This window comes from Ursus americanus, chromosome 24 (assembly GCF_024610735.1).
Source record: "Ursus americanus isolate L20-20 chromosome 24, mUrsAme1.1.p, whole genome shotgun sequence".
NCBI lineage: Eukaryota > Metazoa > Chordata > Mammalia > Carnivora > Ursidae > Ursus > Ursus americanus.
In genome coordinates this window covers 47571002-47703636 of record NC_142150.1, presented here as the reverse complement: position 1 = coordinate 47703636, position 132635 = coordinate 47571002, and the positions used below count along the sequence as shown (strand labels likewise).

Sequence of the window (132635 nt, the reverse complement as noted above, 5' to 3'; positions counted from 1 at the left end):
AGAAACAGGGAAGAAGACCATAGGGGAAGGGAGGGAAAATAGAATGGGAAGTCATCAGAGAGGGAGAAAACCCATGATAGACTCTTAACTATCGCAACAAACTGATGATTGCTGGAGGAGACTTGGGGGGGGGAACTGGGTGAGGGGCATTAAGGAGGTCACCTGATGAAATGAGCACTGGGTGTTACACACGACTGATGATTTATTGAAGCCTACATCTGAAACTAATGATGTACTGTAAGTTGGCTAATGGAATTTAAATTAAAAAATAAAAACTCAAACAATCCTAAAAATTTGTATGGAACCACTAAAGATACTGAACAGCCAATGCAATGTGGAAAAGAAAAACAAAGCTGGAGGACTCACAATTTCAGATTTCAAGTTATACTACAAAGCGGCAGTCATCCTAACAGGATGGTACGACACAAAAATAGACACAGTGACCAAGGGAACAGGATAGATTCAGGCATAAACCCACAATTATGTGGTCGATGAATCTTCCACAAAGCAGGCAACAATATCAAAAGGGAAAAGGACAGTCTCTACAACAAATGGTGTTGGGAAAACTAGACAGCTACGCACAAAGAATGAAATTAGACTGCTTTCTTACATCATACAGACAAACACAGAACAGTTTCAAGAGCTCAGTGTGAGACCTGAAACCATAAAAATCCTACAAGAGGGCAAACAGTAGGGGACGCCTGGGTGGCATAGTCGTTAAGCGTCTGCCTTTGGCTGAGGGCGTGATCCCAGCGTTCTGAGATCGAGCCCCACATCAGGCTCCTCTGCTATGAGTCTGCTTCTTCCTCTCCCACTCCCCCTGCTTGTGTTCCCTCTCTCGCTGGCTGTCTCTCTGTCAAATAAATAAATAAAAATCTTTAAAAAAAGAAAAAAAAGGAGGGCAGACAGTAACTTCTTGACATGGACTATACCAACATTTTTCTAGACTGTCTCCTGAGGCAAAGGAAATGAAAGCAAAAATAAACTATTGGGAATACAGCAAAATAAAAACTTTCCACACAGCAGAAGAACAATGAAAACGTAATAATAAGACAACCTACTCAAAAGGAGAAGATATTTGCAAAGATCATATGCAATAAAGCAATAGTGTCCAAAACATATAGAACTGATACTACTCGACCCCAAAAACAAATAATCCAGTTAAAAAATAGTGAGAAGACATGAACAGACATTTCTCCAAAGAAGAAATACTGATGGCCAACAGTCCCATGAAAAGATGTTCACCATCATCAGGAAAATGTAAGTCCAAAGGACAATGAGGTATCACCTCACCCCTGTCAGAATGGCTAACATCAACAGCACAAGAAAGAGCAGGTGTTGGGAGGATGTGGATAAAGGGGAATCCTCATGAACTGTGGGTGGGAATGCAAACTGTGGTGGCCACCGTGGAAAACAGTATAAATATAGAACTACCCTACGATCCAGCAATCACTCTACTGGTATTTACCCAAAGACTAGGAAAACAGTAACTTAAAAGGATACGTGCACCCCTATGTTTTTTGCAACATTATTTACAATATCACAATATGGAAGCAACCCAAGTGTCTGTTGAAAAATTGATAAATGAGATGATAGATGTGTGTATTCACACACACACACACACACACACACACACACACACACACACACTGGAATATTACTTGGCCATAAAAAGAATGCAACCTTGCCATTTGCAGCCACATGGATGGAGCTAGAGAGTATTACCCTAAATGAAATCAGTCAAAGAAAGACAAATACCATATGACGTCACTCTTACATGGAATTTAAGACACAAACATACATAAATAAAGGAGAAAAAGAGACAAACCAAAATAAAGACTCTTAGCAATAGAAAACAAACGGATGGTTACCAGAGGGGAGGTGGATGGAGGGATGAGTGAAATAGATGAAGCGGATTAAGAGGACACTTTTATTGATGACCACTGAGTAATATATAGAATTACTGAATCACTCTATTGTACACCCGAAACTAACGTTAACACTGTATGTTAGCTCTACTAGAATTAAAATAAATTTTTCAAAAATATTTTTCTTTCAGTAACCTATTTGAAAAAGCTTCTGCTGTGCAATGTGCATAAGCCCTACTTGGGAGGATTCACTCTACAATAATTATTCCCTCTATGCCTCAAATTCAAATTTCACTGAGTTCTTACACTTTACCTGTGAAGCTGTGGTCCTTTTCTGTCCAGGCTCAGCACCTATGCATTCAAGATTGGAAGTAGAGACAGATGCCACATCACAATCCAGAAAGCTGTTATACTTTCTGTTTTAGTGTGAGATAGTCACAGACTGTGGGACAGGTTTCAGAGCGAGTTTGTTATATATCCTGGATCTCTAATTCAACGGTCATTACCTGGATCCATTTGGCTAATAGGTTCTGTGTGGATGGGCTTGCTTCCAACCACATACATGGAAGATGCAAAGGTGGGTGGGCTCAGTGCGGGACAGGAGGAGGACCAAGTACAGACAAGAGTACGAACCCTCCCCTGATCCAGGAACTCCTACAGGAGTGGGTATGGGTGGTAGAATCCATGGGAAACTCCAAGGTCACCAGGTGAACACAGGAGGCACAGGTCAAGGGATCTGGATATGCAGGGCTTGGAGGCTGCTCTGAGCTACCTCTGGGAGGGAGGGAGGGAGGGAGGGAGGGAGGGAGGGAGGGAGGGAGGGAATGAGAAGGAGACACTGCCTGCCCCTCGACCATGCCATCTGCCCACTGCTCCTGGCACATGTCAGTCTACACAGCTGACACAGCCTTGGCTCAGGATGGGCTGGCTCGGGTCCCTCAACCCTCAGTGGGACAGCTAGCTTCAGGGCTCAGGGACATGCTGAGGGAGGTGAGAGGGAAGACTACCCCTCCCAAGTCATCCTCTCCTTGAGCAGACAGCCCCCCAGGACTGCTGAAAACATGCTAACTGGTTTGAAAGACATGCCATGGATGAACTAAGGCATAGAGAAATATAAAACAATGTTCGTTTTTAAGTTCAGAGCTGTCATCTCAGGAAGCGGGGAAAGCTTCCCAAAGAGGACTGCGAGGAGGGCAGGCCAGGCTGAAAAGGGAGACATGGCTCTCCTGATTGGGGACCTGCAGCCCCCCTCCAGGGCAGGGCATCATCCTCACCTCATGGGGGATCCATGGAAGTGTTCCTTCAGGGGACTGACAGGGCCAGAGGTGTGTCTCAAGAAGGCTACCCTGGCATCGGACTGCATAGGGCACCAGGAACGAGGGCCAGATGGAGGACGGGCAATACCCTGGAGGCCATGGGGCAAGAGCAGAGGCACATGACCTTGAAGATGATGATGAAAAGCAGGAGGTGGCAGCATGGAGCCGGCACGAAAGTGCCATGGGAACAGTGCCCACGGCTACACTGACTGGGTGCCTTCTGTGCCAGGTGTGGCTGACTTCAGTGGGCTCCAGACCAGTCCTGACCACAGCCCTAGGAAGTGTGCACCACCCCCGGCCTCCTCTCCCCTTGCAGCTGCTAGGAATCACGGTCACAGACCCTGGTCAGTTTTCATGGAAACCAAGCAGTGGCTCCCCTGCACGCTGCCCCTCTGGTGGTGGTCCAAGGAGAACGTCATACCTGTCCAGAGACTGATGTCTACCTGTCTCCACACAACTCCACAGACAGGAGGGTGTCGCTAAATTCCACAGCCCCTGATGAGACAGATCCACAGAACCCAACACCCAGTGGGTCACTCGGGACCTCGCCTATGGTCATGGAGCTCACCATGCCCTATTTCTGTCACTTCCCACAGAAAGCCTGGTTCTGACCCCCACAATACCATACATCCTGGTTGCTGACCTGGGATCATGCCATGAACCCACATGGCACCTTTCTTTTAGAGAAGGCTACCACTGCACCCCCTATAAAATATTTCTAATGAAGTAAAGTCCATCAGGACTACGGTGTGAAGAGTGACACACAGTCTGCATGGTAGTAGTCAGTAATTCTAACAAGGGTTGACCCCCCCCTCCCATCTCACAAAACCTTCCTCTGTCCCCACAGAACCCATGGTCTGCCCTCAGAAAAACCCCCAGGAAACAAAGTTTAATCTGAATGCCCCCTTCACCTTCTGGTTCAAATCTTGTCCAACCACAATGATATGAAACTAGAAATCAGTCTCAAGAAAAAAATGGGACACGATGGGTAGTAAGGAGGGCACGCATTGCATGGTGCACTGGGTGTTATACGTGACTAATGAATCGTCGAACTTTACATCAAAAACCAGGGATTTACTGTATGGTGACTAACATAATATAATAAAAAAAACATTTAAAAAAAAGAAGAAGAAGAAAATGGGACAGTTGAAAGTATGTGGAGATTGGGGCACCTGGGTAGCTCAGTCATTAAGCATCTGCCTTCAGCTCAGGTCATGATCCCAGGGTCCTGGGATCGAGCCCCACATCAGGCTCCTCCACTGGGAGCCTGCTTCTTCCTCTCCCACTCCCCCTGCTTGTGTTCCCTCTCTCGCTGTCTCACTTTCTGTCAAATACATAAATAAAAAAGTCTTTAAAAAATATGTGGACATTTAACAACATGCCACTGAACAACCAACAGTCAAAGAAGAAATCAAAAGAAATTTTAGAAGTACCTTGACACAAATGAAAAAGAGAAACTACAAAAACTTATGGGATGCAGCAAAAGTAGCTCTAAGGGGGACGTTCATAGAAATTCAGGTCTTCGTCAATCCATAAGAATGCTCTCCAATAAACAACCTGATTTCATGTAGTAAAGAAGTAGGGGAAAAAAAAAGCAAAGCCCCAAATTAGTAGAAATAAGGAAAATAAGTAAAAAAATAAGGAAAATAAGTAAAAAGGAATGCGTAAATAAATCCAATGGACACTAAAAAGACAAAAAAAAAAAAACAATGAAAATAAGAGCTGCCTTCTTTGGAAAGATAAACAAAACTGACAAACTTAGCTAGACTCACCAAGAAAGACAGAGGACTCAAATACAATCAGGAAAGAAAGATAATGGATTCCTGTCTCACATCAAAATCAAAAGAACACAAGCAGCAAACTCTTTGACCTTGGACACAACAACTTCTTCCAAGACACGTCTCTAAAGGCAAAGGAAATAAAAGCAAAAATGAACTATGGGGACTTCATCAAGATGAAAATCTTCTCAACAGCAAAACAAACAATCAACAAAACTAAAAGGCAACCTACAGAATCGCAGAAGATATTGGCAAATGATATTACAGATAAAGGGCTGGTATCCAAGATCTATACAGAACTTCTCAAACTCAACACCCAGGAAATGGGCAGAAGACACAAAGAGATACTTCACATGAAAAATTGCTCCACATCACTTGCCATCAGGGAAATACAAATCAAAATTACAATGAGATACCACCTCACACCAGTTAGAATGGTTAAAATGAACAAGGCAGGAAATAAAAAGTGTTGGAGAGGATATGGAGAAAGGGGAACCCTCTTACACTATTGGTGAGAATGCAAGTTGGTACAGCCACTTTTGAAAACAGTATGGAGGTTCCTCAAGACGTTAAACACAGAGCTACCCTACGACCCACAAATTGCACTACTGGGTATTTACCCCATAGACACAGAGTAGTGAAAAGAAGGGGCACCTGTATTCCAATGTTCATAGCAGCAATGTCCATAATAGCCAAACTGTGGAAGGAGCCAAGATGTCCTTCAGCAGATGAATGGACAAAGAAGATGTGGTTCATCTATACAATGGAATATTACTCAGCCATCAGAAAGGATGAATACCCACCATTTGCACCAACGTGGATGGACCAGGAGGGGATTATGCTAAGTGAAATTAAGTCAATCAGAGAAAGACAATTATCATATGGTTTCACTCCTATGTGGAACGGAAGGAATAGCATGGAGGACATTAGGAGAAGGAAGGGAAAAGTGAAGGGGGGGAATGAGAGGGGGAGATGAACCATGAGAGACTATTGACACTGGGAAACAAACTGAAGGTTGCAGAAAGGGAGGGGTAGGGGAATGGGTTATCCTGGTGATGGGTATTAAGGAGGGCACGTGTTGTAATGAGCACTAGGTGTTATATGCAAACAATGAATCATGGAACACTACATCAAAAACTAATGAAGTACTGTAGGGTGACTAACATAATTTTTTAAAAAGAGGAAGATACGAAATCCACACAGAAAAACTGTCACTCTTTGCAAATGACATGAAATCCCTAAAGATTCCACAAAAAAACTGTTAGAATAAACAAATTCAGTAAAGCTGCAGGATATAAAGTCAACATACAGAGACCTGTTGCATTTATTTTTTTTTCAGATTTTATTTATTTATTTGACAGGGAGAAAAAAGCACGAGCAGGGGGAGTGTCAGACAGAGGGAGAAGCAAACCCTCGCTAAGAGGGGAGCCCAACACGGGGATCGATCCCAGGACTCTGGGATCATGACCTGAGCTGAAGGCAGACGCTTCACCGATGACCCAACTTCTTGCATTTCTATATACCGATGACACACTTTCGCAAAGATAAATTAAAAAAGCAATGCCATTTACAATGGCATCCAAAAAAAATCTAGGAATAAAAGTAACCAAGAATGAGAAAGACATGGTACACTCAACACATGGCAGAAAAGAAAGGAAAAACATGTGTGTCGGGGGGGCAGAATGTATGGGTCAAAGATTTGGAAGGCAACACAAACAAATGGAAGCTTACGCCATGCTTCTTAACTGGAAGAGTTAATTATGTGAACATGTCCATCGTACCCAAAGCAATCGACAGATGTGATGAAATCCCCATCTGAATTCCAGTGGCATTATTCGAGGAAATAGAAGACAGTCCTAAAACTCGTATGGAATCACAAAAGACCCCAAATACCCAATGCAACCTGGAGAAAGAAAGGTGCAGTCAACACACTCCTGGATTTCAAGCTGGATTACAAAGCTGTTGTCATCAAAACAGGATGGTACTGGCATAAACACAGACACCAGGTCAGTGGAACAGAACAGAAAGCTCAGGAACTTACCCAAACGTAGATGATCCTAACTTACGACACAGCAGCAGAAGATATGCCATGAGGGAAAGGACTGTCTCTTCAGTGAGTGGTAACAGGCAAACTGGACACTAAATGCAGAAGAATATAACTGGGCCACTTTCTTACACCACACACAAAATTTTTAATGGATGAATGATTTGAACATAAGACCTGAATCCATAAACCTCCAAGAAGACACAGGTACTAAGTCTCTCGACATTGGTTTTGGCAAAGAGTCTTCAGATCGGACACCAAATGCAAAGGCAACAAAAGCAAAAATAAACAAGTGGAACATCAAACTGAAATCTTCCACATGGCAAAAGAAACCAGCAAAAACTTAGAAGACCACTGAGCCAATAAGAAAAAAATATCTGTGAATCATATGTGTGAGAAGAGGCTAATATCCAGAATGCACACAACACTCTTACAAATCAAAACAAAAAAAAAAACTGTATAAAAAATGGGGGGAATATGTGAATAGATACTTTCCAAAGATGGCACACAGGTGCCAACAGACAGAAAAAGTTGTTCGACATCACTAATCATCGTTAGGGAGACATAAGTCAAAACCACAATCGGCTATCCCCTCACAACTGTTGCAACGGCAATCGTCCCAGAGGCAGACGACAGGACCCTGTGCACTGTTGGTGGGAATGGAAATGGGTGCACCCACTGTGACAAACGGTATGGAGGTTCCTGAAAAAATAAATACAACTACCACATGACCCAGTAATGGCTCTACTGATTATTGATTTGGAGAACACAAAAACACTGCCTCAAAAAGACAGATGCACTCCCACGTTCACTGCAGCGTTATTCACAATAACCAGACATAGAAACAGAGACTTTGAGCCTTATGCCAAGTAACTCAGACACAGAAAGACAAATACCAGATGCTCTCATGTACATTCCACATGGAATAAACAAATACTGAACGCATAGATACTGAGAACAGATGGGTGGGTGCCTGATTCGGGGATGGGGTGGTAGAAACGGTTGAAGGTGGTCAAAGGCGCAATGTTTGAGTGATAAAATCCAACAGTCATGGAATGTTCTGTCCAGCAGGGAGACTAAAACTAACCCCGCAGGATGGGATATAGGTTTCCCTGCTCTTTGAAAGTACAGTGTTCCAAGGAAACCTTCCACAGAAGAAATGGTGTCAAGAAGGAATGACCATTAATTTATATGGAAAAATTAGAAAGCACGCTCAGACTCCAAAAATTCCTTCTCTTTGGCTTTTCTTAGGCCTCAGGACACAACTCCTAACGGATGCCAAAAATAAATGGAGATAAAGCACAGCAGAGCCTCACAGACACAATTCAAAGCGCTGGTGGCTGGATGCCAAGAGCGGTTCCCAGCGGAAGGAGCTGGTTGGGGTGCACGCCGCCTCTGTCATGCTTCTCCCCAAAACAGACGCAGAACGCGATTCTCACTGTTTGACTTTTTTCATAAGAGGGAAATCTTCTTCAGGTCTCTTCCTGTTACTGAAGCCGGGTAATAACGTAGATCTTTCAAGAAAGCCAAGTGTCTTACTGTGAACGTTTAAAAAGTGGGGGATACCTGTACTTGAATGTTGCTGAGGGAGGAGATGTGAAAGGTTCTCCTGGACACAAACTTCAGCAGATCCACTGGGAAAGGCACCTTCCTCAGCATGCGGCACACGGACTACCTCCTACCCCAAGAAACCTTCTCCTTCCCCTAGCTCAGGACAACCCACAACAGCTGGGAGTTACCCCAGTTCCTCCTTTCTCTCATTCCCAATATCTAAGCTGTCGGCAAATCCTGTGAGCTCCATCTTCAAGACGCACCCAGAATAGGACTAACCACTCCTTCCAAGGCCACCTGTCTGGTCCACACTGAAGCTCATCTCTTGCTTGAGTTCCTAGAAAAGGGTCATCATTGACCTTCCTTGCCCATCCTCAACCCTCTGTCATCTGTTCTCAACACTGAAGCCAGGATGGCCTGGTGAAACAGGGTCCCGTGGGGTCACAGCCCTGCAATGGCTTTCTGTCACTCTCTGTCACGTCCCTGAGGTCATGTCCTAAGCTGTCTCCTGTAGCCACAGGGCCTTCTTGCTGCTCCTGGATGCGCCTCCTATGCTCCTGCCCCACGGCCTTTACACATGCTTTCCCTTCTGTTTAGAATGCTCTTGATGTAAAAAGGAGAATTACAGACCGATATCCCTGATGAATATAGACGCCAAAATTCTCAGCAAGATCCTAGCTAATAGGATCCAATACATTAAAGGGATTATCCATCATGACCAAGTGGGATTCATCCCTGGGATGCAAGCGTGGTTCAACATATACAAATCGATCAGTGTGATAGATCACATCAACAAGAAAAGAGTCAAGAACCATAGGATCCTCTCAATGGATGCAGAAAAAGAATTTGACAAAAAACAGCATCCTTTCCTGATTAAAACACTTCAGAGTGTAGGGATAGAGGGTACATTCCTCAAGCTCAAAAACCCATCTATGAAAAGCCTATGGCGAATATCATTCTCAATGGGGAAAAGCTGGAAGCCTTTCCCTTAAGATCAGGAACACGACAAGGATGCCCACTCTCGCCACTATTATTCAACACAGTACTAGAAGTCCTTGCAACAGCAATCAGACAACAAAAAGGAATAAAACGTATTCAAATCGGCAATGAAGAAGTCAAACTGTCTCTCTTTGCAGATGACATGATACTCTATATGGAAAACCCAAAAGACTCCACCCCCAAATTACTAGGACTTATAGAGCAATTCAGTAATGTGGCGGGATACAAAATCAATGCTCAGGAATCAGTTGCATTTCTTTACACGAACAATGAGACTGAAGAAAGAGAAATTAGGGAATCCATCCCATTTACAATAGCACCAAAAATCATACGATATCTCAGAATTAACTTAACCAGAGAGGTAAAGGATCTATATTCTAGAAACTACAGATCACTCTTGAAAGACATTGAAGAAAACACAAAAAGATGGAAAAACGTTCCATGCTCATGGATCATAAGAATACACAGTTAAAATGTCTGTGCTACCCAGAGCAATCTACACTTTCAATGCCATCCCGATCAAATTACCAATGACATTTTTCAAAGAACTAAAACAAATAGTCCTTAAATTTGTATGGAACCAGAAAAGGCCCCAAATCGCCAAGGAACTGTTGAAAAGGAAAAACAAAGCTGGGGGCATCACAATGCCGGATTTCAAGCTGTACTACAAAGCTGTGATCACAAAGACAGCATGGTACTGGCACAAAAAAAGACACATAGTCCAATGGAACAGAATAGAGAATCCAAAAATGGACCCTCGGCTCTTTGGGCAACTAATCTTTGACGAAGCAGGAAAAAACATCCAGTGGAAAAAAGACAGTGTCTTCAATAAATGGTGCTGGGAAAATTGGACAGCTACATGCAAAAGAATGAAACTTGACCACTCTCTCACACCATACACAAAGATAAACTCCAATTGGATGCAAGACCTCAATGTGAGACAAGAATACATCAAAATTCTAGAGGAGAACATAGGCAGCAACCTCTACGACATCGGCCAAAGCAACCTTTTTCATGACACATCTCCAAATGCAAGAGAAACAAAAGAAAAAATGAACTTGTGGGACTACATCAAGATAAAAACTTCTGCACGGCCAAGGAAACAGTAAAAAAAACTAAGAGGCAGTCCACGGAATGGGAGAATATATTTGCAAATGACACTACAGATAAAAAACTGGTATCCGAGATCTACAAAGAACTTCTCAAACTCAATACACGAGAAACAAATAATCAAATCAAACATGCGCAGAAGATATGAACAGACTTTTCCAATGAAGACATACAAATGGCTAAAAGACACATGAAAAAATTTTCAAGATCATCAGCCAACAAGGAAAATCAAATCAAAACCACACTGAGATACCACCTTACGCCAGTTAGAATGGCAAAAATGGACAAGGCAAAAAACAACAAATGTTGGAGAGGATGTGGAGAAAGGGGAACCCTCTTCCATTGTTGGTGGGAATGCAAGTTGGTACAGCCACTCTGGAAAACAGTGTGGAGGTCCCTTAAAAAGTCAAAAATAGAGCTACCCTATGATCCAGCCATTGCACTACTGGGTATTTACCCCAAAGATACAGACATAGTGAAGAGAAGGGCCGTAGGCACCCCACTCTTCATAGCAGCATTGTCCACAATAGCTAAATTGTGGAAGGAGTCGAGATGCCCTTCAACAGACAAATGGATTAAGAAGATGTGGTCCAGGGGCGACTGGGTAGTGCAGTCGTTAAGCATCTGCCTTTGGCTCAGGGCGTGATCCCGGTGTTCCGGGATCAAGTCCCACATCGGGCTCCTCCGCTGGGAGCCTGCCTCTTCCTCTCCCACTCCCCTGCTGTGTTCCCTCTCTCGCTGGTTGTCTCCCTGTCACATAAATAAATAAAATCTTTAAAAAAAAAAGAAGAAGAAGAAGAAGATGTGGTCCATATACACAATAGAATATTACTCAGCCATCAGAGAGAACAATTACCCAACATTTGCAGCAACATGGACAGGACTCGAAGAGATTATGCAAAGTGAAATAGGTCAAGCAGAAAAAGACAATTATCATATGGTTTCACTCATTTATGGAACATAAGAAATGAGATAGGTAGGAGAAGGAAGGGAAGAATGAAGGGGGGGGTAAACAGAAGAGGGAATGAACCACCAGAGACTATGGACTCTGGGAAACAAACTGAGGGCCTCAGGGGAAGAGGGATGGGGGATTTGTGCGGGGCTAGTGATGGGTATTAAGGAGGGCACGTATTGCATGGAGCACTGGGTGTTATACGCAAATAATGAATCATGGAACACTACATCAAAAAATAAGGATGTACTGTACGGTGACTAATAAAAAATTATTATTAAAAAATGCTCTTGATGTGATATCATTCACCTTCTTTATATCTTGACTCAGGTAACACCTTCTTAGTGAAGTCCCACCTGGCCCTTATGTGAATAGCAAACACCACCCCCACCTCCCCTTGTCTGTCTCCTGTTTTATATTTCCATAGCACTTATCAAATGTCTCCAGTCCATCTCGGCAAGCAAGAAACCGAGGCAAAAACTGTTCGCTTAACCACCGACTTCCCCCAATGTCGTGCTCCAAATCCCCAGGGGAAAAGATGCCCCAGGCTCTTGCACAGCCAGGATGCCTGGGACACGGCGGTCCACCTCCTGCACCTGAACACCATCATGAAAGGGAGCCATACGAGGAATCCACCTGCACTCGAAACCTGAAACCAGACACCTTCCTTGATGACATGTGAGCACACATGCTTCCTCCCCTTGCCTGAGGTGCTCATCCAAGAAAGCTGAGCAAAGACGCATCCCAGGGTCCAAATCTCCCTCTGGCTGAGGTCCTGGGAAAGAGACATCTCTCCTCCCTGCACCAACCACCTGGGATTGGTGTCCAGAATCCTCCTGTGCTCAGGCAGAGCAGTGCTCCTGTCCCTCTTTCCTGTGAGGTCCTCACAAACCGGTGGTCAGGAAGGAGCCTGCAGCAGTGTCAACAGGCCGCCCAGCTCAGCCTCAGTCCCGCACGTCGGCCCCACGCGGAACTGGACCTTCACAGAGACTGGTGTCCTGTGTGGCCTCAGAACCTAACGGCAGGAGCGGAGATTTCAAGGTCCAAAGGAACACTGACCTCTTCCACAAAGCACAGCAATGTGGAGAGAGGATTTCTCAGGGGTGTGGCTCTGGAAGAAGTGCTTCTGCTGGCTGAACTCAGACACCAGGCAGAGGACATCTGCTGTGTGTCCTCCGAGGAAACGGGCAGCACACTGGGCAAGAATCCATAATGCTGCCTGGGGGCTGCTTCCCACTGACCACCCTGCTGAGCCGAGGGCTTGAGAACCAATCAGGAACCAACTGTGTTATCACATATGCAGTCTGAGTGCTGCCGGGGCGGGGGGGGTGGGGGTAGGGGTGGGGGGAAGAGACCCCAGTCCCAATCCTTGTAGCAACCTGGCCTGCCCATCAAGAGTGACGGTCCAAGACCATGACGTCACAACCCCCCAGCTATCTGATCCGACCACCCTGCCAGGCTAGCACCTGCTCAGTGAGTCCTAAGACCCAGAGAATTCTTTGCACTCCAGCTCAATCCTTCTCACAGAGAAGCAATCTCCAGCCTCAGAAAAGCCTCATCAGTAGCTCTGGAATTCCCTGGGTTGTGTCTACATTGGCCCACACAGGGGTCCCATGCAGACCACTCCGCAAATGCCCTAGGGTTGCAAGCCACTTTCAAGCTGCCCTTAGAAAGGCAGAAACTGGCCCGGTTAGGCAGACCAGCCAAGTGACTCGATGTGCTGCAAACTCGGACAATGTCCTCCCTGAACACCAGCGCTTCTGAGCCCAAGCTTCCAACCTTTGCTTACTGGGCACTGAGCACCACGTCGGCATGAACACTGCTCTTCGATTCACTGGCCTCCCAGTCCTTCCAATCAGAAACCCAGCTCCAGACACCACTCTAGTTTCCCTTCAGAGAGAGAAGTCAACTGATGGAATAAAACACTCCCTGTGCACAGCACACTTCTATCCACATAGAATTCCTTGGTCTTTCTCATTCGGGCAGCCCTACAAGACCCACACCAATGAGAGATACCTCAAGTTCAATCATCACGTATATATTTGACCTTGTGTTGTTCCTTTTGCTATGTGTATCTCAAAGTCAATGTCTATATTGCTTTCTTAAAACATCAATAATAATAATGACACTGTCACCTAAGAGTTAGGATCACCACAGCCAGACAACATGACTCTGGTCCAGATAAGGATGAAGACACAACCTCAGCCCATGAATCAAACCCCACACCCTCAGGAATCCCGACACACCTCACGGGTGAAGAGTTCCTTTGCTACATGGAGTTGTCTGCGTCCAAAGGATACAGGCAACCCCCAGCATTCATTCTGTTTTCTTCGTCAATTCCCCAGCTCAAGTCGCAAGTGACTCACTGGGTCAAGCTTCCAGAGCCCAGGATGGGCCTCCAGGTAAGCAGCACCCCCCCGCCCCCACCCCGGGAAAGGTAATGGGGGGGGGGGCTCGATTTCCTTTGGGAGCACAATGTGCCACTCCCCAAGCTCCTAAAGAACCCACACTCCTTCTCCCTTTCTCCCTCTCACAAAGGCCACCAAACCCTGTGACAGCTCTGAGGCTGTTTAACAAATAATTTCTCATATCGGAATGTGGCTCGCAGAAGAGAAAAACATGAACACCCACAAAGGATTCTCTTAATATTTCAGAAGACTGTTTTTCCATTGTTTAATTAAAACAGGAAATAAAAGGCACAGATAGCCCCTTCCACTAGCAGGTCCAATTCACTTCAGTGATCGAAAGTAGAGCAGGAAATAAAAGAGTAACAGATGTTCTGAGGACCCATCACGTCCATCACCTCAGGTTTGAAACTTCTCACGCATGCAACGAAAGAAGCACCACCAAACATCTCAGCCTGGCGACTCTGACAGTCTGAACTGGAGTGACAGGGACAGAAGATGAGGCTGTGTGTGTTAGGTGAGGCTGGTGGCCCAAGGGGCTTGGCCAGCTCTCCACCTGTGCCTCACTTGTCCTCAGACAGGAACTTGCACACAGCCCTCACCTGTCACAACTCTCACACAGGAGACCCACAGCCACCCCTGGAGCCCACCCTGCCCACACCCTGCTGCAGAATGCACTCAGCTCTCCTCTGGGACCCCTGTCAGCTTTACCCAGACCTGGAACGCCCCCCGTCTCCTGCAAAGCTACAAGACTCCCCCTCTTCTTCTAAAATCACACTGGCTCAAGGCTTTCACGAGAAAGCTATAACGCTAAGTAATGAAAGGTTCACACCTACTTTCCCCTTCTGTTGCCTTTCTCTCCACCTTCCTTCCTACCTGTGCAAACTGTAACATATCAGTGGAACATGAACATGCTCTGAGACCTGAATCTTTCATTGCAGCTTTCCGAGGACTCCTTATGCGATAAGAAACTAGTGTATCCTACAACAGGGTGTTTTACAACTATCATCTATAGAATAGTACAGCCCAATTCACTACAATTTTACCTCACTCTTCATGAAGCAGAACACTTTTTCCTTTCTTCTTTTACTTAAATTCCAGTTAGTTCACATGCCATGGAATATTCACTTCAGGGGTAGGATTTAGTGATTCCTCACCTGCATACAGTACCCAGTGCTCATCACAAGTGCCCTCCTTAATACCCCTCACCCATTTAACTCTTCCCCCCACGCCCCGGTCCTGCAGCAACACTCAGTTTGTTCTCCAAGGTTGAGTCTATTTCCTTGTTTGCCTCTCTCATCACCCCTCAACTCTGTTCATCTGTTTTCTCTGAAATTCCACATGAGTGAGATCATAGGATATTTGTCTTTCCTCACTGATGTTGCTTAGCTTAATACACTCTAGATCCATCCACATCCTTGCAAATGGTAAGATTTCATTCTTTTTGAAGCTGGGTCATATACCATTATATATATGTATCCCACATCTGCTTTATCCATCCATCAGTGCCTGGACTTTGGGATTCTCTCCATAGTTTGGCTACTGTGGACATTGCTGCTATAAACATTATGGTGCATGTACCCCCTTCGAATCTGCATTTTTGTATCCTTTGGGTAAATACCTAGGAGAGCAATTGCTGGATCATGGGGTTGTTCAATGTTTAACTTTTTGAGGAACCTCCACACTGTTTTCCAGACTGTCTGCACCACTCTGCATTCCCACCAACAGGATGGGAGGGTTCCCCTTTAAGCAGAACATTATCTGCCGTCAATTTCATAAGAGGAAACAAAACCTCTGTGAGATGCACCCAGGGTCAGGCAAGCAGTTGCAGAATTCATGCCAGGGCTCCTGACGCCAAGCCCCTTGAAACCACCAGCATGCCACTATCCAAAAGAATTACCAGACTCTCCTTCTGACTCCACCACCAAAGAAACTACAGAGAGAATATGGCACCTCAAAATATCGAGATGATACATTTAGCAAAACTAGAAAGTCAAGCTCAACTTTTAAACAGGAACAGGCCGCTTTGGATAATTTTGAATTTTCCCTCCACCCTAATTTTAACTCTTCCAATGAAAAGACTAACCAATGATGAAACATCACCTTTGACAAATGACAAGACATCATCCAAGTCTGTATCTGATGACAAAAAGCCACCTAACTCTAGATGCTGGCCACTCAAGCATATCTTAGGCCCAATTGAATAAACACTGTTAGATGAAGGAACAAATTAGATGTTACAAACAGGCACAGAGTGAATCTCACCTTCCCTTTCTAATAAAAGAGGGTTCCTAGGAAACAGATGTTCAAAATACATTTGTAAGCAATAAATGGACAAAGAAATTGTCATCCCCTGCAAAGTTCTACCTGCAGGGAAACTATGTGACTCTTGCACCAAATCCAGAATGCTGACAGCTACTTAAGTTTTACTTTGAGGCTCAACTAGAGAAAAGAGAAAAGCCCAGGAGGTTTTGGGAAAATGAGAGGTTTTACCTCCAGTCCTGACATAGACAGGACCTTTCACCAAACGTACGTGTGCTTTCTCTGAACGCTGGCGTCCTGTGACAAGCTGCCTCGCTGACTCAGATGCTGAACTCGGGTCTTGTGGAGCCAGAGCAGAGAACTGCTGTCAGCTGGGGAGAAGAAGGCACCTCTGACCTAAAGCCTGCACACCTGCTTTGGTTTCTGGGCGAAGGGGCAACACATGCTTGTTGTTTAGCAGCAATTATCTTCATTCTAAATAGACAATGATCTTGCCTTTTCTGGAAAGCGGACTTACTCTTCTAAAGAAGCCCTCAATTCGTCTATTCCAAATGCAACTGGTTTACACCCGCCTCCAGGCCCCCACCTGGAGGATTTTCCAGCACGATTCTAACAGCCAATTACCACTAACCTGGGGGCACATGGGGCATAATGCTGAAGTTGGGGGACGGCTCTGGGGCTTGTTACCACCACACGTATGCCTGGGGGAACAGGGAACACCCTGCTGAACTCGGGGTACTGCTCAAGGTCCATCACCTGCACTGTGTCAGGTAACCGGGAGACACTCCACTGAAGATGGGGACTGTGTGCGGCCCTTACCCGCACTCTTCCCGGGGAACACAGGAAACCCTGATATTCTGCAACCCATCCCACAAAAGCTCAGGTGAGCAGGCGCCCTGGAGTTCACGGGTCTGGGGAATACGGCCAGTTGACGGACATCGGGCAGAAGAGACTTTAAATTGAAAAAGAAAACTCACCTGAGTCCCCACGATGAACTCTCTCCACGCGCCCTTCCAGAACCCCGCCTCCCACCCGGGGCGCACCCTACCCCCAAACCCCCATGCCAGTGCACAGCGCTCACTCACCAGCGGGGAACTCCGCAGGGCAACTCTCTCTCTCCCAGCGTCCCTTCTGCCCCAGGTCGGCAACCCGCTGCAACTCCGGGACCGCCCACAGAGACGTAGCTCCACCCCCACACAGTGATTGGTCGGGAGGGTGGTGCCCCAGCCCCTTGGATGCCGGGCAACCCGCCCTCGCGCCCCGCAACCCTGCCAGTGCAGGGGGTCCAGGAGGCACCTCCCTGCCCCAACACCCAGCGCAGGCATGAGTGGGGTCGTGGGCTGGGCCCCACTCACACACCTGGCCCCTTCCGGGGACCCCCCTCTAGCTGCAGAAGACCCTCAGAGCCCTGCCCCTTCCCTTTCTGCACCAGCCCTCCCTGCTGGGGTGTGCCTGGTTCCAGGCAAGGTCAGCTGCTCTCAGACCCTCCAAGGCTTGGGCTTTAGGAAATGCAATGATTTCATGCATTTCCAAAGCAACTTTAAGACTCCAAAAGTAACGCTCTAATTGGGAAGAGCTTCACCTTCTGGTCTCACCCATGGAGTGGACAGTGCTTCTCAGACCTTCAACGCATCCTTCTAGGATGAGCCCATTTGTGCTGGAATCTATACACACATGCTTGCTTCTGCAGGAAAGCATCCAGGATGGAGAACAGCCGCCCTTCTGTGCTGTTGCTGTTTTGAACCAGGAACATATATTTTTCACTTAAAAAGAAAGTGTATTGTTATTGTCGACACTAAATGAACTAAATAAACATTTTAGAAAGAAAGGAAAAGAGTTTTATTCAAACCCAAGTCAGGACAGCTGCCTGGGAGACACAATCTTCACAAAGAAGGGAGTGCTCCGGGGAAGGAACATTTGGGGCAGGGTTACATATTTGTTCTGCTTTGTTTTACATACAGAGTTACACACCACGATGAGGAAGAAGATTCCAGAAAGTTACAGACTTGTTCTTATGTTTTCAGAATGTGCAAGTCAATATGACTTTAATCTTACGGGAGCCAAAGAGGTTCTTTATTTTTTCTTATCTTTATGTTGGCATTTTTGGTTATTGTTTTCTTCTTGAAGCAGATGTCCAACATGTGCTTGGGGCAGAAATAGGGCCCATGCTTTGAGGTTTTGTCCAGTCATTTTGAACTGGGTAAAATGTTAAAGGAGAGCTTCCCTGGGAGCCCAGGATCAGGGCCCACAGATGATATAAGATAAAAATTACTTTTATCATTATACTTACTACTAAATGGAAGAATTTGAGACAAAAGCACCTTTCACAAGAATACCAAGAAATCAAAATGATGCCCACAGAAGGCTACCTGCTCCATGGTCAGCACAGGTAACAGAAGTGTTCACAGTCTCTGGACTCCTGCCCTTCTCCTGCCCAAATCTCTGAAGCACACAGACCACTTAAAATCAGAATTGTAGAACTGCTAGACACCTTAGAGATGTCTGGCACCATTCCCTTGGACTGCGGAATAAAACACAGTAGCTCGTTGTCACAAACTAATTTCAACATGAAGTGCCCCCTGGAGGCACTAAGTTCTTTCTCTGCAAATGTTGACTAATGTAAGTTACAGTCATACCATATAAACACTGCGATGGCTGGAAGTCATCGTCGGTAAGGGAATATTTTAGCCATGTTTATAAGCATTGGCTCACTTCGTAGAAGAGGCTGAGTGTTTTTAAATACTATTTCAGACCTGTCTTACAGCACAGTCTGAACATACCAGAGCCTGAATCAACTAAAAAAGATAGTTGGTTTCAGTAACTTTAATACCAGAAAAATATTATACTGTCTCTATTCCTAAGGATCCTGGAGTATCTCACCAGAGGTCCTCCACTGAGATAATTATCTTCATGATCACCATGGGAAGAGGTTAAAAGGCCAGCTGAATTCATTCCAGTTGGCCACATGACAAGAAAATCCTGATACTTGATAGGTTTCCAGATCGAGAAGACCAGAGATAAGACGGAAATAGTACCTGTACGGAAGAACAAGGGATTTGGAGTCAATTTGGGGATCCCACTTAGGTTTCTGACACTAAAATCCTCTGTGACTCGTATCATCTCTGAGCCCCTATCTAACCATCTAGAAAATGGGCCTAATAGTATCTACATCCTACCTGAGAAGTTTAACAGGGACAATGCTACAAAGAGCCAGTATGGTGTCTCTCAAGAGCAGGTGCTCAGGAAGCCATAATTACTATTGGGTCTATTTCTTTTCCAGAAGAAAGAACACATGTTGAATCCATATTTCTAATAGATGACTCACCAGATGATTTTCAAACCTTAAGGAAGGTCAAGAAGCTACTCTGTGTCATATTTCTCTGAGAAATCATGTTTTTGCAGTGGTGAGGACAATACAATAGCACCATCATCACTAGGAGTGGGGAGTTTCCCATTACCATACGGCCATGTTGACACCCTTAGCTCAGGGCCACCAGAAAGGGCAGCTGGGTGCAGAGGCACAGGCCAAGGCTGCTAAGTGTGGCTGGGGCAGGCAGAGCTCTGAATCTGAACTCCCATCTAGATTAGGATAGTGAGGGCTCTTCACAGATAGAGGGCCATTGTCTGTGAGCCCTGACATGGAAAGGTGGAGAATTTCCATTGCGATTCCCTCTCTGACCCTTAGGATATGCAGCAAAGTTACATTTAATTTTTTAAACATTGAGGGACTTCCTGGTTTTCTTTTCATTATGACTACAGGCTTAATTCCCCTGTGGTCTAAGAATAGAATCTAGTTAATTTCAGGCTTTTAAAATTGTAGACTTGATTTGTGACCCAGCATACCATCTATTTGGGTAATATTCTGTGACCACTAGAAAAGAATGTATTCTGCACTTATTAGGTAATGTTCCATATATGTCTATTAGGTGACATTTGTTACCAATGTTTTGTCTGCTTTTTCTAGCAGATACTGAGAAAGGTATATTAAAATCCTCAAACAATGCTGCTCTATTCAACATTGCATTGGAGAATCTACCCAGAGTTATAAGGCAAGAGAAACAAAAGGTATAAGAATTGAGGGAATAATTGTCACTATACACAGATAATATGATGGTGTACACAGAAAATCCAAAATAGTCTATAAATACACTATTAGAATTAAAAATGGAATTTAGAAATTTGACATGGACCATAGCTTACTGTTAGACCGTTTCTGGAAGATGTGTAGAAAATGTTGATCTTGGGGTGGGACACGGACTGCACTAACCTTTTGAAAAGATTCAGTGGGACTTCATAAAAATGTGACGTTTCTCCTTATCTCATGACCATTAAGAAAATGAAAAGCAAGCCATAGACTGGGAAGTAAAGATTTGCAACACACACACGGACAAAGACTTGTCAATAAAGAATTCCTATGCATCAACCATAAAAGACAGTCTATTTAAAAATGAATACTTCAAATGTTGGAGAGGATGTGGAGAAAGGGGACCCTCTTACACTGTCGGTGGGAATGCAAGCTGGTACACCCACTCTTAAAAACAGTATGGATGTTCCTCAAGACATTTGACCCAACAATTGCACTACTAGGTATTCATCTCTAAGATACAAATGTATTGATCCAAAGGGGCACCTGCACCCCAATGTCCACAATAGCCAAACTGTGGAAGGAGCTGAGATGTCTTTTAACAGATGAATGGACAAAGAAGATGTGGTTCATATACACAATGAAATATTACTCAGCCATCAGAAAGGATGAATACCTACCATTTGCATCAACATGGATGGAACTGGAAGGGATTATTCTAAGTGAAATAAGTCAATCAGAGAAAGACAATTATCATATTATTTCACTCATATGTGGAATATAAGGAATAGCGCAGAGGACGATAGGGGTATGGGGGGCACTGAATGGGAAGAAATCAGAGAGGGAGACAAACCATAGAGACTCTTGACTCTGGGAAACGAACTGAAAGTGAGGAAAGGGAGGTGGGGGGAGGGGTAACTGGGTGATGGGCATTGAAGAGGGCACATGATATAACTAACAGTGGGTATTATACTGAACTAATAAATCAATGAACATTATATCAAAAGCCAATGATGTACTATACCTCGGCTAAAAATTAATTAAATTAAATTATATTACATTAAAATGGATGTTTCTCAAAAGATGTCCAATAAGACAGGAAAGGGTGCTCAACAGTATTATTTTCAGGAACATCCAGGACCTTTCTAAAACAAAAACATACACACAAACCAGTATTCCCTAGATGGATGACATCCTTATTTCTGAGGACAACTTGGAGAACAGACGAGCATCCAAGTCAAGTGATGGAATTCCTGACACTCAGAGGATGGACAATTGCCCTCATAGAGTAACAACACCCTCACACTCAGGCACCCTGATGGTGGGCGCCTCCTCCCTGGCCTCCTTCCTGCCCCTCTGACTCTAGCCAGGGCTGCAGCCAGGGGCAGGCTGGACCTCTGTCCCGGGTCCTGCCAGGAAGATGAGGCAGAATGAGAAGAGAAGGGGAAGGGATGGACCAATCTTCTCCCTGCCCTGAGTCAGCCTCCATTGCTGCCACCAGGTCCCCTGGCCCAGCCATGCACTTAGCTAGACCCTGGGAGGGAGTCTGCATTCCAGGCCAGCTGGGTGGGGCGGGGGGTATTCAGTGACCTTTGCGTCCCCAGATATCCAACCCACCTGGCCTTGCACCCTGAGGCTTGCTGCCCAGCGTGGGCATGGTTCTGGGGCTCAGCGGACTCTGGGGCCACAGAGCACTTGGCAGTGGTGAGGGAACATGAGGGTCCAGTCAGGTGTAGAGCCATGGGTCTTGTGCACGTCCACAGCAGGACTGGGTCATGATACACGTGCTGTGTGCAGGTCCCCTGTGAACACCTAACCCTCTCAGTGGGGAGGCCTGTGTGACTGGTGCACCTGTCCTCCACCTACCCCAGAAGAGTGGCCACATTCAAGCATTTCCATGCCCAGCCCTCGGGGACAGTTGGGAACCTGAGGTCCAGAGAGGCAGGGACTGGCCCAGGACAAATGAGGGGTGCAGAGTCCAAGGAGCAGGGCTGCTCTCCAGTCCTAGGCCAGCATCAACCCTCCCATGAGGTTTGCTTTGGGGGTGAGAGCTCCTCAGATCCTTGGGGATAGCTCCCCACCCCGTCCCATGTGGGGACATGACCTTGGGCATCCCCAGGCAGGTAGAAGCATGTGCACCTGTCTGTGTGCACGCGCGCACACACACACACACACACACACACACACCCCACTCTGACTGCCCAGCTGGGGGTCAGAAGGGGAGGACACCCTGGGAGCGAGGTGGGTGACAAAAAGAAGAAAGAGGTCGGAGCAGCTGGGCCATGGGGCAGGGGCATCAGGACTCCTGGCCATACCCCAAATCCATAGCATGGGGAGGGGAGACGCGCCAGGCTGATGGTCAGGGGGTCCCCAAGGGGCCCAGGAGGGTTGCCAGGGCACTGGGAGAGGACAGGGTCTGGGGTCCGGTGTCCATCACCTCCCTGGGCACCTGGAAGTAGGAACAGAAATCCCCCGCTAGGAGGGGGCTACAGCACAAAAGGCCTCAGCTTACTCTTCTATCAATTGGGCTGTAGAGATGGGTGTCCCTAGGATCCCACAGGCTTGTAGAAGAGCCTGCTGGCCTTGGATCTCCGTCCCTAACCCACTGTGCTCCCAGTCCTGGGAAAATGCTTTGTATTCCCTCGAGGTCCTTCTGAGCAGAGGGCAGCCTGGGGGCTTGGGGGGCTGAGGACCTGGGTATGCAGAACGTGGCAGAGCACTGACCATTGCTCGGGGGACCAAGGTCAGGACCCTCCTAGGTGCAGCCTCAGGGTTCCCATTTGGAAGAGGTTCCAGAGTCAGTGCTCTGGGCATGGTGAGGAGGCCTTAGGAAGGAACTGAGCACCAGGACAGGAGAGGGAAACAGGGACAAGGGAGACTTCTGAGGGTTTCTCACATCGTCCCCGGAGCCCGCAGATCCTGCTCCTGTGAGACACTCAGATACAGAGACAGAGACAGAGACAGAGACTGAACACAGGAGAGAGGAAACCAGGAGAAGTCACAGACTTTCCTCCATCAGCTTGGAAATGACATCCCATCTATTTGCTCCATTCTCTTTCTTAGAGCGCAGTCACAGAGGCCATCCACCCTGGAGGGGAGGGGACTCCCCAGGGATGTGTGACCAGGATTCGGGAATGCCTGGGAACCACTGTGGAGACTGCCCCGCACATGGGCACAGACGAGGCCTGGGGACCTGAGCCTCAACTTAATGGGAGCCCCTGGAAGTCTGTGTCGCCAGGGGATAAGGTTGGAATCAGTTCATTGCAACCTTCCCACGGGGCCTGGGACAAAGGGGTGGCTTTGCCTGGACCCCAGAGCAGACCCAGCCCCTCTGAGCTGTGTTCCATGCCCCGCCCAGTCCCTGGCTCATCCTTGCATTCCCAGGTGTGTGCCCCAGCCTCCTGTGATAGCAGGTACGGAATGTATGTAGAGGTCCTACCCCTGATGGTGTCCCTAGAAGTAGAAGCCAGAACACCCCACTGTGCAGATGGGGAGCCTGGGGAGTCCCTGAGAGGCACAGGGTCTGTCCAGGGTCACGGCCCTGGTCACGAGCAGAAGCCCGGTCTGAAACCAGCTCTGCATCCTCACAGCAGGGACACTGGCTGCACCCAGGCCCCCTGGGGGCTGTAGGTGGGCGGTGTGGGTGTCACTGTATGGATGGGGCATGGGGTGGAGGGTGAGCATAGAGCAGCCAGGGGAGGGGGGCCTTTGGGGGCTCTTGTGGGAGAAGGAAGTCAGGCAAGGGAGCCCCAGGCAGTGGTGACCTCACTTCCCTGACAACGGACCCCAACAGAATTTGGAACTCGGGTAACCAGGCACCCACATTCCAGAGCCAGCCCCCTGCCCAGCTCATTTCATTGGAGATCCTCGAACGAAGAACATGTTTGCGTGTTGCATCCCCAAGTCCGGAGGCTGCAGGCTGAGGAAAGCGCGCCCTGCAAACACTTCCCGTCGCTGGGGATGTCGTGTCAGGGCTCCCCGACACCTCTGGCCATTTGGCCGGAAGGACCGAAAGGTGACACCATGAGGCCCAGAGCCGGCCAGCCCAGCCCCACACGCTCTGATCTGACTGTGCAGCCCCAGGTCCTGTGTGTGTGTGTGTGTGTGTGTGTGTGTGTGTGTGTGTGTGTGTGTGTGTAAGAGGGGTCTTGTAGGGTGGGGCCACTCCGAGCAGGAGCAGGCTGATGGGTCAATGTCCAGTGGGCAGGTCATGTTCACAACCCAGGTCAAGCCTGGCTGGGTGGGACAGGGCGTGTGGGGGCTGCGCCCTTCTGCCCAAGGTTTATCCCAAGCCCTGCAGGGATGGGTCACTACATCCCAGGTGCAGGGCTGTGCACGCACAGGTCTGTGTCTTATCTGGGAGCAGCAGGGGGCCTGGGCAGGAGGACAGTGAAGACAGCCAGGCAGGGCTGTGATGCCTCTGGGCCGGCTACCGGTCCCTGTCTTTGCAGAAGACCGTGGATGAGACTGAGAGGAAGCTGGTGGACACGCCCTCCTCTCCAGGAGCAGGGACAGGGGATCACCTGGGAAGGATTCTGACTCTGCCCAGGCCACTGTCCCCAGTAGTCGTTCACTCAGTGAGTGTGATCCAGGAGCCAGAGCCCACGGAGGCCGAGCCCGAGGGTGAGAAGTCTGGGGCTGGGTGTGTGTGGTGTGTGGGGATGGGTCAGTGCTGGCCCCACGGGAGGAGCCCCCAGAGGCTGGTGTGGGTCCAGGAGCAAGGACCTGGCTCAGAGCACCCAGTGGGTGGACTGCAGTCAGGGACATGTCCTGGTCAGGGTTCCTTCCTGGCTGCAGCTTCTCTGGGAGCCCCTGGGCTGGGTTCTGTCTCTGCAAAGGCCACGAGAGGAAGGCAGGAGGGTGAGCTTTTCTCCTCTCACAGCTGCTCCACCATCTGAGGAACTAGAGCCAGCTCCAAGTTCATGGGCAGCTCCAGAGGGAGGGGTGGTGCCTGCAGCAACTTCAGCAGGAGACCAGGAGCCAGCGGGTGACCTGGCACCTGCCTACGGAGAGCCTGAAGCTGTGCAGGAAGAGCCTGCTGGAGAACCTGCCGATGGAGAGCCTGCCCCTGAGCCCGGCACTGCTCCTGCCCCCACACCTGCCCCTCTCTGTGTTCCTGTTCTTGCTCCTGCCCCAAATCCTGCCCCTGCTCCTGCCCCTGCCTGTGCTCCTGATCCTGCAAAGGATGAAACTCCTGCCCCTGCCCCTTGCTCTGCCTGTGCTCCTGTTCCTGCCCCAGACCCAGCTCCTGCCCCTGCGCCTGCCAGAGCCACTGCCCTTGCCCCTGCCTGTGCTCCTGTTCCTACCCTCCAGCTCTTGCCCCTGCTCCTGCCCCTTCCTCTACCCCTGCCAGAGCAGCTGCCCCTTCCCCTGCCTGTGCTGCCATTACTGCCCCAGAACCAGCTCATGCCCCAACTCTTGCCCCCTCCCCTGCCAGAACTGCTGCCCCTTCCCCTGCCCCTGCCAGAGACCCTGACCCTTCCACTGCCCCTACCTGTGCTGCTGCTCCTGTCCTGGAGCCAGATCCTGCCCCACCTCCTGCCCCTTCCCCTGCCAGAACTGTTGCCCCTTCCCCTGCCCCTGCCAGAGCCGCTGACCCTTCCCCTGCCCCTGCCTGTGCTCACGTTCCTGCTCCGGACCCAGCTCCTGCCCCAACTCCTGCCCCTACCCCTGCCAGAACTGCTGCCCCCTCCCCTGCCCCTGCCTGTGCTCAGGTTCCTGCCCCGGACCCTGCTCCTGCCCCAACTCCTGCCCCTTCCCCTGCCAAAACTTCTGCCCCTTCCCCTTCCCCTGCCAGTGCCTCTGACCCTGCCCCTGCCCCTGCCTGTGCTCCTGTTCCTGCCCCAGACCCTGCTCCTGCCCCAACTCCTGCCCCTTCCCCTGCCAAAACTTCTGCCCCTTCCCCTTCCCCTGCCAGAACCGCTGACCTTTCCCCTGTCCCTGCCTGTGCTCCTGTTCCTACCCCAGACCCTGCTCCTGCCCCAACTGCTGCCCCTTCCCCTGCCCCTGCCAGAGACCCTGACTCTTCCCCTGCCCCTGCCTGTGCTGCTGCTCCTGCCCTGGACCCAGATCCTGCCCCACCTCCTGCCCCTTCCCCTGCCAGAACTGTTGCCCCTTCCCCTGCCCCTGCCTGTGCTCCGGTTCCTGCCCCAGACCCAGCTCCTGCACCAGACCCAGCTCCTGCCCCTTCCCCTGTCCCTGCCTGTGCTCAGGTTCCTGCCCCAGACCCAGCTTCTGCCCCAACTCCTGCCCCTACCCCTGCCAGAACTGCTGCCCCCTCCCCTGCCCCTGCCTGTGCTCCGGTTCCTGCCCAGGACCCAGCTCCTGCCCCAGACCCTGCTCCTGCCCCAGATCCTGCCCCTTCCCCTGCCAGAACTACTGCCCCTTTCCCTGCCCCTGCCTGTGCTCCAGTTCCTGCCCAGGACCCAGCTCCTGCCCCAGACCCAGCTCCTGCCCCAACTCCTGCCCCTTCTCCTGCCAGAACTGCTGCCCCTTTCCCTGCTCCTGCCTGTGCTCTGGTTCCTGCCCTGGACCCAGCTCCTGCCCCAGACCCAGCTCCTGCCCCTGCTCCTGCCCCCTCCCCTGCCCCTGCCTGTACTTCTGTTCCTGCCCCAGACCCTGCTCCTGCCCCAACTCCTGCCCCTTCCCCTGCCAGAACTGCTGCCCCTTCCCCTGTCCCTGCCTGTGTTCCTGTTCCTGCCCCAGGCCCTGCTCCTGCCCCAACTCCTGCCCCTTCCCCTGCCAGAACTGCTGCCCCTGCCTGTGTTCTGGTTCCTGCCCCAGACCCAGCTTCTGCCCCAACTCCTGCCCCTACCCCTGCCAGAACTGCTGCCCCCTCCCCTGCCCCTGCCTGTGCTCCGGTTCCTGTCCAGGACCCAGCTCCTGCCCCAGACCCTGCTCCTGCCCCAGATCCTGCCCCTTCCCCTGCCAGAACTACTGCCCCTTTCCCTGCCCCTGCCTGTGCTCCAGTTCCTGCCCAGGACCCAGCTCCTGCCCCAGACCCAGCTCCTGCCCCAACTCCTGCCCCTTCCCCTGCCAGAACTGCTGCCCCTTTCCCTGCTCCTGCCTGTGCTCTGGTTCCTGCCCTGGACCCAGCTCCTGCCCCAGACCCAGCTCCTGCCCCTGCTCCTGTCCCCTCCCCTGCCCCTGCCTGTACTTCTGTTCCTGCCCCAGACCCTGCTCCTGCCCCAACTCCTGCCCCTTCCCCTGCCAGAACTGCTGCCCCTGCCTGTGTTCTGGTTCCTGCCCTGGACCCAGCTCCTGCCCTGGACCCAGCTCCTGCCCCAGACCCAGCTCCTGGCCCAGCTCCTGCCCCTTTCCCTGCCCCTGCCTGTGTTCTGGTTCCTGCCCTGGACCCAGCTCCTGCCCCAGACCCAGCTCCTGCCCCAGATCCTGCCCCCTCCCCTGCCAGAACTGCTGCCCCTTCCCCCTGCCCCTGCCTGTGCTCCTGTCCTTGCTCCTGACCCAGCTCCTGCCTTGGATCCTGCACCTGCCACTGCTGCTGACCCTGTCCCTCCCCTTGCTCCTGCCCCTGTCCCTGCTCTTGCATCTGTCCCTGCTCCTGTCCCTGCCCCTATCCCAACAGCTGCCCCTACTCCTGCTCTTGCAGGGCTCCCAGAGCCACATCCAGAGCCCACAGCCCTGCAGGGAGAGCTCCTTGTGCAATTACCCTTAGTTCCTTCACCCGAACCCAACGTCCCGCCAGAATGTTTCATCCCCTCCCCCTATGTTCTTTCTCTCTGGTACATATTGACTGTTACTTTATCTTTTCATGTTCTGTATACTGTTTATTATTTGTTTTAAGTAAAATTACTTGTTTTCAATTGAACACATCATGCACATTGAGTATATTCACAATGTTGTGCCACCCCACCAGAGAACATTGCTGCAGAATATCTCCTTCCCCAAAGGAGTCCCTGAACCAGAAGCCCTCCCTGCCATTTCTCCCCCAGCCCACACCCTCAAAACCCCTAAGCTGATCTGTTTCTTTACCTGTTCGGATGTTTCTGTAAGTGGAATCACAATAGGTACCTTCGTGTCTGCCCACCTATTTTCAAAGGGGACTCTTTTTTCTGTGTTTATTTGACATAGCATTTCCCTTATTCGATACTGAAATCCCCGATGGATTACAGATCAGACATAATTATAGAGACCACTTTAGGAATTATGGGCACAATCTCAGGGCCGAGACCCCTGTTCCTGCTGGGACACCACGGCCTGACTTCAGACAGGGAACAGCTGGCTTTCCTGTGACCCACAGAGAAACCAGGGAAATGCAGAAAGCTAGTAGACACACTACAAAGGGCAAAAGCATTGCTCACAACCAAAGGCCAGAGAAAGGTTTCCCCTGCCTCTGGTCCAAACCATGCTCCAAGTCACTGGGTTCCACAGGGACAGAGACCAAACACATGCAAGTCCGAGGGGGAGGATAGGCACGCGGGGAGTATGTGTCAGAGATGCGGGAGCTCCAGGGGAAGGACTCCGGCAAAGGAAACCCTATGGAGGCAGCACTGGTCACGTTCAGATCAGCAGGTTTCTGGTCCGGGGAACAGCAGCCCTGGGGAGAATGTGAGGACAGAGAAGTCCCCCGCAGGTCCCCTGGAGAGAAGGGTGAGGGGCACCCCTGTCTGGGAGAACAGTGAGTGGCACCCACCCCAGGCCATAGGTGCACCCATCACCTAGCATGCTCCTCCTCGGACTCACCCCTGAAACTCTCACTCAGTTTTTCACAGATGTATTTTCAGGAGTGTTCATCACAGCGGTGGTGGAGAGAGCAGGCTATGCACCAACGCTAATGCCCAAGGAGATGGATGGGATCCTCGGTCCCAGTCCTCATGAAAGGATGCCCTATAGCTACTGTCACAGCTTCCTCTGGGGCACAAGATCTGGGAAGCCCCTCCTGAGACTCCCCTCCTGCCACCCTGCTCCTGGGAACATTCAGAATTGTCTGATGAGGAGGTGGAGAGGATCCAGGATGACAGCAGGTCCGAGGAGAAGGATGGTCAGCACTGGGAGGACAGTTGGACGTGCCCTAAGCCACCATCCAGGGCCCGGGCTACGATGCCCTCGGACCTCACCCCAAATAATGGCTCCTGATGTAGGGACCCTACTTCCATGGTTTCACTCCCTCCCTCCCTACATCATTTATTCACTCCGTCATTCATTCCCCCCGCCTCTTTCCTTCCCCTCCACCCCTTCCATCCTCCCTCCCTCCCTCTTTCCCTCACTCCCATCCTCCCTCAGGCCCTCCCTCATTCAGCAGAGGATCTGGGGGCCCTGCTGTGTACTGAGCACCGGGGCTTCATCAGTGAGCACCCCCCAACCCATGCAGTCACATCCACTGTGGGTGGTGACAGGGGCCAGTCCTCAGAGTGAGCAGGGGTGATGAGCACCAGGAATCTGCTCCTGAAAACAGAGACCAGTTGCACAAAGAAAAGAATGGAGAGACCCATGCTTATCACTTCCTCTAGAAAAATCTAGTCCTGAAAAGTAAGTATGTCCTAGACTTAACGCAATGTGAGTTCTCATGGCAGGTACGTATTGATTCCTACAGCCAACGAAGAGTAAATCATCCAGTGTTGATGGGGGTTTGTGACACACCTTTTCTGACCAAATGACAGCGATTCAGCCAACATCTCCAGGGCCTCCAAGTCTTCCCAAGGCCTCTGCAATCCTCTGATTCTTCCATCAACCTCCTTGGGAAGCTCTGTCCTGTTGTCTTCCTTGTTGCCTGCCTCTTCTGGAACCCTTCTGTGGCCTCCCCACCAGGGCCACCCTCACCGGGATTTCCCGTGACCTGTGGCTAGGTGCCCGCATCCTGTGCTGGGCCCCACGAGCCCCGTGCTTTGTGCAAGTCCTGTGTGCTCACTCTGGGTCACTTGGCATCTCCCCTTACAGCGGGCTACATCTTCCTGCGCTGGGTCTCCTCTGAGCAGTCTGTGAGGCCGGACTGTGCCCATGTCACGGGCACTGAATCGCGAGTCTAGAAGGTCCAGATGACCCACTCCCAGTCCCAGCGTGTAGAGAATGGGCCGAGGGTGGTTCCCAAGCAGAGGAGGACTTGGGCCCAGGGGGCCTGAGAGAGGGCATGGCATAGTGAGCCTGCAGAAGGAGAACAAGCACCATGGCGGCCTGGGTGCTCAAGCCTGCTGGGAGACCAGGTCTCACATGCACTGGCTCTGTCCCCAGGACTGGAGGCCATCAGGGTATCCACACTCCCAGGCTGCAGGCTGGCAGTTGACTTGCAGGGGGGAGGCACCGCTGGTGCAGGAGAGAGCCCTCCGCAGGGAGGAAGGGGCAGGCGCTCCCCCAGCAGCAGGTGCACTGGGGAGGGCTGAGGGGGCATCAGCAGACAGCAGTGGCTGCAGCTGGGGTCTCCACACAGGCCCCTGCCCCAGGGCCAGCACGAGATTGGATGGCCTTTGTCCCCGAAACACAAAGTCTGGCCCAGGACCCCTCCCTCAAGCCCCCATTCCCAATCTTTTGTACTCAGCTCAAGTGACAAGAAATGGCCAATAGTTTAGGTGGTGCTGGGTGCACAGGGACATTTGTTTTTCTGGCCCATGCTGTAACAGTGCTGGCATTTTAAAGATCTCAAGGCTTTGATTCAAAAACTGTAGGAAGGTAGCTTTGTAGCTTTCTGGAAACCTGTCTCTGTGCCTTGCAGCCCTCCCATCCCACCAGCTCTGCTCAGAATCCCTCCAGGCCACAGACCCACAGCCTTGGGTCCTCAGATGGCCCAGACGATGTGATCCAGGTGGGGCAGCAGGACACACTGTGGATTTCAGCAAACCTCCCCCCCCCATAAAGTGAGGGTACCACTGGGCGAGCTGTCTGAAAACAGCCAGGTCAGGGTTCCAGGAAGACACCAGAGGCACAGGAGGAACTGGGGAGCATCTGAACGTCAGGTGGGGACAGTCAGAGCTTCCAGGCCCTATTCCCTAACGCTCCTCATCACTCAGCCTTTCTTCCAGTGAATCTGCTTGGTTTCTGTTTGCCCCAAATGTTACCCGTTGCCCTGGGCAGCAGAGACTCACATACACCTTTAAATGTTTAGGACATCGAATGCCCTCCAGTAGCCACCTCACTACAGTTGGTGGTAAGCAAGAAGTCACTGAGGTCTCCAAGGGTCTGTACTTGGTGTTTCCCTCTTCTGAGATGGGGACACCTGTGGAAGGTGCAGGTGGCCAGCTGCGGGGGGGGCAGGCACCTGACATGGACAGATGGGGTAGATGAGGCCCAAGGCCCCGGGGGGGTGTGTCCAGCATCCGGACTGAACAGGTCTTCAAAGCTGCAGATTGGCTGGGATCATCTTCAGGCTGAGAAGGAAGATGAGGGGAGCAGAGGGGAGCAGAGGAGGCTCAGCTTAGACAGGAGAGGGCGGAGCCACTCCTTTGGGGGAAAAGTGGGTCAGGTCCAGGCTCATGGGGACAGACCTTAGGCCACTGTGTTACGTGAAATAAGCCAGTCCCTAAAGGACAGATACTGGACGACCCCACTCGTGAGGGACGGAGAGCACTCCAATTCACAGAGGTGGAAGGAGCTGCTGGGTGCCGAGGCTGGGGAGGGGGAATGGGGGTTAGGGTCTCGTGGGTAGAGGTTCAGTTTGGGATGACAATGAAGTTGTGGCGATGGATGGAGGTTGCAGGTGCAGAGCAGTGAATGTACGTATTGCCACTGAATTGTACCCTGAAACGTGCTTAACGGTATCAGTCGTATGTCCACTACACCACAATAGGAAGGTAGTGAGTCAGGAGGACGGGGCCATCGCGAGCCCCAGGAGGGCCCTGGAGCAGGGATCCTGTATCTTGGTTCTCGCTCTCACGCTCTGCCCCTTGTTGGTGACCGAGCTCACAGGAGGCACTCAGTGAATGCTTGCTAACACATAGTGCAGAGAGAGTCCACAAGTGCAAACCCTCCAGTGGGCACTGAGGGATCCCAACAGGACGCGCATCCAGACAGAGCCAGTGCCCACATGTCACAAACACCAGCACAGAAATAGCCATTTAAAACCAAGGCAGGAACCAGAAATAACCCAGAGGGCTCCATGCTCCTGGAGGCCGTGCTAGCGGTCACAGCCTCTGGTGGTCAGGGGACTGGGGGTCTGAGAGGTGGCTCGGCGCACCCCTGACCCTGAAGGCCCATGGCTGCCGCGAGGTGCAGGGACTGGGAGGAAGACCCAGCCAGGGCCCGTTCTGGCTCCAAGGCTGCTGCAGGGCCGCTCCCAGCCCACCAGGCGATGTCTGTTTAGAACCAGGGAGAAAACCTTTTCCCTCAATTGTTCTTTTTAAAGATGGGTGCTCAGCATTGACACAGAAAAACATTCGACATAAAACTGGAGCCGTTCGCAGCTGCAAATGACCCAGAAATGATCGAAATGCACTGACCACAAAGAAAGGAACTTGTGCCCCAGGCAGGCCTCCTGTGCATGGGGGCAGCTAGGGGCCCTGGACATGCCCGAGCGGGCAGTGCTGGACTCCACAGTTGAGGGGACAGAAGAAGGAATGTGCTCTTATGGCTCCGCTCAGAGAGGCCACCCTGACGGAGACGGGGCGAGCCCCTCATGTGTTCTGGATGCCCTGGTGATTCTTGGGCACTGCCCGAATCTCAGCATCTTCATGACCCGGGTGGGGGAGGGCAGCCCAGCAGCCTCAGGTCCCATGTGGCCTCCGGGGCTTGGTGGGCTTGTGGTTCAGGTGGCTCTCGTCCGGCCACATAGCCTCCATCCCATTGGCCAGGTCGACCCCCATTGCCTGGTGACAGGCCAATGTCAGTCAGTGAACCTCCACCACTGACCCCCCCAAAAAGGCCCCCATATAGTAAAAGTTGCCCTAGTGCCTGGGGATGTGGGCCTGGGACTGCGGCCGGCGGGGGTAGCTTAAGTTCTCATTGGCCACCCAGTAGAAACTGGGGTACAAAGTGACAAAGGGGGGGACAGGATCTCTACACCCACATGGTCACGGAACTTCATGTCCACATCCGCGCACACCAGGTCGTCCACCTCACAGAGGAAGCGCTGCTCACAGAAGCAGCTGATCATCGCCATGTGCTGCATGGACACATCCTGCCAGAGCGGGGCACTGCAGACCTCAAGGACCACCACCCTCCGGCCTTCCCAGAGGGGCACAGAGGCCCAGCAGCTGGTGGTTCGTGAAGACGTACTAGGTGACCCTGTGTCCACCATGAGGCACCGCGGACCTTGAGGACCACCACCCACTGGCCCTCATGGAGGGGCACATGGGTATGGCAGCTGGCTGATCGCTGAAGACGTACTAGGTGACACTGTGTCCACCATAAGGACCACCGCCCTCCGGCCCTCACAGAGGGGCACATGGGGCACAGCAGCCAGCTGGTCAGTGAAGACCTAGTAGGTGACCCTGTGTCCCACCATGAAGTGCTTCTTCGCCATCTGCAGGACTAGCTCCAGGAAGACCACATAGCTATGTGGACAGGAGACAGGGTGAGAGGAGGGTCACTGCCAGAGGCTGGCAGCAGGACCCCAAAGCTGAGGGCCATGGACACGTGTACCTTCTTCAAGGGGTCAGTGCCTGGGCTGCTTTAAGCAACAGCCACTCTCCTGGCCTCTCCTGAGTGAGTCTGCCCGTGGGGCCTCCCTACCTTCTGCTCCCAGAGATGGGGGCCGTCAGCACCCCATCTTACAAAGGGGTGCCTAAGGCTTAAGAGCTTGGAAGCCCATGCAGCCCCACATGGGCTCTAGCATGCTGGAGCCAGGAACACTCCCCCTGTGCTGAGCTCCTGGGCAAACCCCCAGGTCCTGTCCCCACCTGCCAGGAGCAGAGCACCTTGGGGCACAGCCCTTGTTTCTATGCCCTACAGTCTGGGTAGAACCAGCAGGCCCGGCCACCAGCCCCATTTTATTTTGAGTGGGATGTCACCGGCCCCCACAGAGCTGTCTCCACCTCCTGTAGGGTCCTCCCTTCAAGGCTACTGGGCATCCTGCTGACAAGGTCCTCAGTACCCCTGGTATTCCTAGGAGGGGTCACCCTCAAACTTCCCCAGGTCAGGAATCAGGTCCAGCCCATGGTCAGGGAAGGGGAAAGAGGACCTCTGGAAGAAGAAGGAGCTTGCTTAGGCCCCAGCCTTGAATCCAAGGGTGTAAGCTTCCAGGTCCAGGTCTACATCTCCCCAGAGAAGAAGTTGGGAGTCTTGTCCAACCACCTCACATGGCTGGTCCCCCTTTGAGGGGACTACCTTCTCCCCACCATGGGGACAGCAGCTCCCCCATCATCAGGCAAGTTTGGTGAGCCCCTCTGAGACTGATTTTTTATGCAGACACTAAGGCTACGTCCTTACACCTGCCCCATCACGGGCAGGTTAGCAAATTGCTCACATCAGGAAGGCGGGCACTACATTTAAATAGTGGACAGGCACGTTCAACCAGCAGACATGAGTCAGGTTATCAGGGGGCAATTTGGGGCCCAGCCAACGGGGAAACAAGCCAAACATGAAGCAGGGGGAGAGAAGAGTGCTCATGGCAGAGGGCACAGTGAATGCAAAGGCTTGGACTCAGGCCTGAGGCACACGAGGGACAATCATACCTCTGGGTGGCCCACAGAGGGGCAGGCCGTGGTGGGAGGAGTGAGGCTGGAGAGGATGGGCAGGAGGGGAGCAGACCACAGAGAGGCCCAAAGGTTTTGTGTTGAAAAGATCACTCTGGTTACTGGAGGAGAATGGGCTCTGTGCGTAAGAGGACAGGGAGACCCCTAACCCTAACCCTAACCCAACCATAACCCTAACAACCCGTAACACCAATGCTAACCACTAATACCAACCCCAATGAAATCATCACAAAATCAGCAAATACATTCCTACACCTGTCTTAAAATAGATGTAAGAAGCCTGATCAGAGAAATTGCAAAACCAAGAGCTCTTAAATATATTGTACATCATAAGTGTCTCTTCACAAACATCTCAAAGATTGTTCAATATAGTGAAACCAAGCAATGTTATACCGCAATAAATTTTTGAATAAAAACATGTGGTCATATTAATTGATGCAGAAAAGGTTCTAACCAAAATCCAATGGCTGTTGCTGATATAAACACTCCTGAAAACAGGAAAAAGGGGTAATTTTTTTCAATAAATCTATAGCAAACACCATGCTCAAGTCTGAAGATTGACAGCTCTACTCCGAAATCGGCAACAAGGACAGGATGCTGGCTTTCACAGAAGGGTAGATACTGTGTGATTCCACCTGTATGAGGTATCTAGAGACAGAAAGTTGAACGTGGCTGCAGGGCTGAGAGGAAAGGGGAATGGGGAGTTGGTGTTTCATGCATACAGTCTCCCTCGGGGAGAAAGAAAAAGTTCTAGAGAATGATGTACCACCGTGTGAACTCAGCTAAGGCCAGACAACTGTGAACCTGAAAAGTTTTAAGTGGTAAATGTTACTATGTTTAGTCACAGTGAAAAAATGAAGGACTGATACATGTCACCACGTGGACGGACACTGAAAACAGCCCAAGCGACATAAGCCATCCAGACAGGCCACCCAGATTGGAGCCATCTGTGCTCCTAAATCCATCAGGGTTGTGCAAATATGGGAAAGTCTCGGGAGCAGTTCCGGAAGAAGAAAACTGGATCCGAATGGAGCAGGACATTTCAGACAGTGGGGCAGGTGGAGACAGTTCAAGTGGGCCTGTGGTCTGGATTATAATATGGAAACCGCGGTGATTTCCTCGTTCAGGGCTATGTGGTGGTTCCGCGGGAGCGTGTCCCTGTTCGGGGTAAAACGCACTGAAGTATCCCGTGTGGTAAAGAAACGACAGCTGGGGAGTCCGAGTGTGGAGATACAGCGTATTTGTGCCGCTGTGACAGGTTCACTGCACCTTGAAATCACCACAGAGTCAAGTACTCTTCCAAACAACCAGGTCAGCACCAGGTCACAGGAGCTGAGACCACATCAAGCTTCCTGATGGAGGCCAAGTCCTCCCAGACCGGGTTCACCCACCGCGGAGAGGCCACTCACCAGGGTAGGAGGCCACACGTTAGCAAGAGACTCGTGGGAGGATGACATCGGGGGCCCCTGTGTCTTGGGTTCAGGAGAAGCAGCGGGATATGGAATTCGAATTTTCCACTCACTCCACCAAAAACTGGTTAGAACTGTGAAAATGCATGAAGGGAAGGCTCAGTCAAGTGGACTAGGGTCGCCAGAAGGGGGGTGGGCGGGGGAGCCAACCGCTCAGTGTCAGTCACAGGAACACCTGTCCATTACAGACCCCACGTTGAAGCTCCACAGCAGAGACTCATCAGTCACAGGCCCCAAACTGGGCCTGTGTCACTTCACCCAAAGGGGAAGACGCGGGTTTTACCTCCTCCAAGAAGTCACCACCCCTGCAGCTCAGTGGGTGAGAACCCTCCATCACCCCAAACCCCGCTTTTCTCCAGAACAACCTTCCCAACTTCCTCCTCCTCCTCCATGAAATACTGAACAGGGGACAGCCCTGCTTTCGGACACCTGTGAGACACCGACGACAGACGTCGAGGGAGAGGGACAGCCCTGTCCTCGGACACCCGGGAGAGACCGACGACAGACATGGAGGGAGACGGACAGCCCTGACCTCGGACACCCGTTAGACACCAACAACAGACGGACACCCGGGAGAGACCGACGACAGACATCCAGGGAGACGGACAGCCCTGTCCTCGGACACCCGTAAGACACCGACGACAGAGGGAGACCCGGAGACACCGACGACAGACGTCGAGGGAGACGGACAGCCCTGCCCTCGGACACCCGTAAGACACCGACGACAGACGGACACCCGGAGACACCGACGACAGACGTCGAGGGAGGCAGACAGCCCTGTCCTCGGACACCCGTAAGACACTGATGACAGACGGACACCCGGAGACACCGACGACAGACATCGAGGGAGACGGACAGCCCTGTCCTCGGACACCCGTAAGACACCGACGACAGACGGACACCCGGAGACACCGACGACAGACGGACACCCGGAGACACCGACGACAGACATCGAGGGAGACGGACAGCCCTGTCCTCGGACACCCATAAGACACCGACGACAGACGGACACCCGGAGACACCGACGACAGAGGGAGACCCGGAGACACCGACGACAGACGTCGAGGGAGACGGACAGCCCTGCCCTCGGACGCCCGTAAGACACCGCCGACAGACGGACACCCGGAGACACCGACGACAGACGTCGAGGGAGGCAGACAGCCCTGTCCTCGGACACCCGTAAGACACCGACAACAGACGGACACCCGGAGACACCGACGACAGACGGACACCCGGAGACACCGACGACAGACATCGAGGGAGACGGACGGCCCTGTCCTCGGACACCCGTAAGACACCGACGACAGACGGACACCCAGAGACACCGACGACAGACATCGAGGGAGACGGACGGCCCTGTCCTCGGACACCCGTAAGACACCGACGACAGACGGACACCCGGAGACACCGACGACAGACATCGAGGGAGACGGACAGCCCTGTCCTCGGACACCCGTAAGACACCGACGACAGACGGACACCCGGAGACACCGACGACAGACGGACACCCGGAGACACCGACGACAGACATCGAGGGAGACGGACAGCCCTGTCCTCGGACACCCATAAGACACCGATGACAGACGGACACCCGGAGACACCGACGACAGAGGGAGACCCGGAGACACCGACGACAGACGTCGAGGGAGACGGACAGCCCTGCCCTCGGACGCCCGTAAGACACCGCCGACAGACGGACACCCGGAGACACCGACGACAGACGTCGAGGGAGGCAGACAGCCCTGTCCTCGGACACCCGTAAGACACCGACAACAGACGGACACCCGGAGACACCGACGACAGACGGACACCCGGAGACACCGACGACAGACATCGAGGGAGACGGACGGCCCTGTCCTCGGACACCCGTAAGACACCGACGACAGACGGACACCCGGAGACACCGACGACAGACATCGAGGGAGACGGACAGCCCTGTCCTCGGACACCCGTAAGACACCGACGACAGACGGACACCCGGAGACACCGACGACAGACGGACACCCGGAGACACCGACGACAGACATCGAGGGAGACGGACAGCCCTGTCCTCGGACACCCATAAGACACCGACGACAGACGGACACCCGGAGACACCGACGACAGAGGGAGACCCGGAGACACCGACGACAGACGTCGAGGGAGACGGACAGCCCTGCCCTCGGACGCCCGTAAGACACCGCCGACAGACGGACACCCGGAGACACCGACGACAGACGTCGAGGGAGGCAGACAGCCCTGTCCTCGGACACCCGTAAGACACCGACAACAGACGGACACCCGGAGACACCGACGACAGACGGACACCCGGAGACACCGACGACAGACATCGAGGGAGACGGACGGCCCTGTCCTCGGACACCCGTAAGACACCGACGACAGACGGACACCCAGAGACACCGACGACAGACATCGAGGGAGACGGACGGCCCTGTCCTCGGACACCCGTAAGACACCGACGACAGACGGACACCCGGAGACACCGACGACAGACATCGAGGGAGACGGACGGCCCTGTCCTCGGACACCCGTAAGACACCGACGACAGAGGGAGACCCGGAGACACCGACGACAGACGTCGAGGGAGACGGACAGCCCTGTCCTCGGACACCCGTAAGACACCGACAACAGACGGACACCCGGAGACACCGACGACAGACGGACACCCGGAGACACCGACGACAGACGTCGAGGGAGACGGACAGCCCTGCCCTCGGACACCCGTAAGACACCGACGACAGATGGACACCCGGAGACACCGACGACAGACGGACACCCGGAGACACCGACGACAGACATCGAGGGAGATGGACGGCCCTGTCCTCGGACACCCGTAAGACACCGACGACAGACGGACACCCGGAGACACCGACGACAGACGGACACCCGGAGACACCGACGACAGACGTCGAGGGAGACGGACAGCCCTGCCCTCGGACACCCGGAGACACCGACAACAGACCTTGAGGGAGACACGCGGAGACCGGAAGACACTCTGCGCTCGGGAAGAACCGACGCCGTGAGAACACCTGCTCTCCCCACAGCCGTGTGTCTGCAGAGCGCGCGCCGTCGCTACCGAACCTCCAGACGCCGAACCGACAGCCCGGACCGGGTGTGGACGCGGGGAGGACCCTGCGGGGCCGAGGCGGGGGGAGCACGAGCACCGGGTGGGCGGCCGGAGGCTCCCTGACTGCAGACCGCCTGCGGAGCCCCCAGAACCGGATCCGTGTGCGCGTAAACACGGACCCGCGGACCAGCCCAGCGGATCCGAGCCCAGGGAGGGGAGACCCCACAGCCCCGCGCACAGCCCCGCCAGCGACCCCACGGCACCGCACACAAACCACGGAAACCCCACCGTCTACACTGCGCGCCCTGCCTCCGCGGGCTCCTGTGAGCACGGAGCCCTCGGCAGTCCCCGCTCAGACGGCTTCTCCTCATCTTCTCCTCCCGCGGCGGGTCCTGAGGAGACCCGGGTCCTATGGGTGTGGACATGGCCCCACATCCTCCACAGCAGCTCCTGTGGTGTGGACGCGGCCCCACGTGCTCCACAGCGGGTCCTGTCAGCGTGGACACGGACCCACATCCTCCACGGCGGGTCCTGAGGAGGCCGGACTCCTGTCAGCATGGACACAACCCCACGTGCTCCACAGCGGGTCCTGTCAGCGTGGGCGCGGACCCAAGACCTCCCGAAGCCTACACAGCTGGTCCTGAGGCCAGGCTCCCGTCACAGGTCTGCGCATGCCCGGCTGCGGGTGGGAGCGGGGGTCCTGCGCCCTCTGCAGGCGGTGGAGGCAGTGCAGGACTAGGTGAGCTCACCGTTCAGTGGAAGCACCTGCTCCCTCCCTGGGTCCAGCTGAGTCCATTTAATTTTGGAAATTCAAGCAGAATGGAGCCCAATATCCCCCAACTTCTACAAAAATAGTTAAGGAACAATTAATTGGAAACAATATGGAATGACAATAGTCCCTGACCCAACCAGTGGCACTGAACATGACCCTGGCCCTGACCCTGAAGCAGACCCACACTCTGACCTGAACTTGATCTCAAGCCTGGCCCTGACCCCAATCCAAGACCCTAACCCTAACCCCCGACCCTAACAATGTTCACAATAATCAAAAGGTAGAAATCATGCAAATGTCCATCAATGGTGAATGCATAAACAAAGTGTGGTTAAGGGTTTGGGTTTGGGTTCAGGTTCAGGTTTGGGTCAGAGCTCTAGATCAGGGTTTGGGTTTAGGACCAGGGTGAGGGTAATGGTTAGAGTTAGAGTTTAGGGCTTAGGCTTATGATTTAGGGTTTAGGATTTAAGACTTAGGGCTTAGGGGTTAAAGTTCAGGGTCAAATTTGAAATTTGGGTTCTGGCTAGGATTTGGGTCCAGGGCTCATGACTCAGAGTTCTGGTTTAGGGTTTGAGTTCAGGGTTCAGGGCTTGGACTCAGGGTTTGGGTTCAGAGTTCGGTTGTGGGGTTCAATTTCAAGTTTGGTATTCAGGGTTCTAGTTTGGGGTTTAGGGTCACATTAAGTTTTAGGGTTAAATTTAGGGGTTAGGGTTAGGTTTAGGGATTACATATAGTCTTCGGTTGTCATCATGGATACAAAATTTCTATCTGAAGTTTATAAATCTGAAATCTATTTAGTCTGGGTGTCAGGAGCTGGTTCAGAATCTCAGATCACAGAAACTGCCTACTGACAGCATTCTGATCCTAGAGTCTCCCAGTCACCCAGAAGCTGCATTTTTCTTGGCTCAAACATACCCTTGGCAGAGAAGGGCCAGCCGGTGCCAAATTTGGGATGATTTCACAATAGTAGAGGTGTGAAACCAAATATTGTGGAAATGTTCATGGAAAATGAAACAGGAGACAAATAATTTGTCCATCCTGGTTCTTCCACAATAACCAAGACCAAGTTCCCAGTAGAATCTGATAATGTTCCCTAGGAAGGACTATGGTACTCATTACCAGTACCAAAAGAGGGCCCCTTCCCCTGGTTTAAAATAAGAATCACAGGAGGATACTTCCTATTTTGTTGTCAAAAATAAAATTTTACTAATAATTATTTGGATGTGCCAGTGTGCATTTGTGGAAGCATTCCCAACATTTTCCATACCCAAAGCTTCATCAATACACGGATAAAATGCAGGCAACATTGTAATGCACTGCTCATTGGAATACCAAGTACAAGGAGGGCTATTAGTAGTGATAAAAATATATCTATTATTAAACTCAGAAAGACACTCTTTATGGGCACTTAATGAGGATACCTATTAATAAGATCTAACATCTCATCATACGGAATTCACCCATAAAAATCATCAAGAACAACAGCCTGCTGACCACTGTAACCACCCCACCATTTACCTGTAGGCCTGTAATACACACTCCAACCGCTAGAGACACACTTCTCAGCAGCAGAACGGGACTTGCCCACTCTCGGGGGACCAAATATTACAGCGATGTAAAAAATCCCACTCCTTGGAAACCCCAGCCGTTAGGACAAAGTCACAGAAACCACACCCACGACTTAATAAAGGACAGACATCTCGTTAGCTGGACACTGCAGAGCACCACCGCTCTCACGAAGCAACCCCACAGTGGACTCCAGATCTGTCCTCTTCCCAGGATTACGAGGTGCACCACATTCTTCCAATGCTCCAACCTTAGAACAAAACCTTTAACTCTCCTCGTCAGTCCTGTGTGCAGACTCACAGTGAGTCCTGAGAAAGCCAGACACCTTCTTGAGAGCACTCAGCCTCTCACGCCTATCCCAGCAGATGGAGGGTGCCGCTCTCCCCGACGTCTGTACCAACTAGAAAATACTTGGAACAAGTCTTGCCATACTCCACGCAAAAGGCATATTCTTCATCTGCAAAATTATTGACGGTGAACCACCACGGATTCCTCGCAGCTTCTTGAACCTAGGTAAATTGGAGATACAGGTTGGCCAGAGCTATTATCCTCAATCCCCATAACCCCAGCCCCCCCCCACACACACACACCATTACCTTGTGCATTCCAGACCCGTTTCCATCAACTTTGCTCATTCTCAGCCACTGTCTCTGCAGATTAGTACAGTAGTACCGAGGTGCCGGGACTGAGGTGCTAGGTACTAAGCCAGCACCTTGGACTCACTCACTACCAGAAATCAATACTCGTTTTATCAACAAATGCATCTCAAAAGACATTGCCACCATGGCAATTAGAGAAGTCATTACAACACAGGACCTAACAACCTGTGCCAGTCTCCACTGTCCCACTCCCTGGCTCCAGCGATTGGCTCATCCATGGGCATGTGACCTGGTCCCAGCCAATGAGGTGACAGGAAACTCGGGTCTCGGCCTTGCAGAGCAAAGCTTCCCGTGGACCACCCAGGCCAGGGGCTTCTCCATCACGACTGCAGAAGCATCCGAGGCATGGCCAGTGCCCGCGCCCCAGAGGGCCCAGGAAGCCAGGTGCTCGAAAACACTGCTGAGGGCTGAATCAAACTTGACCTGAAGCCCACACTTACTAAGTCCTCCACTGACTCACAAGATCCATAAATGTCCTCACGGTCTGGGCCTGAACAAGGTGACCGCCTGAGAGGCATATAACCCGGAAGATATACCCGCCAGGCAATGGGGACATATTCAGCAAAACAATACCTAAATATAATTCAACGCAAACTTCTCGTGGGAAGCTCCAGGCATACAGATAAATACGGGGGAATTCCTGAAGTGTTACTTGTTGGCCAATCTCGCTATCATCCTTTTTAGGGGCCGGGGTCAGGCAGGGACCTCCCGGTGTATGCCCACTCTGCCATTTGAAAACAAGAGCCCTCTCACCCATCGTCCATCAGGTTGCAAATCTGGGGTGTGGGCAACTACCACCCATGGACCAAACGTGACCTCCCCCTGTATTCTGTAAACAAAGCGTGGCTGGAACACAGCCACACACATTAGTTATGTGCGGTCTGTGGCTACTTTCGAGCCACAATGCGAGAGTGGGGTCGTTGTCCGAGAGACCACATGGATTGCAACACCTAACAGAAAATCTTTACAGAAGACGTCACAGAAAACTCTGTGCCGATCCCTGTTCTAAAGATGATAAAACACGTCACGCCTTTGAATAGAACGTAGTGCCTTCTGGGTAAAATCTCATTTCTTTATGCCCATAGGCAAGGACTTCCATCATTTTAGCCAGACCTCCATATCCATCCCCCTCTGTTTATACCTTTAACGGCACGTGTGCATGTCTACAATGCAGTGGGAATTCACTGTGGTTTACATGGTAGTGATGCTCAGAGACGGAGGTGTGAGTGTGAGCGTGTGAGTGTGAGTGCATGTTCACTGTTTGCTAGCCACGGTATGCAAGTAGAATACAATACAGTAGCAGGCTTTCTGTCTCACAGTAACGGCCACGTTATGTGGTTACGTAATGATATCAGAAGGAATCCAACTCACAGAACAAACTTCATGTGGGAGGACTCTCAAATCCCTCGTCCTGGGCACCATGCTCCACCGAGGCTGGGGGCACACAGAGGGACAGAGACTCACCCTGCCCATCAGGGTTTTGAAGGATGCCTGCTGTTCCAGGACAAAAGATCCCAAAACCATTCACCTACCTGTCATCCAGCCAGGCAGCTGCGAGTACTCCCAGCAGAAAGGACAGACCGAGAGACAACGAATGACAGCATGGTGTGAAAATGCCACTACAGGGGGTGCTCAGGAGGACTGGGGGTGTGCAGGGTCGGCAGAGTAGGGGCAGGGGGACCGGGAATGCTCCAGGGTGATAATTGCAGCTGTGTCACTACAGGGGATGCTCAGGAGGACTGGGGGTGTGCAGGGTTGGCCGAGCAGGGGGCAGGGGGACCGGGAACGCTCCAGGAGGATGGTCACAGTTATATCTTTGTGTGGTTACATGTGTCAGTGTGACCGCACATTGGCCAGACTGGAAATGACAGGGCCGGAGAGGGTGGTGTCACCGAAGAGTTGAACAGGCACCAGGAAAAAGCAACTGCTGTCCTGGCCCCAGACTTCAGCCAGCACCTTGGGATCACCCAGGTCTGCTCTGGCCCTCTGTTCCCCCTGTACCACCATCCACCAGGACAGCTCTGGGCAAAACTGTGTCACCAACCTCCCACCCTCTGCCTCACTCACCTCAGGCCTGGCCAGACCCAGACCACCACCAGGGATGCCCACCATCCTTGCAGTGAGAGACCAAAGGCTGTAAGCCCCTCCAAGCTGGCCAGACCTCTGGGGTTCCCCACACACACCCCTGATGGTGGTGAAGGAAGTACAGCTGGAATCTGCTCATCTCACCTTCACTGAGAAGAAACGGATCCTACCCACGAGACATACTTTACATTTACACTCTAAAAAACACGTTTTCTTAGGGACTTTCACACCAAACTGTCTGCTGCAAGGCAAAAGGTCAGTGATGAGATTTCCTTCAGTATGATTTCATTGTACATGCTTATATGAGTCCCTAAAGCTGGGTGTGTGTGACATGAGGTATGCAGTTTCCCATTTCCTTCAAGTCTGAGCTACTGAGGGCTGAGCACACTTAGTATGTATTTTTGTTGCTTTCACAGTATGATGACTTTTCTCACCTTTATCTCCAGACCCAAGGACAGGGAACAAAGGCAACACAGATCTGCACACTTTGACATGTCAACAGAACCCTGAAAACCCAGGTTCTCACAGAAGGTGAAGGTTAAGGACCACGGTGACAGAAAGGGGAGGCAGATAGCAAGTAACCAAAAGAAAATGTCACGTGTCCACGAGTGGCCACCTTCTCTACCTGTCGGAAGCAAGCCATGCCTGACAGGAGGGAGCCACAGCTGGACCTGGTCCCTCCGTGTGGGCTGCTCTTGAGAGTAGCAGAGGATGTGCTGAGCTGGGTGTGGGTGCAGCAGGGAGATGGGCAGCTGGCCACAGAGGCCACCTGCCAAGTACCCGTAGGACAAGCTCCCGGTCCTCAGCTAAGGCTAAACAATAATTATGTTTATTTACATATTTACTGAGACAGGTAAGGTGCTCAGTGCTTTGAGTGACTATATTCTCTCCCATTTTATTTTCTAAGAATACACTTTATAGAGGTACGATTGACATACAAAAAGCTTCACATAATTAATGCATGCAACTTGACCCAAACCCTAATATCTAGTTAAGATATATTCTGATTTAGAATACGGCTCATAAATTACTTGATGGTTTTTAGGAGTTAGGGGATCCAGGGACCAAACTTATTCTATCTTACTCTCCCTTGAATTTGACAGGTTGAAACACCCTCCGCCACGTGCAATCTGGAGAGTGGCCACACGGGGGCAACAGTGAGTACACATTAGCGCAAACAGCGCTCAGAAAGAGGAATGGGGGTTCCGAGCAGCCGGCCGGAGTAGTCGGGGCTCCGGGTGTCTCGTGGAGGAAGTGACCAGGAGACTCGTCACTGGTTACTACAGTGCAGCATCAGCGTATGCGCTCTGCCTGACCCGCGACCCCAGGGGCATTGGGGGCGTTCTAGCTCCAGACGATCTACAGCCTGCAAATCAGCCCGAGCTCAGCCTCCGCGGTCTGTGTTCTTTGCCCCTGGGTGTGGCTCTTTCTCTGATTCTTGTTTTGTTTTCCTCTGAACTGCACTATTTTGTGTGGCTTCGGTCCTGTTAACTGACACAAATTCTTTCTGAAAATAAGTGGAATATCAGTCATACTTGTTTCCCAGGTTATTCAATAGTAACAGCCTTTTCCGGGCCCCCTGGGCCTTCATCTGCTCTCCCTAACACCAACTCCGAGAATTTTAAAAACAAATTATACTTTCAACAGTTTAAAAGAATTAGTTTGTTTTTTAAAAAAATTCAACAAAGTCACACTTTAAATAATCTATAAAATGGTCTATAAACATTGAATGAGCAAGGTTTTACAGGATGAAGGAACAAGTCAAGGTCAGGGATGGGATTAGGGTGTGTGAGGCTGAGGCTCAGGGTTAAGTGTGCAGGGTCATGGTCAAGGTGAGGGTCAAGAGCAGTGTCAGCGGGGGGTTGGTCAGCGTCCCTGCTGCACCCCCCAGCGCCAGGTGCAGCTTGGGCAGGCACCACCTCCTGAAACGCTCTCGCGCGCTGGGCTGGAGGTCTAGCTCCCTCACCTCTTGGAGTCGTCGGTGCTGCCTAGCCCTCCCTGCCCACTCCACGGGCATGCACCTGTCACCAAGGCAGCGCCCTTGGAACAGAATGTTCTGTACGCCGATGGGCTCCAAGCGCTCAGAACATCTGTGGCACAGAGTAGTGCTCAATCGAAAGCTTGTTTCATAAGCAACGAGTATCCCCTAAGGTATTTCTGGAGGGAAAAAGTACATCTGGAAATAAACTGTTCGCAGTAGTTCTCTCCGTGGAAGAATTACAAGAGTCTTTCATGGTTGACTTGACACATGTCCATACTGTTTCAAATTTTAAAAATTAATGTTGATTATTTTATAATGACCAAAAACGGATTTTTCCACTCTGAGAGAAAGCAAAGAACTCCAGGTAAAGTTCCTGATAAGGTGACAAGACACTCATTGCACTGTTGCTATTACCCAAGGCTCAAACAACTGGCAGCCTTTTGGGAGCCTTGGAGCACCCTCGAAGAAACCCTACTCTAGTTCTCTTCTCTAAGGAGGAAAGACAAACCAAGGGGCAAGACAGCACGGAAGGTCTACTTATTCAACAGCAGCTTTGAAAAGGAATCCTCGTGAGACAGTGAGGGGATGTATTTCCTCATTCTACTTCACTCCTTTCCCACACGTTTCTGTCCTTCCCAGGCTAGAGCCTGATGCAAAAAACTGTCTCAGGTGTACTTATACACGACCTTGGAGGGCACAGTCTGGAGGTGCAGACAGACGGGACGTTTGTAACAGGGGGACAGCAGAGTCTCATTGTAGCCCACCAGCAAGTGGAACTTGTGTGCAGGCAGCTGCCTCAGGACCAGGGCAGAGACCTCCAACTGGTGAGCCCGGCGCTTTAGGATCTGCGGGTCGGCCAGACACACTGGGAAGGTGCCCAGCATGAACTTTTGAAGGAAAACATCCTCCACCATTTGCTCTGCAGCATGGTCCTCCCCGTACAGGTTACCTGAAAGGAGAAGGGCACCTCGAAGACTCAGCAGAAACTCCAGAGGTAACATCCAAGAGCACTGGGCACTCAATTCCGCCCCCACCCTGGCTGCTTCTCTCTTCTTCTACAGGTGGAATAAAAAGAACAACACTTTGAAGTTCAAAGTACATTATTTCATTACATTCGCAAACAAATCCTGTGAAGTAGGTATTCTCAATTATCCTGGTTTTACACAAGGGAAGACTGAGGCCTTAGCAGGGCATAGAACTCAGATGATCCTTTCCTGTCTAGCCCTTTCCCACTTTTTCTGGACCACTTATAGAAGCACTGGCCATCCTTTGGCCCAGAGAGATGAGGCCACCAGCTACTTCTGAGACTAGGGACACGAGCTTTCTCACCGACCAGGGCCATGGCCTCAACCAGTGGATCCTCAGTGTAGATGCTGAAACTCCCACAGCAGAGCCTCCACTCCCATCCCCAGGTCCCCGGATCCTGAAACTCCCACAGCTCACACAGTGTGCGTGAAGAGCCTCCGCTCCCATCCCCAGATCCCCGGATCCTGAAACTCCCACAGCTCGCACAGTGTGCGTGAAGAGCCTCCGCTCCCATCCCCAGACCTTAGAACCAGAACCTGAAAAGGGTGGGGGACAAGAATCTGTATTTTAAGGTCTCTAGACAGATGGATCTCAAAACACCCAGGTTGAGAAGCCTCATACAGAACAAAACACAGCTGATTCTCACTAGTTCCCAGTAGTTATGTTCTATGACGTCACCATGGACAATGAGGGACACTCACCCCTCGCTCCTAGGGGATATAAGGAGTTAGGTTTCCGCATGCCCTGGGTTAAGACACATCAATATATAACCTTGTTTCATGTGTGTTTCTGCTTAAAGACCCCTTGTTTGATACACATTGCCGCTGAGCGCTGAGCTCTGCCAGCAGCACTGTACCTCGTGCCTGAAGGAAGCTCACCTAACACGCACTTTCTCCCCAGTGTACGTCACACCCTTCTGGTGCCTCACACTCCAGCATTAGGGCCATTTTAAGGCAGCGAAGTCACCGACAAAAAGCACAAAACTGTAAACATGGGGCACTAGTGGATCTCGAAAAGAACACTCCTTTACAATCTGAGCAGAAACAAGAAGGCAGTGCCCTCCGCAGGGAAGGGTGTGGGGGATGGCTGCTCGCCCACGTCCCACAGTGATTCCCGAATATGAAATCTGCAAATGAAAACCTTGAATACGGAGGAGTTGAATCAAGCCCCTCGCATGTGTTTATCTGGTGTTTGTGTGATAGCCACGGCTGAGAACTTCAACTGCAGGGCGCCCCACACCACGGCCCCTCACCTGTGTGCAGCGACAGCCGGCCCTTGCAGTGGGCAATGTAGTGCGGCCCGTGCACCTCCTCGTAGGTCACCGGCTTGTCCTCCTTGTCCACTCTGAATCGGGCCACCTGGTTCTAGGAGCAAGAAGGGCCTTGACTCTGCACATCCACCGACCCAAGCCACCATCCCCACCGCACACACCTGGACCCTCCAGTCCCCGTCCCCACGGCCCCCGACCCAGTCCCTAGGGCCCCAGCCACTCCAATCCCCCCCGACCCCCCACCCCAGACTCTTAGGTCCCTACGCTCCCAGCCCTAACCCTAACACACAAATTCAGCGCCCACCTGAACACAAACCCTAACCCTGACCCTCAATCTCATCCTCGCCCTCAACTCTGCCCTCCAAGGAGGTTTCCACTCTGTTGGCAGATTGGACCCTCCAAGCTCCAGGATTCTAACCCTAACCCTAGCCATGGCTCTGACACTACACTTGCCCAAAGCCTAGGTCTGAGAACAGAGGATTTGGGACACCTGACCAACACCAGAAGACTCAGCCAGAAACACAGAAGGGAAATCGTGCCATTTGGAAGACCGGAATGGCACCAGAGCAGGAGGATTTTGAATGAAGACCTTGGCCAAGGCACACATTCAGCGCCCCCATGAACACAAACCCTAAGCCTAATTCCTAACCCTAACTCTGACCCTAACCCTAACCTAATCTAGTTTTGTTTTTTTTTTTTTTTTTTTTTGGTTTTATTTATGAGAGAGAGAAAGAGCACAGAAGGAGAGTAAGAGGGAGAAGCAGACTCCCCGCAGAGAGCCTGACATGGGGCTCGATCCCAGGACCCCGGGATCATGAACCGAGCTGACCTGAAGGCAGACGCTTCACCGACTGAGCCACCCAGGCACCCCCTGTTTTTAAATTCATAGTTTAGCACTGACTTAGGAAAGCACTCTTCCCTGAGATTTCCATTGTTAAGAAGAGGGGCTGCTCTTCTGAATGGGGCAGTATCAGTAAACACCATGATGACAAGGAGATGAAGACAGAGTTCATGTTCTGTGAACTTGGAAGAATACTCCCTTGTTTACTTGGTTCTGTGTCAGTTAACGGCAAAAGGCTGAAACTTCTGCGAGCTATTTGCAGCGAGAGACTAGCTGATGAGACGTTGAGACTACCAAACAGAGTAAGTGCAAAACCCAAGAAACTGCCGGAAAGAAAGTGCGTTGAGCTTAGAAGCTGACGGAACCAGATTTTCAGTATGTCACATATGTGAACTTCCATACTCTGCAGGCTTTCGACAAAGCGGCACCTCGGGTTGCTAAGATCAGACCGTACCTACAACTGCTGACGTGCTCACGGAAGGCTGTGCCACAGGCTTGAAGCTCCAGTTGTGGCTGGGAAATATCGGGCGTGTCTGCGGCAGAGACAGGGCTTCGTCCAGCACGACGTTCCAAAGACGCCACTGCTCACTGTACCGAGGAGCTGGTAAAGGAAGAGGACGTCCACTCGGAATGAGTGAGGCCACCAGAATCCTTTTCTGCCGATGAGTCCCGTTTTGGAAGACATGCATATGTGTGATTTGAACACAGTGGTGGTGTCGTTGCCAGGAAAACCGTTAGGTCTGAAACGTACAGAAACCGTGCACAGCTACATTGCCAGTCAGTGTAGTTTGGAGACTGAGTTTTGTGTCGTGTGTCCTGATGGCACAGCCTCAATGAGGATAGGGCTCCAGAGCGGCCTCCCAGAGAGACGAGCTGGCACCAGGACCTCAGTCGACACCCTGCCTTCTTTACTGACCGTGCCTTTCCTGAGAAACGTCAGCTGAGCCAAGCAGTGTGCTTAGAGAGGCAGTAACATGGAGGCTTGCATGACAACTGATGTATTAAACTCAGGATTATTCTTTATTGAGTATCGTATGGGAGCTCATCATAAGGAAATTCTGATGGATTTTTAGATACGATGGTTATCAGGGGAGGAGTCTAGCTTAGAATGTTTGACTACAGAGGAGCTCCGAGTGTCTCTGCAAGAAGGAAACCCATGGTGGCCCCACCTCATTAACACCATGACTCAGACAGTCTGACAAATTGTCTGAGATCTTCAATATTTAATGAGCTTAATATTTCTGTGCAAGAACAGAATACCACTCACCTTCATTAGGACACACAAGGTCATAGGACACAAATAAATGTTCAAAAACTAGAGCAACGAAGGGTCTGCAGATCGCAATAATGAATTCCACAATTAACAAATATTATCTTGGTATGTGCACATCTGTGAAAATTGTAACCAAACACCTTGAGAATCAATAGAATGTGGGCTTTTTTGGGAGAATGTTTTGAATATAATTTTCCATCAAATAAAGATCCATCCCTAAAGAGTTAATAGGTGCCGAGCGTATTGGTTCCTCATAGTTAGCCAAACCCAACCAGAAAACAGCAGGCCGGGCGGCTCCTGGGGCACCAAAGAAGACACAGTGGCGTGGCGAGAGTCTGCAGAGCCAAGGGGAGGCCTCCCTCACCAGTGTCAAGGGGCACTTGTGTTTTGCTTGAAGTCGGGCCGCGTTACGGCATCAGCGTATGCTGACAAGGGTGACGCAGAGGGATACAGCCCTGATGTTGCAGAAAGAGGCAGCAGAGGCCTCCCTGGGGAGAAGCGACAGGAAGAGCGTTGCCGTCGGTGTGTGTGTGAACACGGGTCCTCTCACACAGCGCGAGAACACACAAATGTATATGCCTGTGAAGGAAGCCACGCTGGTGGATGTGGTCTTGTGACTGTGCGTAGTTTTCCTTCTGATTTCTTCCGTTCCTCAGTGAAACAAGAGCCGAGGCCCAGAAGGTAAGACGAGACTGGCACTGTGACAAGTAGCTATCTCGAAGGATGTGAGGACACCCACCCCGGAAACCCGGAAGCCATGAGCAGCACTAAGGACCCACCCAAGGTGAGTCCTGGACGTGAGGTCCACTGAGGTAGCAGGTGGAAGGAGAGAGGGGGTGGGCAGGGGTCATCCAGTGGGGGAGGGCGAAAGCACAGCTGTGAGCAAGGGAGGGGTGCGTTGTCACGACGGTGCAGTAAAGCCAGGGCCGGGAGGTGCGTGTGGACTGTGACAGTCGGCCAGGGTGCTCCCTGAATACCTGCTGGGCACCAGGGGCAGCAAGCACGGAGGACGTGCTCATCGGGAGGCTTGCCTGAACTAGACACGGCAGAGTGCAGCCCCTGGTGCTGTGGAGACCAGGAAGCGGCCCTGGCAGTGGCTGACTGAAGCAGGGGAAGGGGGTTAGAACCTTAGGTGGGTTAGGTATGTGCAAGCAAAGTCACCACAATTGGTAACCGGAGTCGTCAGTGGGGAGGACTGACTCTACTGCCCACCCCCTCCTCAACTGTGAGGCACTTGGAGAGTGTGTCTCGGACAGCGCCAGGCAGGACTGCAGGGCAGCCGCTAATAGCTTATGCTTCCAGGGGCTGCGGTTTGGAGAAGAAAAGCCACAGCCCAGACGCAACCAAGGGGGCACCCGGTCCACCTCCAGTAGGGACAGCACTCTGGAGACATGGCAGGAAAATGGAGAAGAAGAGGAGGAGCGGGGCAGGTCTCCATTAGAGCCAGCCCTGACTGCCGGAATCATCCAGAGGGTTTCAGAACAACAGATGTCCAAGCCGCACCCCCGGGAACACTGCTTCTGGGCTACACTGAAGCCCGGGGCTGGCATCCGTAGACATCTGCCCAGGTAGTGCCACAGGCGGCCAGAGACCAGTGGGTGAAGGACGGTAATGGGCACAGCATAGGGAATAGTCAGTGGCATGGTAGTAACCTTGCACGGGGACAGATGTGGCTGCACTTCTCGTGGGGAGGGCTGAGTATGGTACAGAATTGTGGAGTCCCTAAGTTGTACTCCTAAAGCTAATGTAACATTTTATGTCGACTGTACTTCAATGATCTAATTACATAAAGTAGGTGATGGGTCAATCAGAGCAAAGGTGGCGGCTATGGCCAACGCAGAATCCATGATCCCTGGGGCCTTTGGGGACGGGGGCTCCGCGTGGCCTTGAGTACAGTCTCTCCAAGCAGCCACCTGTTGAGTTACAGGTGATCTTGGTCACACTCTTGGTCTTGTGTTCTTGGAATTCTGCGCGTGAGCAGGCTACAGCGTCTCCAGACCTTCTGCAGAATACTCATTGCAAACAGGCCCACGAGGGGGTGAGGTCTGGACGAGGGCCTGACGTCTGTGACAGACAGGGCCAGCTAGAGACGGGTGAGGGACAGGGTGACAAAGGGTGACAAAGACACCATGGTGATCAAGCCAGAACAGTTTGGGGGAAGGTGGAAACCGTCCCCAAATGCTGATGAGGAGCCCCTGGGGCTGGCCAAGGGCTAAAACCCCTGGGTCCTCGCAAGCACCCTGACAAAGCCTCAGCCACCAGGTGGCAGCAGGGGACAGGAGCGGGGCCGGGTCCCACACACAACTGCTGCTCCTGGGCAAGTCTGGGTGCGGACTCAGGTGTCTCAACCCCCTATGTCCATTCTAACATCTCCCCCAGACCCTGGACTTCCTGGGGCTGGCCTTGCACAGAAGGAAGCTGTGTCTCAGCCTGTGGCCCCTCCTCGCCTCCTCCAGTGGTGGGAGAATCCCACCAGGCCCCAGGGGTGGCCTGGCTCCTGGCCCCTCAGTCTCTCTGAGGCCCACCTCCTCCCCCTGGACCCTACTGTCCACTTGGGCCTCCTGTGGCTCTGGGCCCATCTCCCACTACCCAGATCCACAGGCCCAGGAAGCCCCCACCCCTGCCCCAGTGGAGACCCTCAGGCATGTTGAGCAGCAGGGGGACCGCCCCAAAAGAAAGGCATGAGCCCAACCCCAGAGCCTACCCCTCTTAGCCACAGAACAGGCATGGCCAGAGGCCTGTGGCATCCTGGCCCCACTGTTCTTCCCCACCAGCCTCGCATCTCACCCTCTCTGACGTCCACTCAACCCAAAACCACGTGCAGACCACCCCTCACAGGGTACCCAAGCCTGTTGCTGCTTGACACCCATGGGAGCCCAGGTGAGGACACAGCGCCCCCGCCCCCCCGGCTGCCCAACCTACACTCTCACTGCCAAGGTCTTGACAGGCAGGTTGGCCCCACCCCCAGGCCAGGTGCCACCTCCGAGGCATAAAGCCCGCAGAGACAGCTCCTGAGGGACCTCCGCTGTCCGCCATGAAGGGAAGCAGCACCCTCCTGCTGGCGGTCCTCACCCTGCTCTGCTCCTGCGGTGAGTCTGGGCGCTTCCCTCAGCAGGGCCCCTGTCTGGGGGATGGACGGGGACCTGGGGAGCTGAAAACCCAGGCAATAGGCCCCTCACAGTGATGGACGGTGCCTGACTGGCCTCCACCACAGAACACGGATGTGGGCGGCGACCCTGAAGCCCCCGCCGATCCCAGTCCCCACGCGGCCCCACCCACCCCCAGCCCAGCTCCAACCTCTGCCCCAGCCCTAGCATCACCAAGCCCAATGTCACCAACCCAGCCCAGCCTGACCCCAGCCCTCCAAGCCCCAGGTCAGGCAACCCCACATGGAGGGGACATTTCAGCTGCGTTAGGGGCTTGACTCCTTCCCTAGAGATGTCGGGGAAACCCAGAGTGGAGGGAGGAAGAAGAGGTTAGGGGTGACAGAAGGGGTCTGTGGGCAGGTGGAGTTGGGGGGTGCTGTGGTGGAAGATCTGAGGCAGGTGAGGCGGGAGTCGACACAGAGGGTCTGGAAGCCGAGACTGGAGTGCTGGGAGGTCTGGGGTCATGGGCTGAAATGCAACCCTCCTGTCCTGGTGTCACCCTGCCCCCACCACACAGGGCTGGCCACCGGGGAGGACAGCAGTGAGTTTTTCATGGACTTCCTGCAAACGTTGCTGGTGGGGTCCCCAGAGGAGCTGTACGAGGGGCCCCTGGGCAAGTACGACGTCAATGCAGACGCCAAGGCAGCACTGACTGAGCTCAAGTCCTGCATAGACGGCCTACAGCCCATGCACAAGGCGGAGCTGGTCAAGCTGCTGGTACCGGGGCTGGGGGTGGGGGGCACCCAATTCCCTAAAGGCCTGCAGCCCCAGCAGGACCCACAGCCCTGCCCTACTGGCCCTCCACCAAATGCCATGGCTCCCGATTGCCCCCCCAACACAGCCTACCACCCTTACAGACACCCTGACCTGCCGCAGTCAGCAGAAGTGGACATCCCAGACCTCACTCCCCGCAGAGCACCCTCAGGCTCCCCCACACAGACATACATGCATGGGAACACCTGCATACGAGTGCACACACACACCCACGCGGGTGCACGCACTACTTCCCCAACTGCCAGGAGAGGGCTGGCCGAAATGTGCCAGAGCCTACTGTCCCCCAGGGGCTGGCCGGGGCCTGTCTGCCCGATGGAGATGGGGCTTTCTAGTTTTTGATCACCAAGGATGGGATCCCCCAACCCTCTTGGCCCACACCTGTCTGCTTTCTAGGTGCAAGTGCTGGGCAGTGAAGATGATGCCTAGCAGACCCCAGCCACGGCTCCAAGCAGCCACAGGACCAGCTACGCAGGCAGCCATGGCCATGCCGCCCCATTACCACTTCCCCATGCATGAGTTTATCCTAAAACTGTTCGGTCAATAAAGCCTCCTTCAGCTCAGGCTCTGGCTCCTGTCTCTCCCCACACTCAGAGACACAACTACACGCACATGGAGATTGACATACGAGGGTCACATCCACAGAGCATGCACGTAGCAGCAGCCCCACACAGAGGGCAGACCCACCAGATACCCGTGTGGACAGCCAAGAGAGACAGACAGGCAGGAGGTGGACACAGGAAGGCCTGCAGAGGCAGTGGTGGGACGCAGGAGCAGTGCCTCAGAGCAGGGAGGGGCACAGTGCCCCAGGCAGAGGACATGGCCAGGACTGGGGGGTCAGGCTGGGGGCACGCTGCATCTGAAGGCTGTCATTCCAAGATCATACATGTACACGCTATCCACAGTGGCACAAGCCCAGGGGTTGAAAGCAGTCTCCCCAAAGTCACCCAAGAAAAGAATCTACCTGGAAGGAATGCAGACCCAAGCCAAAGCCCCAAAAGGGTCCTTGACAAAGTCAAGAAGAAAGTGCACCTGCCCTCGAGGACCCCCGTGTTCCGAGGGGTGGGCATGGCCAGCAGTGGCACAGGAGGGAGAGCAGGGTCTGAGAAAAGTTCCGCAGGACAGCAGCAGGCCCCCACCCCAACTCCCCAATCAGTGCCGACCCTACCCTCACCTTGGATCCCAGGGTCCCAACTGCTGGAGCCTCCCTGTGTCTCGGTTCCCCCAGATCAGCGGTCTTCACTGGGGACAGGGCTGACTAGGTTCATCTCAGCCCCTCACAACTTTCGCTCCCCCGCCACTCCAGTTCTGGGCCCCGTGGCCTCCTTGACCAGTACAGAACCTTGCTGTCCCTTTTCCTGCCCTCCAAGCCTCTGCCCTAGCCATCGCAACGAGGAGCAGAGCAAGGTCCCGACCTGAACCCTCCCTGGTGAGGGTGGGCTTCCCTGGGCAGAGGCCATTGTCTCCATCACACAGACAGTGATCTAGAACTTGCTGTCCCACAGAGCCACATTCTAGAGCTCAGGGGCTAGGACCCCTCCCCAATTCTCCAAGCCCCCTGGGGAGAGGAGAGACAGGGAGAGGCCTTCCTCTCCATGCCCCTTTTTCGGGAACTCCCTGGCACTGAGGCCAGAGTGACGGGACCGCCTCTGAGGAGCCTTGGTCCATAGGTTGCTCTGAGCACAGCTCCCGGACCAAAGAGGTGAGGGCCCCTCTGGAGCGGCCTCCCCTTGCCCCATGGTGCAGTCTCAGCCAAGAGGTTTCTCAACTTTTGCCCACCGCTCCTTGCCCAATAGTGCCCAGGGTCCTCTGAGTAGGAGGAACCTGCCCAGAGCCTCCTTAGAGCCAGGGAGGGGTGGTCAGTGAGGGCTGGAAGAGACAACCCTTCTGGGCATGTACACGAGAGTCTGGCACTCCTCTTGGGGGTTGGTGGGGGCAGAGCAAGCCCACTACTCCAGGCAGAAGTTCTATAAGTCTGGGACGCAGCTCAAGACCTCACTGAGGAGGCTGTGGCCTGAAGTTCTGCTCATCAGTGGGGACAAAGCAGGGATGGGGTGAGGAGTTGGGTCTTCCCAGCACCTGGTCACCCTCCCGTCCATGCACAGAGCCAGCCATGGCGGAGGAAGTATGGGTGGGCACCTGGAGGCCCCATCGCCCCCGGGGGCCTATCATGGCCCTCTACAGCAGCCCAGGACCCAAGTACCTGATTCCACCCACCACGGGTAAGTGCCTGGGGGTCTGGAATGGGGCTGGGGTGGGGGCAGGAGCCAGGTCTGAGGTAGGCTTGGGATGGGCCTGGGGAGGGCTGGGGAGGGCTGCGGAGGGGGGCTGGAGAGGGCATGGAGAGGGCCTGGGCTGGGTCTGAGGGGTGAGGGGCCTGGGGTGGGCACTGAGAAGGCCTGAAGAATGTCCTGGGGGGGACACGGGGTGACCCTGGGGGACCTGGGATGGGTCTGGGGAGGATTTGGGGGGAGCTGCCTGGGGAGAGTCTAGGGAGGTTCTAGGGGGGTCTGAGGGGTTGGTGTGTGGGGTAGGGCTGGGGAGGGTGAGGGCTTATCCCTGACTCCCAGTGCATGAACCCCTCAGGGGCCAATCGGGTGGGGAGAAGGATGGTGTCTGGTTCCAGGCTGCTCAGAGCCCCTGCCCCACAGGCTTTGTGAAGCACACGCCCACCAAGCTGCGTGCACCCGCCTACAGCTTCCGCGGGGCCCCCATGCTCCTGGCAGAGAACTGCTCCCCAGGGCCCCGCTACAGCGTGAACCCCAAGATACTGAGGACTGGCAAGGACCTCGGCCCCGCCTACTCCATCCTGGGGCGCTATCGCACCAAGACCATCATGACCCCTGGCCCTGGTAAGTGACTCTGGCCCACACTCAGCCCTGCCCAACTCTGCTGGTGGCTACATGTGTTCTGTCAAGGTGAGGGTGTGAGGGAACACAGGTGTCCTGAGCCTCCTATCCCCCCGTTTTCCTCACAAGGGGCACCATCACACCCAAAGCAGCCTTGGAGACCCTCAAGCCTAACTCTGACCCGAGCTTTTCTTGGCCCGAGTCCCTGCACCAGGCCCACATCAGAGCCTGCCCTTCCTCCAAAGCTGCACCTGTTCCCCTGATCCCTGCAGCCCCTGGACACCCCCTGACCAATCTTGGTCACCATCTGTACTGGGGCCTGGAAGCCCTGCACCCGCAGTATTGGGGGTTCTCCTTGATCCCCTGAGCAGGGCCAGCAGCCTGTCTGCATGGTCCTTTCCCTCCGAGCACACCCTCCACTCCTTTCCCGAGCCAGGTGACTACTTTCCAGAGAAATCTACCAAGCACGTGTTTGACTCAGCACCCAGCCACTCCATTTCTGCCCGGACCAAGACCTTTCGAGTGGACAGCACCCCAGGTGTGCAGCAGCCCTGACAGCCAACATCTGACCGGGTTGGAGATCCGGCGGGGGTGGTGGGGGAGGTCGGGGAGACAGGGCAGCCTGATGGCTGTTCTCCTGGAAGTGGAAAGCCCCAGGGAAGGAGTCATCGAAGACTCCGGACGCAGCCTGAGACTCAGTGCCCATATACCCCGCAGGCCCTGCTGCCTACATGCTGCCTGTGGTCATGGGGCCCCACACTGTCGGCAAGGCCTCCCAGCCCTCCTTCTCCATCAAGGGCCGCAGCAAGCTGGGCAGCTTCAGTGACGATCTGCACAAGGCAAGGGCCCCCTGCCAGGATGCAGGGCTGTTCATGCCCCAGAGGTGGCCCCTCTGGCCCCTTCCCCCAGGCCCCAGTCCCCCCAGAATGAAGCCTGTCAGCTCTTCATCCTCTGGGTGCCTGCCACATGCCTGGCACCGCCCTGCCCCCCCCAACACACACACGAGGTTACAGTCTAGGGATGAGGAGGGGCAGACAAGGGACAAGGGTGCAGACAGTAACAGTGCTGAGGAGGGTTGAGCAGGAAAGGGGCTTTAGAGAATGCTGTGGGGAGGGCAAGGAGCAGCCTTTGATAAAGTGGCATGCAGGAAGATGGAAGAAGAAAAGCTGGGAGATATTTGGGGGAGGAGGGTTCCAGCACAGAAGCAGCCAGTGCAAAGGCCCTGAGGTAGATATGTACCTGGGAACTCGAGGAGCCTGAGGCAAATGCCAAGGTGGTGTCACAGCACTGCTGACCTTGCCCGCCCATCCCATGGCCATCAGGTCCCACGGGACAGAGTCCCAGCTGGAAAGGGGCCTCTCTAGCACACACCAAAGGGACAAGCCTGGGACTGGCGCACACTGGGGTGTCATTGCCAGAGCGAGGCTGCTGCAGAAGGGCAATGTCTCACAAAGAGAATGGCCATCCCCACGGTGTGACTATTGTCTGGAGTCAAAAGGAACCCCTGACACACAGACACACAGTGGCTCAAGCTTGAAACCCTCTGCCCGATGCTGGGCCCCGACCCTTTAGAGTCACATGCCCTGGCAGGCTGAGACCGTCTGAGCCTCTTTTGCTTCCTAGACCCCAGGTCCTGCAGCCTACCGCCAGACGGACGTGCAGGTGACGAAGTTCAAGGCTCCGCAGTACACCATGGCAGCCCGGGTGGAGCCCCCAGGGGACAAGACCCTCAAGCCAGGACCAGGAGCCCACAGTCCTGAGAAGGTCTAGAAAGAGCAGGGCCCAGAGGGATGGGGTGAGGGGTGGGGGTTACAGGGAGGAGGGAGCAGGGATGAGGGTGACATGGCCCAGAGGGGGTGCAGAGTGGTCACGACCCAGTGGGGAGGGGTAGTAGGGGCACCGCCCAGAGTGGGTGGGGGGGCACGGCTTGGGGAGCAGGGACCACAGGCCGGAGGAGTTGAGTAGCTGGGGAGCAAGCCCGGAGTGGGTGTGATGGGGAAGGGCCTGTGAGGGTCACAGTGGCCATGCACCCCTAGCATGCCAGGCATTGGTGGCACACCGTTTCCCCAGCTGGCAGGTTCTGCCTTCCCAGAAACCAGTGACAGTCAGTGTACTGAGCACTCACCACGCACCAGCCTCTGTGTTTAAACCTGGCAGTGTGGTCTTGCGGCCGGTCACCTTGGCCCAGGTTCGGGAGGGACAGTGAAGCCACTATCAGCAGCTCTAACCCCAGGGAGGGCAGAGCCTGTCCGGCGAGGCAGGGGTGCCGGCTCTTCTCAGAGCCTCTCCTCTCCCAGGTGACGGTGACCAAGCCCTGCGCCCCCATCGTCACCTTTGGCATCAAACATTCCGACTACATGACACCCCTGGTGGTGGATGTGGAATAGCCCCGGCCCCCACCCTACCCCGTCACCCAGAGCCTCTGCACATCATGCTCCCACAACAGATGCCCTGGGTCGTGTGCTCGGGACGCCTCCTCCACCAGCTGGGCTGTGGCCAGCCTGGCCCTGCAGGGCGGAGCATACTTGTTTGGACAGTTGTGACCAGTTATTTTTTCTATGCTGCTTTCCCATTTGCTATCTTGTTTCCTGCTGTGCCCAGATACTTAATAAATCACAGATTGCATTAGTAATGGGTTTGTCTTGGCAGTAGAATTAAGCTTTTCCAGAAAGGGCTCCTGCCTAGGTGGCTGGGTCCCATCCTGGCTTCCAGGGCCTGAGGTCTGAGCAGAGAGGAGGGCTTGGGATCCTTGGACACCCTGACATGCCCGCCCTCCTAATTCTGCCTTGGGCCCTGCACTTTGCATTTCATTGTTTACTCCAAGAATGCTCACACCAGCATCCATCCCCTTCCACGTGGTCTTCTCCCTGCATGACTGATCTCCCCCCATGACATCTGGGCCCCTCCCTTTGAATCTGGACTAGAACCTGTGACCACCCTCAGTAAAGTGATACTGCATGACCTCTGAGGCCAGGCCATACAACATACAAAGGGAACAGCTCCTTTGTGGAGCTAGGCAACCCCCTCCCTTTGCTCACTCCAGCACCAGCCACCCTGGTGTGAGCTCCACACTTGGTGAGGCCACATCAGCATCCAGGCAGCCAGCACACCAGCACCAACCCTGCAGGCACGTGAGCAAGTCTTCAGATGACAGCAGCCCCAGGCTCAGGTCTGCCAGCCGAGGCCTTAACGTTCTAGGCAGAAGACCATCCCCACCAAGCCGGTGTCGAATTCCAACCACACTAATCATAAAACGTAAATTCTTGTAATTGTGACTAAATATTAAGGTGATCTGTTAACAGCAAAGGCAACATGGGAAGCACAAAGATGTGGGCCAGGAAGGGGAATTCTGAGTAAGGCCAAAGACAGGCATTTCCAGAGGCTGCCTGGAGTCCAAGCCTTGAGGAGTGAAGTGTGGATCTCACCTCACCCCTGGGGAAAGGTTGCTGTGAAGACTGGAGGGTGGGTGGCCCCCCCGTCATCCCCGTGAGCCCACCAGCTATAGCTGTATGAAGCACAGTATGGCCGCTGACCCTCACTCAGCTGGGACCACGAGGCTGTGTTCTGAGCACCTCACCTTTATTCATTTAACCCTTGGGGGTGAGTTACGCAAACCTGACAGAGAAAGCGGCAAGCCTGTGACCACCCGCCTGGGGTGGGGGTGGGAGGAACAAGTGAGGAAGGGGGCAGGGACATGGTAGAACCAGAGAGGGAAGGAAGTGGAATCCAGACCCCCAGCGTCCATGGCCAGTCTATGGACCAGGGTCAGCTCCAGATGAAACTCTCAAGCACCCAAGAAAATCAGAACACCAAAGAGTGTGTTTACTTTGTCGCGAAGCTGTTTATTCCAAATTTTTATTGTTAAACGCCTTGTCCTTGAATTGTGGGATAGAGCCTGGCAGTGTGTCCTCCCTTGGCACACGTTGGGCCCCCAGGTCCTTTCTGTTTGAGTGGTTTCAGGGACCAAGGTCAGCAAACCGCACTTACACACAGGAGTAGGTGCTGAGCACCGAAGGCGGGGAAGGAGGAGGGCCAAGTCTCTGATAGGTCGGCAGCAGAGCTGCCATGCCCCCATCATGGAATCTGTCCGAATGCAACGAGAAAGAGAAACAAAAAGGTAAACCTGAAAGGAACTAAAATCCAGACCCCAAAAGAGCTAGAAGGGCCACAAAGAGCTGTGGAAGTGGAGGCAGGAAGGCAGAGAAGAGGGCTTCAGGAGAACATTGCGGCTTGCGGTCTCAGGGCGACTGCAGTAAGCACTTGTCAAGACTACCAGAAACACAAAATCTAAACCAGGCTGCATTGAATCCGTAGTGGTGGAGCTCGCACAACCGAGCCAAGTTCTCAGGAAGAGAGGTCAGCACCACAGGCCCGGGGGGATGCAGGGTGTGGGTGCATCTGCAGTGCCACCAGACGGAGACACTACACAGGTCTAGTAAGTTTGGTGACCCGTGGATGGGCCCCCGTGGCAAGACTTAATGTGTGATGGCTAACTCAAAGCACGGGGACTGGGGAGGGAGGCAGGACCGTGGGGGCCTAAGAAAGAATGTCAAGGAGTCAGGGGAAACAGCAAAGCCCTACAGACAGGGAGGCAGGTAATCTGACCTCCCTGGAAGAGAAACTAGCATCTAGAGGGACAGGAACAAGCCAGAGCAGAGCACTCAGAAGTAGGAAGGTGGGATTCCCCCTCCTCCAGGAGCCTGAGCGGCCCAGCAGATACGATGCAATAGAGAAGAGTGCCACGGTGACCATGTGAGGAGAGGCCAGGTCTGCTGGATGGACAAGGGACAGGAAGAGGAGAAAGAGGAGGAAGCAGAAGTAAGAACAGGGAGCAGAAGCAATGCTAACGGGGAAGTGTCCAGAGTTGGAGACCAGAGCTGATGTGCGGTCAGTGTGTGTGTCACACCCGGGGCCTGCACGGCAGGCAGTATGGGACAGAGCTAACAGTCCTCTGGAGTAAGGGGGAGTAACCGGGCTGGCAGAAGACAGGAACAAGGAGGGAAGGACACAGAGCTGACGAATCGTTTCTTACGTGTATTTATGCACAAATGAAGGTGCTGACACCTCACCATGGAGTGAAAAACCGCTGGCGCAGTGCCTGTCCTTTCGTTTGTGTGAACGTGGGGCTGGCCACATTGGCAGTGAGAGCCCAGGGAGAGGCGGGCATGGAGGGTAGTCTGCAGAGGCTGAGGATGAGAGGATGGCTAAGAGTTCCCTTAGTGAGGAGATACTCACTGTTGAAGGGCCTCACATGGTGGAGGGGAAGCTGCCTGGTGACCCTCAAGAAGTCACCCATGGGTCCTATGAAGAGAGTCCTTGTAGGGAAGCCTCCTGTCTTGACCCACAGAAGGTGCCCCCTCCCCCAACACACACTCTGCCTGACTGAAATGCCAGTTGGAACTGCTTCCAGACGTCTGGTCTCCAGGAAATACATCTTTGGTGTTGGCTAGATCTTGAATCCTGAGAAAATGGGAGTTTCTGCTCCTGGATACAAGACTGTGAGATCCAAAAGGATCAGGGCCCAGTGCCTTCAGCCAAGGTTGCTGTCCACTTCTTCAACCACAATACCCTGCCCTTCCCGAGGGTGCAGAGGGCAGGCGAGGCTGATCTGCCCATGCTCAGCAGCCCTAGCCAAGAGTGGCTGCCACCTCTGAGCTGAGGAGATGGTGCTCAAAGTTCATAGCCAAACCCCCTTCCTGTGTCAGCTCCAGGCACCTCAGGTATCAGACGTGGCCTTACCCAGAGACACGGATTGGGCAGAGCCTTGAGACGTCAAAGCCCCAAGGGACAAGGAAAGCGCTGATGGCCACGGGTAGCATGTCCAGGATTCCCAGAGGCTCTGATCACACCTGGCTCTGCCAGAGCCTCTGGCACCCAGAGTAGCACAGGGGGCTGGGCCTTGGTTCCCCCAGCAGAAAGAGACCCTTACACACATGGGACCAGCCAACATGAGCTCACTCGGTCAGAGGCAGCCATGAACTCCAGTCACACAGGAAGAAAATTCCTGAGCCAGGATCATCATTTCAAAGGAGTATTTTGTAAGTAGGTCCTCTGGAGCCCAGGACACCAGGCAGGGGAAGACCCTGGTTGCCCCAGGCACCCACAGAAGTCAGCTCCTAGTGGCTCATGTCCTTGCCCTTGACAGGAGATATGAGAGGATGAAGAAGGCCACGATCAGGCCCACAGCCATACCACATAGAAGCTTCCGGTTGTCTCGCCCAGACCTCGCCATTGTGGAAAAGCGCTTCATGCTCCCTGTGAGCAGGCCTGTCATGCTTGTGAAATCCGAGTCCTGAGGGAGGAATCCCAGCAAGGTCACACAGGGGCGGCACCTCCCAACTGCCACACAGGTGCCACAAGCAACACCAGGGGCCTGCACAGCAGACAGTGTGGGGCAGAGCTCACCGCGATGCCCACGCATACTGCAGATCCTTACCATGCTGTCCAGGTACCGGTTCTGGTCTTCTGCGTCCCTATCGATGTCCAGGGCCAGCTGGTCAGGACACAGAGGGGGCAAGGTCAGGCCAGAGAAGACACACTGGATGGCACTTGACCCCCCAGGAGACCAGCAGACCCTGCCAACAACTCTGCCAGAAACAGTGCCACCAGCAGAGATCAGGAGATCCAGGTGTCACCTGGACCTCACACAGATGAGTGCTGCCATGGATGAGTCAAGGAAAATGGGAACTACCTGAAACCCTTCCCAGACTCTACCCTCCCTCTGGTCCCCACTCCAGAGTGCCAGGTGGAGATGAAGGGAAGACCACCACTGACCGATTTGAGCCTGGTGACCTTGGAAGCCAAGCTGTCGGCCATCCGCTTATTCTCCCGGTCTAGAATCTCCTCCACAGCGGCAGGGCTCTGAGCTGTGAGAAGGGAGAGTCTGAGGCGGTGCATCTACCTGTGAGCACTGCCCTTGATCCCCGCACATCCCCTTTGTGGCCTCAGGGCTCTCACTCCAATTCTATCTGGACAAGGGAGAAGCCTCAGGGAACTGGGCTCATGTCCGTTAAGCATGTCCAACCCTAACCCAGGGTCAGGTGCATGCACTTCACACACGACAGGCTGTGTAAAGGACAGCATGTGTGAGCACTTGCCATGTGAGCACTTGTCCTGTGAACATATCCAAGCCGGAATGGACAGGCACCCCAAAGGGTTCAGTCCCACCAGCACTTCCCAAGATTGATTTAGAACCTGTCCACGATCCCTCCACAGATGTCACCAGGATACATGGGACCTGTCCTCAGAAAAACAATTAATTCTGGTAGGGACATACGATTTAGGAAGAGCGGGGGGGGGGGGGGGGGGGGCGGGGAGGGCCCCTGCAGGGACGACCTGTGAACTGGGTCCTGAAGAGCCGACAAGTAACCAAGGAGGAAACAGCTGAGCCGAGTCCGCAACACCCCAAAACAGGGGCTGAGGTCGATCTAGGTCTGCTCACCTCTGCACCCCACACCTTACATGGCACCCAGAGCACGGTCCATGCTGAGACCTGACACGTGACTAGTGCTAGGCCAGGTGACTCCGAATTTCTGTCACATCAGGTGGGTCAGAACCACCTCCCCACAAGCTCGGAGTGACGCCTCAAAGATACGGGTCCAATCGGGGCACAGCCCTACGAATCACTGATGTGTACAAACCCCGAAGGAAGGACTGTTAACATCCTACCAACCACTTCACGTTCGTTCATTCCTTAAGTCCCAACAGCTCGGACCCCGGCGTCAGCACCCCACTTCCCGGGTGAGAACACGGGCTCTCAGAGGAGGAAAGCCCCCTCGCCCAGAGCTGGCTTCCGGGACCTGTGGACGGGTGGACCCGCCGGAGGCCGCAGGCAGAACCACCTGGCAGGGTGCGGGAGCCCCCGCAGGGCCCCAGGGCCCCCTCCCCGGCGCGCGCGGCCCGGCTCCGCCCGCCGGCAGCGTCTCCTGCGGGCAGTCCCGTCGCTGACGGCCGCCCGCACCGCCACCCGGCTCGCTCCCCCGCGCTCACCCCGAGCCCAGTCCGCCATCGCGCCGGGCCCGGGCCCCGGCCTCCGTCAGCCGCGCGGCCACAGGCTCCGCGGACGTGGCGCAGTCGCGGGGAGGACCCTCCCGCCCCGCCGCTTCCGCTCGGGCCCGCAGACTTCCGGCCGAGGTCCGTCCGCGTCCGGACCGGGGAGGGGGCGGGCCGTTAGTGCTTTCCCTGCCAATGACGGCATCGACAGACACTTCTACCGGCCAATCGCGCCGAAGGCGGGGTCAGGTCCTAGGACCGAGAGCTCCCAGCCCCTTCCTCCCGCGAGAGAGGCAGGAAGGGGTCGCACCCGGCGCTCGCCCCCGCCAGGCTACGGCGCGAACCTAGGCCCCAGTTACTGCTTGTGGGACACGGGTGGAGACCAGTGCCTGGAACGGGCGAGCGCTGCAGAAGATGCAAGGGTGAAGCATTCTGAAGCCAGAACGAGGGGCGGGAGCGTGGCGGTAGCAGGGACAGAAGCCAGTGCTTCTGGCCGTCGCACCGGGCACTGGGAATGGGCCTGGCACAAAGGAGACGGTCAGCAAAGTCTTGTTGCACAGTGGATCCCGACCCGCCGTACTGGAGCATTTGCTGCGTGTCGTTGAGTCCTCCCGACAGCACAGTGAAACGGGAACGTCTGTCATCTCTGCCTTTCGGAAGAGGAAGCTTAGTCCAGGCCACACCGTCTGGGTCACACCCCTAGGAAGTTGCTGCACACGATCAGGCTTTGCCTGCATCCTGACCCCTCCCCACTCTCCCCTTTCTTTAAGCAAAACGGGGTGTCTGTTTCTCTCTCCCACCGCGGCCATTCCCATCTTTGCACTGGCCGCTCTTTTGGCTCTGAATGACCTTCCCTCAGATCACTTATCGTCCAGTCTCAGCAAAAATGGCACCTCCTCAGATCCCTTTGTAGCCCACCAGGCCCCTTTTCTTTTCTAATCACAGCGCTATGACTGTCTAAAGCCGTCTTATTTGTCCGTTTTCCTTGTCTTCATTTTGGAGCACGAGCTCTACGAAAGCCCGGACCCAGCATGCGGTAGGCACTTAAACCCCTGTTGAACACAGCAAGTGGTCCCCGTGCCACGCTCGGCTTTCCCCTCGACTTGCACTCGCGCTGCGCTTCAAGAGGGGCGTGGGTGGGGGGCTCCGTAGGGCGGGCTAAGGTCCTCGCCTGCTGGGAATTCCGGCCCAAGAAGCAGAGGTCCCTGTTAGGTTCAGAGGCGACTCGACCCCGAGGTCGAACAATCACCTACTAGGATCTTTGAAATCCCCGCCGACTCCCCGGCAAAACCTTCAAGTCCCACTCCGCTGAACCAGGTCTCGCCACCTTAAGGAGCCTGCAGCCCTGGCCCCGCCCCGCGGCGCGGCGCACAGAGTCCCCGCCTTCGCCGCTCGCAGCCATGGCTCCGCCCCGCGGCGCGCGCTCCTAGTCCCGGCTTCCCCCGCGCGCACCCCCCGGCCCCGCCCCGCGGCCTGGCACACCCAGTCCCGGCTTCCCCCGCGCGCCGAGGAAGGGCGGAGCGGCTCGACTCCGCCCGGAGCCGGGAAGCGAAGCCCTCCCGCCTTCCCGGCGCGGGAGCCCGGGGGCGCCATGGAGCCCCGGGTGGTTGCGGATGCTGTGGAGGCGGGAGAGGAGGACGTGGTTATGGAGGCCCTGCGCACGTACAACCGGGAGGTGAGCGAGAGCCGTGAACATGGTACATGCACGGAAGAGGTGGGGCAGGGTGGGGCACGCGCTCTGGCCGGTCCTGAGATAGTGTGTGCGGCTGGGGGCCTGCGGGCGGTGCGAGCGCCGCGGGAGGGGTGCCGAGTCGGTGAGGAGTTGCTGGGGGGGGGGGGGAGTCTGGGTGCACACACTGAGGGGCGGGGGTGGAGCGCCATCTGTCCGGGGGGGGGATCTGTGGACTCAGGCCCCCATCCACGGAGCCCCCTGAGTCTCTGGGTCTCTCTGCAGAACTCCCAGAGCTTCACGTTTGATGATGCCCAACAGGAGGACAGGAAGGTGGGTGCTGACCGAGGGTAAAGGGGGAGGCTTGGGCGGCCCCGGGTAGAGGGGCCTGGTGGAGCCGCTCTTCTCCCTGCCCACAGAGACTGGCGGAGCTGCTGGTCTCGGTCCTGGAGCAGGGCTTGCCGCCCTCCCGCCGCGCCACCTGGCTGCAGAGCATCCGCATCCTGTCCAGGGACCGCAGCTGCCTGGACCCTTTCACCAGCCGCCAGAGCCTGCAGGCACTTGCCCGCTATGCTGGCATCGCCTTCGAGGAGTCGGCCCCGGAGCCTCTGGACATGGACGTTGTACTCGAGTCGCTCAAGTGCCTGTGCAACCTCGTGCTCAGCAGCCCGGTGGCACAGGTGCTGGCCGCAGAGGCCCGCGTAGTGGTGAGGCTCGCAGAGCGCGTGGGGCTGTATCACAAGAGCAGCTTCCCACACGACGTGCAGTTCTTTGACTTGCGCCTCCTCTTCTTGCTAACGGCACTTCGCACAGACGTGCGGCAGCAGCTGTTTCAGGAATTGCAGGGAGTGCACCTGCTGACTGATGTGCTGGAGCTGACACTGGGAATGACCCCTGAAGAGAACCCGCCTGAGCTGCTTCCTCCCCAGGAGACCGAGCGGGCCATGGAGATCCTCAAAGTGCTCTTCAACATCACCTTCGACTCCATCAAGAGGGAGGTGGACGAGGTGAGGACTGACCTGAGCCGGCGGGTAGGGCTTAGCAGTGTGGATGTTCCCTGGATCTGTCTGCCTGTAGGGTACCTGCAAGTTTGGGGGCATCAGATGGGAGAGGACAGGCAGAGCTCTCAGCCTGTCGGGAGGAGGCAAGGAGATGCACATTTTGGGCAGGGGGCCTCAATGTTTCTGAGAGAGGTGGAGGGCATATCTGGCTCTTGCAGCCTGGCAGGAGGGCTGTTTGGTGCATGGGGAGGCCGTGAGCATGGGGCTAGAGTACACTGTGACTTCATCTCAAGAGGACCTAGTGACATTCTTGGTCAAGGAAATGCCTCAAGGTTATGTAGGAGAGGACAGGGGGCAGGTGTGCAGTAGAGGAGATGCATGGTCTGTGCACATGATCCCGGAGTGGGGCTTCCTCTCACAGGAACCCCTTTCTTTTTGGTCAGGAAGATGCTGCCCTTTATCGGCACCTGGGGACCATTCTGCGGCACTGTGTGATGGTCGCTGCTGCTGGAGACCGCACAGAGGAGTTCCACGGGTGAGGGTGGGGCCTGTTAGATGGAAAAGAAGTGTGCTCATGTATCTGGAGAGTGGTTCCCAGCCCTGGCTGTGGGCTAGGCTCCACCCTACAGAGTCTTCACCTATCTGGGTGAGGCCAGACAGCGGTGTCTTTCTACAGTACAGCACTATGTGATTAGGACGAGAGGTATGGATCTGAGGGTTGGAATGTCTCTCTCGAACTGGGATAGTAATAACGAATAGTGTATTTACGGGGTAATGTGCTTACTCATCTCTGTTTCGGTGACCTGTGCCCAGGCAGGTTCTGGTTTTCCAGAGATTGTCTGTGGTGCTTCAACCCAGATAGAGCCTGGCAGGGAATGCATCCGTAGACAGTTCCCCTTCCTTAGGAACTCACCCCACCAGGTGGGAACAGCTCTGAGGTCAGTCCCAGCCTCAGCTCTGGCCTCTGGTTCTTGTCGTCAGGCCCGCAGACACTAGCTCATGTCACGTGTGGCCTCTGGGGGGCACCAAGGGTTGTACCTGTGCTGGGGGATGGACTTATCAAGCCCTCCTCCCCGTCTGTCCTCAGCCACACAGTGAACCTCCTGGGGAACTTGCCCCTCAAGTGTCTGGATGTCCTCCTTACCCTGGAGCCACGCAAAGGCTCCCTGGAGTTCTTGGGAGCGAACATGGATGTGATTCATGTCCTCCTCAGCTTCCTGGAGAAGCGTCTGCACCAGGTGGGCAGAGGGACCTGACATGTGGGCTCCTCAGTGGCTCTGACTTTCCCAAGCAGCCGTGGTCACTGCTTTTTTACAGTCCACACTGGTAAGTGGAGATCACGGCAGTGTGATTCAGGCATTTTCTCCAGCTGCTCTGTGTTCCAGCTTGGCAGAAAACCAGACTCCTCTCTGAGAAACGTGTGGACCCTCTCACACACACACTTGAAGGTTTTATTTCTGCTGGTTACCATAACAAGTTTTTAAAGTCAAACAAAGGACTTACTTTTTAGAGCTGTTTGTGGATCTGTCTTGAGTCCTTGCTTTTGCCTTTAGAGTCTTAGTGTTGCTGTATACAGGCAGCCCTTGGGAACGAGCATCCGTTGTCTCTTGGCATCCCTGAGGGGACCCACAGGCATCTGGAGCCCGAGGCTGCCTGATTCCTGTGCCTGCACACAGGACATTGGCTGGCCAGACCTCTAACCAGCTCCTCTAGGAGCTCAGAGACAACACGCAGGCTGCAGATCGGAATGGGGTGAGATTAGGCGGACACCTTGGGAATCCACATTGCTTATGTGCGCGGTGAGCTGGGTCACCAGCGTTGGACATGATGGTTGTGACTGTCCCTACCACTGCTGCTGCTGGGGTTGGGGTCTGGGGAGGGAAGTGGGGGGAGGCCGGGGAAGAAAAGGAGCTCTTTGCTCTCCGGGTCCGTGAAGCCCACAGAGTGGGGATTTTTGTTGTGTTTTGGCCACTGTTTTCTGAGGACAGATCACGTGCCCTTGATGGGCTAACAGCTATGAACACTGTATTTTCTCCACAATTTTGGTATATAGGTGAGGAAGTTAGAGTAGATGAGTTATTTGCCCCAAGTTGCAGAGCACACGAGAGCCCTCCTAAGTTAAGTTCCATCTGCAGCCCTCTCGAAGCTCACACACCCACTGCCCACTCTTGGCCCCTCAGCTGCCTAACTGTGGCAAGGCCTCTTCCTGAGCACCTCCTGCCAGGACCAGACCATCTGGTGTGCATGTGTAGCCCCACCCCCCCACGCCTGCCCTCAAGGCCGGTGGGGGCACAGCCCCAGTGACAGAAGCCCCTCTGCAGACGCACAGGCTGAAAGAGAGCGTGGCCCCCGTGCTGAGCGTGCTGACGGAGTGTGCCCGCATGCACCGTCCTGCCAGGAAGTTCCTGAAGTCGCAGGTATGGGGCAGAGGGGCTGGCGCAGGGCCCAGATCACAGACCCCAGCCAGCTCAGGCCCAGGCTGAGGGACGGCTGCCTCCCCAGGTGCTGCCCCCACTGCGGGACGTGAGGACCCGGCCCGAGGTTGGGGAGTTGTTGCGGAACAAGCTCGTTCGCCTCATGACACATCTGGACACTGATGTGAAGAGAGTGGCCGCTGAGTTCCTGTTTGTCCTGTGCTCTGAGAGTGGTGAGTGCTGGGATCCTGCCCAACACCTGTCCCTCCCAGCCACCTTCGCACACTGACCTCTGCCCTGCCCCTCAGTGCCCCGATTCATCAAGTACACGGGCTACGGGAATGCCGCCGGCCTCCTGGCTGCCAGGGGCCTCATGGCGGGGGGCCGGCCCGAGGGCCAATATTCGGAGGACGAGGACACGGACACAGATGAGTACAAGGAAGCCAAGGCCAGGTGTGTGCCCCTACACCCTCGGCTCCCCTCACTCAGCCTGGTCCCTGTTCTCATACCCATAGGGACCCACAGGGTGGGTGGGACAGGATGACAGATGGGTAGGACTTTGGGAGTCAGGCACTGGCCCCTAAGTGATCTATCCTGATGTCAGGATGTTTTGTTGGGAACATGGACTGAAGGGGGTCAGGCCATTGGGGGACCAGGAGACCCAGGTGGCAGGAGTTGGTTCACTGCTGCAGCTCCTACAGCTGCCCTGCTTCCTGTCACCCCCAGGAGAATGGGTTTCTTGCTAGTCCAGGCCCAAGCAGGGCATGTGGGACTCCACGCACCCCATGCAGCTGCCTCCTGTCCTAGTCACTAATGCATTCCCTACACCCCCTCCCCTGGGAAGCAGCATAAACCCAGTGACCGGGAGGGTGGAGGAAAAGCCGCCCAACCCCATGGAGGGCATGACGGAGGAGCAGAAGGAACATGAGGCCATGAAGCTGGTGAACATGTTTGACAAGCTCTCCAGGTATGTGGCACGGCAAGGAGGGGCCCACAGCTGGGAGAAGGGAGAACAGAACCCCAGGCCCGGATCCAGTCTTGTGAGCCCCAGAAGGTAGGGTCAGAGGTGGGCTTAGGCAAGGCTGCATTCCTAAGGTTTGAAATGAAGGAAATGCCCCGGGAAAGGATTAGACTAGAGATTGGTATTATGTTTATTTCACAGATGATGAAAATTGAGATCTAGAGAAATTAAGAGACGGCATAAGGTCCCAAAACCACCGGGTAGCAGTTGGGATTCCTCAGTAAACAGAAGCAGCCTGGTGGAGCACAAGGAAGTAGTCAGGGGTGAACAGGATTTCTGCCCCCTCCGCCCGCCCCACCAGGCCCCTTCCCCAGCCTCACCATGCTTTTCACTCACAGGCACAGAGTCATCCAGCCCATGGGGATGAGTCCCCGGGGTCAGCTGACAACCCTGCAGGATGCCATTTGTGAGACCATGGAGGGGCAGCTCTCCTCGGAAGCCGACTCAGACCCTGACTGAGGACAGCAGTCTTCTGTTCCCCCTTCAGAACTGGTGCTGCTTCCAGAGATGTCCTTGGGACTGTGACCCGGGGAAGCCATGTCCCTCTCCACCTTGGAGACCCCTCTCTCTCTACTTCCAAAGTTCTGTTAATGATTTGTCTCTGGTCCGGTTTCTTATCTTTAGGACTGTGAGGGCCTTGTCCTGCTGCAACTCTGGAAACTCAGCCTTGACTTCCTCAGATGAAGTAGCCTCGTGTGTGCCAAGAGGGTGTGTGCAGAGGCCGCTGCTTGGGGGCAGAGGCCGAGCGTGGGCACACGCAAGCATGTCCAGCTCTGGCATGCTTGCCCAGGGCTTCCACGTCAAGAAAGCGCCGCAGTTCACGGGAAGACAACTTGCTAGAACTGTGTATACTGTCAGAAACATACTTCCAAGGTATGCTCTGCTGTTTCTGTCCCCACTGAGCTCAGGACTGGTAGCCTCTTATGTATCCTTGGTCCTCGCTCAGCTGTCTGCTGTAGTATCCACAGCACCCAAGCTCTCACTGATTTTGACAGTGGAGTCCTGACCTTCCCACTGGCGTAGACCATAAGTACATGAAGGGAAGTACACCTCGTAAAAGCCTAAGTTTGGATTTCTGTCACGTGCACAAAGCATCGCAGAAACATCATCTTGGAATAAAGAGTTTCAAGCAAGACCATGTGCGTGAGAAATTAATTTCATTCTTTTCAGAATTTGGCCCTTTTCCTAGATCATTAGTCATGTCTTCTGTTCTTGAGGAGGCTACCAGAACCCCTCTGAGGAGTCTGTCTGTTAAATGTGCCACGAGTGGGGAAACGATGCCTGGAAGGAGGGACCACCCACAGGGTAGGAGCCAGAGATCAGGAAGGTGTGCCTGGGCGGTGCTGTCCAAGCTGGGCCTTGGGGCAACCCCAGCAGCAGGGGCCTGTGCAGGCACTGGAACTATGGGCTGAGTACAGGGCGGGCCAGAGGCCAGCTGAGGTTTCTAAGTGAGTAATGCCTTCCATAACATAGAAGTTAGTCCTGGGGGCATTCCTGGGAAGGCCTGGTAGGGGAGAGTGTGGACAGGAGGCTGATAGCTGCCGGAGCAGAGGACTTTCTGGGGGAGAGGCTGAGGCGAGAGGCATCAGGGTGGAGCGAACAAGGCATGATGCCCTTCAGAGAGGGGTTCTGGGGCTCCGAGGGAAACGACACTAGGCCCCTCTCCTGGGTGAATCCAGGGGCATGTTCTCCGTCCTTGGGTTATTCCAGTGGGGGGAATGTCCATGCACGCACAAGGTCTCCTTTCCACATCCATTGTCAACACCTGCATTCCCTTTGAGACCAAAGAGTTTATTTCATGCCAGAAATGAACAAAGTTTCTCTATTTAAAAACCCTACTAAGGAGGCCAAAATGCTACAGGACCCTATTACATTACTTGGGACCCAGGACCGTGCCTTGGGAGTGGCTGTGACCACTCAGCCCGAGACCGTCTTTCTAACGGATAGAGATGCTGAGCCCGCCCTTCAGATGGAGACCTGGACACACAGCAGATTCACTCTGGGCTTCCCGCTGGTCCGTCTGAGTTCAAAGGGTCACTGTCAGAAGAAAGCTCTTGTTAGGCACCAAGAGCTTCAGCAGACTGAAGAGTCAAACAGCAGGAAGGTGCCGGGCAGCTGGGCACCTGTGACCGGGGTGGCCCGCAGCTTGAGCAGGACACGACCCATCAGCATGGCGCTCAGGACAGAGGCCGCCTCACACTCTTCCTCAGGCCGCAGTTCTGGTTCAGCCAAAACTGTTCCCTCAGAGGTGGGCAGTGACTCCTTGGAACCATTCCTGGTCCCAGGAGGGGTGGGAGGACCAGCCATCCCCCTATTTGTCCCGTCCATCAAGCTGGAACACAAAGGAGAAAGGGAATCAGTCCCACAGATCTCAGGGCCTGGGTTCAAACTATTGCATAAAACAAAAGCTCTTCCGCTTCTGCCGATAATGCTGTTGAGCCAAAGTAACACGGTGCCAGCGGGGCTGGGCGAGACGTGGGCGCCGGGCGAGACGGGGGCACTGGCCAGAAGGCTTCACTGAAGTAACCAGGTGGGATGTGCTGGAGCTCACGTGCTCACAACCAGGCACTATTTGGGAAAGTAACCCCGAGTGGACTGCACCTCATCCCTCCATGTTTACTCTTGGATAGCAACTCTTTTTATATACATAAACCCCTAAAATCAGAACACACTTCACATAAATTTCCATGACTGTAAAATCGCACAGGTCAAATCCCGAAGGACTACTTCCAAAAATCCCTAGGGGTCACGTGACTTAGTCTTGTTGTATGGAAACAGGACATCAGCGCCAGGAAGCTGCCAGGCGGATGGGACCAACGCACCTGCTGCCTCTCCTTGAGGTGCGAAGTATAGGCTTCGGTGCCACCTGCCTTCTCTACTTCCATAAGATGACCCAGCAACGTAACTTTGACACTTATAAGACAAGGAGTGATACCAGCCTCCATCTTAGCCATTAGAGCCAAACCCTGGAATGGACAGCTAGAAAAAACAGTAGCCACGATATCTAAAATGTGTGGAAACAGTAAGTGTGAAGCCTCCTGGACTTCATAAGCCCCATATTCTTCTTTCTTTGGTTCAACTTGGTAAGAAACCGGGCTGCAGCCAGAGGCTGGGGGCTTTTGCCAGTGGAGGTGAGGCGGAAGGCCGGACCCCCGACCCTGAGCCTGAGGCACTCACAGCTGAAGGGCGAGGCTCTCCCAAGCCCTCTGCCCCATCCATCCCCTTCGGGCAGTGTCACACAGTGCTCCCCTTTGGGACGACTGGACTTCCAATGCTTAATGCTGCCTCCTTTAGAAAATAACCACTCACACCAGGGCCACACATGCTGATTCTTATGGGAAACTTCACTCAGAACAGGTTTGAAACCTCGAGAGCTTTCTACCCTCGGCAGATTGTCATAGGCCAACAGCATCTGCGCTGATCACCTCCTGAAAGCCTCCCCAGGTTGGGCTTCATCCCACACCAGCACACACAAGTTCAGCTCCTCGGAGCTCATCTCCGAACCACACCGTAGCCTGGAGCTGTTGGTGCTGCTTTACTTAGGGGACAAAAGGCAAGGCTGCAGGGAGAGCAGCCCAGTGGGCCTGGACCAAGTTGCAGCTCTGTGACCGGACAGCAGCCACCTAGCACCCCTTCCTCATCTCCACACGGAGATAGTGAGTCACAACGCCCGATTCATAAGCACACGCAAGACCCCAGACAGTGGCCGGTACAGGAGTAACAGCCAATATTCGCTATTTGTCACTTTCTGGCCAACCCAGGAGGCACGTCGAGTGGACCCAGACCCCAGAGCAGTGAGGAAGACCGCCCTTCAGAGGACCCTGTCCGCAGTCTGTACCTTTTCCGTTTCCTGCTGGATGAGGTCCTGCAACTCTTGTGTCCAGCCCAGAAGCTCCGCCAGTCTTTCCACGCCGTGAACCACATCCCCCAGCTGGACCACATCCCTGCTGCGAGGACGCCAAGCAAAGGGCCCCACCAAGTCCCGGTTGATGAGCAGTCGGGGCACTGAGCTCTGCACGGCCTCAGACAAGCTGGCAAAGGGTTCTACCTGAAAAATTGCCCAAACGTGAGGAGCACAGTGCCCACCCTCCGAGCCCCTCAGGACACTTCATGCCACAGCCTGAGACTTTGAAAAGGAAGCTCAGACTGACGGTGAGGCCGTGAATACGGGAAAACACACCACCGTTTCATTTCTTCCAGTCATGTGGCCCAGGTTCCACCCTTCCTGAGCCTCCCTCTGGTCGGCGTCTTTCTGCTTCCCGCACGTCCAGGCCTCTGCAGGTCTCCCTGCCCAGGCACACCTGGGCTTCGGCAACCGTGCCCACTCTTACCTGTCCTGCCTCATCACACAACGTCTCCTCCCAGCAGCATCTCGTCTGTCTGTTCTCGCTCCCTGGGAGCAAGAGCCTGGGCCCACAGAGGGCTCCTGGGGTGCCCACAGGGGGGGGTGCCCCACCTCTCCACAGTCTCCACCATCCAGACCTCCAGGGAGTCCTAACTCGGTGCCTTTGGGCTTCTTCATCCAGCTCCCATGTGAAACTTTCATTCAGGAGTGATAATGTAAGAAACAGATTAATAAATGGTATTGAGACTCGCTCATTAACTGGTAGGAAAATACTCAATTCCTGCCTTCGCTGAAAAAATTTCTAACGAGTGACTTAAATGTACACAGAACAGTTCTTGAAGAAAATGTAGGTTTCCTAAGTGAAGTAGGGAAGGACTTTTTAGGCCTGATAAGTCAGATAAGACAAAGGAAAGTCATGATAGGTTCGACTACATCATACTGTCACAGTATGGTCTACATAAAAATATAATATAGAAAACTAATGTTTTAGACCTCATTACCATAAACTACAAACATATTTACAACATGTGACAGTTTATATTTTTAATTGCTAAACTAATTTATAAACAGACTAATAACCCAATGAAAAATAAGCAAGAGATACAAATATGTAATCCAAAGAGAACACAGTGGTTAATAAACATGAAAAGATGAACTTCACTCTTCATTACAAAAATGTTAAATCTCCCTCTCCCCCCCCCACATACACATTTATTTCTAACCAATCAGATGGATAAAAACTTAAAGATAGTTTAAAAAAAAAAACCTTAAATCGGGTAGTGTTCGATGTTGGTGAGGAAACGGCCACTCATGCAGGTTTGGTGGCAGTGTAATTAGTGTACCTTTCTGGAAAGTCTCTTCCCAATATTTACTGAAGTACTCACACGAGTGTGCAGACATGTATACACACGATTATTCACTAAATCATTATTTTGAATATAAAATCTATATACTATTTATTTTTGTTGTCCATCAATAGACAGTTGCTTAAATTGTTACACATCCGTCATCCCTTATCTTAAAACTCTTGGGGCTGGGTATGTTCCAGAATTCAAAATATTTCAGAATATTTCAGATTCAAAACATCGTATGGCTGACACATGCCACCCCTCAGTGGGACCCAGAGGGCGGTCCATAATCAAGTAGTAATGTCTCCCACACAGCACAGGAGGTGCGTTCTGAGCAACACCACCGACCACTCGGTGCTTACGGACAAGCACTCTGCGTTGGGGTCCCAGCAGGGACCATTATCCGTATTTGTCAGGACTGTGGGCGCTAACCAGGTGGGTCTCCGTGCGCAGTGTTGCCCCACCTCGTTAAAGCTCACCCCTCTGTGCAGCAGAGAAGCCTGTGAGGACACTTGAAGGGGTTCTTTACTTCACTGTCTCTGTATAATGTGTGAGCATACGGTACTTTTATAATCAGAGAAAAAGGCTATTTTCATTTCACTTAAAAAATATAGAGGACTGGTGGCCCCAGTGTCCATTGCTGGCGGCCAGCACAGGGCAGCAGCCGGACTGCACCACTCACCGCTGACCACCACAGCCCCCGACCCCTCTGCCCGGCCCCCCACACAACGTCCGCCCTTCCATCCAGGCCCAGTGTGGGCATCCGGGTCTGTGCACACTCTTCTGTCTGCTCACTCTGGCACCCCAGGTCCCACCTCTGCTCCCTCCTGGACTCCAGATGCGGGAATCCGCCTGCCTGTGTCACACATCCACTGGACGGGCTGACACAGCACTCGAATCAGTGTGTCTGGGGCCGAGTTCCCCCAACCTGGCCACTTGGCTTCTCTGTCTCAGGAAACCAGCTCCATCCTTGCGGCCATTCAGGTCACAACCCCGGAGCCCTGCGGGAGTCCACACTCTCCCACCCACCGCTCCTTCACACACCTGGACTCTGACGCCCTCTGCAGTGTTACCTGGCTACCCGCCATCTCCACCTGCAGGATCTCTACCAGCTTTCCCCAGCACAACACCCATGGGGTCAGGAGGTCAGACCTTGTCACTGCTGCCCTCTGCTCATTCACTCTATGTGGCCGCGGGTCACTGTGCAGTGTCCGCTGCCAGACACCCTCCGCTGACATGTGCGTCTCCTTCTGGCCTCAGCTCCGGGGTCACTTCCCAACACAGCCACGCAAACCAACCAAGCTGATATCACGACCAGTTCACAACCCTTCCCAGCCTTCCTGTCCCACTTGTTATTTCTCCCCTAACGTGTCATCACCTAACACTGTGTAACTTGCTTATGACATCCTACTGTGTTCGTCCAAAGCTCTAGAACAGGACCCAGCACACGGCAGGCACATTTACTGAAGAAATACACTTAACTCGAGGCCTCTGTGGCCGACAGGGACTGAGCACAGGCTCTTCTGGCCCTTCTGCCCCTTGGTGCCTACATCCAATCAGGCAGAGTCCATTGCAGGGGCTCATCTGTTGCTCTTGTCACATCCTTTACAAAGTTGCTCAGCTTCAGGTCCAGATGAAAAATAGCTTCTGGAATGTGTCCATGGGTGTGTCCCAGGCACCTCAAACAACATGTGCAGAACTGAGCTAGGCACCCTCCCTGAAAATACCTCCTTACCAACAAATGGCCTGAGTGCCTGCAGACAGAGCCAGACCACTCCTCACCTGGCCCCAAGTCCCTCTCCTGCCCTCTCTCATAGTCACGTGGTCTGACTGTGCCTACAGCCCTGCCCTCATGAGGACCAGCCTCCTGGACATCTTGCTTCAATCCCCACTCCCCAACAGTCTCTGTGACCCTGAGAAGCACCAGCTATGTCCCTGGCTCAACCCCTTCAAGTCCATCACTGCTTCTAGCACAAAATCAGCCACTGTGATGTGCCCTGGGAAGTCTGTCCCGCCCTACTTCTCTATGGTCCTCCCTTCTCCCTTCCCCTCGCACACTGTGCCCCACCCATACTGACAGTGCCTCCAAGGCTGAGTGTCCTCCCCGGTTCTGCCCAGACTGCCACTCCCTAGGCCAGGAATACCTCAGCTTCCTCACCAGTTGAACCTATTTATCTTCCGAAGCTAGGATGCCAGAAGGCTCCGAGGGCACCTGGTGCCACCCCCAGCAGCCCCACCTCCTCGGCCCTGTCCTTCCAGCCTCCCCCCACCACACACACACACACACACACACAGTCAGTCCACCACTGGACCTGCTGACAAACCTCCAGGGAGGTCCCCAGGATAAGCAGCAGATCGGCCATGGGGAAATCAAGCACATGCAGCAGGAATCTCTGGGGAAGCGCCTCCCCAAAGAACACGACGTCGGGTTTCACGATGCCAGTGCAGACTGGGCAGCGGGGGATCCTGTCCTCTGTCACATCAGCCTGAGTAACACAGACAGAAAACGGGCCAAGGAAGATGTCACACACACTTTAAAAGATGGCTCTTAATATCGGGGGGAAAAGAGAGAGAGAGAGAGGCAAACCAAGAAACACTCTTAACTACAGAGAACAACCTCATGGCTACTGGGGGGGGGGACCGGGGTGAAGAGGGGATGGGGACTGAGAAGTGCACTTGCTGTGATGAGCACCAGGCGACATATGGAAGCGAGTCACTAAATTGTACACCTGAAACTAATATAACACTGTATGTTACCTAACTGGGATTTAAGTTAAAAAAAAAAAAAGATTGCTTTTACTAAGAAATTTTCAAACATTCACAACAGCTGAATCATGAACCCAGCTTTGGCATTTATTGACATTTTGCCAATTTTGTTTCCCATAGTGCCCTAAAGCTGGGGACAGGGTGCATTATTTGAGAGCAGATCCCGAAGGGCACAGGGTGACTAGCACATGTGGCACCATGCTGTGCACCTGGGTGGCTGTCAGAGACATTCAGATGCTAAGGAAATTCTCAGTAGATGACACAGTCCTCTGGAGGTACTCTGTAGGCATCTGGTCTACACTAGGCGTGATTCAATGAGAAAGGTGATATAAAATTTGTCCCTGATTTTAGCTGAAGTGAGCATGATGTTGCCTTTGCCCCGGAAGACATTCAGGCTGAAGTTTAAAGTAGCATGACCGCAGACCGCTTCCTCGCAGGCCAAGGTGAGGTAGACAGAAATCGTTATTATGCCTTAAGATGCCTGTGTTGATATGCTGGGCTGGGTTTCAAAGGAGGGAGCCTAAGAAAGAGGACACCGTTTTCTAAGGCAAACCTTCCTGGCCTCATTTTAGCAAGCTGAGCCCAGCCAGAACGAGCAGAGACAACGGACGGAAGAGAGACTACTCAAAGACTTCAGATACTATCAAATACAGATTAAGAGCATATTGTGTTTAATTATTTTCTTAAAAAAAAGAGACAGGTTTAAAGTATCTGTTGGGGATAGAAACTATAAAAAATAATGTAGTGGATTTGAAAAAGAACCAAAGAGAACTTCCAGTAATAAAAAGCATCAAAAATTAGGAAGGCACTTGTGATGAGCACTGGGTGTTGTATACAGGTGATGAATCACTAAATTTTACTCCTGAAACCAATACTATACTATATATTAACTAACTAGAATTTAAATAAAAATTTGGAAGAAAAAAATAGGGCAAGTAATTCAGATCTGGAAATAAGCCTACTGCTGACTGAGGTTTTACATCTCCTTAAACCTTTTCCAAACAAAGTAACAAAAATTAGCACTCAGTGGAAGAGCTTTATTCTGCACAACAGAACAGAGGGTTGATAAACTGGAAAACAGATCAAAAGACATTATTCAGAACACAGCACAGAGAAGTAAGATTGAACATGCAGAAGAGCCACAGGTGGGAGCCTGAGATGGTCTCATGGGAGTTTAAGCAGAGCTCCACAAGGGAGAAGAGGGAGTGGGAGAGGCAATCAACATCTAAGAGGCAATGGCCAAGAATTTTTCCAGCAATGATGAAAGATCTCCAACCACAGATTCAGAAAGCCCTACAAATTTTAAGCAGAATAAGTACGCAAAAGGAAATCCATATGGAGATATACCACTGTACAAGTGCAAAACTCCAAAGACAAAGAGAAAAGGTTTAAAAATATGCAAAGGACAGTGAAAAACTGATTCAAAAGTTTATAGGAAAAGCAAAAGACCAGAACAGCCAACACACAATATTGATGGAGAAGTACAAGACTGACACTACCCGACTTCAAGACTTATTACAAAAAGCTACAGGAATTAGGACTGTGGCACTGCTGTAGGAACCGGTGAACATGTCAGCGGAACAGAACAGAGAGCCCAGAAGTACACTCACACAGTAGAAGCAAATCTCATCTCTTCAACAAATGGTGCTGGACATTATGAAAATTAATAAAGACCTTGCTCATGTGGATTCAGGAGGCTGGAAGGAACCCTACCACTCACCATCAATCACACAAAGAATTACAAACTACAGACCCAACAGAAGAACGCTCAACAGGAAAGAACCATCAGGCAGGCCCCAAAAGGGGAACATGTGACCACCCCTCTACAACAAATTGGCCACCCCAGTGATTCAGCTGCCAAGACACCGTCATTCCCCTGAACTGTTTCTCCAGCCCCTCCCAGCTCCCTCCCTCCTCTCGATCAAATGTCCCTCTCCTTTGTTGTTTGGACTTGCCTAGTTTTGCCGTAGCTTGCTTGTCCCAAAATGCACATTTTCTACTATTCCCGAATGAGCCCATTTTGCTGGTAAAGTAACTGGCAGTTTTAGTTTGAAGGTGTCAGAAGTGGGATGCAGGGAGCTACCCCCAGAGACTCTGAGGCTGGTGAGCAAACAGGTGCCAGTACCCACAGACCCAGTCGGGCTGCAGCTTTCTCACCGACCCTGGGGTTTGAGGGTAAGCCTTGAGGCTCCCAAACATTTTTAGGATTCAAAGTTTGTTCACCTTTGGTTCATTTGTTAATTTAGAAATAGTACTTTGCAAAGAGGCAAACAACTGAAAGAAGTCATTGCAGCTTCTGAATCTTGCCTTCCCCACCTCCTTTGTCTCCAGACAGGTGGGGCCACCTTGCACTCAGACCCCGCCTCTGGCACCATTTTCCTCTTCCCTCAGCACTGTCCCCACCTCCCCTATACCCACCCCTCATCCTAATCCTTTCGCTGAGCTTCCCTTTACCTCCAAACCTATCCCCACCCGCCTTCTCCTAAACCTGTTAATACCTACCCCTCTAAAGTTAACTCTGCTGGGGGTCCAAATGAATGCCAAATTGCTTATGTTGCCTGGACTAAGGCTGAATTCCAAGCCATAGTCAAAGATTTTCCTAAAGTGACTGAGGACCCCATAAATTTGCTGAAGAATGTAAAACAGTTACTCAAACTTACTAATCTGATTTCTCAGATTTATATCAATTGGTCCACATGCTTATTGGTGAGGGTCAGGCCAAACACTGGATAAAACCAGCCCAATGGGAGCATCCGGAAAGGGATTTAGAGGAACAGATGCCTGAGTTTTGGCAAGGTGTTAGAACACTCTCTGGAAATCTCCACTGAGTGTTGGGGAAGATCATCAAAAAGATATGACCACCAGTTGAGCTGTGACCTGGACCCCAGCACTTGGAGGCTCCTCACTCCATTCCCCTGTCCTTGGGATGTGGGCTCCCCTTGCCTTTCCCGCCGCAGAGTCTGCTCCAAGGACATAGCCTTGAGATGGTGATGTGGTGTGGTGTTGCGAACACCTGCAGAGTAGACAGGGCTGAGCCCAGTTACAGCCTCTTGATAAACTCTTAAGATTTGAAGGCGGGTGTGGGGATCCAGCCATCCTGCTGCTGCCCAGGACAAGCCTTGTATGTCAGTTCCCTTGATGATTAAAACGGACACCCACGAACCTGGAGTGGCCGCCTCTTCGGTCTCTCCCTGCCCTCCACTAACGGCAGCAGATTTTAGGTCACACCCTGGAGCTCCCAAGAGGGCTGCAAGCCAACATCAAGCAATTACGGTACCTTTTCCTAAGACTGCTGAGTGAAACAAGATTCAGGCTTGACGAACCTGTTCGTGCCTATCAACAATCGACTCCACGTTGTCTTCAAAGAAAATTCTTCCTTTAGATGCTAAATCCACCCCGGTAGCCTTTAATTCCATTTATTAATGAGCAGAACCATCATCTTATGGGAAACCTTGTCCACTCCAGACTTAGTTAATTTGGCAAACCAGCTCATTGGCATCCTAGATGAGTCACCTAAAAGAAAGACCACTACCACTCTCAATTTTCAACTCCAGCAAATGTAGGCCCCTAAAGTACCAGCCCCTTAGCCCCCTTGTTTCTGCTGCTATTACAAAGGACCAGGGCAGGAGCTGGCAATGATTTTTCAGAGGTAACACCAAAGGCACAATCCATGAAAGAAAAACATGTTAGACCTCATTAAAATTAAAAACTTTGTTCTGTGAAAGACATTGTCAAGAAAATGAGAAGACAATATTTGGAAATGAGGAGAAAATATTTACAAAAAACATCTGATAAAGGATTGTTATCCATAATATACAAAAATATTGTTAAAACTCAACAATAAGAAGATGAGCAACCTAATTAAAAAATGGGCCAAAGACCTGAATAGACAGCTCACCAAAGAAGATGTACAGGTGGCAAATGAGCATTTGAGAAGATGTTCCACATCATATGTCATCACGGAATTGCACATTACAACAAAACAACATTACACGCCTATCAGAACAGCCGAATTCTAGAACATAGACAACACCAGACGTTGCTCTTACTCGTTGCTGGAGGACACACGCAGTGGTGCGGCCACACCGAAGGCACTGAACGCGCTCTCACCACACAATCCAGCAGTCCCAGTCCCTGGTGTTTACCAAAGGCCTTGCAAACTCACGTCCACACAAAAACCTGCATGTGGATGTTTATAGCAGTTTCGTTCATAACTGCCCACACATGGACGGAGCCAAGATGTCCTTCTGTAGATGAACAGATAACTGTGGTCCATCCAAACAGGGGATATTATTCAGCACTAAAAAGAAGTGATCTATGAAGCCGTGAAAAGAAAAGAGGAACCTTAAAGGTATCTAAGTGAAGGAAGTCAGTCTGAAAAGGCTGCATATGTACGAATCCAACTCTGAACTTCTGGAAAAGGCAAAACCATGGAGACAGTGAAAGGGTCAATGGTGGCCAGGGGTTGTGGGGGAGCGGGGGACAGGGCTGACCGGTTAGTGGGTACAGAGTTTTCCTTTGGGGTGATGAAAATATTCTGGAATCAGACAGAGGTAGTGGTTGCACAACACTGTGAATATGTTAAAGCCAGTGAGTTGTACACTTGCATGTTTAATTTTACGGTTATGTGAAATTGACCTCATTAAAAAAGAAAAGACGGGGCCCTATGCCTCATCAATATTTCAGAGTTTCATTTAAGATTTTCCAGTCTATCCTATTCTGCTTGAAGAAACCCATCCTCCGGAACTATCCCCAGAAGTACACAAGGCTATGAGCACAAGTGTCACTGATGCATTAATCTCAATAGTAAAAATCACAAACATCAAAAAATATCCCACAGTAGGTGAATGGCTAAATTTAATACTCCAGTTACTAAAAACAGTAAGCAGAGCTGTAGCTGCTGACACAAGATGGCCATAAAATTTTGTTCTGTAGCAAAGCAGTCTGTAGAATATTAAACTTAATAATCCTATTACTGCGGCGCCTGGGTGGCTCCGTCAGTTAAGTGTCCAACTCTTGGTTTCAGCTCAGATCATGATCTCAGGGTTGTAGGATCAAGCCCCGCATCCGGCTCCGTGCTCAGCAGGGAACCTGCTCGAGATTCTCTCTCCTTCTCCCTCTGCCCCCCCACTTGTGCACTCTCTCTTTCTCTCTCTCAAGTAAATAAGCTTTAAAAATTTTTAATAATCCTATTATTAAAAAAATGATCACTGTGTGGTGTAGGCACACAGATATGGCCACGTATGTTTAGATATGCCTTTTTTTTTAAGGCTTGGAACATTATACACCAAACTGTTACAGGTTGGGCTATAGGAGCTGACTGAAGGGAGATACATTTTTCTCTACATATTTTTAAATATTTTACAAGTGTGTATTACTTTTCCAATTTAAAAATAAAGAAAAACATTTCATACCATTACTGTTGTTGTCCTTCCAATACAATGCTTATAAATGCCACTTTTCCAGGTCACTCCCACTGCAAAGTGCAGAAGGGAGAGGAGTGGCAGCATGAAAACTCACCCAAATGTCCTTCCCTGGAGACGGCCTCTGGCAGACAGTGCACGTGGCGGAGGCAAAGGAGCCATGAGCTTCCACCAGCTTTGAGGCAGGGATGCCAGACACTGAAATTCAAACCAAAGCTGAGTGCCACTAGCTCCACAAGCTCTGAGCTCGGCAGCCCCCAGAGGGAGTCACAGCCCTCCGTGCAAGCCTACAGGTAACGTCCCACTGACCAGAATAGGCACAGGGATGAGGGCTCCCCGATGCAGCCAAATCATGGTTAAACAAAGCCTGTCAACAAGTTTGATGTAAGTTCAGATAAAATTACATCTGATACCTAGGAAAACATTTTCTATTCTACACACACCAAGTAAAAGCAGAAAAAACTATATAGGGGCAGCTGGGGGCTCAGTCAGTTGAGCACCCGACTCTCCATTTCGGCTCAGATCATGATCTCAGGGTTGTGGGATCGAGCCCCGAGGCAGGCTCCATGCTCAGCAGGGGTCTGCTGGAGATTTCTCTCCCTCTACCTCTGCTCCTCCCCCCATAGGCACATGTGTGTGTGCTCTCACTCTCTCTCTCAAATAAATAAATCTTTAAAAAAAAAAACTATACAAAGACAATAAGTTTCCCCAAAAAAACACAAAACTGTAGTGCACCCCCCCCCCACCCCTCGCTGTCTTCTCTGCACCGGGAGCAGCTCTGCTGCCACAGCCCCTCAACCCTGAAAATGCACACCTTGCACAGCTCGTCTCCACCCCGGCCTTGGTCAGGACAGACTCTCAGCTGCTGAGCCCATCACTGTCTGCAGCGGTGCTAAAACCACCAGAGACTCTGACAGACGAGAGCCGCAGCTGGGCAGCCCCGTGTCCCCTGACCTCACTCATCCTGAGCCGCAGCTCCCGAACCAGCGCCATCTCGAGGGACACCGACACAGCAGCCAAGGTCACGGGGGCTGGGGCTGCCACGGTGGGGGTGGCTGGCTCTGGGGCTGGAACGGGAGCTGTGTTTGGGAGCCTCGTCAGCGGTTATGCCAGGGATCCCTCTCTGAAGCAACAGCTCTCCGACGCCATTCTGGGCTGTGCCCTCTGGGAGGCCATGGGGCTCTTTTGCTTGATGGTGGCCTTTCTCATCCTCTTCGCCATGTGAAGGAGTTGGCTCCACCTCCTGTAGGTTTTTCTCCCGTGTCTTGTCTGCCCTGTATGTTTCTTTTCCTATACCTCCCCAGGCAGCCTGGGGAAAGTGGTTGGCTCAGGGTTTGACAGAGGGAAGACAAATAAATACTGTATTAATAAGAAAAAAAACTGTAGATAAACAAACAGAGGTAACTTCTTACGACAGTTACGTGTTCCCACTGTCAGCTTCTGAGCTGTGGATGGGCAGACAGTTCCAGCTGCGAATCACTGGTTGTGGCTGCTATCGGGACAGCGGGAAATCATTACACAGAGTCTGATAATACTAGGCATCAATAGTGATCTCTCTGGGGGCGTCTGGGTGGCGCAGCGGTTAAGCGTCTGCCTTCGGCTCAGGGCGTGATCCCGGCGTTCTGGGATCGAGCCCCACATCAGGCTCCTCCGCTATGAGCCTGCTTCTTCCTCTCCCACTCCCCCTGCTCGTGTTCCCTCTCTCGCTGGCTGTCTCTATCTCTGTCGAATAAATAAATAAAATCTTTAAAAAAAAAAAAATAGTGATCTCTCTGTGGGACAGTGACATCGTAGTTATGTTTTAAAGGTCTTTACCTTCTAGAGACACCCAGTGAAGTACTTACAGATGGTTTATAGGTTAAGTTCATGATGTCAGGGATTGGCTTCAAAATAACTGGGGCTGAGAGAGAAGGTGGGGGGTAGGAAGACAGACACGATAAAGTGAAGACTGGCTATGATGAGGGCACAAGGGTTCATTACATTCCTCTCTTAATTTTTATGTGGTCAAAAATTTTCATAATAAATTTCTTAAAAAAGAAATCATCATATCAGATTAGCAAAACTAGAAGCTCCCAATGTCAACTTTAGTTCTACCTGAAACTCACAGCCCAGCAAGTATGTCAGGACATCAGGCCCACCAATGAGATCCCAACAGTGACTCTCAAACACACGGTGGACTTTTGCCAGGGACAAAGGTCTAACTAGTGGGCTTGAGATCAGAGACGGGGTATGAGCACTGCCTGGAAGCAGGCGCCCAAAGCCTTCCCTGCAGAAGAGGAGAGCTCACCTCTCTCGAGCCCATCGATGTTCTGTGTGTAGAGCCGCAGGAGCAGCCCCTTGTCGTGCAGCAGTCGGAGGAAGTAGTGTATGACGTTGGGCCTGCAGCTCCGCAGGTACAGCTCCTTGGCCAAAGTGAAAAAGGGCTTGGGGTTGTGAGAGAAGAAAGCGAGCTCGAAAATGGCCTCGGGGTATGGGAGCCCGTACTGCTGCAGGTTGCTGTAGAGGCCACTCCCGGGAGACCTGCGAGAAGGAGCAAGAGGCTCTGAGCCCTGCGGAAGAGGGCGGGGCCGCAAGGCGGACCAGGGTGCCAAGGGAGGAGCTGGGCGTCGCAGGGTACCTGAAGTCCGGAATGCCACTGGGCGTGCTGATGCCGGCCCCCACCATGACCACCACCCTCTGGCAGGCTCTGGCTTGGATCAGCTCCACTATATCCTGCAGAAAAAGCTTCTCCTTCTTACTGTTGCCTCCGCTTCCAAAGATGCTTGAGGCACTAGCAGAAAAAGATATGGGTCTTCTTCCACCTGTAATGCTGACAAAAAAGGAGAGTGGCCAGGTGACCAGAGGCAGTTAAGCTCATGCTAGCCCTTCCACCACCCCCACCACTGAGAATGAACATACACTTCCCTCCTGTACCCAAAAATGACCACCCTTCCCACCATGGATGACTACTGGGCTACAAGAGAAAGAAGTCTCAACTCAGAAATCAAAACTTACTTGGGAGCAAAAAATTCAGGTTAGTTGCAACTGCGCAAACAAGGGATGTATCATATCTTAATTCCTGTTATCCAGTGCCAGTGCTAAGAGAACGGGGTCCACACCAGAGGTGTGGGGGCTTTGTGGGGGCTCTGGGTATGCTCTCTGCAGACACACACCGTAGCATACCTGGGCATTGACATTTAAAGAAAGCCAGGTGTCTCAGACTTCACACCAAATACCATCAGGAGAAAAAGTGGGTTCTAGAGACCATTCCAGAAAGAAACACTCATGCCCTGACCGCTAGGGATCCACACTGCTGCAGAGACTTGAACCTCATTGTTCGCAGCTGCCCATACTATGCGGCAGCCAAAGGAATCCCACAACCAAGGGAAGGCAGTGGGTAGACTCAGCTCGGGGCTTCTCAAGCCACCCCCAGAAGCCAGGAGCCGAGACACTCGCAAGGCTAAGTGTTAGGGATATGAGATGGTCTTCCACAGGAAAAAAAAAAAAAGCAAAACACAATGTACAAGTCCCAAGCTTCAGCAGGACCTCAGGACTTAGAAAATGACCCCACATCCAGGAGAGCAACAGAAAGAAACAAACGCAGTAGGACTAAGACAAAGCCTGTAGCACCACCTGCAAACACCCCACGGAAGTGAGTGTGTGGACGTGGGAGGCATACAGCACTACAGCCTTACCTCACATGGGCCTGGAAAGGCTTCCTGGGTTTACTATCTGCTGTTAGGGACCCTGTGCGGCATCTAACCAAGCTGCACAACTTCATCTGGTATCATGCTGGCAACTCACCTAGAGTTCAGGACTGCCAGCCCCACTGCACAAGGCGCCGTTCTCACACCCCAAAGACTGGTGGCCACCATGTCTGTTCTTCCAGAAGGCCCTTGACGACCCTCCCCCAGGACATCTCCGACTTCAGTAAAGAGACTCCTCCACCCTGATGGGAAAAGAGATTCCACAAATGGAATGGACAACCGTCCTCAAATGAGCAGTGGATCTAAAATGAATACAGGGGCGCCTGGGTGGCACAGTCGTTAAGCGTCTGCCTTCGGCTCAGGGCATGATCCCGGCGTTCTGGGATCAAGCCCCACATCAGGCTCCTCCACTAGGAGCCTGCTTCTTCCTCTCCCACTCCCCCTGCCTGTGTTCCCTCTCTTGCTGGCTGTCTCTCTCTGTCAAATAAATAAATAAATTCTTTAAATAAATAAATAAATAAATAAATAAATAAATAAATAAATAAATAAATAAAATGAATACAGACATAGAAACAGGAAACTGAGAGCATTTCTTTTACTCATTTGTGATTCAGGCAAGAAATAAGCACCCTAAAAGCACATCGTCATACACATCAGAACAATTCAGGAGTATGAATCTTCTAGGAGTAAGGCCCTAAGTCACTCTCCTGTTTGCTGTGTCTTTTGTGTTCTTTTGCTCCTTACAAAACCAACCGTGCAAACTCTCTGCAGAGACCCACCCACGGGACACACTGTCAGTGAGGTTTCCCCCAAAGCTCTCTGCTCCCCATCCTAGCAAGCATATCCCACCCCAGTGACAATTTCAACCCCACCCTGCCCTCTTGTATAGCCCCTCTTCCAGACAAGCAAAAGGACTCCCTGGCTCTTGTATATGTCCTAAACCCTGAAAAGACCTTTCTCCACCTCAGCATGTCCAAATCTCCCATAGTCAAGGCCAGGACCAAATGCCACCTCCCTCGTGAAGCCACTGCTGGACCCCAGTGAGCAATCACTTTGCCCTCGTTTGATTCCCTGCTCCTTTTAGGCAGGCTAACACCCCTTCCCTTCCTGCAGTGACCCTGCACACCACCTCGCACACTCCACTCTGGGGTCAAGGACTTGCTTGCTGCTCACAGTCCACTTGCTTCTGTGTTGTGGCCTCTCCCACCACACAAAGCGTCATCCCGGTTTTCAAAAGAACCGATTTCTGAAAGGTATGTACAAGAGAAAGAGGAACATGACAAAGGAAGGTGTACGTGCAGGGCCAAGGGCACCCAAAGGAGACTCAGAGCCCTAGCTCATTGCCAGTCTCATCCAGTCACTCAAACACCCTGAGCCTCAGCTGCTAACACCAAGAGCAAGAAATGATTCTTACAGTCTTGCTCGAGAAGACCTATAGCTGTAGATCTTTCCCAGCAGAAAGTACAGGAAATACACACAGCAGGGAAAACAGTCCTTCCCCCTCATCCCTACTCCTGCAGAGATGCCCACAGATCCTGAAGGAAGTTCTGCTGCATCAGAGACTTGTGTAAAAACACCCATCAAGCAGTTCTTTTGAGTGCAAATTGATAAGTCTCCATAGGAAATTTTCTAGTGAAAACCAGCCGGATGGTCAGGAAGAGAAGACGGTGCTCTGGCTGCAGCCACAGCTGTTAAATGCCCCAGGTCACGCAGCATGTGGAACAACTCTCCCCTATAGTCTTCGCCCGAACATTTCCTGAGCTCCTCCTACACGCAACTTATTATGAGAAACACAAAAGGAATTAAAGGGAAGTTGTGATACTGTGATTTAGAATAAATATGTTTTTGGTCTTCATCCCCAAACCCTTGGAATTTCCAAGAGCAAAGGACCCATCTTTTGTTACCACGGTTGGTCTCTTGTCCTCAGTTCCTGAACTCCCCTCGGAGCCATGAAGGTGAAGCAGGTGTCTTGTTCTGCTTAACCAGCCCCTCTCCACCACAGTTGGGTTTATGTTCATGAGGGGACTTTGGGAAGGCCCTAAGGATGGGGGGTGGGTGCCCGGGGGGCCACTGTGATTAGAGGGTTGGAGCTTCCATAAAAACTCAAAAGAAGGGGTGCATGGGTGTCTCAGCTGGTTGAGCGTCTGCTTTGGCTAGGGTCATGAACCCAGGGTCCTGGGATCGAGCCCTGCATCGGGCTCCCTGCTCAGCAGAGAGCCTGCTTCTCCCTCTCCCTCTGCCTGCTGCTTCCCATTGCTTGTGCTCTCTCTCTCTGGCAAATAAAAAAAATCTTAAAACAACAACAACAACTCAAAAGAAGGGAGGCGGGTCAGAGGGCTTCCAGTTTGGTGAACCACATGCCAGGCCCCTGGGCTCCAAACTCCATAAGGCAGAAGGGACCAGGAACCCTTGCAGACCTCACCCTATGTATCTCTACCTCTGGCCATTCATTCAGTTCCTTTGGCACCCTTCATAATAAACCCGTAATCTACTAGTCAACGGTCTCCAAGTTCTGTGAGCTGCTCTAGCAAATGAAGGGACCCAGAGGAGGGGATCATGGTCTGTCAGAAGCACAGGAGACAACCAGGGGGAGCAGGGCTGTCTTGTGGGCCTGAGCGCTTCACCTGTGGTGCTCTCTTCAAGCAGGTAGAGTCAGAATTCAGTTCATTTGCTGGGACACCTGGTCAGCGCAATAAGGTTTCTGGGATGAAGGAAAGATCCCTTGGATCTATTAAACTCTTCACCAATACTTTTAGTACCTGCGTAAGATGGCATCAAGTATTAATCCATTATTGGACATTTAAGTTAAGTTTCTTAACAACTGTAGGTCTTAAGATATTCCCATACGTATGTTCAATTCCTAGGCAATGAAACGGAATCAAGGAACCCTCACGAACACGCAGTGGAGCCCAGCAGGGGGAGCGCTCCCGTCCACCACTCCCTCCTCTTGGCCCTTCAGCATTCCCAGCGGGAAGAAGCCTGGGCTTCCCTGAGCCTTTGGGAGGAAGGGGTTCGTCCCATCCGGCCAACCCGGCCAATGAGAGCATAGCTCAGTCAATGAGAGCAGAGCCCGGCCAATGACAGAACAGCCCAGCCAATGACAGAACAGCCCAGCCAATGAGAGCCAGTCACAGCTCAGCCAATGAGAGCAGATCCCAGCCAGTGAGAAGCCCAGCAAATGAGAGCATAGCTCAGCCAGTGAGTGCACAACCCAGCCAATGAGAGCACAGCCCAGCCAATGGCAGCCAGTCACAGCTCAGCCAATAACAGCAGAGCCCAGCCAATGAGAGCACCGCCCAGCCAACAAGAGATGGTCAGAGCCCAGCAAATGACAGCACAGCTCAGCCAACGAGAAGCCACTACGATTCCAGTTCCCTGTTTATTCCAAATACTATTGCTAGTTCCAAATATTCCAAATATTGTTCCAAATACAATGCTAGTAGAGGTATTAATTGCACAACCTTCATCGGGGACAATAAAAACGCATATACCTTTAGACCCAGGAGTTCCACTAGTTTATCCAAAAAGTGAGTACAATGTACCTCAGCATTATTTGTAATAACTAAAGATGACAAACTATTTCAATAAGAGAATGATTAAATACAGTACGAAACATCAATAAAATGGAATCCTACAGATCCCACCCCCAACCTGGGACGTGAAGGGTGGGGGTGGGGCATCCTCAGTTCCCCGCAGAGACAGGCTGTGGGAGGAATCCGAACGGTCAACAACCAAGAAGCCCAGGCTCTATCTTGACCTCGGCGTGCGGGGAGAGGAGCAACAGGTCCCTCCTCCCTGACTCTAAGCCCTTTCTTGTGTAAGGTGAGGCAGGGTCTGGGGAGCTCTTCGTTGGGGCAGATGCGGTGGTTCGAATAAAAGTGTCATGCAAAGAAAAAAAAAAAGGAATTCTACAGATCAGTACAAAAGACTGAGAAAGCATTTATGTTTTGAGATGAAAGTAAGTCCAAGACATATTAAGTAAAAAAAGGCTACCTAAACAGTGTCAACAATTAACATATAAGTGTTGCTTGTACTCATCCAAATACCCCCTAAGAAACAAGAAACCGCTGCCGTGGAGCGCCTGGGTGGCACAGCGGTTGAGCGTCTGCCTTCGGCTCAGGGCCTGATCGCGGCGTTGCCGGATCGAGCCCCACATCCGGTTCTTCCGCTATGAGCCTGCTTCTTCCTCTCCCACTCCCCCTGTTTGTGTTCCCTCTCTCGCTGGCTGTCTCTATCTCTGTCGAATAAATAAATAAAATCTTAAAAAAAAAAAAAGAAACCGCTGCCGTGGCGCCCTCCGGAATACCCTCTGAGCTGCGTGGACAGGGACTTCACATTTTCAGGTCTTCTAGTGTCCCACCGACCATGCAAGGAAAAAAAACCCGACTCCCGCGCTCGCCGGAACTGCACCCGGCCTGCTTTGCAACCCCAGCAACGCGCGGGCGCCAAAGCGCTGGTCTCCGTCCGGCCGAACCAAGAGGCCCACTCACCTGCCGGGCGCCAGGGCCTGAAGGCGGAAAGAGCCGGCCGAGCCCACCGAGCCATGTCCAGCTCCTCCGCCGCCCGCTCGCGACCTTGTCCCCAAGGGCCACGAGTCCGCCGCTGCGCGCCCCGCCCCACCCCGCGAGCCCAGGCTGGGGTGGACGCCAGGTGGGAGCGGCTTCCTAGCCCCTTGGGGTCCCGCTTCTCGCCCTGGAGACCAAACCAGGAGCCAGCATTTCTCTATCCTGCTTTCCCACCGTCTTCAGTCGGGAGGGTGATGCGCGCACTTTGCGAGCACTTTACTACGGCCAGTGGTCACATTTTCACTCAGTCCTCGCGAGACACTATTAAGCTACTATTATCATGGTCCCCGTTTGAGATGAGAACCTGCGGGTCACAAAGGCCGAGGCCACAAAGCCAGTCGATGGCCGGGCCGACCCCAGGCCCTCGTACTGTTGAATCCCACGGCCAGCTGCGCGGGAAATCGGGTACAAACCCTGGAGGGAATTTCTTCAGAGGCACCCGCGCGGTTACCCGGACAACCCCCGCGCGCCGCCCGCCGCCGGGGAGCTCCCGGCCTGCCTCGCGCGACGAGAGCCGGAAGTGAGTGAGCATTTCCGGCGGCCATTCCTGCGGCGCTGACACCTCCGTTGTACGGCTGTCCCAGGGTCTTCCTGCCGTCATGAAGGACGTTCCTGGCTTTTTACAGCAGAGCCAGAGCTCCGGGCCCGGCCAGGCCGCCGTGTGGCACCGTCTGGAGGAGCTCTACACGAAGAAGTGAGCGCCCCGGGCCCCAGCGATGGGAGAGCGAGGCAGAGAGGGGGCGGCGGGGGGAGGGGCGGGACCTTGATGGACCGAGGGTGCTCAGCCCCGCGTGCGGAGAGTGGGAGCAAGTTAGGCCGGAGAGGTGCGCTGAGGAGGGGGAGGGGTGACAGCCCACGGGGACTGAGGGGCAGAGCCATGGGTAGAGTTTGGGGGCCTAGGGTTCACTGCCTTCCTGACCGAGGGGCTGTGACTGAAGTTCCTGCACTCCCCTTCCCCTGATCTTACGAAAAGCGTTCAGGGCTTTAAAGGTTGTTCGCTCTTGATTCCAGACAAACAAGCAAACACCCTTTCAGAGGTAAGGCTGCCATGCATTTTGAACAGCAGATCCTGGTGTCTTGGCCTTGGTATGGTGTGGCTGTGTCTACGCCCTCTCTCAGCGGTCTGGAGCGGATAAACCAGAGCCGAATGCAGTTTTGTTTTTTCCCTCTTGATTCTGCAGCTGGTTACACCCTGGGTTTCAACCACATCTCCCCTCTCCCATGGTCCCTACTTTCCGTTACATTTCATATTGGGCTTTGTGCCCCTGAGATCTCCGAGTTTAGGCTTACTTAGGATGAATTTTTTTGACAAATTGTCTGTTGCCAAGCACCAGACTCTTTTCAAACGAATAGAATAAGTGGCTAGCATTGTTCCATAGGAAAGTACACCTGTAACAACTTCCCTGTTAACAACCCTAGCGTTAAGCATTGTGCCTCTTACATAGAAAATGAATATATATTTGGGTGATGTTCAGCAGCCTTCTGCTATTAGCGTTTTATTTGCATTCTTAAAAATTAGACTTCGGCTTCGAATGTACCGTCACTTTTCTAGAGGATTTATTCATTTGCCTGTTTAATCCTTCATTCATCCCATTTACAGTGGAGGAAACAAGCTCACTTTAAGCTCCTTCCCCGAGATACTCAGCTGTTAAGTAGAAGAGCCAGGATTTCAACTTGGATATGTGTGATTCCAAATTCTTGTTTTCAGTCAAACCTCACAGTAATTCTTGAGGTAGTTAAAAAGATGATCTCCAGGGTGACATACCGTTGAATAGCAGAGCGAGGAAAAGAGCTCCGGTGTATTAGCACCTGGTTTAGCTTTCTTCCTGTTACACAGTAGAGACTGGCTACTATTTGTTATTTGATAGGACTATCAAGGCTGGAGGTGTCTGTGACTGGATATTAGTTCATAGGTCTTAAGGGCCTTATGTTTTTCAGGTTGTGGCATCAACTGACACTCCAGGTGCTTGATTTTGTGCAGGACCCATGCTTTGCCCAAGGAGATGGCCTCATAAAGGTAAATGATTTGCCATGCTAGGTCAGATTATATAAATATAAAGGACTTTTAAAAACAATAGGTGGGCTTTTATTAATGCATTATACCTACTCAGTCGTCAGTATGTCAGGGACTGTTCTAAGGGTTTTGTATATTTACTCATTTACTCTTTACAACAACATTGGGATATAAGCACTACTGTTACCCTATTCATTTGATGTAGAAGTTAACACCAAGAGATTGAGTAACTTGCCGGAGATCACAGCCAACAGGTGGTAGAAGAGTCGTCAAATACAGTCTGGCTTCTTCTAAAATCCCTGCCTAGGGGCGCCTGGGTGGCGCAGTCTTTAAGCGTCTGCCTTCGGCTCAGGGCGTGATCCCAGCGTTCTGGGATCGAGCCCCACGTCAGGCTCCTCTGCTAGGAGCCTGCTTCTTCCTCTCCCACTCCCCCTGCTTGTGTTCCCTCTCTCACTGGCTGTCTCTGTCAAATAAAGAAATAAAAAAAAAAATCTTTAAAAAAAAATAATAAAATCCCTGCCTAAAATGCTGTCTTATAGCATAGGATGCCCTGTATCTTACTGTTTGTAGACTTTTTTTTTTTCAGTACTGTACTTTTGGAAACGTACTCAGAAATTCAAAGTGCAAACTCATTGGAGGGTGGGGTAGGAGATAATGGAAGAGAACCATAGAGACCTTGTAGACAAGTGTCATCAGTCCGCGTCCTTCCCTCCCACTGATCTGCTTGCTTGCCAAAATGCCTTGTCTTGGGTGGTGTGAAAGATGGAGCCTCTGTGCTTCACTTGGCGGTGGGGAGGTTTGCAGGGGAAAATCCTCTGTAGTAGGGCCCTTTAGAATTTTGTCAACAGGTGGGGGGGAAAACCATTCTCTGCCCCAGCCTTCCCCACACTCCCTGACAGACCCCCACCAATTTGTTCACTGGTAGCTTACTCTTTACAGTCTTTCTTGGCGTCTTACTCTTTGATGCCTTTCTCTCAGATTCTGAATGAATCAGAGATTTAAACCTGCATTGGAACCAAAAACTAGTTTTTGATAGCTTGAGTTATTTGCCCTGGATACATTACTTTATATGTGCTCACAGTGAAGCTAACCCTTATTATCCCACCACCTGGGATCCTAAGATTTTCTTGTGTTTTATACCCACCAGTTTGACATTTCACTCCTTCCAAGGAACTTCTATTCATCTGTAAACCTAAAGATTTTACTGGGCATTCTGTCTTCTGGATTATGTGGGAAAATGATAAATTAGAGCTGTCTTAATATTGTTCCCTAAGGTTCTATATCATAGCAATGAATAATTCATGATTATTAATCTCTATCCTTTACTTTCTTGTCTTTAAATCACTTTCTATACAGAGCAAAATATTCCCTCAACCCCCTGCAACATAACACTTACTCAGGTCAGCAGACTGGTGTTTACTGTGTCAGTGGGCAAGCAAACCTTTAAAAATTGTTGGGACTCAGCCCGCACAACTTTCAGACACGTAGTGTTCATGAACCTGCAGTGACCAGTAGTAATTTTGAGTTTCTTTTTTCTTTGGATGGGTTTTTGCAAAATTATAACGGGTGTCAGAAAAGTTGAGAATACCCTCTTAATGAAGAAGATATCTTTGAAATAGTCCTTTGTAATGAAAAAGCCATTTTATTTAGAGAGCTCTTTGCTGGGTGCCAGATTTATCTTTCTTAAAGATTATATATATGTATTTGACAGAGAGAGAGAGTGAGAGAGAGTGCGCGCACAAGCAGGGGGAGCAGCAGGCAGAGGCAGAGGGAGATGCAGGATTCAGTCCTAGGACCCAGGGATCATGACCTGAGCCGAAGGCAGACGCTTAACCTACTGAGCCACTCAGGTGCCCCATGCTGGGTGCCAGATTTAAATAACTAACTGGCTGCTGTAGGGACATTTCTACCCACCCACCCCCAGTTTTACTGAGAAAACATTGACGTATAATACTGTATTAGTGTACGGTGTGGAGTATAGGTATATGTGCAAAATGGTGACAATAAGTCTAGTTAACATCCATCTCACAGTTATGCTTTTTTTCTTCTTGTGATGACAACTTTTATGATCTACTCTCTCAGTAACTTTCAAATATACAGCACAGTATTGTTAACTGTAGACACCGTGCTGTACATTTTATCTCCAGGACTTGATTATGACCGGACATACTGTCTTCAGCCATTTCTTGCACCCCCACCCCCTGCCTCTGGCAACCACCAATCTGTTCTCTGTATCTATGAGTTCAGTTTTTTTAGGTTTCACGTAGAATTGAGTCATACAGTATTTGTCTTTCTTTGTCTAACTTACTTCACTAAGCAAAATGCCCTCCAGTTTCATCCATGTTGTCACAAATGGCAGGATTTCCTTCTTTTTATGGCTGAATACTACCCCACACTCTGTGTGCATATACACCACATTTTCTTTCACAGGGACTTTCTATCTTCACATCCCAGAGGAATTGAAGACTCTCCTTATCCAAGTTGACCCCATCTGGAGGCTCCCTCTTCCCACTTTGCCCAGTTACCCAGCGATAAGTTCAGAGGTCATTGTCAGCTCCCCTTCCCTGTGACCAGCGAATCTCTCGGACCCTTTGTCCACCCTCACTGCTGTGGCTCCCTCGCTCTCCTGTCTTGACCGGTAGCCTCAGCTGGTCTCTGTCCCTCCTTCTGTTCCCTCCCTGTCCTCCCTGCCCCCGCTCATGCTCCTAAAGGAGAAGTGTGACCGTGTGTTCCCACTGGCTGCGGCTAGCCTTCAGGACAAGGACAAGCCCCAGTGCCTCCCACTGTCTGTGTCCTTCAGAAGTGCTCCTAAAACAGTGCAGTGTTTCTTCAGTGCTTTTGCGCATGTTTGCTCCTGTCTGGAATGTTCTCCCAATTCCATACCTCCTCTCCCATTCCAAGCGTGTCCAGCTCTCTAACTCCTCTTCCTTCCTTAAAACTCAGTTATCACCACTTCTGGAACAACCTTCTTCGGAACCTCACCTTTTGGCTGATCCACCCACATGGGATTTTTTCCTGGCTTGTAAACTCATAGTGTTGTCATTTATTTTTTTACAAGTCTGCTCTACTAGGCCAGGAATCCTTGAAAGCCCAACTTTTATTTTACACATTCTGTGTCTGTAGTACCTAGCAAAGAGTCTGAGTCAGTACCCAGGTGTTTGCTGAATGGCTAATAAATTTGGTAATAGAGGCTGCAACCCTCTAAAATCTGAAGGTTAGTGAATCTTTCAAACTGATAGTCTGTTTTACCTAAAATACTTTGGAGAAAGAATATAGGAATTGTTCTCTAGGAGATTCTTACAGGTCAGGGATCTAATTCCCAAGAAAAAAATCATAGCTTTCTTCAGTAATCCGTTGGTGATTAATAAACTCAAATATGGGTGTCCTGTCAGTCCACCAACATGTCTGCAGTGCCTGCTACGTGGTGGGCATGGCGGGCATGTCTGATTTTGCAGAATGAAAGACATTCTGTAATTACTGTGCGTGTTTTGGTTCCACAGCTTTATGAAAACTTCATCAGTGAATTTGAACACAGGTAAAACACCTTTATCGGTTTTTTACTTTGAACATGGAAACATTGATGCTTAGTGACACTCAGAGGCTGCTGGTTTTTATTTCAGGGTGAACCCTTTGTCCCTGGTAGAAATCATTCTTCATGTAGTCAGACAGATGACTGGTGAGTCTCGTTTTGTGTCGTAAAGGAGAAGATCCAAATGGTGATTAAAATGATCTGAAATATAAGTTAATTGAACTTTTACGTTTTGATAGAAAATGCCAGATTTTACGTCACGTTTTTGTTATATTTTATGATCTAACCCTAGAGATTACCCTAAGTGTTGTGGTTGGTAGGAACCAGTCTCTACAGATGCCCCTTTGGTGGTTCTTCTGACATTGTTCTTCTGCCTTTTCTAGACCCTACTGTGGCTCTTACTTTTCTGGAAAAGACTCGTGAAAAGGTAAATGTGAAGTCTGAGCCAAATCTTTAGAATATGTGTGACTTACAGTTTTGTGTCTGTGCCCGCTGTACACACCTTGTAGAGACCGGCGTGTCTCTAGTCGTGTCGGTGAAGCCAGCGTGCAGATGTTTTGTTTGTCTCCTGCCCACACTTCTCAGGTCCCCTTGTCTCTGATGTCTGTAGGTGAAAAGTAGCGATGAGGCAGTGATCCTGTGTAAAACTGCGATTGGAGCTCTAAAATTAAACATCGGGGACCTACAGGTCACAAAGGTAAGGTTGCTGTAATACAGGTTTGTCTTTGGTTTACAAAGTTGGTGAGAGTTATGGGGGGAAAACCCTATTTCTCCATTTTACCTTTTAAAGTGATTTTAAATTATAGAAAAGTTGCAAACGTAGCACAGGGAACTCTTATACATCCTCTCGCGCGCTCCCACTGCCGACATTTCTTTGCCCCATCAGTCTGTGTGCACGCGTGCAGTTTTGTATTTTGTTTTTCAAAACCGTGAAGAGTCAGTTGCTGCTATGAGGCATATTACCCTTTAACATAAGGGGACTGCCCTGGGCAAGCACAGCACATCTGTCAGCAGGAGGGTTCCAGACAGCCTCCGACTGTCCACATGGGTCCTCACTGACCAGGGTCAGCCCACTCACCACGACAGGTCACAGGCTGCTCCTTTGCCCCCTCTGCCTTCTAATCCTTGTAGAAGTTTTCTCTCTGTTTGTTATTTCCGTTTTAGTGTAATTTGGGGGATGGATGTGGTTATGGGTGGCAGTAAGACCAACTTATGTGGCCAGTCCACCTTGTTAAAGTAGAGACTACCTGTGTTGAGTTTGGATTTGGGTTTGGGTTTTTTGGTAACCATAATATTTAAGAAAATATTGGGGTAAGTGTTGATGTTCTCCTTGCCCTAAAATAACCTTTCTTATGTTTTGTTGCTTCCCAGTCCTGTCCTGCATACATACTTACTGCGTTTTGCTCTGAATATTTAAGACATGTCAAAAGCCAGAGAATACTATAAAGAATTCTGTCGTGGGTGTCCGCGTACCCCACCCAGCTTAGGAATGAAGCAGCACTGCACGGTTGGAGCTGCTGGGCCCTCAGAGCACGTTCCTGCACCAGCAGCGCTCCCGTGCGCGTGTGTGGTGTTCCTCGTGCTTGTGTGGCTCCTGACACTCGCTAGATAGGGCGTGTAAGTCTGAGTGATACGTAGTATTGTTTCGAGTGGCTGGCTCGGTGTGAGGTGTGAGAGTCATCGTGCTGATACCTGTGACCCATTCATTCTTCCCATTATTTGGTATTCTGCTGTTATGACTGTTTCACAGCCTGTGCATCAGTGTCCTGTTGAAGGGATTCCGGGGTTTTCCTGTTACGAACAGTACTGTTAGTTTTCAGCATTTCTATGCCTGGTTCCTCACCAGCGCGTGTGCCTGCAGGTGAGGCTACAGGCATACGGTGTGTGTTTTACGCCTTTACCAGATGTGGTCAGACCTTTCTCCACGATGGCTCACACTCCCCTAGCACTTCCAAAGCTCCGAGTCTTCAGCACTTGATACTTTCAGACTATTTAATTCTTGCCAATCCGGTGGAGATGAAATGCCATCTCATTGGGGATGTATTGACCACTCCATTCGTGTCTCCACTTCCGTAAATTGCCTGTTGATATCTTTTCTTTTGCCCACTGTTTTGTGTTACCGTCCTCCTGTTGATATGTAAGAGTTCTGTATATAGTGTTGGTCACACTCCCTTGCGGGTTACCTGTGCGGTAAGTACCTTTGTCCAGTCTGTAGCTTATTTTTGTTCTCTTTTCTGTGTGTCTTGGATGAGCTGAAATTTTCCATTTTCACATAGTCCTGTCTGTCAGCCTTCATGTCATGTATTTCCTTAAAGGTGCTTTAAGCTAAAAAGAAGGGCAACCTTGCTTTCTGCGTTTAGGAAACAATTGAAGATGTGGAAGAGATGCTCAGCAGCCTCCCTGGTGTGACGTCGGTTCACAGTCGCTTCTACGACCTCTCCAGTAAATACTACCAAACGGTCGGGAACCACGCGGCCTACTACAAAGATGCCCTGCGGTTTCTGGGCTGCGTCGACATCAAGGATCTGCCAGGTAACATGGAGCCATTAAAGTCCACGTCGAAGGAGCACGCTTTTGAGGCATGGTAGCAGGTCTCAGAAGCTACTCTGGTGTATCCCTCCCTTGTTGAAGAGAGCACAGGTGGTAGAGGGTAGAAAGAGCCATGCAGCCGTCAGTTTCTCCCCGGGGCTGCCTTCAGAATTCAGCTCAGGTGAAAACAAGACTGCGCCCTGTAGCCCCTCGCTGGTCCTTTTCCAGTCTTCCCTGTTCTCTGAATCAGAGACCTTTGTGAGAAGCCCAGCAGTGTCAGCGTCTGGGCCCCTGCAGCAAGAAGGGCACGGTGAAACCCGGTACCTGAGATCTTGTGCCGGAAACTGAACAAGATCCAGGGGAACACCTCATAGAAATCTTTCAAGGATCTGAGGAATGGAAAGAAAAGTGAACAATACGTTTTGGGGAAAGTGCAAGGAGTGTGTTTAGAAAAGAAATGTGAGCCCATTTTAGGTGTTTCTCACAGTACACTGTTGAAGCTGTGGAGACCAGCAACCCCTAAAATTGGGTGCAGTTTTAATTCTTGCATCTCGAGAGAAACATTGGAAAAAGCAAGTAGCACGGTCAGGAGAGGGGAATTGTATGGGAACAAGGAGTTAGGCTCACTCTATTCTGAAAAGAGGCTAGATGAGGTGACTTTAAGAGAAATAAGAGGTAATTCTTCCCGGAAGTAGATTAGCTGAAAATATAAATAGAGTCACGTATTTGGGTAGGAATAAGTAAACGAATGAATGTCTTTCCCACAAAACCTGCACACGTGGTTCCAGGTATAATTTGAGTTAATCTAGTACTTTAAGCGATGACTAATGGGGCGCCTGGGGGCCTCAGTCGGTTGAGCATCCGACTCTTGGTTTGGGCTCTGGTCATGATCTCAGGGTCCTGGGATTGAGCCCTTTGTCGGGCTCTGCGCCGGGCATGGAGCCTGCCTGAGATTCTCTCTCTCCCTCCGCCCCTCCCCACCTTCCCTCTCTAAAAAATAAAAATAAAAGATAAAAAAATTTTTAAAAAACCAACGTGTTAAGGCTTTGTGATATGACCATTACAGGGAATGGTTTCTTTACTTTTTATGAGATTTTTAAAGCCAAACAGGACTGGTTCTCGTAACTGGGTGTCACTGGAGGTGTGTTGTTGCCGCAGTGTCTGAGCAGCAGGAGAGAGCTTTCACGCTGGGACTAGCAGGACTGCTTGGCGAGGGAGTTTTTAACTTTGGAGAACTCGTAAGTGGACCCTGGGCACAGATTTCTTAACAACGGGGAGACTGATTTTGTGGTCAGCTAACCATCTCCTCCTCGTAGCTCATGCACCCCGTGCTGGAATCACTGAGGAGCACCGACCGGCAGTGGCTGATTGACACCCTTTACGCCTTTAACAGTGGCAACGTGGAGAGATTCCAGACGCTGAAGACCGCCTGGGGCCAGCAGGTCAGTCATGGGAAGGACGGCTGAGTGCTCCTGCAGTGCCCCTGGCTCGCCTTCGTCCTGCGTCTGTTCATTGATTTAACACACGTTTGCTGTGCACCTTCCCTCTACACAGCAGGCTCTGGGGAGACAGGAGATGAAGACAGGCCAGTCTTGCTCTCAGAGCAGGTAGTTAAGTGGCTAGTTACGGCAGTAATTCAGTTACTATGGTAGTGCTCAGTGCTAATAACAGAATATGACAGGGGAGTGTCATCTGGGTGACGGGGGCGTCACCAAGGACCCAAAAGAAGTAATGCTCTGTATCTGATCTTAGTTGTGAGTAGAATTTAGCCAAGTGCAGAATATGAGAAGAGTGTATTCAACAGAGGAAAAGGAAGCTTTTAGCATGTTGCTGACCTGAAGTAGGGTCGGTGAGACCAAAGTGAGTGAGTGATGAGAGCCGGGGAGAGCCTCGAGTGCGGGAAGGCGGGACAGTCTGTGCAGGGAGGGAGCGGTCAGTGTAGAGGGAAAGGGGTCAGCAGGGGAGAGGGCACTAGGCAAGGAGAGGAGCCTCTGGGAGGTATGGATCAGGGAGAAGAGGTATTAACAAGGACCTGAACTTTCATAGTAAGTTTATTTTTTAAATGAGATTATTGGAAGCAGATATTACTAAAATTGTTCGTAGCGATAGGGATGATTGTTTTTGTACTTTTCTGAAATTTCAGTTTTCTCAAAGTTCAAAATAAACTTGTGGAATTCACAGATAGTGGAGCCGAGTAGATGTAAACGGGCTGTGAAGAGGCAGAAAACCAGCCCAGCCAACCGTGACTACAGTCCGTGTGTCGATCTTTGAAAGAAACAGGTGTGCCACTTGGAAAGAAAGATGGCTGGCTGTAGAAACATAAGAACTTCAGAAGTGCGTTGCCAGCAGTGAGAGCCCATTTGGGGGAGTGGGCACTTTCTGAAGAGTTTGACCTGTCCCGTACCTGTGGCAGAAGTATCCCTGGAGGGCTGCCTGTGTTGGGGTATGAGTTCCTAAATGTTTGCATCAGGGAACCCATTCTCCTTTTTTTGTCTCTGCTCAGCAGTAACCTGTGGGCTTCCTGCAAGGAGACTGTGCGGTTCTCGTGACAGTGCTGGTTTTCATGACAACTTAATAACTTGCTCTTTCAGTCCAGAAAACTCCCTGGAACTTAAGGAGTGTGTTCCTCGGAGGCCCCACTTACACGGAGCTGACCGAGCAGGCAGTGCACTTGGACCTGCTCAGGCACAGGACGGGTCCTTCCTTGCCTTTCTTTGTGCCAAGAGTCTCCTTGAAATGCCTGCACCTGGGTCCTGCCCCCTGGTGTCTGTGGCATTAGGGTAAATCTTACACTGTAAATGCTGTCTTACGTGGGGCACGGCTTTTCAGGGAGACGCCAGGTAACGGTGTCCTGAGAGAAGCGAGCCTCCACGACCCTGCTGTGCAAGGTGTTTGGACATGCCAAGTTTCTTTTCGTTCGATCTGTTGAAGAAGGAATTTCAAAGCCCAGGTTAGGTAACTGAGGTCTTTCTACCTTCCAGCCTGATTTAGCAGCCAACGAACCCCAGCTTCTGAGGAAAATTCAGTTGTTGTGCCTCATGGAGGTAAGCAAGCACCCAGGAACCTGCAGGTGAGCCCATGGGGTCCTGCACACTGTCCAAGGCTCTCATGGTGATATTTTGGCCACACCCCCTCTCCACCACCTTCCTTTTTCTTCTGCCACCGTTTGCTTTTTGAAGTTTGTATTTGAGTCTCATCTAAGATAACGCAAAGACCCAGGCTAGCGGAGGTGTTCCCTGGCCATCTGAGCTCAAGTAGCTGCCACCTCATTGTACGCACCATTCTCCGTGCTCATCTCTTTCCCTCCTAGAACTTAAGCTTCTTGAGGAAATGGACCTTCCATTCCTGGGCCGCCATGCTGCCCCAGCTCAAGTGTGGCCCTGGCACATGGTGGCCTCAAGCACTGCTCGGGGCATGAGTGCTGACCGACGCCGACAACTGCCGTGGACCTTATTTCACCTTAGTATCTGAGCATGGAAGACTTGTTCCTAATAAGATACATGGTTACTGTTCAGGAAAAGTTTAGTATGTGGGATAGTAGTAAAATCTGTGTTTTCAGAGCAAGTATTGACAAAACATCCGTATCAGTCAGTTCTCTGACAGTTTTTATTTGGAAAAATAGTTAACCAAAAAATTTTTTTCAGATGACTTTCACACGACCTGCCAATCACAGACAACTCACTTTTGAAGAAATTGCCAAAAGTGCTAAAATCACTGTGAACGAGGTACGTTGTTGGACTCAGGATGGTCCAGTGGTAAAGCTGCCGCCCAGAGGGTTTGGAGCTCCTGTGAGCTCTGTTCCCCAGACTCCAAACCGCAGAAGACACGGTGTCTCGCTCCCCCCCACTTAGGGCCTCGGGGTGACTCACAGCAGCCCCTCTGCACAGGTGGAGTTGCTGGTGATGAAGGCGCTCTCGGTGGGTCTGGTGAAAGGCAGCATTGACGAGGTGGACAAGCGGGTCCACATGACCTGGGTGCAGCCCCGAGTGCTGGATCTGCAGCAGGTAGCACTTGGTTCGCCTCCGCAGGTGGTTCGGATGGTATCTGCTGTCTTAGTTTCACTTGGATGGAAGCCATTTAGGAAGAAAGCGGTATTGACGAGAGGTTTCAGAGAATATATTACTGCTGTGGGGACTAAGGGTTTTTAAAGAACCTAATTTAATACAAGCCTGGGGTTTGAACCCTGCATTTAAAAGCTTATCGTAATTACAGTGCTGGTTGTGCTGATGAAGCCTTTTAATCTTAAAATTGGTACTCGGATCAAATATGTTCCTAGTTCTGTGGTTTGAGCTCCGATCCATCTTGTCCATATTTACTGGAAATTTAATCCTGTGGATTTCCTCTATTCTTGCCTGTTTTCTTTCACGCAAGTTTTTTAAATGTCCTTGCGATAAGAATTGACTGGGATAATCACCTCTCACACAGCCCACTCCCCCAGCTCTAGTGTCCTTTCTATTAGCGCTAACCCTAAAGAATTAGCTGGTGAGGTGCGCCTTGGATTCCCAAGTGTCCTGACACCCGTGTGGTCCTGGTTTGCCTCAGATCAAGGGGATGAAGGACCGCCTGGAGTTCTGGTGCGCTGACGTGAGGAGCATGGAGATGTTGGTGGAGCACCAGGCCCACGATATCCTCACCTAGTGCCCCCGCCTCACCGTCTGTGGCAGCTGAGAAGATCTGCATGTAGTTGGGGGTGGGGGGCGGGATTCTGTTTGTTCTTCCTGCTGTGAAAACAGGACTGTCACTGATGGGGGGCCCGGCCGCAGAGAGAAGCCTCCTTCATGGGTGTCTCCCATAGCCCACAGTCGGGGGGTCACGGGTCTCCGGTGACGAGGCGGGCAAGAGTGTGCACGTGCCCCAAGGAATGAGAAGGAGTAGCCCTGAAGTGTGTGGACGCTTGTCTCCACATCCACCTGTGGACATCTCTGGTGGCGTATGAGAATGTTCCTATAATAAACGCCTTTGTTTTGTCCTTTTTGTGGTTCTGTTTCCTTAGTCTTAACTTCCAGGTGCAGCCTGGGCCTAAGAGATTAGAAAGCAGGAGATGGGAGATGGGGCTTGGTGGGGGTTTGGCCTCAGCCCTCCTCTCCTACCCTGGGAAAAGGGCAGCTCGGCACGTGCAGGGCACTGGGGCCAAGAAAGCAAGTCCTGTCTCTTGTGGCTCAGACGTACTGTCCGCTGCCATCTGACAGGCGTCCAACCCACCACCACCCAGCCAGTGGCTTCTGGGGCCCGGGTGTCCCAGCCAGCCCTCAACCTAGTGCCGAGTGTCCAGGGAGGGGGCTGCTCGTACACAAATCACACAAGCACCAAGCGAACACTAGGTGGGGGAGGGGTTTAATGGGGTCTTTTGTCCTGCGCCTGGAGCCCGAGCTGCGGAGCCTTCATGCTGTGGAGCTTCTCTTGTAGCTCTCCAGATGGGATAAGACCCAGCCTGCAGGAATCAGGAAGCTGAGGAACATCACAGAGAGCCCAATGGCTTGCTCCTGGGTTGAGGAAAGCACGTACTTGTGAGTTGACTAGACCATTACCAGGTCATTCCTGGGTCATTGGGGAAGGCTGTCTCCCTGCCCCGCTGTTCCTGGTCCTGCCGTGGGGGACTCCTAACCAGAGCAGCAGTCCGGTGCTAGAGATGTCTTGCCCCCCCGCCCCCGCTCCTGTGGGACCCTCAGCCCAGCCCCAAACTTCTTGTGTGTCAGGTGGAAAAACCCTGCAATGCACGAGCAGGGACCACTATAGTCATCATTGTGGACAGCCTCTGCAAAGACCCAGACTAGCAGCCCTGGGCTCCAGTCTCTGTGGGGCAGGACCTCTTTATCATCGCCCCCTCCTCCCCCCCCACCCCCGCCCCTAGAGCCTGCCTGGCCAGGCCATGTGTCCCCCGACCTTGAACTCCTGACCAGGCACAGCATGTGCCCTCCCTTCCTGATACCAGCAGACGTGTGCGTGCCGGGTGCTGTGTGGGACGCAAGAGACAGCTGAGACTGGGGTCATACAAGGGCAGGGCCTTTTCCCTAAACGGCAGTCCTGCTCAGAAGCCTGGATGGAGGAGATGGGACTCCCGGTACTGCATGTGCATGTGTGTGCACTCACACCAGTGCGCAAAGGCCATCCCACCCCGAGCCAGATTCTGAAGAACTAACTATACTTCTCCTTCATTCGGTTTCCTCCTGCAACAAAGCCTGGGCCCAGTCATCCCTGCCTGTTCCCTAAAACAGAGTCAGATGCTGGTTTGGGAACCAATTCTTCCTCCTGGCTTTGCCTCCCAGCGGATTCAGAGCAACATTGGCCCAGAACTGGGCCCTTAGGCTGGGTTCAGATCTTAGCTTCACCAGTGATATGACCCTGAACAGATGACCTTCAAGACCTTGGTTTATTGATGCTTAACACAGAGGTAGCGATCTGCTCTCCTGGACCCCGAGGGTAACTGAGTTCTGTGTTTTCACCTGTGCTCTCACGGACCCTCAAAGCAGCCCACTCTTCCCCTTCAATGGGCGGTGAAGCTGGAGTACACACTGAGTGCCCTCCAAGCTCAGCCGTTTAGCACCCCTCATTTGCCAGAAGGCAAGTGGGGGCCTGAAAACAGAGAGACCACCATCCCCTAACTGACTCCGCTGGCTGCTGTGGGAGCCTGACCTCCTGGCGATGGACCTCTTTCCTGGCGTAGGAACAGTGTCCCAGCCATAGGGCTGTGTTCCAGCAGAAGGGTCACCTCTAGAAGCTGCAGGCCTGAGAATACATTCCTCCTTCCCTTTACCAGCCTGGCCTTCTGTATCCTGCCCCCAAACCCACCTCATCTTCAAAATAATGCAGGCCTGCCCACTCCCCCTGCTCAGGTCAGCACCTCTACTTCGCTGGAGGTACTCACCGTGGGAGAAGTGGGTGTCCGGGCTGGCTTGGCAGAGACATGTGCCTTGGGAACCAGCCAGCCCCTCAGAGGGGCCCGCAGCAGCCTGGTGGCACAGGCTAACCTCAGCATGGTAGTTGAGCCGAGCTCCTCCTGGAGTCCAGCAAAGTTCCGTGTATCTGTTCGGTGTGTCCTCTGCTCACTCGGGTGTTGGGGCTTTTTATAGCTCGGGACAGGGCGGGGGGGAGCTGCAGCTGTCCCCTCCTGTCATGGCGCTTGGCAGAGAGGATGCCCGCTTGGAAGTGGGCAAGAACCGGCCTCAGACCAGCAGCCTCCAGGTTGCTGTGGCCCCCAAGGGGCTTCGAGCCTTTCTCAGTGCAGGCAGGTCTGCAAAGGGCCTTCATTTCTCTGTGAAAAGGGCACTCAACAAAGAAGCAGGACCAGGGAAGTCAGAGAGCTTGACAATGCAAGAGGGGGAAGGTGACGTAAGTTCAGAGTGAACCTTTAGTATCTGGAGTGTCAGCTGGCAGAAGCATGTAGAGCTATTTTAAAATTCTCTAACTCAGGAACTCCTGGCTGAGCTGCCCTGCCTTCTGATTCGTAACTGATGGACCAGCTGGGTGTTCCCGGAGCCCTGCTTCTCCAGGCTCAGCACGTGGTGAGTCCGAGCAGCCTCCCTGCTGACTTCGGCAGTGCTGACACCAACACTGACACGACAGCCTTTGCACTCAGAGGAGACCATCACAGCTGCACCGCAGACAGACAGAGGTGGGGAGAAGATCAGCAGACACTTTGTGAGTGCGAGTTCAGGGCTGGGGCACTTAGGCCCCTGGCTCTGGGCCCACATGCAGTAAAGGCTCCCAAGGCCGAATGTGGTGGGTCCACGATGCCCGCCGGCCCTGCGGTAATCAGCCTGTAACCTGCCCACATGCCATGTGTGAGCTCAGAGCCTCCCTGCCTCTCTTCTCTTATTTCTACAGAAAATGAGTTACTCATTTCTTCCCACAGCAAACATCTACTAGTAAATTTGTTTTCCTGCTTTTTGAGAGACTATTTCACACCTTCTCTCTGTACCAACAGCCCCTACACACACAACACCCTCGTCAGAGACCCTACTGCTGATTCCGAGATAATGGAAGTGACCAGATGTGAACCTCTGTGGACCCCAGTTACTATCCTCCAGGAGAGCAGCGGCCCTGAGCCCCTGCGGTGAGTCAAGTGCCAAACTCAAGTCCCAGCAGCTTCTCCAGCCCTTCTGTCCTTGGTTGCTGAAGGTGAGCCCCTGGTCTTCCTTCCACCTTGTCCAGATCCTTCCTGACTCCCGACAGCCCCAGGACTTTCACAATCTCTCCATCCACCTTCTCCAGACCTCATTTGGCCATGACACCCCAGCTGCTGTCAATCATGATACTTAGGGTGGACTAATGCTGACCCTCATCCCACCTTTGGTGGAGTTCCCGAGGCCCTGCGGTGTGTCCCCCGCCCTTTCCCTTCCCAGCTGCTCAAGTCAAATATCTGAGCACCACCCTCATTTCCCTCTGGTGCTCACACTCCATACCAGGTCACCAATGTCACCACACCCCACCAAGCCAGCTCCCCACCCTTGCCCAGTCCAACCTGGAACGTGTCCTCTGAGACTTCCCCACCCAGGAGCCAGGACAGCCCTTGGGGAACAACCAGCTTCTGACCACTGTCGCTGTTCAGCCTCCCCTACAGGCTCCGTCCACCTCTGTCCCATGGCTTCCAAGGCCTGAATGCCTGACCTTGCCCTCACCTGCTCCCTACACCCTAATGCCAGCCTCCTGCCTTGTCCCAGACACTCGTCACTCCCACCTCACACTGGTGCCTTTGCCTGGACAGCCTTTGCCTCATGTTTTCAAATCATTCAGGTCCTTTTCCAATGACCTCTCCTCAGACGTACCTTATTGACGGACTGCTTTCCTAGCTGGAATACAAGCCCCACGAGGGCAAGGACCTTGTTGGCTTCATCACAGAACTGCTGGTGCCCGGCAGATTTTCAGCCAGTGTTGGAAGGCTGGTGGGGTGGGGAAAGAAGGAGAGTTGGGTCGGGGGTGGCTGGCTGGCTGGGTCGGATGGACAAGCGTAGTCTCCGTTCCATGGCCAGCACTGGCCTGGGGAGTACGCAGTTGAGTCAGACGAGAAGGAACAGGGCAGGGTCAGAATGACCTAGATTACTCTGCACAGCGATGAAGCTCACAGCCCGGCATGCATCTTTAGGGCCCCCAGCCCTGACCAGCATGGGCACAGGCCAGGAGCTGAGGAGCAGCAGGCCACCTGACCCCAGGCTCAGCCATGGTCACCGTCCCCGCAGGGACGATCGTGCCCCAGTCCGTTTGTTTAGAAACGGTGAGTTGATGATCTGAATACACCGCATGGGAAACGTAATTTTACGTTTGCTCTTTTCTGGAAACCACGCTTGTTCTAAATGTGGGGCTCGTTTCCGGGCTTCCCACCCCGCCTCCCACTGCCTCTGTCTGGGTTTTCCAGAGAGGAGGCAAACCCTCAGAAGCTGGAGTAGGGAATGTGTCCTGAATGTTATCTCCAGCAACGCTGAGTCACAAGTCCCGATGCCAGCCTCAGGCCACGGGGGGCTCTGCCCCTCCTCTAGAGTAATCCCTTCCGCCTAAACCTTTAATTATAGCTTTGGGGTCCAGTCAGGAATAAGGCTGTGGGTCAAATGATCAATCATGCAGCCTACGGTGTTTCTTTTTTCACAGAAAAGACCTGCTGTCTCCAAACACCCAGGCCTGGTTTGAAGGAAGGCCTTCTCCATCCTTCCCAGCTTGGGGGGAGCGGGCATAAGGCATGGGGGACTACTAGATGGAAGAGGCCCCGGTGAGGGCCGGGACAGGGAGCTGGGGACTGTGGTCCAAGGGAGAGAAATCCCAGGCCTCTCCCTCAAACTTCTAGGCTACGCCCGCTGTTGCCTTCAGCCCCTTCTCATCTGTTCCCACAGGCCTAACCTTCCAGTGCTTCTGAGCACAAGCCTGCCCTCTTGTTTCCACGCTCACATAGCTTCTGAGGGCTCCACCACCCACACGGTGAGCTTCAGACCTCAACTCAACTGGGTTTTAGTCCCCAGAACCACTTGTTCAGACCAAACCCGACACAGATGCCTGCCGCCTCCAGCACACAGATGTTGGCAGAGGCGGGGAGCCTGGCATGGCCCTGCCTTCACCACTGTGAGGCCACACTAAGCCTCCACAGAGCCCTGCTCTGCGTCCCGACTTCTCTCCTCCACCCAGAAGGAAACTGGGACGACCCATGGAGAAAAGAGCGGTGGCCAAGAAAGTGAAGGGTTCCCAGGGGTGCAGGGCCAGATGAGTCCCTTGTAACAGCAGGAGAAACTGAGGCTTGGGGAGGGAGCAGGGCCCAGGGATGAGGCCGAGCCAGGCCTGTTCCGGCCTGTACTGGACATGAGTGGCATCGGGAAGAGCTCCCGAGGGCTCAGAAGGACCCCTGGTCACCTGAATCGTCACCATCATCCCCTTCATCCACCCACACCCAGCACATACCTATCTCTGCCCTTGACCTGTCCCTACTACCCCTGGGGGTTAGGGTAGGAGAGACCAGCTACCTGCACACATCCTCCCACTCAAAGCTGCCAGCCACCTGGAAGGTCTGGGCGACACCGTGGGCACATGGCGCCACCCTGTGTCCATACATGGAACCACAGAAACTGCTGGAGAAAGCAGAGGGGCACTGACGGCAAGGCACAGGTGCTCCGCACAGGGACCCGGAAAAAATGCACGTGCATTAAACATTAGCAAATTATTTATTTTATAATTTCATTTATTTATGTATTTATTTTAGACACAGAGCACAAGCAGGGGGAGGAGCAGAGGGAGAGGAACAAGCAGACTCCACACTGAGTACCGAGCCCGAGACGGGACTGGATCCCACCACCCCAAGATCATGACCTGAGCTGAAATCAGGAGTCAGATGCTCAACTGACTGAGCCACCCAGGTGCCCCAAACATATGCATATTATTTTTATTGCAAATCTATTTCATCACATGAAACACTGGACCAGCAGCATTAGCATGACCTGGAAACTTGTTAGAAATCAATTAGAGGGGCGCCTGGGTGGCACAGCGGTTAAGCGTCTGCCTTCGGCTCAGGGCGTGATCCCGGCGTTGTGGGATCGAGCCCCACATCAGGCTTCTCCGCTAGGAGCCTGCTTCTTCCTCTCCCACTCCCCCTGCTTGTGTTCCCTCTCTCGCTGGCTGTCTCTATCTCTGTCGAATAAATAAATTTAAAAAATCTTAAAAAAAAAAAAAAAGAAATCAATTAGAAACTCTGTGGCAGTCCCAGTCGACGGCCACAATAGCTCTCCTAGGGAACTGGGATGCACAGACAAGTTTAAGAATCATTTCAAGTCATTTAAAAATGGCTGCTTCCTGCTATTTCATTCAAAATTAAACGTCCACTTCCAGAAAGATCCGACTCTCGCCCAGACCGCAAAACCCAGCCTCTTGCTTTTATCTACAAAGACACACTCCCACTAAGTGTTTCGTATGTGCAGCAGCATTTACTGGAAACTCAGAGCTCATACGTGGAGACTGTGTGGAGGGGCCAGCTGCCCCTTCCCAGCCCACCTCTGCACTCTGCTGTCCTGAAGCCCCACTCCCAGAGAGGCCCGCTCCATGTGGGACACGTCCAAGACACTCGTGCCACTCTGCAGTCAGCAGTTCACAACCCTGGCCATCCTTTGGTGTGATGGCTAATTCTATGTGTCAGCGCGGCCGGGGCCATGACGCCCAGACATCGGGTCAAACATTCTGGATGTTCCCGTGAAGGTGATTTTTGGACGAGATTAACATTTAAATGGGTGGACTCTGAGTAAAGCAGATAACCCTCCACTGTGTGGGTGGGCCTCATTCGATCAGTTGAAGGCCTTAACAGAACAAAGACTGACTTCCCCAAGCAAGAAGGAATTCTGCCAGCAGGTGGCCTTTGGACTCAAGCCACATCAGCTCCTCTCTTGGCCTCTAGCCTGCTGGCCCACCGTGCACATTTTGGACTTACCAACTCTCCACAATCACATGGGCCAATTCCTTAGAGTAACCCCCCAACCCCCGCCCCATCTCTACCCCTACACACACATCCTGTTGGTCCTGACTCTGTGACAAATACAGTCACCAAAGTGCCAGAAGAGAAGCCCTTTAGCTGCTTTGTCCTTTCACCTTTGGCAATGAAAATAAAACTTTATTACACTTTCTTTTCTTTAATACGTACCATATTAAATGATGCCTAATATAACCCAGACATGTCATTGGTCATAATGGCAGGAACACTTCACACCATTGTTACCTGATGTATCAGTTTCTCTTGCTGTGTAACGAACTGTCACAGACCCAGCAGCTCAGAGCAGTGTGCTCATAATCTCAGCGTTTCCAGGGTCAGCAGTCCAGGTGTGGGTTGCTGGCCTTTGCTCCAGTCTCACTCGCTGATCAGGGGTCACGGGACCGTGGTGCCCATCTGAGGCTTGGGGTCCTCCTGTGACAGCACTGCTTGTTGGCAGAATTCAGAGCCTTGGGGCGCCTGGGTGGCACAGCGGTTAAGCGTCTGCCTTCGGCTCAGGGCGTGATCCCGGCATTCTGGGATCGAGCCCCACATCAGGCTCCTCCGCTAGGAGCCTGCTTCTTCCTCTCCCACTCCCCCTGCTTGTGTTCCCTCTCTCGCTGGCTGTCTCTATCTCTGTCAAATAAATAAATAAAATCTTTAAAAAAAAAAAAAAAGAATTCAGAGCCTTGCCACAGGGCTCCCTCAGTAAGTAGTTCACATGTTGTTTACTCCTTCAAGGCCAGCAGGAGAGTCTTTCTTGTTTCAAATCTTTCTGGCATTTAAAAAAAATAGTTTTTAAGAAGGGCTTTAGATTTACAGAGAAATTCTGAAGGTAGCAGAGAGGTCCCATATAACCCATATCAAATCCCCTATTACTAACTTCGTACATGAAGGGTCGTTTGTGTGTCAGCTTGAATGGTCAATCCAGTGCCCAGAAATTCACTCAAACATTTTTCCAGGGCTGTCTGTGAGGGTATTTCTGGATGACGTTGAAGTGTGTGTCAGTGGACTGAATGAAAGAGATGACCCTCCCCCGTGTGGGTGGGCCACATCCAATCAGTTGAAGGCTGGTTTTGTTGGGGTTTGTTTTTTGTTCTGTTTTGTTTTTAAGGTTGTCCCTTCCCCAAGCAAGAGGGAACTCCTCCTGCCTGCTTCATCTGGGACATGGATCTTCTCCTGCCTTCAGACACAAACTGAAACATCAGCTCTTTTGGGGTTTTAAGCTTGCTACTTTCAAACTGAAACTTCACCAACAGGTCTCCTGGGGCTACAGCTGTCCGGAGATCTTAGGACTTCTCAATTTCCATGACACTATGAGCCAATTCCTTATCATAAATCTATATCTATAACTATCTGTATCCTGTTGACTCTGTTTACCTGGAGAACCCTGAGTAATACAATTAGTAGGGTACATTTGTCACAATTAATGAGCCAATACTGATCCGTCATTATTAACTAAAGCCCGCACTTTATTCAGATTTCCTCCGTTGCCCCCGATATCCTTTTCCTGCTCCAGGACCTCACCCAGAACCCCACATGACATTCAGTCGTCACTTCTCCTGAGGCCCCTCTGGGCTGTGACGGTTTCTCAGACTTTCTGTTTTGGATGACCTTGACAGCTCGGAGGAGGTCCAGTCAGTATATTGTAGGATGTCGCAGTATTGGAATCTGCCTGCTGTTTTTCTCACACTGAGGCTGGGGTTGTGGCATTTGGGAGGATGAGCCCGGAGGCAAAGTGCCACTGTCATCACGGCACGTCAGGGACACACCATCGACATGACTTACCCCCGTGGTGCTGACCTGGGCTGCCTGGCTGTGGGGCGCTTGTCAGGTGTCTCTGCCGTGCCGTTGCTCCCTGTCCCCCCACCCCCGTCCCGCGCTCCGTGGAAGGAGGTCCCTTTGCACAGCCCGCACTTAAAGAGCGTGGGTTATATGCTCCACCTCCCTGAGGACGGAACATCCGCACACTATTTGGAGTTCTTTGCACGGGATATTTGTCTCCCACTTACTGCTGATTATTATTTTTATCTACTTGCTATTATTGATTCAATTATTTGTATCAGTATGAACTCACGGACTTTGCTTTATATGTTGGATTATATTCAATACTATTTTATTTTGTTGCTCAAATTTTCCCAGGTTTGGCTTTGAGAGTTCTTTCTTTTGGCTCCTGTGTCCCTTCGGCAAACATAGCCTGGTCATTAGGGAGTTTGTTTGTTTCTTTAATTTGTTTGTTTTGAACACTTCCTTACTTGCTGGCAAGATAAAATGCTCCAGGTTCATCTTGGCTACTTTCTGCCCCAATCCTAAAATAAGCCAGGGAGGCCAGTCCCTATTTTTGGGGAATAGCACTAGAAACCAAGATCAGGGCAGTGGGTAGACACATGACATTCTGCACTTGTTAAACAATTCATAGAACTTCACACCACAGAGTGAACATTAATGTGTGCAGACTTCAAAATCTCATGGGAGTCGGGGACTCCCAGGGTGGAATACGGTAGTCGCATTATACACACAGGAAACAATCTCGCGAAAAGGACCGGGGGAAGGCGTTGACCCCAGTAACTTGGGAAATGAATGGAGTCTGTACAGATAAAGGCAAAGAAACTGGAAACAGTGTGGCACTCCAGCTTATGAAGTAGAAAGCCAGCTCAGCAGACGACACGAGTGATTCATGCAGCAGGCTGCCTTCTTGGACACATGGCTGGACGACATTTCCCACCGTTTCCTGCTGTGAGGGTTGACCACACGACTCTGAGTGGAAGTGACACGAGGAAGTCCCTGAGCTGACCACAAACATTCTCCTGCATCAGGTTGTTTCCTAGAGTAATCTTTACAGTGGGGGAAAAATGGGAATAGCCCAACCTGCATTAGTAGGGCACTGGTTAAAGAACTGTGGTTCATCTCTGCAATGACGAAGGTAAAAAGAATGAGATATGCTTACGTACACCAGCATGGAAAGATGTCCAAAACATATTGGTTATTAAGTGAACCAAGCAAGTCAAGAAGCATCATATAATATCCACACAATGGGTGCTCTTCAGCAACACAAAGGAGCAGACCACCACGGCATGCTACCACGTGGACAAATCCCACAGCACACCGAGTAGAAGAGCCAGCTCGGTAAACTACATGCTACCTCAGGAGTTGGCAAACCATCACCTACGAGAAAATCCAGCTCACATCTCGTTTTGGTATCTCTTGTGAGTAAAGAATGGGTTTTCTGGGGCCTTTTTTTACATTTTCAAACAGTTGTGTAAGAGAAAAGAAAAGAAAAAGAATATGTGAAAAATACACTTAAAAAGAAAGAATAATAAAAGGGGCGCCTGGGTGGCTCAGTCGTTAAGTGTCTGCCTTCAGCCCAGGGCGTGATCCTGGCGTTCTGGGATCAAGCCCCACATCAGGCTCCTCAGCTGGGAGCCTGCTTCTTCCTCTCCCACTCCCCCTGCTGTGTTCCCTCTCTCGCTGGCTGTCTCTATCTCTGTCAAATAAATAAATAAAATATTAAAAAAAAAAGAAAGAATAATGAAAATACAGCATATGAAAACTTATGAGATCAGATACATTCACGCCTTGAGGGAAACCTATTGTTTTAAATGTACACATACAAAAGAAGAAAAACTGACAACCAATGATCTAAGAATTCCTCTCAAGAATTTATGTGGAAAGGGGCGCCTGGTGGCACAGCGGTTAAGCGTCTGCCTTCGGCTCAGGGCGTGATCCCGGCGTTCTGGGATCGAGCCCCACATCAGGCTCCTCTGCTATGAGCCTGCTTCTTCCTCTCCCACTCCCCCTGCTTGTGTTCCCTCTCTCACTGGCTGTCTCTATCTCTGTCGAATAAATAAATAAAATCTTAAAAAAAAAAAGAGGGGGGAAATTGTTTAAAAAAAAGAATTTATGTGGAAAAACAGCAAATTAAACTCCAAGAAAGTAAAAGAAATAAATAAAAGTAGAAAATAAATGCATAACAGAGGATTAATGAAGCCAAAAGGTGAAATTTTTTTTCCTTGAAACAATTAATTGAGCTGCTTCCAGTATAACTACTCAAGAAAAAAAAAAGGAGATACAAATAACCAAGTTCAATAATGAAAAAGGAAGAATATAGAAGCAAAAATCCTCAGCAAAATATTAGCAAACCAAATGCAACAATACATTAAAAGGGTCCTACACCATGATCAAGTGGGATTTGCTCCAGGGATGTCGTGGTGGTTCAACAACCACAAATCAATCGGTGTGATACACCACATTGACAAAACGAAGGATAAAAATTATGTGATCATCTCAATAGATGCAGAAAAAGCACTTGACAAAATTTAACATCCATTTGTGATAAAAATTCTCAACACAGTGAGTAGCGAAGAAACATACCTCAACATAAGAAAGGCCACGTATGACAAGCCCACAGCTAACATCATACTCAACAGTGAGAGCTCTCCCTCTAAGGTCAGGAACAAGACAAGGATGCCCACTCTTGCCACTTTTATTCAACATAGTATTGGAAGTCCTGGCCATTGCAATTAGGCAAAAAAAAAAAAAAAAAAGGTAAAATGCATCCAAATCAAAAAGGAAGAAGTGAAACTGCTAATATTTGCAAATGACATGATATTATATATAGAAAACCTTAAAAACTCCACCAAACAACCATTAGAACTAATAAGTGAATTCAGTAAAGATGCAAGATACAAAATCTACATACAAACCCTCTGTGGTGCTTATATACACCAATAATGAACTCTCAGAAAGACAAACTAAAGAAACAATTCCATTTGCAATCGCATGAAAAAGAATAAAATACCTGGGAATAAAATTAATCAAGGAAGAGAAAGACTTGCACACTGATAACTATAAGACATTGATGAAAGTGAAGATGACACAAATAAGTGGGAAGACATTCTATGCTCATGTATTAGAAGAATTAATACCATTAAAATGTCCATAATACCCAAAGCAATCTATAGATTCAGTGCAATCTCTTTTAAAATTCCCGTGGCATTTTTCACAGAAGTAGAACAAACAATCCTAAAATTTGTATGGAACCACAAAAGATCTTGAATAGTCAAAACAATCTTTTTTAAAAAAAAATATTTTATTTATTTATTTGACAGAGAGAGAGACAGCCAGCGAGAAAGGGAACACAAGCAGGGGGAGTGGGAGAGGAAGAAGCAGGCTCATAGCAGAGGAGCCCGATGTGGGGCTCGATCCCAGAACTCCGGGATCACGCCCTGAGCCGAAGGCAGACGCTTAACCGCTGTGCCACCCAGGCGCCCCATCAAAACAATCTTGACAAAGAAAAACAAAGCTGGAGGCACCATGCTCCCTAATTTCAAACTATATTACAAAGCTGTAGTAATCAAAACAGTATGGTATTGACAGAAAACAGACACCGAGGTCAATGGAACAGAATAGAGTCCAGAAATAAATCCATACACACATGCCAATTAATTTATGACAGAAGAGCCAAGGACACACGGTGGGGAAAGGACAGTATCTTCACCAAATAGTGCTGGGAACACTGGACAGCCAAGGGCAGAAGAATGACACTGGACCACTTTTTACACCACTCGCAAAAATCAACTCAGAATGGACTAAAGACACGAATATATGACCTGAAACCATAAAAGTCCTGGAAGAAAACACAGGTGGTTAGCTCTTTGACTCCAGTCGTGGCTATGAGTCCTGGATTTGGCAGCAAAAACAAAGGCAACAGAGGCAAAACTAGACAAGTGGAACTACACCAAACTAGAAAGCTTCTGCACAGCCAAGGAAACTGCCAAGAAAATGAAAGGGAAACCTACTGAATGGGAGTAAATATTTGCAAATCATACATGTGATAAGGAGTTAATATTTAAAATATATAAATAACTAGGGGCACCTGGGTGACTCAGCCAGGTGAGCGTCTGACTCTTGGTTTCGGCTCAGGTCATGATCTCCGGCCCTGGAGATGGAGCCCCGGACTGCCCCCCCCCACCCCCCCACTCAGCATGGAGTCTGCTTTTTCTCTCCCTCTGCCCCTCCCCCACCCAGCTTGTGCACTCCCTCTCTCTCTCTCAAATAACTCGTACAACTCGACAGCAAAAAAGCAAGCAATCTGATTAAGAAATGGCCAGAAGATCTGAAGAGACATTTTTCCCAACAAGACATACAGACGGCCATGAAAACAGACACATGAAAAGATGCTCAACATCACTGATCATCAGGGAAACGCAAATAAAAACCACCATGAGATAGCACCTCTCACCCGTCAGAATGGCTACTGTCAAAAAGACAAGAAATAAGCGTGGGTGAGGATGTAGAGAAATGAAAACCCTTATGCACCGTTGATGGGAATGTAAATTGGTGCAGCCACTGTGGAAAATGGTACATTTCCTCGAAGACTTAACCATGCAACTACCAGATGGTCCAGTAATTCCACTACTGGGTATTTACCCAAAGGAAATTAAAACACTAACTTGAAAAGATATCTGTACCCCATGTTCCTTGCAGCATTATTTACAATGGTCAAGCCATGGAAACAATGTGTTCACTGGTGGATGAACCGATATAGCAGAAGTGGTATAGATACACAATGGGCTATTACTGAGCCACAAAAAAGAAGGAAATCTTACCATTTGCAACCACATGGATGGACCTCGAGGGCATTATGCTAGGTAAAATACATCAGGCATGGAAAGAAAAATCCCGTACAGTCTCACTTGTATGTGGAATCTAAGCAAACAAACAAAACCAAACTCACAGATACAGAGAACAGACTAGTGGTCGCCACAGATGGGGGCTGAGGGCGGACAAATGGGGAAGGAGGTCAAAAAGCACAAACTTTCAGTTATAAAAGAAATAAGTCATGGGGATCTAGTGTATAGCATTACGGTGACAGTTACTGTGACTATAGTTATGCCCTGTGTATTTGAAAGTTTCTAAGACAGTTGATCTCAAAATTCTTAACACAAGTAAAAAAATTGTAACTGTGTGGTGATAGGTGTTGACTGGATTTATGGTGGCGATCATTCTGCAATATTTACAAATAACAAATCATTATGTTGTACACCGGAAACGAATATGTTTTAAGTCAATTATAACTTTTAAAAAATGACCTGTGTTTTCCTAGCCCAATCCCATCCCTACAGTCAGCTTAACTGCATCTTTCTACCTGTTGCCTACACCTTGGGCATTAAAAACCAATCAAATATACAAGCCACAATAATGATAACAAATCGCTAACAAAAACGTACCCACTACTTAAATCCTACCCCATCCACAAGATAAAGGGGGAAGGAATGGTCTCTCCCACTTCTCGCTCATTTTACTAACCCACATTTTGTTTTGTTTTTTCTCTTCTACTTCAACTCCTCTTTCCTGATTTTACCTGTATGAAAAAGTGGGACCCAGGATGAAACGGACTCTTGCTTTTGAGTCCTCAGTCTCCACCTGTAAGTGAAGGGGTGGGGAAAAGAGGGTTATCCTAGGTCCCCACCTCCAGAAGGAGGGGTGGGGGGAGAAGAGGGTTATTCCAGAGACTCTGAGCTTTTCCCTTGCATCTTTTGTAAACCTTCATTCCCCATTATAGTCCCCAATTTTATTTTTTTTGAAGATTTTATTTATGTAATTGAGAGGGGAGGGGGGCAGATGGAGAGACTCTCTAAGCAGACCCCCACTGAGCACAGAGCCGATACAGATCTTGATCTCATGACCTTGAGATCATGACCTGAGCCAAACCAAGAGCCGGACACAACCGGCTGAGCTACCCAGGAGCCCCAGTCCCCAATTTTAATAAAAAGAGTGAAAAGGGGGTATTACTGTAGATCTTATAAATAACAAAAAATTAATAAGAGAATATTGTGGACTTTATGTAAATAAAATGAAAATATAGATGAAATTCAACAAATTCCCAGAAATAAATGCAAGCTTAAAAAAAAATATTTTGTTGTGAAAAATAATAGAAAATCTAGATAGTTTTATATCTGGACATCTACTAAAGAAATTGTATCTGTAATTTAAAGCCTCCTCACAAAGAAAAAATTTGAGGTTCAAATGACTTCGCCAGTGAATTCTACCTAACCCTTCATGCAAAGAAAACTCAAGCCCCAGATAGATTCGCTGGTAAGTTTCACCGAAATTGAGGGAAAGTAATAATAGTAATCTTGCACAAGCTTTTCCAAAGAATAGAAAAGGCAAAGGAAGGAATGTGTCTCATCCGTGGTTTTTTGTGTTTTTTTTTAATGAAGCAAACACACCCTTGTGAGTAAAACCTTATAAGGACATTGATTTAAAAGAGAAAGTGCAGGGGTGCCTGGGTGGCACAGTGGTTAAGCATCTGCCTTCGGCTCAGGGCGTGATCCCGGCGTTATGGGATCGAGCCCCACATCAGGCTCCTCCGCTATGAGCCTGCTTCTTCCTCTCCCACTCCCCCTGCTTGTGTTCCCTCTCTCGCTGGCTGTCTCTATCTCTGTCGAATAAATAAATAAAATCTTTAAAAAAAATAAAAATAAAAGAGAAAGTGCAGGCAAATCTCTCTCATGAACATAGACAGGAAAATTCTCAAGGAAATACTGGCAAATCAAATCCAGGATGAATAAGAAGAATATGACCTTATGACCAAATTGGGTTTAGAAGCTTGTTTATTTTCTTTAAATTAAGCAACGCAATTACATTACCAGATAAAGGAGCAAGTGTAGTTACCTCAACTGATAGAAAAGCATGTGATAAAAACCAATATCCATTCATCATTCTTTTAAGTAGCAAACTAGGCATAGAAAGAATTTCCTTAGTGGTATCTTTATTTTAAAAACAGAGTATGTTAACTAAAATTTAAATTAATAAATAAATAAAGACTGGCACAAATGTGGGGTGTTCAATCGGCAGGGGGCCAGCAGCCCAGCTGTGAAAGGGTTCATCCAGGGCAGGACACAGGGGCTGACGTTTCCTGAATGCACTGCAGGGGGGTGGCCGGCAGGACAGCAGAGGGAAGACTGTCTGCCAGGAGGCCATGGTGAGAAGCTGTAGTTACAGGACGGCCCGAAGGAGTATGGGGTTGGATGGAACGTTCCGTTTTCTGGTCATCTTAGGGTTGTAAGTAGCCACTGGTCAGTTAGAGCCGATGGCCTCTGAGCCTATTTGCGTCAGCACGGGGTCACGGGGGCCCTTTGGCCTTGCTCACATTTCCACAGCTCAAGCCTGCTGCCCAAAAGCGGCCCCTACAACTTAACATCATTAGTTAAGGGTGAAATATTGAGATCTTTCCACCTCATCAGAATGAGACAAGAATGTCCACTATCACTCATTTAAGCCAACATTACATTGTGGGCCCTACACAAGGCATGAGACAAGAAAAAGAAGTGAAAGTTATAAGGATTGGAAAGAAGAAAAATGAAACGAAAATTATTTAAGACCATATGGTTGTGGATGTCAAAAATCCAAAACAATCTGCCAACGAGCTATCGTAATTAACAGACGTATTTACCAAGGCCCCTGGATACGAGGTCAAAAATCTGTTGTAGTTTCATACTATCATTAAGCAGTTAGAAAACGAAACAAAAAAAGATATTTTACAAAGCGTAAAAAATCATAAAAATAACAAATGGAGTTTGGTTTTTAGTCCAGCGTGGAAGAAGCTTGCAAGTCACCACTGCACCTTAACAAGTAAAAAGCTGAAAAACCAACAATTCTTAGATCCATAAGGCAAGTGAGACGACAGGACAAAATATGGCCCCCCCAATTCCCAAATTGGAGAGACAGAGAGTCAAATGCAGAGAACCACAGCTTACCGCGGCAGAAAACCACAAGCAGAGACCCCTGCGGGACCCAGGGCCAGGTACGGGGTCCTGAACCAGAGCTGGAAAATCCCTGGAGGCTCCGCGGGGACAAGTCTAAGAGTCAGAAACCCTAGCGGACCCAGTCCCTGGGTTCTCACAGTGACCCTCAGAGAAGAATTCCTGCCCGTCCCAGGCAGCGGGGAGGGAAAAGGAACCGTTCTGAAAGACGCCGGCCTGGTGGAGGAGAGCCTCAGCTGCGGGGGGGGGGGGGGGGGGGGGGAATGAGCAGCCCCTCGGCCTTCCCGCCCCACCGGAGCTAGGTGAAGCTCCCAGGGCAGAGGCACAGGCTCGCTCAGGACCGCTCCCCCCACACAGCCCACCGCCAGGTCACTAACAGCCTATTTCCCAGTCCCTCGTGTGCACCTATCAACAGACAGGGACAACGCCTACGAAAGGCAAAAAAACGGTGGGTCCAAGATGTGACAGACACCTCACCAAAGATGTACAGGTGGCAAATGAACACACGAGGGGACGTTCTTACGTCATCACAGAATTGCAAATTAAAGCAACAGTGAGATACGGTCACACGCCTCTCAGAATGGCCAAAATCTGGAACACGGCCGTTCATCGCTGGGGGGAACGCGGCCACTGGGGAGGGCACGCACTCAACATACTCACTTCTTGGATGGACCCAACTGAGATGAGAGCCTGCGTCCACACAAAAACCTGCCCGTGGATGCTCACGGCAGCTTTATTAATAATTGCTGAACCCTGGAAGCGGCCAAGACGCCCTCCGGTAGATGAGTGGCTAACTGTGGGTTATCCACACAAGGGGTTACTGCTCAGCGCGGAAGAGAAATGAGCTGTCAGCTTATGAAGAGACTCGGAGGAACCTTAGATGCGTAAGAGAAAGAAGCCAGCCTGAAAAGGCTGCGTCCCCTCAGTCCCTTCCTCTGCCTGTTGAAAATCACTGTGCTCATTCATTCCAAAAACACTGCTTGTGACCTACTATGTGCCAGGCATGGTGTGTTCCAGGTGCTCGGGACTCGCATGAACTAAACGGACAATTCCGACGCTCGTGGAGTTCACGCTTCGGCCCAGGGAGATAAACAGTGCTAAACTCAGTCACACGAAGAAGGTAGGGAGTGCGTTGGACGGTGGTGCAGTCTCTGGGGAAACGCGGCCAGCGACCGGCTCAGGACGACAAGCAGGGTTTGGTCACTGAGAAGGTGGTGTTGGAGCAAAGGCAGGAAGGAAGCAGGGTGAGCGCCTGCGGAGCTGCGCATGCGGACCTGCGTGTGCCCTCAGGAGGGAGGGCAGCCAGTGGGGAGAGAGGAGAGCCCATGGCAGAGGGACCCGTGGGCTCGTAGGCTCCATTCTGGACAAAGTGGGGGACCACAAAGAAGGGGTGTGACCTCACCTGGGCTCTCACAAGACCACTATGGCTGGAGCGCAGGGGTCCTGACACAGGCCACTGGGGCATCGGCTGGGAGGGTGAGCACGGAGCCGGGCCAGGGTGGTAGCAGGGTGGTGGGCTCCTGGAGCCGGCAGAATGTCACGATGGGTTGGACAGTGAGAGGGGTCCAGGATGAAGCCAGGGATCCCACCCAGTGACTAAAACACCTGAGATGGCAAAAGTTACACATGAAGCACATGTGGGGAGGAAGACCTGGAATTGGCTTTGGGACATGACTTTGAGACACCTGCAGGACACAGAGGTGGGGCTGAGGCTGGAGTTTAGGAGAAAGGATGAAACTGGCCGGAAACTCACTTTGGGGAGTCCTCAATGTGCAGGGGTGTTTAAAGGCGGGAGTCTGCATGGGGGTCCGGGGGGAGTGAAAGCAGGGAGGGGCAGCCAGGGGAGGGGGCACAAGGGTGGGGTGGGCTGGGGGAGATGGTGGGGAGGCTCACGGAAGCTCTGCCTAGAGACTGGGGTGCAGGCAGCAGGGAGGTGGGGTGTTTGTAGCAGTGGAGAGGAGAGGGAATCGACAGAGCATTTGCCCTGTGGTGGGTGGCCCAGGAGAGCAAGGGGGTCGCTGTGGCAAAGTCAGAGGGGCTGCAGGAGCCCAGCCCTGCTGGAGGGCTGAGGCCAGTGGGTACAGACGGCAGGCGTGGGCAAGGTGAGGCCATTGAGCCTCAAAATGGGCGCTGGGGCTCTCGAGGCCCATGGTCACTACAGTGAGTCTGTCAGAATCTGTCCCCAGCCATGCTCGGCAGCACTGGTCAGACATAGGGTCAGTTACACTTTTGCCAAGTGAGAACCATGGATTGAGAGGAGGTCCAGGGTGCTTACAGTAACTGTCGTGGAGTGTGAGCCGGTGGGGGGACACAAGGGACAAGGGACAGTGGCAGGTTGAGGGAAACATGGCTCGGAGGTCCTGGTGGGTGGAGTCAGGAGAGTGAACTGGCCATGGTGACTGGGGGGGTGCCACAGTGAGGGCCATGGGGACTGGGGGGGCACTGTGAGGGCCGTGGGGACTGGGGGGGGCACTGTGAGGGCCGTGGGAACTGGGGGGACACTGTGAGGGCCGTGAGGACTGGGGGGGCACTGTGAGGGCCATGGGGACTGGGGGACCACAGTGAGGGCCGTGGGGACTGGGGGGGCACTGTGAGGGCCGTGGGAACTGGGGGGACACTGTGAGGGCCGTGGGGACTGGGGGGGGCACTGTGAGGGCCGTGGGAACTGGGGGGACACTGTGAGGGCCGTGGGGACTGGGGGGGCACTGTGAGGGCCGTGGGGACTGGGGGGGCACTGTGAGGGCCGTGGGGACTGGGGGGACACTGTGAGGGCCGTGGGGACTGGGGGGGCACTGTGAGGGCCGTGGGGACTGGGGGGACACTGTGAGGGCCGTGAGGACTGGGGGGGCACTGTGAGGGCCATGGGGACTGGGGGACCACAGTGAGGGCCGTGGGGACTGGGGGGGCACTGTGAGGGCCGTGGGAACTACGGGGACACTGTGAGGGCCGTGAGGACTGGGGGGGCACTGTGAGGGCCATGGGGACTGGGGGGCCACAGTGAGGGCCGTGAGGACTGGGGGGCCACTATGAGGGCCATGGGGACTGGGGGGACACTGTGAGGGCCGTGGGACTGGGGGGGCACTGTGAGGGCCGTGGGAACTGGGGGGGCACTGTGAGGGCCGTGGGGACTGGGGGGGCACTGTGAGGGCCGTGGGAACTGGGGGGGCACTGTGAGGGCCGTGGGGACTGGGGGGGCACTGTGAGGGCCGTGGGAACTGGGGGGACACTGTGAGGGCAGTGGGGACTGGGGGGGCATTGTGAGGGCCGTGGGGACTGGGGGGGCACTGTGAGGGCCGTGGGGACTGGGGGGGCACTGTGAGGGCCGTGGGGACTGGGGGGCAATGGGAGCGGCTGTGGGTTTGGTCTGAGGGTTACCAGGGACCTGAAGGCTGAGGACCAAAGATGGGACTATTGAAAGAGAGGTCTAATTGGCGGAGGAAAAGGTGTTGGAAAGATGGTCTGCGTTGACTTTGAAATCACAAAAGTTACACAGGAGTGCATTTGAGGAGACTGTGACCAGGAGCTAAAATGACCAAGAAACAAAAGGGAGGGGCACGAGGTCAGTGCGCCCTGGAAATAGGGTGACCAGTGCTGCGCTCTGATGCCTAAGAGCAGAGCTGGGCTATTTGGGAGAAGGGGCAAGAAGCAAGGAGATCCCTGGGTGTGGAACAGCGGACAGGCCCAGCTGTGCTCTAGGGTGCAGGGAGACCTGTCTGGGGACTCTCCCCCACCTCCCTCTGCTCCTGGGGAGAAGAACCCCCGCACTGTCATGGCAGGGGTCAACTGGGAACCCTGACAACTCGCAGGAGAGTGTTTTCCTTTTGCCCCCACAAGCCACAGGCCGATGCGAACATGCACCCTACTGGGAGTAGCACGGTAGCATGTTGGATTCACTTCTTCAAACTACTCCCGTCCTCTCTCCCTGAGATTCTGCCCATGGCATCGGAAGGCCAGACCTCCTGGCCAGGGCTGGCAGCTGGGAAGGGCTGCACCATCACGGGCAGGTAGTCAGACGGCTCTGGGGAGTGTCATCTGAGCAGAGGCGGTAGGGAGCGTTGTAGCTGCGTCCCCTCTCTGTGTGCATGCATCATGGGTCTTGTCATGGGAGAGGAGGGGGTGAGCCAGTTGCCCTCCCCTGCAGGCAGTAGGCCAAGTGTAACCCTTGGTGGGGGCAGGGCTATTGGGCACAAGGTAGAGAGAGAGAGAGGCAAGAGCCCTTCACAGATCTGTGATAGGAGGAGGCCAAGAGCCAGGCCTTGGGAGGAGCTCCTCATGTCTGTCCCCTGAAGCTGTGGGTCCAGGCCACCTTTCATAAAAGAACTTCGCCCATCACACTCCATCCTCCACCAAACCCTGCCCACAGGAGGCCCCAGGGCAAGGGTGGGAAGCTGCCCTTCCCCCACCAGCAGAGACCAGCAGGAACCTGGGGGCCAGACCAGAGTGGGAAGCTGCCCTTCCCTCCCCTCAGGTGGTGCTGTGGCCAAAGGTTTGGAGCCCCAGGCTGGTAGAAGATGCCCCACGAGCTGCCAGCAAGGCAATGATTAATTCAGCCTTGCGAGGATTTTAGGGTTCTGACCAGCCCAGGCTCTGCGAGGGAAGCAGACATGGGCCAGACAGACACCCATGGACTCCTGCTCTCCAAAGGTAGTCAGGGTCAGTGCATGAACAGCTGATAAAACTTTATGGGCCCTGTTCTCCCAAGGAGGGAGGTAGCATCGCTGTTCTCAAGGACCTGCTAACAGCCGTTCCCTAAGCAAACAGAGGCCATGGTTTCTGACCTCTCTGGGGAGAATACTTGAGCTAATAATTAATCAGATTATACACACATTGGCTTTCGTTGTCTTACTAAAATTGGGTAAAATCCACAGAACATAAAATGTACGGTCTTCACCATCTCTAAGCCCACAGCTCAGGGGCACTAAGTACATTCACGCTGTTGTGCAGCTGTCCTCACCATCTGTCTCCAGAACTTTCCATCTTCCCAAACTGAGACTCTGTCCCCCTGAGACACCAACCTCCACCCCCTCCCCTGACGCCTGCCATCCACTCTGTCCCTGTGAATCTGGAGACTCTAGGGACCTCATGTGGGTGGAATCCTACGTTATTTGTCTCTCTGTGTCTGGCCTATTTCACTCAGCATCATGTCCCCAGGTCCATCCACGCTGTACCATGAATTTCCTTCCTTGTTAAGGCTGAGTAAAATTTCTGTGTCTTACTTTAAAGACAGCATAACCCTTTCTGTCCGTGGCTGTGTTGCCAGACTTCTTGATAAATCAGGTGCCCATCAGGGGAGTTTCTGAGCAGCAGGCTTCCCTGGGAAGGAGCCTCCTCTCTGGGTCCATGGGGGAAAGGAAAGGGCATCTCCAGAGGAACTGTAGGCACAAAGGCACGGAGGGCTTAGTCTGGCTTCTGTGGGAGATGGAGCAGCAAAGGGCCTTGTTGGGGGAGGAGGCATCAGAAATGGGGCTGAGTGCCGGAGTTGCCTCAGTCCCCAGTCCGCGAGCCTCAGTTAGGACTGCCTTGGGCCACATGGAACAGGGCAGGAGTCTTCACCTAACAAGGGCTCTGGAGTTGGGCTCGGAGCTGGCCCCGGGGTCATGGTGTCATCCTGGTGTCAGGCTCCTTGTCTCCTGCTCCTCTGGCCTCGGTGAGTGGTCTCCACCCTCACATGCTCATTGTTCCTGGACCCCCTGGCCCTATGTCCACATCGGTGTAGGACACAGGGCGAGGGAGGGCAAGAGCAAAAGGCTATGCTCACTCCATCTGTCCTCTTCAGCAGGGACGCTGTGGTTTCTCCTGAGCTCACCCGGCAGGCTTCCTCTTCTCGGTCATTGGCCAAGACTGTGCCCCATGGTCACCTCCTGGGAAATCAAGCCTTATAGGAAGGCACGTAACTAACCCTCACAAAGTGGGGCTTGTTGGTAAGGAAGAAGGGAAGAGTGGGTCTTGGGTCAGCAGCTGGCAGGGCCTGCCACATCTGGCTCCTTTTGGGACCCCTGGAAGCCCTGGGGGGGGGATTGTGTTGGAAGGAGAGCTGAGAGGGGTGGTTGAAGGTGTGGTGATGTGGGGGCTTTGGGGCTTCCTCTCAAGAGAAACGTCATCCAAGGAGAGAGTGGCCAGCTAGCAGGGGAGTGGTGTGGATGCCAGCGTGCTGGCACAGTGAGGAAGTGGACTTAGAAGGAGCGTGCTCTGGGGGGCTGCAGACCGGGAGAGTGGGGGAGGCAAGGAAAGAGGGCAAGAGGGGAATTTTCAGCTACTGCCATGAGCATGGAACTTCAGGCAGAGGGAGGGCTACCCGAAGAGTTTCTTCAAGGAAAATGTTGCTCTGTGATGGGATAAACCCTTGGGTTGTTCCTCTGGAGAAGCTGAAGCACAGGGTAACATTGTGTTTCGAGACTTCCAGGGCTGAACGGATGGTTTCTGGGGTGTGTGTGAGGCCTGAGTCATGAGGCTGTTCAGATTAATGTGGATCCTATTAGGGGATTCTTGGAAAATTGGACCTAACTTAGATAATCCGCTGCACCTTGACCTGCTGTCATCCTGCACCTGGCCAGGGAACACCAGCACTGGGCCCACCAGCCGCTGGATCTGCATGCAAACCTCTCGGCACGAGTCACGGTGGTCCCTGGAACACACTCAAGGTCGAGGGGACTAGTGGGTCAGAATCATCATTTTTTGGGAGAACAAACTCAGGACGGAATGTCTTTTGTCATGGGACTTTTGCCTGGCACACTGCCCAAACTCCCCTATGCTGAATGGGGCCCCACGAGTAAGTGACCACGGGAGTGAGCAAAAATTACATGCCCAAATCCTGGTCTTGCCCTTGGCAGGAGGGGGCATGCCGACTACCTCATTTTTCCCACTTCCCATGGCTCTTGTTGACATGGTCACTCAGGGTGACTGTGGGAGGGGGCAGCCCCGGAAACCCTGGCAGTCCGCCATTCAGTGCTCAGGCCCCATTCTTTCTGTCTTGTTTAGGGTGCTGTCAGGGTCCATCACCCTGAGCCAAGGGGATGCGATGCACAGACAGAGCCGAGCTTACCCGCACTGGCTGTGCTCACCAAACTAAGGCTGTTTAGAAGACCCCTCATGAGGTCAAAAACTGAAAATAATGTTTTTAAAATATCTTTAGTGAGGAACACCTGGGTGCCGCAGTCGTTAAGCATCTGCCTTTGTTTGGTTCAGGTCACGATCCCAGGGTCCTGGGATCGAGCCCTGTGTGGAGCTCCCTGCTCAGCGGGGATCTGCTTCTCCCTCTGCCCCTCCGTCTGCTCACACGATCTCTCTCAATCAATCTCTCTCAAATAAATAAATAAATAAAATATTTAAAGGCAAAACCCAAAAAAATCTTTAGTAAGGTATAATTTATATACCACAAAATTCACCCACTTCAAGGATATAATCCAATGGTCCTGAGAACTCTTATTCATCGAGTTGTACAACCATCACCACAGTCAGTTCTAGAACATTCCGTCACTCCAGAAAGAAGCCCCTTACCCATTCATAGTCGCTCCCATTCTCCCCCAGGCCCTGGCCACCTCTAATCTCCTTTCATCTCTATGGACATTTCATATGAGTAGAATCATACGACACTTGTCATTCTGAGTCTGGCTTCTTTCACTGAGCACAGTGTTTTCAAGGTTCATCCACATGTCAGAATTTCATCCCTTCGTGGCTGCCTCCCTCTACCGCATGGATGGACCACATTTTGTGTATCCATTCTTCAGTCGACATTGGTGTTCCTTGCACTTCTTGGCTATTATAAATCATGCCACTATGCACATTTGTGTAGAAGTTTTTGTGTGGTGGTTGTTTTCAATTCCCTTGGGAAGATACCTCAGGGGTATTGTACTAGGTTACACGGTAACACCACCATTTTGAGGAGCTGACGAGCTGATGTCCAAAATGGCTGCCCCACTGTACATTCCCACCAGCAACGTGTGAGAGTTCTAATTTTTCCACATCCTCACCAACACTTGTTATTGTCCATCCTTTTAATTAAACCATCCTACCAGATGTGAAGTGGTATCACATCATGGTTTTTTAAAATAGACTTTATTTTTTAGAGCACTTGTAGGTTTATAGAAAAACTTCACAGGAAGTATAGAGAATATATATATATATTCTCTCTCTCTCCATATATCTATATCTATATATAGCCCCTTGTTATTAACACCATGTATTCGTGGTACATTTGTTACAATTGATGAGCCAATATTGATACATTATTATTAACTGAAGTCCATAGTTTACAGTAGGGTTCTTTCTTGCTGTACATTCCATGGGTTTGGACAAAAGCATGACGTCATGTGTCTACCATGATAGTGTCATGCAGAGTAGCTTCACTGTCATAAAAATCCCCTAAGCTCCACTATTCATCCCTGCCTCCCCCCCAGCCCCTGGGAACCATTGATGCTTTTACTGTCTCCATAGTTTTCCCTTTTCCAGAATGTCACAGATTTGGAATCATATAATGCATAGACTTTTCGGACTAACTTCTTTCACCAGCAATATGCACTTAAGATTCCTCTGTGTCTTTTCATGGCTTGATAGCTCGTTTCTTTTTACCACTGATTAATACTCCATTGTGTGGCTGTCCCAAAGTTTGCTTATCCATTAACATATGGAAGAACATCCACTTCTGAGTTTGGCAATCATGAATAAAGCTGCTATAAACATCTGGGTGCAGGGTTTTGTGTGCATACAATCTTTCAACTCATTTAGGTAAATATCCCTGGTGAAGCGTCCAGATCTTTGACCACTTTTTAAGCAGGTTGTCTTCTTATTTGGGAGTCTTGGCAGTTCTTGTATGTTTGGGATAACATTCCTTTATCAGATATGTCTTTTGCAAATATTTTCTCCCAGTCTGTGGCTTGTCTTTTCATTCTCTTAACAATGTCTTTTGCAGAACAGAAGTTTTTAACCTTAATGAAGTCAAATGTATCAATTTTCTTTTTCATGGATCATGCCTTTGGTGTTGTATCTAAAACGCCATTGCCAAAGCCAGTATCACCTAGATTTCCTCCTGTGTTCTCCTCTAAAAATGTTATTGTTTTCCATTTAACATTTAGGTCTATGTTCCATTTTTGAGTTAATTTTTGGGAAAGGTTAAAGTCTGTGTCTAGATTTTTTTCTTTCATGTAGATACCCAGTTGTTCCTGTACCATTTGTTGGAAAAAAAAACTATCCTTTCTAGGAAAAATACATGAAGGGGATTAAGAGGTATAAACTTCCAGTTAGAAAATAAACTACACCCAAGGATGTAAAGTACAGCAAAAGGAAAATGGTCAATAATATTGCAATAACTTCTGTGATGACAGATGGTAACTAGACATACTGTAGTGAGCATTTCATAATGTATGTAAATGTTGAATCACTATGTTGTATATCTGAAATTAATATAATATTGCATGT

General features: G+C 51.8%; 7 protein-coding genes, 1 long non-coding RNA gene and 2 pseudogenes across 27 annotated transcripts; 6 read left to right on the top strand and 4 right to left on the bottom strand.

Moving 5' to 3' along the window:
• Positions 1-33019: 33019 nt before the first annotated feature.
• On the bottom strand, positions 33020-44593 carry LOC123775530 (histo-blood group ABO system transferase-like; annotated as a pseudogene).
• BET1L (Bet1 golgi vesicular membrane trafficking protein like) lies at positions 41498-65870 on the bottom strand. 6 transcript variants are annotated; one of them, XR_015721498.1, is made up of 7 exons: positions 65713-65870; positions 64498-64589; positions 64160-64216; positions 63916-64015; positions 48826-48937; positions 47497-47602; positions 41498-42331 (listed from the first exon to the last, which is right to left on the bottom strand). XR_015721498.1 is itself a non-coding variant. In XM_045770849.1 (6 exons), the coding sequence occupies exons 1-6, from the start codon at positions 65729-65731 to the stop codon at positions 47493-47495; spliced, it is 384 nt and encodes a 127-aa protein (XP_045626805.1). In that variant the 5' UTR covers positions 65732-65870; the 3' UTR covers positions 47478-47492. The 6 variants fall into 6 exon arrangements, 5 of the variants coding, with proteins under 5 accessions (XP_045626805.1, XP_045626804.1, XP_045626801.1 ...); XM_045770849.1 differs by lacking the exons at positions 41498-42331; positions 47497-47602 and adding an exon at positions 47478-47496; XM_045770848.2 differs by lacking the exon at positions 41498-42331 and having other exon boundaries at positions 47494-47602.
• SCGB1C1 (secretoglobin family 1C member 1) lies at positions 53992-55303 on the top strand. The gene is made up of 3 exons (XM_045770851.1): positions 53992-54046; positions 54621-54820; positions 55271-55303. The coding sequence occupies exons 1-3, from the start codon at positions 53992-53994 to the stop codon at positions 55301-55303; spliced, it is 288 nt and encodes a 95-aa protein (XP_045626807.1).
• Positions 56988-60110, top strand: CIMAP1A (ciliary microtubule associated protein 1A). Of its 2 annotated transcripts, XM_045770843.1 has the most exons (6): positions 56988-57096; positions 57526-57726; positions 58160-58261; positions 58441-58562; positions 59347-59487; positions 60021-60110. In XM_045770843.1, exons 1-6 carry the CDS (start codon positions 56988-56990, stop codon positions 60108-60110), a joined length of 765 nt encoding a protein of 254 aa, XP_045626799.1. The 2 variants fall into 2 exon arrangements, with proteins under 2 accessions (XP_045626799.1, XP_045626800.1); XM_045770844.1 differs by lacking the exon at positions 59347-59487.
• Positions 65871-66001: 131 nt separating the features above from the next.
• Positions 66002-72955, top strand: RIC8A (RIC8 guanine nucleotide exchange factor A). Its single transcript, XM_045770829.2, has 10 exons — positions 66002-67390; positions 67670-67717; positions 67804-68391; positions 68829-68920; positions 69473-69623; positions 70707-70802; positions 70888-71032; positions 71108-71252; positions 71647-71766; positions 72159-72955. The coding sequence occupies exons 1-10, from the start codon at positions 67307-67309 to the stop codon at positions 72277-72279; spliced, it is 1590 nt and encodes a 529-aa protein (XP_045626785.1). The 5' UTR covers positions 66002-67306; the 3' UTR covers positions 72280-72955.
• On the bottom strand, positions 71927-93923 carry SIRT3 (sirtuin 3). 9 transcript variants are annotated; one of them, XM_087855203.1, is made up of 11 exons: positions 93379-93914; positions 91513-91647; positions 88986-89130; positions 87820-88011; positions 87490-87722; positions 87047-87102; positions 85512-85569; positions 85300-85400; positions 79338-79499; positions 75659-75868; positions 73980-74152 (listed from the first exon to the last, which is right to left on the bottom strand). In XM_087855203.1, the coding sequence occupies exons 3-11, from the start codon at positions 89054-89056 to the stop codon at positions 74132-74134; spliced, it is 1104 nt and encodes a 367-aa protein (XP_087711329.1). In that variant the 5' UTR covers positions 89057-89130; positions 91513-91647; positions 93379-93914; the 3' UTR covers positions 73980-74131. The 9 variants fall into 9 exon arrangements, 8 of the variants coding, with proteins under 8 accessions (XP_045626791.2, XP_087711329.1, XP_045626787.2 ...); XM_045770831.2 differs by lacking the exon at positions 91513-91647 and having other exon boundaries at positions 93379-93922; XM_045770834.2 differs by lacking the exons at positions 79338-79499; positions 91513-91647 and having other exon boundaries at positions 93379-93922.
• On the top strand, positions 85972-86576 carry LOC148107909 (ATP synthase F(0) complex subunit C2, mitochondrial pseudogene; annotated as a pseudogene).
• A 49-nt stretch (positions 93924-93972) lies between the features above and the next one.
• PSMD13 (proteasome 26S subunit, non-ATPase 13) lies at positions 93973-106494 on the top strand. 4 transcript variants are annotated; one of them, XM_045770841.2, is made up of 13 exons: positions 93974-94147; positions 95392-95470; positions 98968-99002; positions 99088-99143; positions 99380-99423; positions 99607-99693; positions 101357-101528; positions 102684-102763; positions 102842-102967; positions 104507-104569; positions 105170-105250; positions 105377-105529; positions 106068-106494. In XM_045770841.2, exons 1-13 carry the CDS (start codon positions 94053-94055, stop codon positions 106161-106163), a joined length of 1167 nt encoding a protein of 388 aa, XP_045626797.1. In that variant the 5' UTR covers positions 93974-94052; the 3' UTR covers positions 106164-106494. The 4 variants fall into 4 exon arrangements, with proteins under 4 accessions (XP_087711330.1, XP_045626797.1, XP_087711331.1 ...); XM_045770842.2 differs by having other exon boundaries at positions 93975-94147; positions 105413-105529; XM_087855204.1 differs by having other exon boundaries at positions 93973-94147; positions 105377-106494.
• Positions 106495-106842: 348 nt separating this feature from the next.
• On the bottom strand, positions 106843-108579 carry LOC123775548 (cytochrome c oxidase subunit 8B, mitochondrial-like). Its single transcript, XM_087855206.1, has 2 exons — positions 108391-108579; positions 106843-107008 (listed from the first exon to the last, which is right to left on the bottom strand). The coding sequence occupies exons 1-2, from the start codon at positions 108499-108501 to the stop codon at positions 106907-106909; spliced, it is 213 nt and encodes a 70-aa protein (XP_087711332.1). The 5' UTR covers positions 108502-108579; the 3' UTR covers positions 106843-106906.
• A 7-nt stretch (positions 108580-108586) lies between these two features.
• LOC148107908 (uncharacterized) lies at positions 108587-113611 on the top strand. Of its 3 annotated transcripts, XR_015721500.1 has the most exons (4): positions 108587-109137; positions 109450-109643; positions 110608-110736; positions 112827-113611. It is a non-coding gene; the product is annotated as an uncharacterized LOC148107908 (long non-coding RNA). The 3 variants fall into 3 exon arrangements; XR_015721499.1 differs by having other exon boundaries at positions 110608-113611; XR_015721501.1 differs by having other exon boundaries at positions 108587-109163; positions 110608-113611.
• Positions 113612-132635: the final 19024 nt, after the last annotated feature.

What these genes read in the sequence shown, in the direction of transcription:
- PSMD13 (XM_087855204.1), top strand. Translation starts at nt 94,053, where the DNA reads ATGAAGGACGTTCCTGGCTTTTTACAGCAGAGCCAGAGCTCCGGGCCC. An exon ending in ATCAGTGAATTTGAACACAG is followed by an intron (nt 99,003 to 99,087) that starts GTAAAACACCTT and finishes TTTTTATTTCAG; the next exon opens with GGTGAACCCTTTGTCCCTGG. An exon ending in TGGAAAAGACTCGTGAAAAG is followed by an intron (nt 99,424 to 99,606) that starts GTAAATGTGAAG and finishes TGATGTCTGTAG; the next exon opens with GTGAAAAGTAGCGATGAGGC.
- BET1L (XM_045770845.2), bottom strand. An exon ending in AGGTCACCAGGCTCAAATCG is followed by an intron (nt 64,217 to 64,497) that starts GTCAGTGGTGGT and finishes TGTCCTGACCAG; the next exon opens with CTGGCCCTGGACATCGATAG. An exon ending in ACCGGTACCTGGACAGCATG is followed by an intron (nt 64,016 to 64,159) that starts GTAAGGATCTGC and finishes TTCCTCCCTCAG; the next exon opens with GACTCGGATTTCACAAGCAT.
- CIMAP1A (XM_045770843.1), top strand. Translation starts at nt 56,988, where the DNA reads ATGGCGGAGGAAGTATGGGTGGGCACCTGGAGGCCCCATCGCCCCCGG. An exon ending in CATCATGACCCCTGGCCCTG is followed by an intron (nt 57,727 to 58,159) that starts GTAAGTGACTCT and finishes TTCCCGAGCCAG; the next exon opens with GTGACTACTTTCCAGAGAAA. An exon ending in TCGAGTGGACAGCACCCCAG is followed by an intron (nt 58,262 to 58,440) that starts GTGTGCAGCAGC and finishes TATACCCCGCAG; the next exon opens with GCCCTGCTGCCTACATGCTG.
- RIC8A (XM_045770829.2), top strand. Translation starts at nt 67,307, where the DNA reads ATGGAGCCCCGGGTGGTTGCGGATGCTGTGGAGGCGGGAGAGGAGGAC. An exon ending in TGGAGAAGCGTCTGCACCAG is followed by an intron (nt 69,624 to 70,706) that starts GTGGGCAGAGGG and finishes GCCCCTCTGCAG; the next exon opens with ACGCACAGGCTGAAAGAGAG. An exon ending in TACAAGGAAGCCAAGGCCAG is followed by an intron (nt 71,253 to 71,646) that starts GTGTGTGCCCCT and finishes CCTGGGAAGCAG; the next exon opens with CATAAACCCAGTGACCGGGA.
- LOC123775548 (XM_087855206.1), bottom strand. Translation starts at nt 108,501, where the DNA reads ATGCTGAGGTTAGCCTGTGCCACCAGGCTGCTGCGGGCCCCTCTGAGG. An exon ending in GGACACCCACTTCTCCCACG is followed by an intron (nt 107,009 to 108,390) that starts GTGAGTACCTCC and finishes TCCTCAACCCAG; the next exon opens with GAGCAAGCCATTGGGCTCTC.
- SIRT3 (XM_045770831.2), bottom strand. Translation starts at nt 93,433, where the DNA reads ATGGCTCGGTGGGCTCGGCCGGCTCTTTCCGCCTTCAGGCCCTGGCGC. An exon ending in CATCGATGGGCTCGAGAGAG is followed by an intron (nt 87,103 to 87,489) that starts GTGAGCTCTCCT and finishes CTTCTCTCTCAG; the next exon opens with CCCCAGTTATTTTGAAGCCA. An exon ending in TCATCCCTGTGCCTATTCTG is followed by an intron (nt 85,401 to 85,511) that starts GTCAGTGGGACG and finishes TTTGAATTTCAG; the next exon opens with TGTCTGGCATCCCTGCCTCA.
- SCGB1C1 (XM_045770851.1), top strand. Translation starts at nt 53,992, where the DNA reads ATGAAGGGAAGCAGCACCCTCCTGCTGGCGGTCCTCACCCTGCTCTGC. An exon ending in CACCCTGCTCTGCTCCTGCG is followed by an intron (nt 54,047 to 54,620) that starts GTGAGTCTGGGC and finishes CCCACCACACAG; the next exon opens with GGCTGGCCACCGGGGAGGAC. An exon ending in CGGAGCTGGTCAAGCTGCTG is followed by an intron (nt 54,821 to 55,270) that starts GTACCGGGGCTG and finishes TCTGCTTTCTAG; the next exon opens with GTGCAAGTGCTGGGCAGTGA.